This window comes from Brassica napus, chromosome C9 (assembly GCF_020379485.1).
Source record: "Brassica napus cultivar Da-Ae chromosome C9, Da-Ae, whole genome shotgun sequence".
Classification (NCBI taxonomy): Eukaryota; Viridiplantae; Streptophyta; class Magnoliopsida; order Brassicales; family Brassicaceae; genus Brassica; species Brassica napus.
This window is the reverse complement of record NC_063452.1, coordinates 53,127,638-53,269,413: the sequence shown is the minus strand read 5'-3', so window position 1 is coordinate 53,269,413 and position 141,776 is coordinate 53,127,638. Positions and strand designations below refer to the sequence as shown.

The window sequence follows — 141,776 nt, the reverse complement described above, 5'->3', positions numbered from 1 at the left end:
CCCGTCTTTTTTCATTTACGACGAAGTTACCAGACCCGTCTTTTTTCATTTACGAAAAAAATTACGAGGAATCGATTTAACCATTTACGACAAAGTTACTAGGACCGTCTTTTTTCATTTACGACGAAATTACGAGGAATCGATTTAACCATTTACGACAAAGTTACCAGGCCCGTCTTTTTTCATTTACGACGAAGTTACCAGGCCCGTGTTATTTTTACAAGGACTTTACTACGCTTAACCCTAAACCCCGAGAATGAAATCCCTAAACCCCAAAGTCACATATCATCTAACATCATCATCTTCTTCTTTACTTCTTCTTACTCTTTCGCCTACTTAAACCCTAAAACTCCAAATAATTTTTTAAAATCTAAAGAAATACATATTATATAAAACAACATTTGTTAGACATACATTAAGATGATATAAAAACAATATTTCCTTAAACAAACATTACAATAGAGAAATACAACATTTGTTACATATATTACATCACTCTAAATCGTTTTCGTTCTCATCAATATTACATCACTCTAAATCGTTTTCGTTCTCATGAATATCAGTACAATCATCATCGTCGCTTCCCTCGAACTCGTCTTCACGTGCTTCATCTGTCGCATCTTCGGGAAGATCTTCATATTGAAAGTTTTCCGGGTCGATCAAAAGGATTTCATCAGTTTGTTGTTCAGGTACCTCAACTTCAGTGATAGCGTCTTATTCTTGTAAAGGCGATTCTTCTCCAGCGACAATGCATCCACGAGGTGTAATTTTGATAGCAGCTAACAAGTTTATCCCGGAAGTTCGAATGCGAGGATAAGGAAGGAAGATAACTTGGTCGGCTTGTGAAGCTAAAATGAAAGGCTCAAATTTGTTGTATCTTCTCCCAAAATTGACATCCACAACACCAAATTTGTTATACCGAATCCCTCGTTTCACAACAGGATCGAACCATTCACATTTGAAGAGGACGCATTTTAGCTTCAATCACCCCAGAAATTTCACTTCAATAATCTCCTGCAAGATCCCGTAAAAGTCTGTTTCACCTTTCACATATATTCCGTAGTTACTCGTTGCCCGATGTCTCCCATACTCGTATATGTGAAAGGTAAATCCTCGTGTGAAATACATAGGTGATGTGGTGACCTTTGCTACTGGACCTTGAACCAAATCGTGAAACCATACGGGATAATATGAATCGTCATAATCAACCTGCAAAAAACAGATATTCTTAATTAATATTGAAGTATCAAAAAACTTGCTTAATTAATATATGAATGAGATATATTACGTACCTGTGATTTTAACCACTTGACAAAGTGCTTATCTTTCCGTGTGTCCACATCAGTTGCAGATATTTCTGGTATTGCTTCTTCAACTTGAGATACAAACATGCTGCAAATTAAACAAATGATCAAGTCATATATAATTAACTTCAATTCATATAATTAACATTCACAAAAATATTTACCTTTCAAAGTAACGGGTCACTGCATCCTCGCAGTTAAGCAGAATATAAGTGTGGGCACTATGTTTATCCTCTTCACATGACCACCATACTTCTTTCGTTTTACCACCAAACCGTCCAATTTGGCAGAAAATGTCAGGAACACCATCAATTGCATATGATGTCGGTATTCCACCATCATCATATCTTATAAGAACTCTTTTTTTTCTCGTACGAACAGTTGGAGAAAAGTAGTATGATGTGAAGTTAGATGTTTTGGCTATCAAACTCCCCGCAACTATTGAACCTTCCACCTTTGCAAGATTTCTTGCTTTCCCTTTCAAATGTTTCATATGTCGCTCATACGGATACATCCATCCGTTGTGAACAGGTCCACGAAGCAATGCTTCATACGGTAGGTGGACAACTAGATGCTCCATGACGTCAAAAAATGAAGGAGGAAATATCTTCTCCAGGTTGCACAATATGATCGGAATGTTCTCATGAAGTTGTTCCTTGAACGTACGTGTGCTAAGATCTCTGAAGAATACTCAGATGGCTGTATATTGCAAAAGTAATCAAATTAATAACATTTCATAACATATGTATATATATTATAATTTTTTAATTACCTGCAAGTGCTTCATGGACATTTGCTGGAAGGAGCTCGGCAAAAGCAAATGGTCGTTGCATAAACACATGACAATCATGACTCTTCATTCCGAAGAACTTTTGACCTCGTTCAACACATCTTGACAGATTTGAAACATAACCATCAGGAAACTTAACTTCTGATGCAACCCAGTCAAACAAAGTTGTTTTGACTTCTAATGACAACCGGAAGATGGGAATATGAACGTTTTCATTGCTCTTGATATGCAACTCACTTCTTGAGCAAATATCATGTAAGTCCATCATTGACTTTTTATTATCTTTTGTCTTCCCAGGGATGTTCAGTATTGTATTCATGATGTTCTAAAAAAAGATGACATCCAGATTGTGGCGTAAGAGAAGATCCTTCCAATAGGGTAGCTCCCAAAATATACTCTTCTTACGCCAATTGTGAGAAACATCATACCCATCAGGCATATTTCCAGGAACATGCCAGTTTCCTCCAACCTTAACTGTTTCCTGAGCTCCGTAATAATCAATGTCCGCTTCGATCTGCTGGCCAGTGAGATATGGAGGAGGACAGTCTCTGACAACTTTTTTGTGCCGAAACAATGTCTTATTTCTTCTGTACGGATGGGAAAGTGGAAGAAAGCGACAATTACAATCAAACCAACAACTCTTCCTACCATTCTTCAGTTGAAAAGCATCCGTCGATCCAAGAAAATATTGACAAGATAATCTTCCATGTGTTGTCCAGCCAGACAACATCCCATAAGCAGGGAAATCACTTATCGTCCACAGAAGAACTGCTCGCATCGTAAAATTATTTTTCAAGGAACAATCGTACGTCCTCACCCCTTCCGACCACAATTGCTTTAGCTCTTCTATCAACGGTTGAAGACAAACATCAAGAGACCGTTTTGGATGCTTCGGCCCAGAGATTAATATGGTCAAAAATAGAAATTCTTGTTCCATGCACATATCCGGCGGTAAATTGTACGGCGTAAGAATGACTGGCCACAAAGAATATTGTCTCCCAGACATTCCAAATAGACTAAATCCATCGGTGCATAACCCAAGATAGACATTCCGAATATTTGTAGCAAAATCTGGGTGTACCTTGTTGAAATGTTTCCACGCTCTTGCGTCTGAAAGATGTGCAACCTCGCCTTCTCTCTGGACATGTCCAGCATGCAACCTCATCGACGCAGCAGTCCTCTCAGATTGATATAATCTTTTCAATCTGTCTGTAATTGGTAGGTACCACATCCTTTGGTACGGTACCCTATTCCTCCCACGGCCTTGCGGTTTGAATCATGGTTTTTTGCAGAATCGACACTCTTCTAACTTGTCATCTTCCTTCCAGTAGATCATGCAGTTGTCGATGCAAACATCAATCTTCTCCGAAGGCAACCCAAGACTATAAACCAATTTCTGAATCTCATAATAAGATTCAGCAGACACGTTGTCTTCTGGCAAATACTCTTTAAACAACTCTGTCCATGCATCCATGCAATTTTCAGGTAAATTATGATCCGTTTTAATATTCATCATCCTAGCTGCTAGAGACAATTTAGAGAGACATTCTCTACAACCAGTGTAGATTGGTTTATTTGCAGCATCTAGCATTTTATAAAACATTTTTTGCATCTAAATTAAGTTCTTATACATTTCCATTTCCATCAACTATTGTTGTAGTTGTTTCTAAAAATGCATCACTGATCATATCTTGAACCTTATCATGATGTACCATCTGCTCCTCCTGATGATAATTATATTCATTATGCAAATGATTCGGTTCTTCATTATGATGAGCATCCTCAAAATTATTATTACTACTACTAGCTTCATTTTCTCCATAACCCTCTCCGTGTTGATACCAAATATAGTACTGTGGTGTAAATCCTTTGTTTACTAAATACTTTCATACAGTTTCACTACGTGCAAATTTTGAATTCTTGCATTTCCGACAGGGGCAGAACATCTTACTGCTTTCCTGCGTGATCAGTGTACAGCCCGCCTGGTGCATGAATGTCTCTAGCCCGCTCAGAAATGCGTTTGTCACCCTCCCGTCGGAATCTTTGTGAAAATACATCCAACTTCGTAACTCGTAAGTACTACTGCCACCAGCCATTTTTTTCTTAGATTTTGTTTTGAAATTTTTTTTTTCTGATTTTTTTTTGTTTTCGTTTCTGTGTTGTGAGGAAGAGAGTTGTGGGAAAAATTATTGGCTTCTTTCACGATATATAAATTTTCGAGTTTGGTAGGTGAAATATAACAACGAATATATAACAACGAATTTAGGTAAGTTAAAACACATTGAATACACGTTTTCACCTAAATATAACGGTAACATTTTTTGTTGTAATGTCGATGTAACAGTTACGACAAATTTCTTTTTCCACGTACTTTCATCGTAAACTTATATTGATTTTTCGACGAAACTGTTTCCTCGTAAAGTTACATGGAGTTCACGACGAATTTTGGACTCGTCGTAATTTCGTTGTAAACATGTTGTAAATTTACGAGGAAATATTTTTCTAGTAAATCTTCATTGTTATAGAAACGTTTTCTCGCAGTGACATAGCATTTGGATCGACTGTACTTTTAATTATGTGGCGCATCTATTAGACAAAAACTATCACATTGTAGCTTATTCCATTTTAATATGTTTTTCCTTGGACGGATCCAACTCTTTCCCCACCACCGGTTCTTATTACTTTTAAACCTTGAAATCCGAGCGCTTATTTTGACCAAAAAGACATCTCCAAATCTACTTTTGGTCTTATTATGAAAAAATATAGTTGTAATCTCACTCGTTCCCAAGTATACAGAAGCTGATAATTCACGCAAAAAAAGGCAAGACTTATTTTTCTTAGTAAAGTCCCACTAATAGAATGAAAATTCAATATCGTGAAAGAAGCCAATAATTTTTTTTTTGTTCAAAAGAAGCCAATAATATTTATATTATATTTTTCTTTTTTTGCTAAATATATTATATTTTTTTTCGTGAGGTAGTGAAGCCTTTTCTTGATTTTATAGAGAGCCACAATCTCTGTTCAACAAAGAAAGTGCCCTTTTTAAAAGAAAAAATGTGAAAGCTTGTCGCCTACCAATAGATAAACCTTCGCACAAAATAAAGTAAAGAGAAAAAGATGTTCAAAATTTTGGGTTCCGTACCAAAATCTACTCGATTTCTCCCCTAACATTATATACTACATTGCAACTTTTCCTTTCTCGTTGCTTTTCCGTTTGTCTTTCTTTCACGAAAAGATGAGAACTTAGTTTATAACGTTCGCAGCTTTAGTTATTTCAATTATAAGATGATGATTTCGTTGTAAGAGGCAAAAACGATGGGCTAAAAATCTCCCATGCAAGATCATTCGTCGTACGTTATCCGGTAAACGTGCTATGCATGCACGGACGTGTTCTTCAACTTTTAAATACTTTTTGCTGTTTATTGGGCATTACAAGCCAAAGACGTTCTTACTATTTTATTGCTAAGTTTTGACTAGATCGAGGAAAGTTATTCTGCAATACGTACTTAGATGACTGATTACATAATATAATACTGTATTTACTTTTAACATGAAATTAGTTTAGTAGGTATTATGATTAGTTTAGAATTCTGCAGAATATTTTTAATTCAAATCAGTTGGCATAAATTAACATCATCTATACTATTAAAACATAAGTCATAACTTTTTCATGTGTGATATTTTAAAATGAATCATCCTTTAGAGTGTTTATCAAATTTTACATAATTTAATCATCATATCTTTCAATATCTTTATCTTTTATTTAAAATAAAATAAATATTGTTAAATCAAAATCTAAGAAAATCTTTTAAGAATCATTTTAAATTTTATTTCAGAAAGTTAATTAATTTAAATTTTAACTATAATAAAATATAATTAGAACTTCAAATTAAATTTATTTTTGTTTTATGAACAAAAATTAAAATCATATAAATTATTTTTAATTATATTCTAATGATAATAAAAATTTAAACTAATTAATTTCCGGAAATACATTTTATAAAGATATTTAAAAGATTTTGTTAGAAATATATATCCATTTCTATTTCAAATAAAATAAAATAAAAATCTTATCCAACTTTCTGTATGTCAAGAAATTTTTCAAATAAGATTTTTACTACAAAATTATTTTGCATGTACAATATATTATAATTTATTTTTAAAAAATATTTTTGTTGTTTTTAACAATATCTCAAAATATTTCTTCTCTATTATGTAGGTCCAAATTAATTTGATTTCCATATACATTTCAAACTTAGAAATAAAATTAAAAATTACGTTAAATAGTATTGTTACATAATAATGTTCTCAAAATAAATTTTGTTACAAAACTTTATAGTTATAAAAATATAAGACACTTAAATATAGGCATTATATAGTTATATAATACATATAAATAGATGACAAAAATAATACATGTAAATTACATTAATTTAGTGATAAATTTTATTATATAAACTAAAATATTGTATTAATTTAGTGATAAATTTTATTATATAAACTAAAATATTGTAGTATAAGAAGAAAAAACTCTGCACGGATGTTCGGGTCAAGATCTAGTTTTTCTGTTAAAAGTAGAATTTAGTATTTTACTGCGATTTCTTTTTATCATTTGTAAACATCTTCAATGAATAAAAATGAAAAATAGAATTTCTAGAGTTTGAAGACAATATGAGGTTGTCCAATTAAAAACAAAAAGTTAGAGAATAAATTTAGATCATTACAAAAATAATATTAGTGGGATTTGTAAATTGTAACAACCACTATAATTTCAACGGGTACAACCTAACTATTATCTATTTTTGTATTTGAAATGTATGTATGGTGCACGTTTGTTTTCTAAGTTTCTTAATATGAATAATGAATGCCTTACAAAAATGTATGTATGATAATTCTGCAAATTGGATTATGTTAGGTGGTAATATAAAATTATAATATACAACGGGGTAACGGCTCGGAGACTAGAATTCAAACATAAATTCATATAACGGTTTACTGAAAAAAAAATTCGATGAAATTAATGAAACTGAAGCAATAAAATTTCAGCCCGAGTAAAACTTTGTGAGCTGGGTTTATGGTATACGTTTAGTTTGACACGTAAATAGAGATGATGTCAAAAAAAAAAAAAATAGAGATGCTTTGCATGTGAATTTTGATTTGCTTTGTAACGAATAAATTAAATAACCAAAAGAATATCTCTGGTTCGCGATAAATGAAAGAAAGATGCAACTTTTTGGTTATCAAAATGATAAGTTTTAGTGTCCAAGAATGAAAATTACAAAAAGAAAAAGTGGAATGCAAATTTTATAGTAAAAAGAATAGAGCAGAGTTCTCTTTGCCCCCACTAGGTTTGGGTTCAAAACCTACCTTCCACATTTATATGTGCATTTACCTCCTTTTTTTTTTATTACAAAAAAAAAAAAAGAATAGAGCAGAGTCGAACAACGATGAGAAGACAATTATCATAAAGATACTTTCGTTATTTTGTCCTAGGACTTGCCGTTACCAATGTGTATATGTAGGAAAACCAAATTAATTTGTATATTCATGTGATCATGGTTTTTTTAAGATGACCCGTATTTTTTTTTGCTAAAGAACTCGTCTTGAAGTAATTAAACTAATATGACGGTAAATATTCTTACGCATGTCGGTATGGAGTTAAATGATTGTTCGCTCTAGTAATAAACTTGCTCATGTCGATATATATATATATATTTTTCGTGTGTATATCGTTATTTTTTGGTTATTTTTAGATCCATACTATTAAAACAGGATTCTATTGTCTTTTTTACCTTAGTCTGTTTTTTCTTTACTAACATTGCATGTTTCATTAAAAGCAATCAAATAACATTAATAACATATCTATATTGGGCCATTTTTTTCGGATCCAGCCCACTGTCCACATTAGATCTCTCTTGGGCCATTTGGACCGATTAAAAAATCAGATCAAATTCTCACATTTTTTTTTCTTTGGGCCATTGAGTCCAAGTTCAAATAATTTTTTTTCAACCATTCTTATTTTTTTTTTCTTTTCTTAATATAATTTAAGCATTCATAAAAAAAAATTGTTTTTTTCATCGAAAAGTATAAATCTTTATTAAAAGTATATAATTATTTTTATTAAAAATATTAACCACATAATAAAATTAATTTATCAGAGTTATACCAACTTAATTCATTAAAAAAATAAAGTTTAATTTTTTAAACATAAATAGTCATTTAAAATGAAACACGATAAAGAAAGATAAAAATTTTAAGTCTTTTATAAAATAAAACACAAATATATGAAATGTGACATTTACTAAATATTTTGACCATTGAAAAAAAAAAAATCCGCGTTTTGAAAGCGCGGATCAAAATCTAGTTTACTGTTATTAAAGAATAATTTTGAATTAGTATGGACTCATGTGATAAAAAATAATCAAATACATCTATTTTGTACTTCAAATGTATGAATGAACTCACAAAATTCAATCTACATCTTTACTACCAAAAACATACAAAACGAAATATTATTTGTGTATTTAAAATATGTAATGGTCCACTTGAAAGCGATGTCATATAGTGTTCAATTACAGCTATTTTTATGGAGGACCAAAGGACCATTCCACATTCAATTTCGATTCACATTTTCAGTTTTCATATCTCTATCTCTCTACAGCGACATCACAATGATGTGATGTGATATGCTCGACGTGGTATATACATGGAGAAAAACAAACAGACGCATATCAAGTTTTATTGCAGAGTTCTAAATTTTACCCATATCGTAATCCAACAATATTAACACAGACCACTATATATGTCTTGGTTTGATAATAGTATCTGATCAAAAGCGGATATTTGTTATGTTACAAAGGTGAAATTTACAAATTTACTGAAAGTAAATGAGAATCGTGCATGGGAAAATATATTTTTTCAAAACAGTCCAAACTTGGATTCGAATGCCATCTACTTGCACTACTGTTGCCACAATGGACTGGATTTAAGGGATTTAACAAACATCCAAAGTCCTATGACTCGGTCCCTACCTCTCAAATTCAATTCTTATTTATAAACGATACAAATGAAAAATTTATACGAAGAAATTAGAAAAAGAATATATTTGAGGTGTGGATATATCCATCCTTGACATTGTATATACAGAGAGACAAGTGAACAAATTAGATGACGTTTTGTTAATTCTGTATGCAATCCATATTACATCTGAAACCAAAGTGAAAGTAGGTAGATCTACACAGCCGGCCATAAACATTTTAAAACTATTAAAAAGTCAGATTAATTATAATAGCATTTTCTGTAATTGTAAGTTATAAAACTTATGTATACTATCTCTATAAATTTAAAAGTTAAATAAATGTATTATTAGACCTTGTCCAGGATTAACCCTTAACTTGAGATATACCACCACACTGTCTTACCAAGTTGATCTCATAGACAAGGAAAATAAATGATCAATCTACAATGAAATCTTTCAATTTTGTTTTTGCATATAGGAAATCTACTGATGAGGAAAATGCCATGTGACTGATCATATGTTTTAATCTTTATCAATTAAGTTGACACAAATACTGGACCCGTATGCTATGAGGTTTTTAATATACAAAAGAACTATGTATAGCAGAAATTCTCCAAAGTGAAGAAAAATACTAATTGAATCTAGTTTTTTTTTTCCCCGAAATTAGATAATTAGTACTATTTTCAATTCAAAAACTCGATTTTTCTCCCAGAAGATCAAATATACCTTTTAGTAGTATGTTTGCAGGTAGTAGCAGTAAAAGCAATCAACCTTTTGCTAGTAACTTTGTTTGAAACGCAAGTTTGTGGGTATATAACTAATGGTTTTTAGGCAAAAAAAGAAACCGAACCAACTCAACCGAACCCAAACCGATCTAAACCAATCCAAAATATATGTCCAAACCAAACACTAACAAAACTAAACTAAACCGAACCAAACCGAATTCAACCAGAACCAAACCAAGCACAAACCTAACCAAACTAAACTAATTTTGGTTTATATTGGTTAGTATTTTCTTGAACACAAACAAACCAAGCCGAATCCGGATTTAAACCGAAATGCCCAGTCATTTTCTAACGGAAAAATAAAAATTGGAATATAAATTTGTCAACGTGGGCCTTTGATACTGATGAGCCTACTTTAGCTGGAGAAGGCCTTTAGTTTATGAGTGTGTGTTTAAAGTACCAAACGTCTGCTGGTTTCTCCCAAGTGTTTAAAAGGAGTTGTTGTGTTTCTAACAGGTCGGTCAAGATACTACTATTTTGCTTGCCAAGAATTGTAAGAGGTTACATTATTTGGACTTCTCGTCGTGTCTAAAACTCACAGAAGAGGATCTAAGACGGATCTTGATTTTCTGCTCGTTACTTAGATCGCTTAAGCTATTTAGATGGACACAGGTATGCCATAGTAAAGAAGCCTATAATAAAACTTACACTTATGCTTTGGTCAAAAAAAAAAACTTATACTTGCGCTTTTTTTTATGTTGAAGTCAACCTTCAGATGATCAATTGATGAGTAGATAAGTTTTGGCCATGTATATCACTGAAGTTATGAACCATGTTTTTTTGTTAGACCAAATCATCTCCAGAATTCGTAATAGATTAACAGTTACTACTTTATTACAAAAAGATAGTACTAAAAGGAAGAGAAAAGGAGAAAAATGGCATATGATTCTATGGAATATTTTTTATCAATGTGTGGCCATTAGAAACAAAAGATTCCTCTGAACCAGTGGAAATCTCTCCTCTCCTTCTGTGTAAATTGTTAACCGCTTTTGGACACTATCATGCAACTTGTGTAGAGATTCTCCCCCAAGAAACAAACCCTTTCCCTTTCAAAAAGCTAAACACCAAGAAGTTACTAGTTTGTATCTTGATTGTTCTACTAGTTTTTCTTTTCTGCATGGAAACAGGATCATCCAGGTTTACTTCGTCCAGAAAGTTTCTGGCTATAAGCTTGTCAGTACTGGCCGTGCTCTCGCCTCTCTACATCGACAGCTTATCAGAGGAAGATGAAGAACCGGAAGAAGAACTCTTTGGTTTCATGTTTTCGCTACCTGTGCTCCTCCTCTTCTTGGTTTTGGCCATTGCCCTGTCCCTGTATTGTGATCAGAGCTTGACCAGGTTTGATCCTAACTGGATTCACAGGCTCTGTGGTTCGTTTGGTGGGTTGCTTGTCATTCTCATCCTTCTTGTTTTCGTCTTGAAATGCAAATCCTCTGCTTAGACCCTTTAGTGGAAGTTGTTAATGAAGAAAACAAAGCTTATCATTTTCCCTGAAATTTTGCAAAGTCTTACAAAGAACAGAACTCTTTTTTCTTTTCTGTTTTTGGTAACAACTCTTTTTATTCATTTTTTAAAGAAAATTTACACAAAATAAAACTCAGAATCCAGAGATGCAGATGAATGAAATTACTCGAAAAGTATATGTCACATGATGAAGCGTAGAAAAGAGGAGGGTTTTTTTTTTTTAATAAGGTTTAAGCAGAGCTCGGTGTTTGGTTCTGGTTGCTACTCAACCTTCTCCTTCTCATCCACTTTGTCTCACAAGATGATGGAGAAGCCGCTCCTTCAGCTGGTGGGAGCTCGCAAGGAAGCGCCATAGCACTGCTGGTGAAGGCGTTGAGAACAAGGAACGCCAAAATGGGAGATAAATCTAATCCTCCAAGAGGCGGTATGACTCCCCGGAATATGTTCAAGTATGGATCACATAGAGTGCTGATACAATGGTAAACACATTCACATAATCAGAAACCAACAAAAATAAACATAAAGTTCTTGAGCAGATCGATCCATCAAGGTTATAACTTATAACCAATCTTTAAACCATTCAAGAAAGGAGAGATTCAAGTTGATCCCAAAGAAACTTCCTCTAAGCTACCCCAGCATTACAAATACGAGACGTATGATCTTAGATGTAAATATTGAAACTTTAAGACCTATCATAGTGGTGTTTCTCAATACGTGCAGGAAAACACTAGGGGGAGTTTCTTACCTGAGGGGGTTAACAATGGCAGGAGGAGCAGTGGGGAACCAGGTGAGTACTAGACGGACAACAAGTACGGTGTTGTAGATGTTGAGGAAGTTTATCAACCCGTTAGCAACCACCGTTCCTGCAACTGAATCTCCAGGCAGAACAGCTGCAAACCCGTGATCCGACATGGCAAACCTAACCCTTGTAGTGTTCCTCAAACGAATCTGATAAAATCAAACAAAAAAACTCATCCTTTGTAATAAACCAAGGCTCACAAAAACACCCCTCCACGTTGAGGAACGAGAGCTTACATCGTCGCAAACACCGCGAAACCCGGAGGACAAGCGAACCGCTTCCTGAAACAGAGGGTTCTTAGCGGCGAGCGAATGGAAGAAACCTGCGAATTTCTCGGTCGCGGAGAGTAGAGAACGATGGAAGTCTTGAATCAACTTGACGGAGTCTGAAGCTGGTGCTAGAAGTTGCGAACTGGGCTTGTTCGTACGCGCGGAAGGTGTTTGCGTAAATGCCGAGGAGAGCGACACGAAGAAGTTCGGTATCGTTACTCTCGGAGAGGATTTGGAGCTTTTCGTAGCTGGTTCATTCGCAGTCGCCTCCATTGCAGCTGAGCTCTGAGATTTTTCGCACAAGGTGAGGAAGATAAAGTACATAAAATAGATATTTCAGACAGGGGACACGGTGGCGCTGTTATCATCACTTTGTCCCTAACCTTCTACTTCGTTCAGAGTCTTAACTTTTCTAGAAGTCTAGATACTACTATTGAGTCAACCTTTCACAACGCTGCGTTTTATCTTTCTGATTTTGGTGACAGCCTGGCACTACTTGTTTTGGGCCTTTAGAAAATTCCACAAACGCGGCTTAAAACTCTTTGTGGACGAGAAGAGAAAAAAGAAAACGGTAAAACACTTGTGGTTTGTTGGATATATTCCAAATCCGACGTGTCAGTCCCTGACTATTCCGTTTCGGATACCGTTTAAAACGAACCCATACCACCACTGGATTTTTTCCACTATCGTGACGATCGTTCAACTCTCGCCGGCGAAATATGGCGACCAATCTCCTGCGCCTCACTCTTCCTCCACCGTCGAGTCTGCATTTCCGTTCCGGTAAGTTCCTCGACGCTAAATTCTCGAAGCGAATCTTTCCCAGACATCGCCGCTCTCGTATCCAACGGCACTGTTCGAAACGTAGTCTCCTGGTATCAAACTCGATCGAGATCACTACTCAATCGCTTGAATCTACCATCGAATCTGTGAAATCCGTTGCGAGTGATGATAAGCCTGTTCTCCTCGATGTGAGCGGGATGATGTGTGGAGGCTGCGTCGCCCGGGTTAAATCGGTTCTGATGTCCGATGACCGAGTCGCGTCTGCTGTGGTTAATATGTTGACCGAAACGGCCGCTGTGAGGCTTAAACCTGAGGTTGAGGAGGCGATGGCCGATGCGGCGGAGAGCTTAGCTAAGAGATTGACGGAGAGTGGGTTTGAGGCTAAGAGGAGAGTTTCGGGGATGGGAGTGGCGGAGAACGTGAAGAAGTGGAAGGAGATGGTGAGTAAGAAGGAGGAATTGCTTGTTAAGAGCAGGAATCGTGTTGCGTTTGCGTGGACGTTGGTGGCTCTGTGTTGCGGATCTCACACTTCGCATATTCTTCATTCCGTGGGAATACACATTGCTCATGGTACATTTTTTTGCATATTATTGTTTGCTTGTTAGAGAGTTGAATATCAATGCATAGTCGTGCTGTTAGATGCTATTTTCTGAATGCAAATGGAGTTTCTGACTTTCTCTTGTACCTGGTGTGACTAGGAGGATTCTGGGACTTGCTACACAACTCTTACGTGAAAGGTGGTTTGGCTGTTGGAGCTTTGTTGGGACCAGGACGAGGTTTGCTTTTGCTTAAATATCTTATTCTTATTCTTTTTAGTCTAGATTGCTTACCAGGCACCAGCTAATGCATATACGTTGAGTAAGTAGTAATATTAGAGAGATACTACTATACTCTGATTGCATATTTGAGCTCTGTTGGATCAATGATTTGAATGGTAGAAGTAGTCATTACAGGCTATTCAGAAATCCAACTTATTGAAACGGATAAACTCTTTCGTGTTAGAATGTTCACCTTGTCAAAAGAGAGGAACGATGAATTTATAGATTTTTTATGTGAAAGTTATGGTTCCTACTATTCTTTGAGTTGTGTAAATTCTTCAGAATGGTAGCAGTGATACTTGGTTTTTGGAGGCTGTTCAGAAAGCCAGATGACTGAACAGATTGATGTGAATTGTAGAGTTGCTGTTTGATGGTATAAAGGCTTTCGGGAAAAGATCACCTAATATGAACTCGTTAGTTGGATTGGGATCTATGGCTGCATTTGCCATCAGTTTGGTGAGTTTTTTAATCCTGTGATCTATTTCTGACTAGTGAGTATCCTAGTCTACTTAACTGCAGTTCTCTGCATTGTGAATTTTGCAGATCTCACTTGTTAATCCAGATCTAGAGTGGGATGCTTCATTCTTTGAGGAACCGGTGAGTCTCTCTATTACATCCACAAGGGACTATGATGAAAACTCCGTATTTTTTATTTCTACTGCATGGAAATACATTTTTCATTGGTAGATTTCTGATTGATAGCTCTTGTCATTTAGCATGCAGGTCATGCTGCTTGGTTTTGTGCTCCTTGGTCGTTCTTTGGAAGAAAGAGCAAAGCTTAAAGCATCTAGTGATATGAATGAACTATTGGTAAGCTGGACATTTCTCGGTTCTGCTCCAAAAATCAACTTGAAGGCTCTTTCCTGCTCTTTTAAAAATTTGAAATGTGCCTTTGCAGTCACTCATCTCCACTCAATCAAGACTTGTTATTACTTCATCAGACAATAACACAGCAGCTGATTCTGTACTTTCCTCTGATTCAATTTGCATCAATGTACCAGTTGATGAGATTCGAGTTGGAGACTCGCTTTTGGTTTTGCCTGGCGAAACGTTTCCCGTCGATGTAAGTGATAGTTATCCATGCTGCACTGTCTGATCTTACCTTAAAATCATAGTGTGTGTATCTGAAAGCAAAAAAGAAAATTTAGTGGGTGGTACTCTCATTTTGTAACTTAAGGAAATTATATTTGGATATATCAGTGTTTGGAAAAGAGAAAAAGTTTGAGATCTATCAGCTCGTTGAGATTCAGTTAAATATCACATTCTCTTCTGCACCGTGATAATGGATATGAGTTATTATAATTCTTATTTTCTCAAAACAGCATGGTTATTATTCCTTGTGAATGGTTAGCTCTTAAAGTTCCTGTTGTCGTTTTGATCAAGTTGAATTGATTTTTTGGGCATAGGGGAATGTGCTAGCTGGAAGAAGTGTTGTGGATGAATCTATGCTGACAGGAGAGTCACTTCCCGTGTATAAAGAAGAAGGATGCTCAGTTTCAGCGGGAACAATAAACTGGGTATGTGTAGGCTACTTTAACAACTGAGGGGGAAATATTGCTGCTTATCAGCAGGATTTTTGAAAACCAGAAATTTTGCTTTACGTATTTCAGGATGGCCCTCTACGGATTGAAGCTTCTTCTACTGGCTCCAACTCAACAATTTCTAAAATCGTCAAAATGGTTAGTGTCACTGAATCTAGAGCCAGGAATATTCATGAAAGTTACATAGTGTGAGGGTTATTTACAGTGCAAAACGTTGGATCTGTTCAAAACATCACGTGAAAAAAAATGCAGCCATCAATCTCTATAGTTTGTAGCTGACTTTCCTCCTCCGAAACAAAAGGAGGAAAGACAGCTACAAATAGAAATATCAGTCGCAACGTGCATATAGAAACCTGATTTCAGACAAGAAAGTATGTAGGAAGTCAAACCCCTCGGTTCCTCTGTAAGTCTTAACTTCATCCACATCCTCTCCTGTCTGGAATCAGGTTAACCTACAACATATGAATGAGCTCTATTTGTAGGATTGTTTGGATTACGAGGATGCTTTGTGAGAATTTAAAATATGAATACCTTAACTTTTAGGTTGAGGAAGCTCAAGGTAATGCAGCTCCTGTACAGAGGCTGGCAGATGCAATAGCTGGACCATTTGTCTACACTATAATGTCTTTATCTGCAGTGACGTTTGCCTTCTGGTATGGTTTTCTTTTCAAAATATCTACCGGAAATAACTTCTGAAATTCGATAAGATGGTTCCACTTGTTTTAGCAGGAATCTGTTTATTTAGTTGTAGTGTAAACGAAGCATCATGTGTCAATTTCCTGTTCAGGATCACTAAGTGAAAGACTCAGTTATTTTAATGTTTCAGGTATTACATTGGTTCACACATCTTCCCAGATGTTTTGCTCAATGATATTGCCGGACCTGATGGAGATCCTTTGGCATTAAGCCTAAAACTGGCCGTGGATGTCTTGGTGAGTGAGCCATGAAAAGTAAAGTGTATTTTTCATGTGAAGTATCAAAATATGAGTTTGTTACTGGGACTAGACGAACTTAATGAGGGATGTAAACCGATAATTGTGGAGATAATGTGAATTAGCGAGAAGGGAATGTGGGATAAATGAAGGATAGAGAGAAACTTTGGAGAAAAAACATCATATTAACTCGTTTTTTGTTATTTACCAGGTAGTTTCCTGCCCCTGTGCACTGGGCCTTGCAACACCAACCGCCATATTAATTGGCACATCTCTTGGTACGTTATCAAGCATATTGTTTTGCTTGCACTTAAAAGTCCGCAAACCTAGCCGAGAAGAGTAACCTAATTGTGTGCAAAGTTTTTGAGTTATTAGGAAGATCCGAGATGATACTGAATCTACCAATTGTTCTCTGATCTTTTTTTTACTACCCTAATAGATAAAAGATCATCAATTGGTTGTAAAAGTTCTGTTGTTGATGGTTTCTTCAGATATTATGAAAATTACTAAAAATGGCCATAGATATCTTAAAGAGCCAGTTTTCTAGTTTGAGCCGTATCCACTTAAGACTGCAGTCATTGTGGTTACCATTCGTGATTATAGGGGTATATGAACGTTATATTACTAGAAAATTTTGTAATTAAACAGTGAGAAGCTAACCTGGTGAAATCTGTCCAGGAGCAAAGCGGGGATATCTTATCAGAGGAGGAGATGTCTTAGAACGCCTGGCTTCCATAGATTGTGTTGCCTTAGATAAGGTATTGCTAAATATTTGGTGTCTCATTTGATTTTCTTCACCAATCTTTCTCTCGCGCCTATCTCTTTATTATATCAAAATGGAAAATGCTAGAAAATAAGATATTTGCACTTGATCATAATTTGCATTATGTTTCCAGACAGGGACTCTTACTGAAGGAAGACCTATCGTCTCTGGTGTTGGGTCTTTAATTTACGAAGAACAAGAAGTTCTTAAACTAGCTGCTGCGGTGGAGAAGACTGCAACACACCCAATAGCAAAGGCTATAGTAAACGAGGCAGAAGCGTTGAATCTGGAAACTCCAGAAACAAGAGGCCAATTGACAGAACCAGGTTTTGGAACTCTGGCAGAAATAGATGGACGTTTGGTTGCTGTGGGTGCACTTGAATGGGTTGCCAATCGTTTCCACAAAAAGAATGACTCCTCGGACGTAGTTAAGCTGGAAAATTATTTGGATCGTAAACTATCCAGCACATCATTGACGTCTCGGTATTCAAAGACCGTTGTCTACGTGGGACGCGAAGGAGAAGGGATTATTGGTGCTATTGCAATATCTGATTGCTTGCGCAAAGATGCTGAGTTTACTGTAGCCAGGTAGTTTTCACCCTCCCTTTTAAAAAAATAAACAACTGGTTTAAACTTTTGAGAGAGTGCATGTTTTCATGAAACTAAGTACTACTCCTAGTAGTTCTCTTTCAGTTCTATGAAAAAATCGGCTTAATTGAAACAGTAATCATCGAGGGTGCCTAAAGTTTTATGTTGGTCTTCTTATTAAAGGCTTCAGGAGAAAGGCATCAAAACAATTCTCTTATCAGGGGATAGGGAAGGGGCAGTGGCAACAGTGGCAAAGAATGTGGGGATTGAGACTGAATCAACCAACTATTCTTTGTCTCCTGACAAGAAGTTCGAGTTTATATCTAATCTCCAATCCTCCGGACATCGTGTCGCTATGGTAAGATCTTCAATTGAATTGCAAGGAATCATTATCTTCAACTTGTTTCCCGTGTAAGATGGCAAAGTTAAAGAAAATGGAATCGGTTAGGCTGACGATATTTTGGTGTGTGTTTCCTAAGGTGGGGGATGGCATAAACGATGCCCCTTCGTTGGCTCAAGCTGATGTTGGAATAGCACTAAAGATCGAGGCACAAGAAAACGCAGCATCGAATGCAGCATCAGTCATACTTGTCCGCAACAAACTCTCACATGTAGAGATCTCCATATTCCTTGCTATATAATCAAATTCTTAACGAGATAAACTTGCATATTCATCCACGAGACAAAGAACCAAAACCATATAAGTTTATTGTTCAAGACTCTGTGCTATATAAGGTCATCGCTAATGTGTTTTTTTCTGTAGGTTGTGGATGCACTGAGTCTTGCACAAGCGACAATGTCGAAAGTTTATCAGAATCTGGCATGGGCAATTGCATATAATGTCATCTCGATCCCTATAGCTGCAGGTGTGTTGCTTCCTCGATATGATTTCGCCATGACACCTTCCTTATCCGGTAAGTGTGCTTGATTCCAGTTAAATAAGTTACAAAAAGAAAAAGAGTTTCCTCTCACTTCCAGCTCAGTGGATTGACACAGTCCAATCATATATAAGGTTATACTATTAATTTGCTTTCAGGTGGACTAATGGCACTGAGCTCGATCTTTGTCGTCTCAAATTCATTACTTCTCCAGCTCCATAAATCTGAAACAAGTGCAAACAGCTAGAAGGCTGGTTCCATCTGTTTTGAAGGCGAATAAGAAACAATGAAGGGTTTTGTATAATAGAGATGATGATAAAAAAAAAAAAGTATAATAAAGATGTTAAATCTTGTAATTATTTATGATCATATATACATATAATATATATATATATAGATAGAATCTTGAAATTAATATTTGATAAGATCTTATGAAACGGCTTGTATAGTTAGACCTAGGGCTGAACATTTTATCCGTTAAATTTGATTCGATTCGTTATTCGTTTCGATTCGATTAGAAAATTCCAGATATCCGTAAACCTTCGAAGCAAAGCAAATACTAAAAATCAATATCCGTTAAAATCAAAGCAAATCACAAATATTAGAATTTTAGGAAGCAGATATCCGATCCGAACTGGTAATATATAAATACATGTATATCTTGATTATATTTAAAGTTTTAAATGTATAAAATTATATAATTGTTGTTATAACATATGATATGACAAATTCTATTCACATTATTACTTATATAAAAATATTACATAAAAAGAAATGAATAAATTTATGACAATTATAATTTTTTCTTAAGTTTTGTCTTATTATAATTTTAACTAAGTTTAATTTTTTTATAAAATATGTAGATTCACAATTTCTTTTAATTTTTATCTTATATATCATGCAAAAAAGTATTTTACAAAACAAATTTCTATCAAAATTTTAAGATTATTTGCACTAATCAAAACATATGAGATATCCGTAAGTATTCGTAAATATCCGCAAATATCTATTTATTTTTCGGATATCCGTTTTTCCGTATATCCGTATTTTTCCGAAGCAAAACAAATCGAAAAATTAGATATCCGTGGCATACGAAGCAAATCACAAATACTTTCAAAAATCCGGATATCCGATCCGTGCAAGGGCCCAGTTAGAACAGCCGACCAATGACCAATTTAACTACTATTTGTACAGTTTCTTATGTGACCTATATATGTTACACAAATTCCAGCATGATAGTCAACATCGCCCTTCTCACCAGCAGAATCCACGTTGAACAACTTCCAAATTTGGCCAAATAAGAGTGGACGCAAATGCGTCTGCGTGGAAAATGTACTCAGGAGAAGGTTGGTGTGTCAGACTCGAACCACCCCATCCTCTCCTTCTCACCAAACATAACATTATCACTTGGAATATCCTTTCCTTCTCTTTTTTTTTTTTTTGGTCGACCGGATATCATTTCCTTCTCACCAAACCAAACGTATCCTTATCACTTTCTTATTTTTATTTTATTGATTCCTACTTGTCCCTTTAAAGATAAAGATAAATATAAATATTTCATATGGTTTGTTTGCCATTTAAAACTTGGATTTGGATAAGAACAAATGAGAATTTTGGATTTCCAACTATCAGATTTGAGTGCGCCAAGATTTGGGCGATAACGAATAGATGACCTTTATTTTTATTTTTTAAAACACAAAATGAAAAATATGTGTGGATCCATTTCAAATATTTAAAACTCGTATATACATTCACCGGACGTTACTCCAAAAACTAAAAAAGGTTAACTTCAAAAACATATTAAGATAATAAGAAAACAACTGTTAACATTCCTACGAGTCGCTGGACCCAATACCACTAGCCGTCGCCGGAAAACACCTCGGAATATCCGCCACTGAATACGATCTCCACGCACAAAAACCAGACGACGACGACGACTTAGTCGACTTCAAATCACCAAAAGACTCTTTACTCCTACTAGGATACAGCGGAGGAAGCATCATCATCTGGCTACCATGCCTCTGCCTAGGAGGAGATCCCGATGTCGTCGGACTCGATGATCCCGATGAAGAAGATCCTTCTCTCGCCATCACACCAGCAGCAACCGCCATGGCGAGCGTCAACGCGCTCCTGCTCGAGCTCATGACGTGTTTCTTCGAGATCCCGCCACGTGGAGTCGTTTTGCTGTTCTCCCAGATCTGATGGCAGAGGAGATTCCTCCTCCGACGGCTGTAAGGATTCTCCGGCTTCGCCAAGTCTTTCATCGACGAAGAGGAAGTCAACGCCGACGCAGCAGCCGCTAAGTTCGTGAAAGACTTTGACTTCCCGCTGTAATAGTTCGATATCCCTTTCCTACACAAAACCCACATTCGCAAAATCAGAAAGTTTCCAAATTTGTACAAGATTCAGACAGGAGTTTCCAAATTCAGAAGTCTTGTAAGAGATTTTTACCTGACGGGCAAGACTTCTTCGAGAGATTCCATCAGATCAAGAGGTCCTTTGTACGAAGACTCAGCTTCGTCCTCCGATGACTTTCCCTCGCCGTGAAGCTCTTCTTCGTCGTCGCTGTTCCTCCCAATGGAAGAGGAAGCCGAGGAAGAAGAGAAAGACTCAGAAGAGGACTGATCACCGGTGAAATTAAACATATAAGATTCAACTCTATCCATTGCAATGATTTAGCAGAAAACCTTGAAACTTAACATAACAATACAAGATAGATAGGAAATGAAAGAGGAGAGAAGATGAGATCTTTATATATACTATAGGTGCTCTGGTGGTTTTCTTATAAACTTTAAATAATAAAAACAAAAAGCAATAATTATTATTTATCACGTTGTCATTAATTGTTTAAAATTTTTAAAGTGAGGAAGGAAAAGAAGAGGATAAGTTAAGTATTTGAGGGAAAGGACAGAGAGGGGACAGAAGTAACTGTTGGCTTAACGTTATCCTCTCATCCACGCATACTGCATGCACTTCTCACCTTCTTTTCTTTATTTCCAATTTAGTTCTCCAACTTCTCTTATTCACACATTGCCACCCCAAGTTCTTTGATAAAAAAAAGGTTATTCAATAACAATTTGGTAGAGTAGATTGATTTATGTTGTAAAATTATATTTAATTAAAAATATTTTTTTATATTTTTTTTTCAAATAATTTTGCGTTTTTTTCTTTAGAAAATAAATTTACTTTTAAAAGAAAAAACTTGTTTATTTATTTGTGAATTTTGTACGTAAAATTTGAATTTGTCTCTATACTTTTTTAATTCGTTTAATCAAAATATCTTTAATTTTGTTCTAAATTGTTAAATATTTACAGCAATAATATACAATTTGTTATAAAAGAAAACTATTTGTAGATATTATCCAAACCAAAAAAAAATACTATTTGTAGATATTCCAGAAGTTGAAGGACTATTAGCAAAATTAGCCTAATATTCCAGAAGTTGAAGGACTATTAGCAAAATTAGCCTCGTAAAATCAACATTGTTATCTTATACGATATTCCATTAGTATTTTTTTAATTCGTGGAAGATAGAGCCATGAAACTTCAACACGTGGCGTTTTGTTGACCGTTCCGGCTGGATAGGCACTGGGATGAATGTGACGTGTCGATGACGAGATGGGTCATCTTTTGTTGTCTGAAAAACGGTGAGGCTTATCCACATATGAAGGAAGAACCACAAAAACGATTTAAGCCGACAGTCTTTTCCTCTTCTGCTTGATTTTATTCATTTTTATTAATATTAATTTATTTTTAAAGAGTTGTTAATATTTTTCTTGGAAAAAATGGAATTGCCGAATAGTATGCTTTCAAAGTTACCACTTTTTGAAGATTTTATGTTTATCTGCTTCTAGATTCCTTCATTATTACATGTCTAAATTTTCAAGATTTTGTCATTAGTACTTTTTTTTTGGTCGAACGCCATTTCTCATAAGTACTATACTTATCGTGATAATTAAAAATAAAAATAAAGATTGTCAACAACATTTTTGAATTATACAAAATAAATACTAACAGTAGTACAAATCGCATACTGTACGAGAAAGCTCAACAAAACTCAATCCGAATGTATGAAGCATGATCAGTTATAGATTTAGTAAAGATTTCAATAAGTAATTTTTTTTTACAAATTTAAAAATTTATATCTATGTACTCTTTAAAAAATCTGGAGGAGATAGACAAATATTTCATTTGTTTTGGTATGAGGTTAATTATTGATTTAATGTTATCATCTTGGTTTTAATTTGCTTCTTGTCTCCTCCTAGCTTTTTCTCTTTTACCTCTTCTGGCATTGATGATTGTTTAATTTTTCTGTTTTAAGGCACAGAAAATACGACACTATTTAAAATGAAATTTTACAAAACAACTAGCTAGTCTTAGAATATAAATAATTATTAAGATAAGATACGTGTTTTGCGCATGATAAAATATTTATTAAAAATTTTATGTTTTAATATTGTAAAATCTGACGATTTCTGAATACATATGTTCTTGTGGTCAAAATATATTTGGTATTTATATTTTTTTCAATATAAAATAATTAACTAACTATAAATATTTGATACACATAGAAAAAATATAGAAGTCTAAATCAAAGTATTAAAATGTGATATCATTAATACTCATATAATCATAAACTAAGAGTTGTGAAAAAAATTGATGCTATTTATAAAGGAAAACTCAACCGTAAATATATAGCATGCATAGGTAGGTTTTTGGATTGTTTGAAAAGTTCAAAATAATTAGCATTAATTATCTAAAACTCATATTTTAGTGTGATACATTTAACCAATGTTTATGTAAATTTTCAAAAACTACCACAAACATATTTGACAAGTTGTTTTCAATGGTCGAAATTATAAACTTGGTGACAAAATATATTATTATCTTTAATTAAACTTACCATATAGAACTGTTTCAAAATTTTGTACCAAGCTTGAAAATTCGCCGTAAGCATTAACTTGATGGTAAAGTTTCTTATTTATTTAAAAAGTAGTATAAAAACAATTAATTTAAACTTAACAAAAAAGCTTGATTCTAAAATTGTGTATCACAATTAGGAATTCTTTTCTTCTAACGATAATAATACCGACATTTTACGATTGATCCTCCTTCGGGTCAATTGAAATTAAAAATAACATTTAAGCGACCTCAATTATAGATTATCTGAAATAAGTAATTGTTTTCTAATTAAATATATTGTACTGACAAATTTAAGATTTAATGTATGATCAAATTTTTTTTATATGTATACAATTTTTTATTGTTTATATAATCATATATATGTTGGGCCAATACATTTGAATATTTTCTTTTACCAACTTATCAGTAAATAAAATTTATATATTTTCGATTTTGAAGTTACACTAATTTTCAGAATATCAGATTTCTACTCTTTTTTGACAACATAAGATGGAAAATTAAAATATTAAAAAAAATTTACAAATTGGATTAAGCTTATAATTTGAAGTATAGTTTGTTTATGGACCACATTAAGACAACATAAAATTTTTCAGCCCGAGTATTATTATACTTAAAGTCCAAATATAGAAAGATGATAATATTAATTGTTTGTATATGATGAAAGTTAGGTTAACATGATATATATCATTAACTACTACGAAAAATCATTATTAATGTTTTTCTACACTACAAAAACACAATTAGGCATGTGCTAAATTTTTTCTTAATCATCAATATAAATTTCCTAATTTAAGTTCTAAAGAATTATGTTACAAGAACAAATATTTGATATATAAGTTCGTTTGGTAACAAAATAACTTAATTTCTGTATTACTCTTTATGTAAATTTTTATAGGCGAAGAAGGCATGAGAACCGAACAATATTCTTCTTTTTTTTTCTTTTATTAACAAAACAATTTTGAATAGCTCTGTTTCTTTACTATTTTTTTTATCATAGCGTCTCTTTGCTATTAATAAAAAAAAACAACACTTACAAAAAATCATTAGTTTCCGATTTATAGCAAAAACATGCAATACTTAGGCCATAATATATATAACAAACTTTGATTTAAATTGTTATCCAAGTACTACAAACTAAGAGAATATCTTACACCTTTTTTAAAAAAAAGCTATTACATTGAATCACAGTATAAATCAACATTGAGTCATTTAAAGAAAGTTCCATTTAATAAGTTCGTCGAGTATTAAGTTTATCATATCATATACATTTATGTTTGAATTAATATAAGTTTTCCTAACAATTGGATTTTGGACTTACTAATTTTTATATTAATTCTTATGTTTCCATGTAAGCCAAATTGACATCCTAATTAAGTGACACATAAGCAAGACTCTTTTTAATTAATACTCCCTCCGTTTCCGAAAGTAAGATTTTTTAGATTTTTTTTCTTATTTCACAAAGATAGACTTTCTATATTGTTAAGGTATTTTTTATACTTTTGAGTAACATTAATTGAGAATATTTGAATTGATTAAATTTCATTGATGGAAAATTATTGGAAGTGTATAATAAAGTAAAAAATAAATTAAATTATAAACATTTATTCAATTCTTAATAAGCGTGCATACTCTAGAAAATCTTATTTTCGAAAACAGAGTGAGTATAAACTTAAGGTTACAACTTTCTAAATATTTTTCTATTAATATATAGGGGATTACCTTCCTGGTGGGTATAATTCTGTTTGATATGGAATAATTAAACGTCTAAACAGTAGCACAATATATATGTTTCACATGTATAAATCTCACATATATTAATTGAAGATCATTTAAAAAGTTGCAACCTAACTTTGTACTAATTATAAAAAACCTTGATTAGGTGTCACTTAATTAGGATTTCAATTTAGCTTAGGTGGCAACTCAAGAATCAATTGAAAAAAATATTGGTCCAAAATCTAATTACTAGGGAACATGATAATGACCCAAAATATAAAAAATGTGTATTCTATCCTTAGATAAAAGCTATGGAACTACTTAATATGTCTAACATATATATGAAAATTAATGATTATGAATAATAAAGATTTAATAACAATTTTTGCATCATTTCTTATTTTTGTTTAATTTTATATTATTTAAAGAAATTAAACAATCACATTAACCATATAATAAAAAATAGATTTTTTTTCTTATATGATACATTTTGAATTTTTTAAATGACTTTAAATTACAAAAAAAAGTTAAAAATCCTTTTGAAAATTTGTGATCAATGAATTAATTTTTTTTGTTATAACAAGATACAAATGATTATACAATCATATTAATATGAATTTTTATTTAATAGATATTTATATTAAATAATATATGTATATATATATATATATATATATATATATATATATATATGTTTATATATATATATATGTTTATATTAATATTAATATTGTTTAAATTAAACTATGTACCATTTAAAAATACATAAATATGTTAATTTTTAAACTTGCATTGAAAGAGTATTGAGACCTTAATATTTTAATTTTGAAATTTTCCTAGAACCGATATGAACCATCATCATTTTCTTAAATTAGCCTAGAACAGTTTTTAATGATTGACTAAATGGATCACGTACATAGTAATATGTGTTTTGGTTTAAAAATTGTTGCATACCCAAAATCAATATGAATTATCATCATTTTCGTTTAAAATTTTGTCACAATAAAAATATAGGGTTGGACAAAATATCTGAATCCATAAAAACCGAACCAAAGCTGATCCAAAGAATAGTACTGAACTTTAACCAAAATTGGTTAGATATCCGAATGGGTTCAAAATTTTGGTATCTAGAGAACCAGAACCGAACCCGATCCAAACCGTAATATTTTAGGTATCTGAATATATTCGAACAAGATTTATATACTTAAATATATTAATTATTTTTTAATTTAATATCTAAAAGAATATAAAAAATATATAAGACGTTTTAATGTTGTCCAAAATACTTGGAATATATACAAATAGTTATAAGTACATGTTTAAAATAGCTAAAAATACTTAAAATACCTAAAATACTTAAAATATCTATTGATTTCATATCCAAATATTTAAGCTAAACCAATTTTTATGTTAAGTTTAAGTATTTTGGTATACATTATTCAAACTTATATGTTATATATTATTTTTATTTTTAGATTTTGAAAAATTCAAACTATATATGAACTTTAATTTTTGAAAAAAAATTAAATTGTTTATCTGAACCCAAACTTGAACCAAACCCGCAAAGATGCAAACCGAACCAAATCTTTAAGGATTCGAATCGAACCAAATGGTATCCGAATGTCCACCTCTAATGAAATGTAAAAAATGTTATTGATAACAAAATATATATTATTTATCATATTTAAGTATATTATATATATTTTTTTTAAATCACCCCGTGCAGGACTCATGTTATTATCTATTACAGGTAATTTGGCAATCACAAAAGAAAGAAGACTAGTAAGGGTGGGTTGCGTTTGTGCCAAAAAAAAAAAAAGTAAGGGTGGGTTGCGTAAAGCATTCGAATTCAATCAAAACCGCGTATCAACATAGGATCTCATCAGGATCATTGTCATGGGTCCTGCTTTAGCCATCTTCTATAGACCCACTCTCATTACACTTTTCTCTTTTCAATAATATTTCAATTTGAATCTAACGTGTCCGAACCACTTAACCCCACTCGATGTTGTTGCCCCCCACCGAGTGATCCGTCCGATCATGTGGCGTTGAATCCCTTCATCCCATCTGCTCCACGTCGCCATTTATGTTATCCATAATCCACTTCGTAGCTATTTTCATCTAAATACTTAAATTAGTTGAGGCAAGTTTGATCCTTTGGTTGCTTATGTCTTTACACAACCAACTTTTTTTTAAATCAAAAACAACAGATTGAGAAGGAAGCTCTTCTATTGGTCATCAAGTTTGTTTTAACTCTGGTTTTTCATCCTAATTCGTTCCTTATTTCTTACGTCTTAACACCATTTTCGTTTACCAATACTGCCGTAGCCCATATCTAATTAAGAAATATATATATATTTTTTTTTGGGGGGGAGTGTATTTGTGAAAGGAGAAAAAATTAGTGTCCTCGTGACTTCTCATAAATCAATTTCTACCATCTGTTGCTAGATAGAAGCCTTCTAACATTTTATGTTCCGTCCTAACCACGGCCGGTTTAATGTGATTAGAACTTTAGAGAAGCCATTACGAAAAGGGAAAATTCTATATCCCTTTATAAAATACTACTTTCATATTTTTGGATTCTTATATTTAAATAACCTATTAATAGCTCTTTCATATCAATTATTGAAAATTGATACTTGTGGCCTATCCGCTTGGATCAGCTCGATCTTCTCTAGCTGCCTAATTGATTCAAACTACTCAGGTTTGGGCGGCTCTGGTCGTATGAGTTACTCAATATTAGGTTCTAGAAATACTCTGTACCAGATAACGTATGCTCACCACATAATTAGTTAGGCACTTTGATAATCACATGGTACTAACTGAAAAGACTTTTACCGCCGCCATTTTTCAATATCTCATGAAGAGTTTGTTGATATCTTTGAAGTAAAGTTCTCGCCAGACAAAAGGGAGGAACTACAGACGGTTAAGAAGACCCAAACTAGCTAAAGTAAGCTCGTTAATAGTGATCTGAAAGTTACACAAAAGGTTACTTTGCGTTGGTTTTTAACATGTTTAGGTATTTTTTGTTAGAGGTATACTTTTTACTTCATTTTGTATTTCTTCTTTCCTAAATGCCCTTCTCTAACACACTTGCAATCTGGTCAGAAATGAATAGCAACTAGTTACTCTTTTCTCAGTTGCAATTAATTGGTAAGTTTCTTGAACAGTGTGATTTGTTTGGCATCGTTAGATTAAAAGTTGAAAAAATTAATCTGATGGCTGGTTGCATAAAGAGAGGGAAAGTGGGCGTGAAAGGGGGAGATTTGGTCAAGCGAGGCGTGGTTAAGTGAGGAGTGCTCACGGGAATTGGGAGAGGGTTGACTGAGTGAAACGTGGTTTGGTGAGGAGTGGTCACGGGAATTGGGAGAGGGTTGAGGAATTTTCGTCGAAGAAAATGTGATTGAAAGTGCCATGCGTTGTATTGACTGTTTATCGGAGAGTTGGGGTCAGTTTCAATCGGTGTGGCACAGTTGTGGCCGGGCTGATGTGGTGGAGGAGTAGAAGACGGTTGAAAAACATACAGCAACCACACTTCCCCAACCACACTTCTCCCAACCAAAAGACGTGGATTGTATCTTCGTCGGATCGGAGGAGAAAGATGGCGGCCGTCGCTATTCATCTGAAAAGGAATTAAATGGATCTAAGTAAATCTATAACATATGGTTCGAAATAAGATTAAAAAGGGTAAAATAATTGAAGAAATGTGGAAACTTGGAGTCACCGTAGAGTTTGGGCTGCAACAGTGAGAATTGACAATTTGCCGGTGAGACTGAACAAATCGCCGGTCAGAATGAAAAAATCGCCGGTGAGAACGAACAAATCGTGGTTGAAAATTGAAGAAAGATTATAATTTAGAGTCACCTATGCTTTGGGTTGCGGCGGTGGGAAGATTTACGGTGTCTAGGTTTAAACAAATATTGTGGTAATGAAGAATTAAATATGGAAAAAGTAAAAAGGATCATAATTTTAGTTTGAAGGGTAATTTAGACATTGCTATATGAGAAAATACTTGACATGGAGAAAGTATGCTAGAGTGATATGAGGTAAGAATAAAATATGTCTAAGTGTATTTTTTTCCGTATTCTTTTTGATCACATGGGTTTCATAGCTACAAAAACTATACAAGAATTAAAGAGATGGATGCTAGTGGACTATTTTCAATCGGTAGTACGTACTTTTATCTTTTGTAACCATTATGGAAGAGTAAATTGAGAATGTACAGAAGAAACTTAGACTATATTTTAAGATTGCGACGTAGTCGTTGTAGTAAATTGTTGATGTTTTTCTGGTCGTCAAAACTTTACAATAGGTTTCCAAAAATACCCGTGTCGGTGTTGTGTAGAACTATAAAGTGTTAAAAAGCTAAGGTTTGGGAGAGTTGATGAGTTCTTCTTTTTATAATTTTGAGAACTGAAAATAAAATTTACATTATCTAACGGAAGTGTAGTTTAGAAGACATGCGTTTGATTTACACTCTTACGAAGATGTTGTATTTGCTTTAAAATTCTAATGAATTCACGATCTTCTGGGCCATGCATGGTCGCATGGAATAATTTAGTAGAGCCGAACATCAATAAATAATCATCTCTTATATATCTCGATATATTGTTCACAGGCTATATAGTTATCTAGTCTTATTGAATATTTCACATGGAATATAGTAAAAGATTTCTCAAAAGTATTTGACTGTCACGGATACTTTCTAATAAATGTTGACAAAATGAGGAATCTATATTATAATAGATCATTTTTTGCTCATTCCTCAGCGCGCCACGTCATCGTTTTGTAGGCCCCACTTTTAAAAAGTGTAAAAAAATGTCAAGCTCATGGCTCGAACCCGGGTTATTGAGATATAAACACCAACATTTATACCACTAAGCTAACTGATACCTTTGTACATTGATGGCCGAACCTAATATATATTTATGAAGGCCGGAAGCCATTGCTTCTTCGGCTTCCTCTGAGGGTCGGACCTACAAGTGTGTTATGGGTTTCATTTTTAAATGGGATTCATCACGTTATATAAAAAAAGCTTAAGTTTGCAACAATTATGGTTTTCCTATATTGTAAACTGTTGTAGTTTAATATGGGTTCTTTTCATTATTGTCTCAAACAAGTCTGAGTTACAGAGTTGCGCCGTGTGTATGTTCGTAATCTATTTTTTCACCGGTGAACTCTTCATGTCCCCATCTTAAATCGCTTGATCATAAATGTTCCTGATTTGTAGCCCCTCTGTAAACCATATATATATGATTCTCATCTTTGATGAACCCAATCTGCATCTCCACAAAACTCATTGATTCCTCTTAGCTTTAACCATCTTCTAGAAAATGTTTCTCTCTGCCTCTCCAGTTCGTCAAACCGGCGTCCCGGCATCCGTCACTCAACCTTCGAGTCTCCCCGTCTTGGTCTTAGTAGTCAGAGCATAGCCTCTGGCTTCCTCCGCTTCTAGGATTCCCTGAACTTCAAGAAAGACAGAGAGTTTGTGGGAATCACAGTTCTTTCTGCAGCCTAGTTTCTAGGGAATCACGGTTTGTTAATCTCCGGAGATCCGCCGCCGAGGAAGGAAGCATCACCTCCACGATGCCATGACACTTGGCCCTCGCGATAAACGCCTCGTTGTCACTTCTCCGCAAATTAACGCCGGAGCTAGCAAGAACCACTTTCTCCACTTTCCCCGGCATCATTTTCGCCCATGTTATACGCCAGAAATCCACTGTAGCTCGTCCCGACAACACTATATCTCTTGACACCGAGCTTCTCCATCAGCTTCCCCATGCACGAAGCCTGAAACATCTCCGACCGGTTTTCGTCGGAGCAAAAGTAGGTAGTGGTGGAGCCGCCGAAGAAGACGAGGTCTGGAATGTAGAGACGGAAGTAGATAGAGAGTTTCTTTACCTGTCTGTTCCAATGCCATACAGCGGAGGGGCCAAAGCCGTGGAGGGGGAGGAGGGACGGCTTCTGTATGTTTTCAAACGGTGGTGGACCCCAGTATTGTATGGTGGTTTCGGAGTCGATGGAAAGGGTTTGTAGAAGAGACCAGCGGAGGAGAATCTCCGGTGAAGTATTGCCTCAACGAACTTTGCGATGCCCAGAAATGACGGAGCCATTTGTTTTTGTACAATAAGAGCATGTACATCAATGAAGCCCTTATTGGGTTCATATGTATTGTTTATTAATTTTATGGTGGGGCTATGAATAGTGATGAATCCGGATCAATTGTGCTCCTCTATCAATGAACCTGAAGTCGGGGTTCATAGGAATAAAATAATATTTTTTTTTGAAAAAGAAAGTAATTTTTAATTTTTTTGAAAAGTTATTATTCAATATAATGAGAATTTTCGAATAAAAATTTTGTTTTAAATATTTTTTTGAATATTATTCAATAAATTGAGAATTCATGAAAATAGAAAATATTTTGTAATATGTTTTAAAAAAAGTTTTTATTCAATACATTGAGAATTCATAAACTTACAACAACTTTTAAAATATTTTTTAAAAGTTTTTATTCAATACATTGAGAATTCATGAACATACAAAGATTATTCATCATGATTACCATATTTTTCCCATACATTTTCAACTAAATCAGCTTTCAAACACTCATGTATATGTGGATCCCGAATTTGATTGCGAATGTTAAGCATAGGGACATTCACACTTTTTCTCCTTTTCATCTTGGAACTTCGGCTGGACTCTCCTGCTTCGAAGTCAGATGTATCATACTGAGTGTATCCGTCGAGTTCGTTCTCTACTATCATATTGTGGAGTATGACACAAGTTTTCACAATCCTTCCTATCTTTTCCTTATCCCATAATAGAGCTGGGTTTTTAACTATTGCAAACCTCGATTGCAATACTCCAAAAGCACGTTCGACATCTTTTCTAATTGATTCTTGATGTCGAGCAAATAGCTCTGCTTTAGGACCTTGAGGAAGTGGGATGGATTGGATAAATGTTGACCAATTCAGATAAATTCCGTCGGTAAGGTAGTACGCCATACGATATTTGTGGTTGTTGACCTTGAAATTAATTCTAGAAGCTCGACCTTGTAAGATGTCATCAAAAACTGGTGACCGGTGAAGAACATTAATATCGTTGAGGGTACCTGGTAATCCGAAAAATGAGTGCCATATCCAAAGATCATGTGATGCCACAGCCTCTAAGACAATTGTCGGCTTTTCTGAACCACGTGTGTACTGCCCTCTCCAAGCGATTGGGCAGTTTTTCCACTCCCAATGCATACATTCGATGCTGCCTATCATCCCCAGAAACCCGCGTGCCTCTCCAGTGTCAAGTAATCGTCGAAGATCATCCGGTGTAGGTCTTCTTAGATACTCATCTCCAAACAATTGTATTATCGCTTCCGTGAAATTATCCAAACATAAAAGTGCAGTACTTGCCGCAAGTCGGAGATATTCGTCATACGAATCTCCCGCTTGACCATATGCCAACATTTGTATAGCTGAAGTACATTTTTGAAGTGCAGATAGCCCGTACCTTCCGTGACCATTTCTTCGTTGCTGAAAGTATGGAACTTCATTACTTAGGCGATCGACAATGCGAAGGAATAAAGGCTTGTTCATTCGAAAACGCCGCCTAAACATTTCGGGTGGGTATGTAGGATTTTCACTGAAATAGTCGTGCCATAGTTGACTATGTCCTTGTTCCCGATCTCTTTCGATATAGACTCGTCTCTTCGGCTCGTTGGCTTGAACATCAACAACAGAGTCGATGAAATCATCAATTTGTTGGTCGACCATTTCTTCAAAAACTTCATATACTTCATCATTTGAGGAGCTTGACATTCTTCACTTTTTTTTTTGTTAAACCTTGGCAATGGCTCACGTGATTCTTCAAGACCTTTGCGATTCTTCACTTTTTTTTCTAAATTTGATCAAGTGTTTAACAAAACTTGGCTTGTTGGCTTGTAGTAGTGTTCGGCTTGTTGGGTTGTAGTAGTGTTTAAAGAGAAATATGATGAGATATGATGAGATTCATACATAAAGAGAAATATAAAGACAGAGATACAAAGAGAAGAAGTTGAGTTTTTATTTAGAAACATACATGAAGAGAGCATATTTATATATGCTTGTTACATAACCAGTGATACAAAGTTCAGTACTACCCGTGAAACAAAGTACATAGTAGCAACCCGTGAAGAAACAGACACATAGCAACCCGTGATCCAGCCTTCATGACATACACGTGACCTGCAAAACAAAAACCAAACAAGAAAGTAAATAACTAAACAGATTCAGGCAACTAAATAATTAAAAGAACAGAGATTCAGCCAAGCAAGTTAACCAATTCAATCAAGCATTTCACAAATGAGTTTGTTTTTCAGAGTGATTTCGTTAGGAGATAGATCATTGTCGTTTTTTGCAAGGAGACTATCAAGGAGTTTCTGTTGGGATATTTTCTGTTTCGCAGCGAGAATGCTCTCTATTTGATCGAAAGCTGCTTCATTCCCGTGCCTCATGCGTTTGGTTGCTTTGCAAGCCTTAACACCATGCGGCCTAACCTCCTCCTCAGGCATCACCTTTTCACCTTCCTTCCTTTTCTCCTTCGCACCATCTCTGGACTTCGAAAATGACTTCCATTTCTGATCATATCTCAGTTCCCTCCAACAGTGTTCCATGGTGAACTTGACCTGGTAATCATTGAAGAAGATGTCATGGGCAGCCTTCATGACATCATTCTCATTTTGGCCACTAGCTTGCTCCTTCAAAACCGTCTCATAGCATCCCACAAACTTGCACACCTGCTCGTTTACCCTTCCCCACCTCTGCTTACACTAACTCCACTCTCTAGGAACGCAGCCAGTGAGCTGAGGGCTTGAATTGAAGTACTCCTCTATTCTCTTCCAAAAGCATCCTCCCTTCTGCTCGTTACTGACAATAGGATCCTTGCTGGTGTTCAACCAACCACTGATGAGCACAAGGTCTTCTTTTGTTGACCACTTTCTCTTTTGCAACAGTTTAACTAACCCGAGAGAGTTACCTACTGCCTCAGCATAGTTCAGGTCTATTGCTGGACTGCTCTGCGAAGCTAATAGGTCAATAAACCCGGGAGAGTGTATGGAAAAGGGATCCATTTTCGTTTTGGTTTAGGTTGATGTTTTAAGTTAATGGGGTTTTAAACTAGTTTTAGCTTTGATAGGAGAGAACAATTAAACTCTACCTACCAAACATTCATTATATAAGCCATTACAGAACAACTACTTGACAGAGAGCAGTCATTACATATCAAATCAACTACTTAATACAATCAGAGCAACCAACCAACCAACACAGAATTAATTCCAGTGTACTTTTCGTTCTAGGTCTAGTTTAGCTAATTAATACAATCAGAGCAACCAACCAACCAACCAACCAACTAAACTACTACTAGTTCAATTTAGTTTAGTTTAAAAAACCGATTAATTTTTATATAAAAATGGAACTAGTTCTAGTTTTGAACTACATCATAGATACAATTTAGTTTAGACTTACCTCTGATTTTCAGTCGTAGCAGACCTTCTCCAGGTCAGCGACCTCGACAGTGAGGTAATCTACCTGCCCAGAGAGGTTTCTAATCTGTTCCTGGACATGGAAACAACAATAATACAGTGTTAGTGACTTAATAAGTACATAAGTATAATGTAACAGCAATGAAAGAGCAAGGAAATACACTAACCTCCAGTTTCACAATCCGTTTATTGAGATTCCACACCCCCTTTGATCACCTGCTCAGCCTCCTCCACAATCTTACTTAGCCTTTCGATCTCCTCCTGGACACCAACCACCCAAAGATGACGATAATGCAACCCATCATCCTTGTTGACAACAGAAACATTAATTATAAGACTTCGAGTAACATTAATTATAAGAACATAATTACGGATTGAGACTTACCTCATAGTTTATGCAGGTGAAGAAGCACTTTCCAGGAAGAGTGTCGTAGTCTTCCTACCCCCGAACCTCGTCAATGATTCTCCCACCGCAAGCACACCTTCTCGGAATCCCGTATTGTGAATCGGCGACGAACCCTAACATGTTGCAGTAATCCTTTTGCTTCTTTGAATGTCTTCTCTCTTCTGCGGGATCCATCTGCACCAGAAAAGGAAATGATTAGAGCATAATAACTAAACAATATGATTAAACGAACCACTAAGAGAAACAGCTAACTAAGAGAAACATGTGACTCTAATTCAATTCACATACAAACGAACCCTAAATCAAACCATATTGACGATTTAGTACCTTGTATCGAAACACCCAAAACAATTAACTCGATGTCAAATCACATATAAACGAACCCTAAATCAAACCCCCATGACGATAACCAACCATAAATCGAAACCCCCATATCGATTTAGACCCCTAACAAAGAAACCCCCAAATCGATTTCAGATCCCAGACTCGAAACCCTAAATCCCTAAAAACAACTCTATTGAACCGTGACTCTACTCGGAAACGGACCTGAGCTAGATGAGAAGCCACTCCGTCGGCGATTTGATGGAGAAAATAGCCCTGGATCGGTGTCGCACGAAAAATTGCCTCTCGACGGGGAACCCTAGCTTTTTTGAGAGAAAAGGAAATTAGGAAAATAACGCGAAAGCCCTACTTTCGTCGTCGTCAACGCGAGTCAAAGAAGCCACTCCCTGCTCGCCACGTGGCTTGAACCCGTTTCATACGGGATCACTCCAGCGGCCCGGTTCAACGTTAATTACCCATTTTTCTTTTTCTTTTCGAAATCCAGCCCTATGAAACTGAGCCCATGACCCGCTTATAAACCCTCGATGTACATGCTCTAAGAAAGCTTTTTAAAGAGCCAAAAGTTATTAACTAATTAGTGTAGGCCTGCCCTACAGGCGGGATTTGATATATTGATTTTTATTGAGTATATAATTTTGTGTAAATTTGTTTTAATGTTAAATTAGATGTGAGTATGATTATGTTGTATACACCAAATTTTATCTATATAACTAATTTTTTGTGTAAATTTACTTTTTTAAATTATTTTATGTAAATTTACCATAACTTATTTGATTTTTCATAAAGAAGTAATATAAACACTAAAATAAATTTACGTGATCGAGACACAGTATTTTAGTCAAAATTATTTTCATTCTCAAGCACAAAAAATATCTAATGTTCATTCGAATCTAGTCAATTATGCATCAGTGATGGTGTATATAGTTGCATTGCAAGAATTTATAACTTCATCTCTTACACTCTTAGTTAATATATAATTTTAATGTGTCTCTATTCTAAGGTTATTTTTGTTTTAGAATAAGCTTTTGTTTGTTCAAATATAACATAGAAGGCCTTTTAATTTCCATCTGATAAGCAATACACTGACCAAATATTGTTACTTCTACTTCAAGCTTGTGCTCCGTTATTGTGGCATATATTTTTCTAAGTAGTGTCACGAAATTTATTTTAAAACGAAGATGACGGGTTAAAATCTGAAGATGGAATCATTTAGCCCACGAAAATGTTTAAATATTATATTTAATAATAAAACTTCATTTATGGTCATATTTATTCTGTTGCACAGATTTTTTAGTGTAAATTTATTATTATTAGCATAAATAGACAAAACCAAACCGGTTAAAATACAATAAGCATAAATAGAAAATTAGATATAATTACATCATACAGTTAAATAATCTCAATTTTCTCTGTATTTAGTTATAGATAGCAATTTACAACTTAACCCGCATAATAAATCATAATCTTGAATGCACAGATTTCTCACAACCGGAACGGTTTATTCACATCATTAATATCACTTGTGTATAAATTTGTTTTAGTGTACATACGTATTATAAAAATTTAATCTTTTTAAACCTATTAAGAAAAAATGTTGAATATTCAATATTAATTTGTAATAAACTATAAGGGCAAAAATATATCCCAAAATTTTTAACAAATATAAATTTGAAAAACCAATATTTTTAAAGTTTACAATTTATCAGTAAACAATATACTGAAAGTGTATAAAATGTCTTTTTGAAATAAATATTTTTTAGTAAAAACGGAGATTTTTTGAAACGGGAAAGTATATATCTGAAACATTAAACAAAAGACCAGCACTACAAGAAAACATATTTATTACAAGGGTCATATTCCTTGTTAATTCGTTGTAATAGAAGGGTTACAACGAATTAACAAGGAATAGCGTTTCGTTGTAAAACGCCCGTCGTAATGTAAGATTCGTCGTAACTTCCATGTAACATTTACGACGAAATAAATTCGTTGTAAAAGCGAAAGAGAGTATTTCATCGTAGTTTCGTAGTTACACTTCATCGTAAAAGACTCGTATAGTTTCCTTGTAAAGTCGTCTTTAAGTACTTGTACAATTTACGACGAATTTACAAGTCTTTTAATGTAAAGTCCTTGTAATATTTACGAGGAATTTACAAGTATTTCCTAGTAAATTTCCCGTAAAGATTACGAGGATTTTACAAGGAAGTACTTGTAAAATCCTCGTAATCTTTACGAGAAATTTACATCTCATTGTCATATTATTATATTATTATGAAATATTCAAAATCAAAATATATAATTTATAAAATAAAATATTGAAAATTAAAATATATTTTTAAAAATATATATAAATTTCATAAAATAATATTCAAATTAATAATAGAAAACAAAAAAATTGAAAAATAAAAAGCTAAGGGAGAACGCCGTCGAAGTATTTGTTGGAGGTGTTTCTTCCTGGAGAGTCTCGTACTTCATCTATGGATTCTGCCTCGAAGAGTAGGATGAAGTCGTCCTTGTGGCTTCATTGATGAAGCTTATTCATATCGTCCGTTCCATCTTTTTAGGAGCCACCTTGAAAAAAGAAACATATTAATATAATTAATTACATAAAATTATAAGAAAATAAAATATATTTAATTTTTTAAAAAAAATATCTAATCAGTCGTTTAAATGCCTCAACCTAATATTTGAATATAGTTTTGTTACCTAAAATTATCACCTAAACTAACCACCTAATCTAATTAACTAAACTAATCACGTAAACTAATTACCTAAACTAACCACCTAAACTAACCACCTAAACCTAAATTAATATTAAAAACAACATACCTTTGAGAGAAGGAGAGGAGTGGTTTGAGATGAATGAAGGAGGCATTCCTCATTCATGTTTCGAGTTTATATAAGAAAACAACATTCCTCGTAAAGTCGTCGTAATTTTACGAGGAATATACCAGGCCCGCGTTTTTAGTGTTACGAGGAATCTACCAGATCCGCGTTTTTAGAATTACAACGAATTTACAAGGAATATTTACGACGAATTTACAAGGAAAATTTTACGACGACTTTACAAGGAAAGCTTTACAATGAAATTACAAGGAAAGTATTACAACGAATTTACAAGGACACATGTATTACGAGGAATTTACCAGGCCCGTGTGTTTTCTATTACGACGAATTTACTAGGACTATATCTGAAACCCCGAAAATCAAATCCCTAAACCCCAAAATCACTTATCTATTTACACCATACCCTTTTACCACATCATCCCCTTTATCATATTTTTTCTTAAACCATAAACTCCAATTGAATCCTTAAAACGCAAGTTATAAGTACTATAATCAAACAACCACTTGATAGCAAATAATCAAATTATTCTGTAATCTCTAAACCGAGGGTATGAAATGAAGTTAACTTGCTTGGCTTGAGAATGCTTACAACAAAATCAGTTTGGTAAAACAGCTTAAACACGTTTTCACCAAAAATAATGGTAACATGTTTCGTGAAAAAAATCCTTGTAAAGTTACAACGAATTCACAACGAAAGCATTACAACGAATTTACAAAGAAAGAATTACAACGAATTTACAAGGACACATGTTTACGACAAATCTACCAGACCCGCGTTTTTAGAGTTACAACGAATTTGCAAGGGAGCATTACAACGAATTTACAAGGAAATCTTTACAACGAATTTACAAGGAAATGATTACAACGAATTTACAAGGACACGTGTATTACAAGGAATATACCAGGCCCGTGTTTTCCATTACGACAAATTTACTACGACTATATCTGAATCCCTGAAAATCAAATCCCTAACCCCCAAATTCTCTTACCTATAACCTCATATCCCTTTTACCCCATTCCCCCATTCTCCCATTTATCCTATTTTCTCTTAAACCCTAAACTCCAATTAAATCCTTAAAAGCCAACAAATAATTATTATAACCAAACAATATACACTTGCATTAAGTCTTAAACTGATTTATATATTTTTAAAAAATATTTAAAACATATATTACATCATTCTGAATCATTCGAGTTTTCAACAATATCAGTACAATGATTATCATCGCTTGCATCGAACTCTTCTTCACTTTCTTCATCCGTCATATCGTCGAAAAGATCTTCATATTGGCGGTTATCCACATCAATTAGAAGGATGTCATCAGTTTGTTGTTCAGATACTTCCACTTCAGTGATACACACTTCTTCTTGTAAAAGTGATTCTTCTCTAGCAACTATTCGTTCACGAGGTGTAACTTTGATAGCAGCTAATCAAGTTATTCCAAAATCTCTTAACCGAGGGTATCAGTTTGGTAAAGCATGCTTAAAACACGTTTTCACAAAAATTAATGGTAACATGTTTCGTCGTAAAAGCCTTGTAAAGTTACAAGGACTTTACAACGAATTTTCTCTTTCCTCGTAAAATCGACGTAAATTTACATGTAAATTACCACGAAACATTTTCCTTGTAACTTTACTACGACTTTACGACGATATTCAGTTTTATCGTAAAATCGTAGTAATTTTCTCGTAAATTTACGAGGAATATATTTCCTCGTAATTTTTCCTCGTTATAGGCATGTTTTTTTGTAGTGCAAATATAAAAATGTGTAAAGATTGACACAACTAAGAGTCAAACGAAACAGCCAAAACATCGATGGTTCAAACAATATGAAGTCGATGCTTTTTTAAAAAAAAATTCCATATTAGTCGCTTCAGGTGAAGGCTATTTAATTGAGACATGGCTTCTGTGAGATAAGATTGCATAAAGAGAGAAGCCTTCACTCCATCCCAATGAACTGTCAAATGCTTCATGAACTTTGGGCAGATGACTTCCTCGATGTCACTCATGAGCTAAACATAGATACACATGAGAGACTTATTAGATAATTAAGCTACGATTAAAGCTTTTATAGCTATATAGTGAACTTAATATAATACTTTTAAGAGAATGCATCTGCTAAGGGTGTGAATCTTTTGATTATTGAACTCTTTCATCTTTATGATACAGTAGGGACAAACAAAATAATCAACTTTGATGAAGAATATAGACACTATACTTGGTCACAACTCACAAAATCAATTTGAATTAAACAACAAACTTAAAAGCAAAAACTAAAGATACGTTCAAGATGTTTTACCTGGATCCATGCTCCATAATAACTTCGGTCATCTAAAAATAATTAAAAAGTAGCTCAAAACCATTAGGTCATGAAACATTTCGTCAGAGCAACAATATGAAACTCATTTACATACAAACCATTAGAATCAAACAAATTCCATTTGCTAACTCAGTAGCAAAAAAGACCTCAGAGCCAGACAAAAGGTCAAATTAAGTTTCATAGATTATTTCATGGTTAAGTACCTAACAGCAGCATCTTATATAGTTAACCCCCGAGGATCCACAGTTCCAAACAAATTTACTCTATATAAGCTATAAAAAAATATGCTAAAAGGAATGGGTAAAACTGAAACAAAAGCCAATAACTTTACCTTTAACGTCTCCTGCCTTTTCCTGTAATATGTGAAGCTCAAATTTAGTTGTTGTCGAGGAAAAAAAAAGTTGTTGTCAAGGCAGCCCATAGGAGTTGAACCTATCAATACCACCCTTGTGAGAACCAAAATTCACACCGTCGAGTTTTGTTAATCGGAGGAAAGCCAAGTTAACCTAGCCTTCCCTGAAGGTCTCAGTTATCTGCTGGGCCACGCACAACACAATCAATATGGAAGATTCGAAAGTAATAAATCGTAAAAGAGCGAAAAAATAACAAAGAGGTCTTATTTCCGAATTCGCGTTTGAGCGTGAACAACAGGTAAGATCCTAGGCCACGAGAGCTGTCGGTATGTTCGCTAGTCTAGCCACCTGAGTTCTAACCTAGTTGAGTCGCAGCTCGGTAGTAAAAACGGAAAAATGCCTAAATTGCTCTAAGTATTAAGTTTGCTCTTAGAATGCTCTCTGAATCCCCTCTTCTCTTCGTCCTAGGTCCTCCTTATATACTCCTTCTTAGGTCGGTTTACCTCTTCTCGGGCCGGATTTGTCGCAAAGTGGGCTTTTCCATATTTCCTTCTTCTTCGTGATTATCTTCGAAAATTTGATATTTATCTCTTCCCGCGGATGCGATAAACCGTCATACCAGTTTTTGGGTTCAAGTCTTTTGGGACCAAAGATGGGCCGTTGTCTGCAATTCGGATCCTCTTTTGGTCGTATCGAGATTTAAGCGTTTTTACGATTTTACTCGCGAAGTAGTCATTGGTATAGGCATGGTTCTTCCAACGGAACCCTGTTTCTTCGCATAGCCGAGGCAGTTGGTGTTAAGTTAACTGTAACCTGCTCTACTACGAAGAATAGGAAACTGTTCGAGAGACATAACTTTCCCAACTTCCCGAATACTTTCGACGATGTTTTCTAGACGGAACATTGGTGTCGTATCCACGGACCCGAAGACTGAGTTACGGAAACTTTGGACGGAGATGCATGGTTATGGGATGGGACCGGGTTCGGAATGGTCCATGGAGAATTGGCCGCGGTCGCCGGGCGAGCTGGCCCGTGTCACGGCCGAGCTCGCCGGCGAGTCGACCGGCAACACGGCCGTGCTCGCCGGGCGAGCTGGCCCGTGTCACGGCCGTGCTCGCCGGGCGAGCTGGACCGTGTCACGGCCGAGCTTACCGGCGACTCGACCGGCAACACGACCGTACTCGCCGGGCGAGATGGCTCGTGTCGCGGCTGAGCTCGCCGGGCGACCCGTTTCGGCTGTTCGTTTTCTCGGCTTTTGAAGTTTTAACCGAGATTCGGTTTTTCTAAAGACTTTCGGACATCGATTCCGTCGTGACCGATTTTTACCCCAATATTATTCTATGATTAATGGAGTTAGCGATAACTAATTTTAAGAAATAATAGATGAGCAGACATCTTCTTCCAACTTGCTTATCCTTTTTGGACCAAATGTAAGCGGCTTTGTGATCAAATGTGTCAGCAATGCCATTACCACGATAAAAGTATTTGCACAGTGTCTATATCTGCTAAGAAAATGATTCCAAATAGAAAGAAAGTAGCAACTTAACAAAACCCTGAATATGCTTCTATGGGTTCATAAACTGATGACTATACACTTCACTACGTTCTCTGTAAATCTAATGAGTGTCCTATATCATATTTCACATACCAGTAGAAGAACTCTCTAGCGCCTTTTCTAGCTAAACATATTTAAACTTGAGAACCAAGCCAACCTAGAAGCTGTCGAAGCATACCGTAAACATAGATCAAAGCTTCTCACAATCTTGCAAGTAAAGGGTGGTAGCATCCATTGTCTGTGTGGTCGTTTCAACAAAAGCTTCTACGTGATCAGACCCAGTCAATACACTTCCTCTTGTATGCATTCAGAACATCGCTGGCTTTGATTTCAGGGATGTGAGACACATATCTTTCACCACTGACACATCACCGCCTGAAACACATATACAAAGGAATCATAATCAACAAACACCTTCTACATGAATCATAATAAACATAAAAACCTATCAGCTTGATAATTTTGAGATTACAGGCCGGAATAATTTAACGTTATTATGTACCGGATATTAGAGAAATCGATCAATCAACAAAAGAATCTGAAACTTCTCACCTTCCAGATTTTGTAACCGTTCATCGGTGAGGAAGCGGCAGCGACCGAGATTTCCTTAAAGTTCCTCTTTGTCGTCACTGGAAGAAGGCAGTGAGAATCACTTTACTGCTCACGCACAGACCTAGTGATAGAAAGCGGAAGCTGTGTAGTTCAAAGATCAAAGGTTGATCTCGAAACTGGTTTCTTGTAGTCGAAGGTAATTCAAAAACAAGATGGATAGGGCGCGAATACTCTTCGCAGTGCCTTTTGCAAAGCTCTTTTAAAACCTAAAACTTATAACTTCTTATTAATCAATCATGTTCTACAAAGCTTGATCACGATCTCTATTTATAATAACTATTAAAGCCAAAACCTAAAGGAATCGGGAAACCCGTAATTATTAGGAAAACATACCAAAAGGAAATAAAACCGTCAATAGATAATAAGGAAAGAACCCTAATTAGTTGTGGAGGTGGAATCGTCGAGAATCCTAGGTGCTGCTGCATCAGGTCTCCCCGGGTGAGAAGGATTTGACCACGAATCCTGATCGTCGTTGTCTCCATGATAAGGGAAGAGATGCTTGACATTAAACACATCGGAAGTCCGAACAGTAGGAGGAAGCCAAACTCGACAAGCAGTTGGGTTGATCATCTCAAGAACCTCCACCGGGCCTATCTTGCAGGACTTAAGTTTATTGAATTCACCAGCCGGAAGACGATCTTTAGTCAAGACGACCCAAACAGAATCTCCTGGCGCAAAGATCAACTCTCGTCGTTTCCTGTCAGCAGCCGCTTTGTATTTAGAAGCAGAGGTTGTCAAGTTATTAGTTGCCATTTGATGAATGTCCTGAATACCGGAAACGAAATCTAAGGCTTCGCCATGAACACGCGATTTATCAGGCAATGTGGTGAGGTCGAGAGGTCCGCGAGGAAGGATGCCATACACCACCTGAAAAGGACAAAAACCCCAAACTCCGGTTCAAAGCCCTGTTATGCGCAAACTCGGCTTGTCCGAGCTTAGTATCCCACAATTTGATATTGTCGCCCACGAGACAGCGAAGAAGATTTCCCAGTGATCGATTAGTAACTTCAATTTGTACATCCGTCTGAGGATGATACGCAGTACTCATATCCAAGCTAGTCCCCAAGAGTTTCCACAAAGAACGCCAGAAGTGACTCAGAAACCTTGTATCACGATACGAAACTATGGAAGTCGGTAGCCCATGTAAACGGTAGATCTCTCGAAAGAAAAGCACAGCGACATTAACCTCATCTGTGGTCTTCTTACAAGGAATAAAATGAGCCATCTTGGAGAATCGATCCACGACGACGAAGATGGAGTCGTGGCCCCTTTGAGTTCGTGGCAAACCCAGAACAAAATCCATACTGACATCTGTCCAAGGTTGTGTGGGAATCGGTAACGGAAGATATAAGCCCGCATTGGACGCTTTACCTTTGGCAAGTTGACAAATCGCGCATCGCTCCACAAATCTCTCAATATCACGTCGCATAGATGGCCAGAAATAAGATGTAGTTGCAAGCTGGAGCGTCCTGTCATGACCTATGTGACCCTCATTATGTAGCTCTTGCACGATCTTCAGATGCAAGCTGCTCGCTGGGACGCAAAGGCGCAGACCTTTGAAGAGGAACCCATCTTGGAGCGTGTAGTCCGTAGAGATACCGGCCGTAGCGTCGTCAAACAAACGTTTAAAGAAGCTATCTTGTGTATATAAATCAGCCAAAGAAGTAAAACCCGGAACCGTAGCGTGGATTGATGTGAGAAGGCTGTGTCTACGGCTCAAAGCATCAGCCACACGGCTCGCCTTGCCCGACTGATGGCGAATGGAGAACGTGAATTGTTGCAAATAGGCAATCCAAGATGCATGGTGTGATGATACCTTTGCCTGGCTATCAAGATGACGCAAGGCATCATGATCCGTAAAAAGAATAAAGTCACGGTGTACAAGGTAGTGACGCCAATGTTTGATCGCTTGAACAATTGCATAAAATTCCACGTCGTATGTACTATAACAAGAACGTGCACCTGCCAGTTTCTCGCTATAGAAAGCAATCGGACGCCCTTGTTGGCTAAGGACGGCCCCAATACCTAGCTTCGACGCATCACTATGAAGCTCAAAGGTTGCTGAGAAGTCCGGTAGTATGAGAATTGGTGCGGTCGTAAGTTTGGTTTTGATGAGTTCGAACGCCGCTGTTGCCTCGAGGGTCCAGTGAAACTTACCCTCCTTCATACAACTCGTTATTGGTGCCATGATGGAGCTAAAGTGATTCACAAAACGACAATAAAAAGAGGCAAGCCCATGAAAACTCCGGACTGCAGAAACCGTCGTGGGGATAGTCCAGGAACGGACGGCTTCGACTTTAGTCTGATCCATTGATAAGCCCGCGGCGGAAACTACGTACCCCAAGAAAAGGACCTCTGGAACACCGAATTCACACTTTTGTTGGGCGCCAAATAACTTCTCCATGCACAGAACTTGCAACACTTCGCGAATATGGCTACATGCTCGGTGATGCAGGAACTAAAGATCAATATGTCATCGAAATAGACGACAACAAATTTACCAATGAAAGGCTGCAGCGCTTGGTTCATAATGCGCATGAAAGTGCTAGGAGCATTTGACAATCCGAACGGCATTACAAGCCACTCGAACAAACCTTCACGCGTTTTGAAAGCTGTCTTCCATTCATCCCCGGGTCTAATCCGTATTTGATGGTAACCGCTCTTGAGATCAATCTTAGAGAATATTGAGGCACACACAATTTGATCTAATAAGTCATCAAGACGGGGAATTGGAAAACGATATCCACCGTGATTTTATTGATGGCTCGGCTGTCCACACACATACGCCAGGTACCATCTTTTTTTGGGATGAGAAGTGCCGGCACAGCGCATGGCGACATGCTCTCGCGGATATGGCCTTTTCGCAGGAGATCTTCGACCTGGCGCCGGAGCTCCTCATGCTCGTCGGGGCTCATACGGTAATGTGGCCGGTTAGGTAAGGTAGCTCCTGGAGCGAGGTCGATATGGTGTTGTATATCTCGTAGCGGAGGTAAGCCCGTCGGAAGATCCTTTGGAAAGACATCCCGAAACTCTTACAGAACCGTGATGATATCTTTATGAACCTTTGGAGAGGGAAGGTGAGTCATGGGTGACTGTATTAACGAAAACATTCGACCCTATGTTTTCCATTCAGATCGTAATGTCTCATAAGAACAGATCAATGATACCCGCTCTGACGGAGGCGTAGGAACGACTAGTGTAGTAGGGATTGGGAGCATTGGTTCTTTCGATGGAAGAAGTAGTATCTTATGCATGTCCCATGTGAACTGATAGGTATTATAGGTACCATAATGAATGATATTCCGATCGTATTCCCATGGACGTCCCAACAAGAGGTGGCTTATGTCCATTGCTGCAATACCACAATAGATCCGATTTTTGTAATAAGGACAGATCGAAAAAGAGACTAGGGCACGCTGGGTGATCCGCACAGTGGTATTTTCATGAAGCCATCCTAGAGAATAGGGTGCCGGGTGTGTTTCTCGTGCGAGACCTAGTTTGTCGACCGCGTATTCGGAAATAACGTTTTTGCTACTTCCAAAATCAATCACAAAGCTGCAAACACGATCCTTTATGGTGCAAGTTGAGCGAAAGATGTTCGTACGAAGCCACTTTTCATCATGTTTACGTGGTGTGAGGCATGTCTGACGGAGCACAAGTACGTGTCCAGTATCACCGGTGGTGGGATGGATGATATCCTCGTCTTGGTCGCCTTCTTCTTGGGAGTCATAAACTTCTGGTTCGTCGAGTGTCTCGTCAAGCAGGAGTCCACGACGGTTAGCATGCGGGCAAGCTGTCTGTCGGTGGCCTTGTTCACAGCAGGAATAGCAACGAAGGGCGTTGGGTCGCGTAGACCGACGTACTGTCTGCTCGTCCTGGACGACTGGTTTGGTTGCAGAAGATGCGGCTTCAACGTTTTCTTTTGACGATGATGTATTGCTCCCTGGTTGCTCTTGTGTCCGTGATCGGGTTGCTGATTGAGACCAAGAAGACGAACGTGTTTGTTGTTCAAACGACGCTGCACGCTTATGAGCTTCCCCAATTGTCGAAGGATCAAATTGTGCCATGGCTGTCTGTTGTTGCGACCGGAAACCACCAATAAAGCGAGACACCAGTTGAACTTGACTATCATTAATTTCGTTACGCGTTAGTAACAAAGAGAATTCTTCAGCGTACTCAAAGACACTGCGATTGCCCTGTCGTAGGTTTTGTAAACGCGTATACATGGTTCTCTCGTAGTTGTGTGGTAGGAAGGTCTGTCGTAGATGTTTCGTAAGCTTCTCCCACGACTGGATAGGTGCTTTCCCGGTGCGAGAGCGCGTTAATTTCAGTTGCTTCCACCACGTAGCGGCATTACTGCGGAACCGCGTTGCGGCGAGTGGTACACGCCGAGCTGGAGGTACTTGTTTAAATTCAAGTATTTCTTCGACTGATATCAACCAGTCAATGAGATCATCACCCCATAGGCCGCCGTGAAACTCCGGTATATCCACGCGGAAACTTTTTTCCCAGTGGTTGCCATAGTTATCCCGTTGTCGCAGATCCTCAAGGAAGACTTGTCGATGTTGATCATCTTCATCGTCCTCGATGGGGTATTGATGCTGGTTTCTCTGGCGCTGGTCTTGTAGTGGTGGAGGGAGAAATCGCTGGTGCGGGTGGAGTTGGTGTTGAGGTGGAGCTCGTTGATGGTGTTCTGGTCGTGGTGGTGGAAGCTGTTGTTGTTGCTGGGGGTGTTGAGGCGGAGGAAGGTGTTGCTGAACCGGCGGTAATGGAGCTTGAACCCCGTGCTGGCCTTGTTGTTCCATGCGCAGTGTCAGAGCTACCGTTAAAACGTCCAGACGAGCTGCTAACATCTCGCCTAGTTGCTAGATGGAAGTTTGAGTTGCTGTCTACGCCTCCATGAATAGCGTACGTAACTCAGTAAGTTCCGATGTGGATCCCTCCGGGAGCTGTTCCCAATTGTCCCCACCTGCGCCTCCTGTTTTCTTTGTCATCGAAAACCTGAAGTTCTTCCTGAAACGTTCTGATTCTGATACCAACTGATAGAGAGCGGAAGCTGTGTAGTTCAAAGATCAAAGGTTTGATCTCGAAACTGGTTTCTTGTAGTCGAAGGTAATTTGAAAACAAGATGGATAGGGCGCGAATACTCTTCGTAGTGCCTTTTGCAAAGCTCTTTTAAAACCTAAAACTTATAACTTCTTATTAATCAATCGTGTTTTACAAAGCTTGATCACGATCTCTATTTATAATAACTATTAAAGCCAAAACCTAAAGGAATCGGGAAACCCGTAATTATTAGGAAAACATACGAAAAGGAAATAAAACCGTCAATAGATAATAAGGAAAGAATCCTAATTAGTTGTGGAGGTGGAATCGTCGAGAATCCTAGGTGCTGCTGCATCACCTAGCCACTCTTATCGTTCTGCTATTTACAGCAGATTCCTGAACCTCTTCAGCAACGTGAAAGAAAAGATCCTTCTCCCACTGATCCAAGCTCGGCGTCATGTTTTGAGAGAAAAAAAGGTGATAATCTTCGAAGATGGGAAACACGTAGAGAGAGATTTTTTTGTGTGCAACCGAGGAAGACGAAGAGCGATAGGTCGCTTTGGGGCTCAATTTTCTGAGTAAACAGAAAACCCAAATATGAAGCCCAAAAATATTAAGGAGCTGTTATTGGTTTACATATTTTGATTGATTTAGAAATCCATATAGTATTTATAAATCCAAGTAAAATATGCAAATCCGTAGGTTTTCCCTCGGATTTGAGTCTTTGTATTTTTAACTAAAAAATCCTAACAAATCCAATCAAATTCATTATTAAATCAAATATATTAGTAAATTTGTACGATTGAATAACACTTGATTTTATATAGAATTTATGAATCATTAAACCAATAACACACATGATTTTAATACAGATTTGAAAATCATAGAACCAATAACACTAGATTTAGTTCGGATTTTCAAATCCATTAAAATACAACAACCAATAACCCCTACTAAGAGAATCTTAAATGAAACGGTGAGTTTTCAGCAAAAGGACAGGTATCACGCCCAGCTTCACTGATTTTATGACGTGGCACTCTCCTGTGAGAGAGTTGTCTACTTTATATTACTAGGGATCGTTACACGCGCCAAGGCGCGGAGTTTTTGCATTTTAATCTATTTTTGTCTCTTGCTTACTAATTTAGCATTCAATTTTTCATTGCATTTTATCTTCACCATCTCTTCTTGTCTTGTTTACATTTGTTTTCACGTTCTGTCGTTTGATTTGTCTTAGTTTTGGCTTGTGTAATAACTTAATCCTGCTCATTCTTCTTTCATTCTTTATTGATTGATATTTTTTATCTCGCTTAGCTCTGTGTTGCCACTAATTTGCTCGAATCATTTTTCATCATCGGCTTCGTATTATTTTCATATTCATTAACTATTGTCTCCAATCTCTTTAAATCCTAAAAATCTTGCATGTTCTTTTGTTTATTAAATCACATATTAAATATTATTAAAATTGTTTATTTATTCTAATAAATCCTTACGATTATAACTAAGATGATATAGATAAAAGACTGATTATAATTTAGATGAAATTAAAGTCTAAAGTAGAAGTTATTAAACTTGCAATCCTTCTTTTTGTCATCCAAGATAGCTTTAATCAAATCAATTATATTGATTTAGAAAATACATAAGCTATTTCAATCCCAAAAAACAAAAAAAATAGGCGCATTTGTTATTGACGCTGCGGCGGGTTTCCTTTACTATAAACATAATTGCTTGTCACAGCTGTTAATAAACTCAAATGTGTTTACAAAAGCTATCCATATAAGAGTTTCATACTCATTTCTCTTTCTCTAGTCATCTCCTATGTTATTAGCTATCATAATACAATCATCAAAAAAATGACATATCTCTTAGTTCCATATAGAATATGCAAAAGGACTGTTTTCTGTAGATTCCATGATCACTGGGTATTATAAATATCAAACTCTGTCTATGGTCTATTTATATATTGAGAAAATGCCTCGAAATGTAGCTTCCAAATAATGATTTACAGGTCAACACATTGCATGTTAACCTCCACAATGGGATCAGCGGATCTGCAGATACCGCTACATGTTGAGTCGAACGCAGCTACACATATGTTCCCTGCTTGTGCCTTTCATTCACAATCTGCAATTCTCCCAAGAAGCAGAATCAATGTTAAATGAGGTAAAAGTTTTAGAGTCACAACATACTTTGTTTAGCCAAGCCCAATAAACCAAACACCCAACGTAACATCCCCACTTGCCTATTTGTGCAGAAAATGACTTGATCATTATATAGTAGCACCGAGAAGTTAGATGGAGAATGAGGTATGAATGCAAAATAGACAAAACAGTTAAAATCTTACTGATTATGGGAAGTATAAGAAATCAATTCTCTTGAAATGGCGTATAACTGTCCAATAGCGTGACAGAAGTACTTGTTCATGTTCTCATCAAACTTCCAATTCTAAATGTATATATAAATCTATTAGAGTTATTGCCAGCGCTCTGTTGCGATATTTGTTAGCTAAAATAATCCATCCAACATAATAGGAAAAAGAAACCAACGAAATTGTAAAGCTAACCATCAGCTGAGATGCTTTTGCTGTCCTGACACATTGCAAGCTTAGTGATTTCACTGTCAAAAGCAACAAACTAAGCAGTCATATACATCCGAGACATTTATTTACAAACGGTTCCTAGCACAGAAAAAGCATATTATTATGTTACGGATGATAAGTTTGATGCATAAATACAGTTTAGAATTTTTTTCAACTGAACATTTGTGCCTACTGAATTACCTTACAACACCCACTGCATTGTGATTTTGGCATGTTAAAGCTGAGAATCAACATTGGAGCTTGCGTTAGCATTTGGAACATGAAATATAGCACCATCAATTTTCAGTGTTAATTTCATTGACAATAGCTGTGCAAAAGAACTCTGCTAGTAAGGTAATCGTGATTAATAATTCTTTACATCTTAGTGTCGTACAACTTCAAAAAGATAGAGACTTACAATCGACGGCTCTCAAAGATGGACCGCAAACCATCTAATGATATGCTTACCTCGTCGTATAAGTAATCCATGTCACTTCCCTCCCACGGGTAACGTTGCTGGTGCAGATCAATTCCCTCCACCTCTTCCTCATCATTAGGATGCTCTGCAATATACCCTCTGTAAGATTCAAATTTATGTCATTAGAATTATCAGAGAAAGAAATATAAAGTACCCTCCAAATCTTCAGGAGCATCGATATTTTCTTTATTCAATGATCTTCATTCAACCTAACAACCATCAAAATAAAAATAATGTGAGGCACATAATCTTCAAAGTTTAATGAATTGAAAAAAAAACTCAGGAAGACAGAAAATGTCAAACACTCACTGGCTTCTTCTTCCTTTACTTTTTGGCTCACGTGAATGAACTGTCAAAGCCATCATTATTTGCTGGAAAAGGATTAAACAAAGTAACTGATGAAAATAAACAAATATGTTTCACAGCACATAAACTCTTCTTGAACAATCAGGCAACGGATAGTATGTCTCCCGTGTGACTCAGCTGAGTCCTCGATGGCATCCTGAACGACAAATGTCTTCTTCTTCTTCTTGGTTAGATCAAAGGGTGCAAGCTAAGGATGACCAAAGAAAATTAAAACCACAAATCATGATTTATCAGGCAAAATAAAAGAACCGATGATGAATTTATTAAAGATGGGGAGATGTAGAGACTAAAGAAGAAAAATTGATTCATGAAACTCAAAGAGACAATCTGTGTTTCTTAGATGAGTCATGAACCGATGATTAAAAATTGAAAGCCCTAAACTTCCATTGAAGAGAACGCTTACAGACCAAAGAGGTTTATTGGGCTTTTTTTAACGAATTTCATTTCAAAACGTGAGTTATAAAGTATTTATTAAATCATTAGATAAAATAAATAAGTGTGGATCCCACAGAGAAAACCGAAGAAGCAAAGGTTTCCGACTTTCATAAATATATATTTGTTTCAGCCATCAATGTACAAAGAATCCTTTAGCTCAGTGGTATAAATGTTGTTGTTTAGATCTCAATAACCCGGGTTCGAGTTACAGACTTGACACTTTTACACTTTTTAAAAGTGAAACCCACATATCGCTGACGTGTCGCATCAGGAGTGATGCAACTGCCCTATTATAATGTAGATTAGACTAGGGTCGGCCCGGGCTACGCCCGGGTTTTTTATTTAAATATTAATTATAATCATATATTTATGTTATTTTGATATATAAATATTATATAAATATAAGTAGCTAGATAATTATAAAATTATTTTAATTATTTATTGTTTTCTGTCTTATGAATTTCAATTAACCCAATTTCTTACAATAAAATTTCCGTTGATTTATTTATTGAATGAAACTTGTGTAGCTTAAAATCATGCATGCATTTAAGCTGAATCGAATCTAAACTAAACCGAAGTAAATCCGGTTATGTTCTGTCATTTTTCTTTGAAACAAAAGGCTCAAAAGAAAAGACCCAATGAAAATTGAACGCATTGCTTCCTGTCTATTTTCCTTTTAAGTTTGAAATCTGTATCTCATATCTCACCAACACTCATGTCTATGCGCGTGTATGGCACTTTCATTCATGTTAATTCTTAATAACTAATGAAAAAATGAAATAAAAACTTTTGATTGCTTCCCTTATTTTCTTATGATTCGTTCGGAGCAATCTTTGCTTTGATAATATCTATATTTCTTTAGACAAAAAAAAAACTATATTTCTCTCTTGATCGAGTCATAGCGGAATTGAGAAACCGATCTGATTTACCGCCACCGCTTAAACTGTGGAATGTTTTTATTAATTGGCTTGATTTTCTTTTTAACCTCTTCAGTGTTGTTGCTCATCATCCTCGTCCTTCTGCCTCTTCATACTCTGCAAAACTCATCGCCAATAATTTTAAACTCTTGAATGTTATTGAGTTACCGGAGGTGGCGGCGAAATGAACCGTCACCGTTGATATCGCCTCCAACCAAGGCGAAGTCAGTAGCATCCAGAAACTCACGGTACGCTCCTTCATTTCTTTCTTGTTTCCAAAGTTTCAGTCTTTACATATGTTTTAATTATAGTGGTTATCTCTCTAAACTGTAAACAATTATGAAACGCATCAGCCCACATCAAAAATTAATGAAACGATGAGTTTAAGACAAAGAAGACATGTGTCGCACTCTCAATACTTTATGACGTGGCATCATGTGAGAGAAGCAAACACTAGTGAGTTTAACAGTGAGAAAAATAGAAAACCAGTGAGTTTCATCCTGGAATCATTACCGTTGTCTTTGGTTTTGGGTAATTTAACAGGTCTGCCCTCTCCGCCGACGGTAGATTCGGGATCAGCCATCCTTACTCGCTTCCTATCGCCAGAGACGCAATCTCCTGCTAGAATGGGCAGAGTAATATCCTTTTCCATGACGACGACTCTACTTGAAGGGTTCGACGACTAACCCATCTTTGAGGTGGGCAAAAGTATATTATATACATATCAAAAAGACATTTATTGTCATGTCTTTTATATGCTATTATTATTAAAAGGATATAAAGAAAGTGGAAGACGTTGGACTGCCACATCTATCAAAATAAGTTTATTTATGGAACAAGAAAATGACTTAAAATTTAGTAAAAAAAAGACTTAAATTAAGTTAATAAAAGACTAATATATAAAACGTAATGTAGACAACTTGGTCGACCAAAGTGTTTGTAAGTAGCTGACTATTTTAATATCTTGGGATATCAGTTCCTATAACTCTTTTGTTGTAGTTTACTATAACTCTTTTGTTGTAATTTTTTTATAACCCAGTAATTTATAATTTTCTTATTGAACTGAAGAAACATTCGAGAGGAGAATTTAAACTGATCCGTACGTAAGAATTTTTAAAGACATATACAAGTATCCAGGGGCGAATGTAGAAAGTTTTTTTAGTGGGTGCATAATTAATGTAAAATGAAATATATGATATAGAAGATCGAACTTGAGTCATCAAGGGGGTGCACAAGAGGACATTAACCATCTTTTCTAGCTGAATCTTTGTGTTTTCACATACAAAATTTTTTTATTGTCATAAAACTATGGGTGCACGTGCCCCCATTGTCATTGCCCTGGCTTCGCCACTGCAAGTATCGTTCTCTATATAAAAGGATTCTAAAATTTTGAGTATACTGATATTTTGGTTAAACTTTTAGGTATTGCATTGAATGACTTCTGGAACATTTTTATCTTGTAAATGATGTTTATCATTTTGCAAAAAAAAAAAACATGTATTTTCTTAAAAAAAGGTAGGACAATACCTTTATTCTAAATATGTTATATACTAAAAAAACATAGGTGGTAATTAGTACTCTACAATATTTTTATTTGTCGATTTTTTCTTTAACTTTGTAGAAGAGTTCAAATGCGTCAAACATTTTTTTAAAAATGTTAATTTAATTTTGATCTACATTTTTCAAAAAATAATTATTTTTAGATTATAATTTATATTTAGATTTGTGTATATGCTTTATTTAAATTATTTTTATTTGTTTATTTACCTTATCTCACATTTGTTTAGTTTTAGACTATTTATTTGCTTCTAATAAAACCTTAATAATAATTAATATATACTTATCGGTCATTTATATTTAAAATAAAAAATATTATTGATAATAATCTTGAAAATGTATGAGTATTTTGTAGGTATTTAATTTTAAAAAGTTCAAATATTTTCTGTTTTGTGACTATATTAACATGAAAATATTATTGTTAATGAAATTTTAAAGATATTATAAAACTTTAATGAAGAAACCCGTAATATATCATGTGATATCACAGCTAATTCCATATAATACTTTAATTTTAATACATTAGGTAGATTTTTTTTTTGACAAATGATTTTTTTCGTAACTGATAAAGAAAAGATCCAAATGTTGTAAGGAAAAAAAAACAAAACAAGAACATTTCTTTCTTTTGTCAAAAAAAAAAAACATTTCTTTCTAAGAAAAAAGAACATCATTTTTCTTGCAAAGGGAGGTCCGTCCACTAACGGACACATATTATGAGTTAACGACACACGTCTGTTTCATAACTTGCATGCATTTTTGTTCGTCAACTTGCATGCATATGTTTCAAATATCTCAAATTAACTGAAAGTGAAAAGAAATAGGGACAACAATCCTTAGTTTAAGGATAAATACATGATTTTCTACATGAAAAAGCAGGGGTACTGAATGATCCACCGAAAAAATCCAGAGTTGGTTTCTTCTGTGTTCGTTGGTTAACTTTTTGTGCTATATTCACACACATATATATTTAAACTTATGTGCTATAATCACACCGAACGAGATTCACAATTGCATTACTAAATTGATCGGCCAGTCCAGTTTATTGTAAAAACCAAAGTTTTGATGATGTGTGTTGTAACGGTTACATATGTAAGTTGACAAAGTGAAACCGTTGTTTATAATTGCTGAGTGACCTCGGTGATGACAGGTCACCTTTTCCTCTCGAGAGAGGTTTCCTTCTCGTAAAGTCTATTGTCTATTATTGAACCAACAAAAAGTCTTTCTTTGTCAGTGGTATATATACTGTGAATTTTCTATTCATTTGGTTTTCATGCCAATTCTCTCATCATCTAACAAAATGTTTTAAATTTTTTCCTCGAAAGAAACTCACTGATACACTATAGTACATCGATCGAATGCTACGTGGCAAAAAATGCTCCATGCATATTGATGATGTGGCTCAAGGAGAAGGGAGAAAAATCTCCTTTATTATTAAAGACTAGAGTCAGCCCGAGCTACGCCCGAGTTTTTTTATTTAAATATTAATTATAATCATATACTTATGTTATTTTGATATATAAATATAAATAGGATTTTTTGCAAAAATTGACTCAAAACTCAAAGTCAAACCTAAAACTAACTCATGTTTTTTTGGATTTTTCTTTTGTCATATTCAGCCCACAAGTTCATATAACTCACGAAAATCCCATCAAAAATTTTTTTTCCGAAAATGACATTTTTACTCTCTCATCCTCATCATCTTCAAGTAATTACAAGATTGTCATTATCATCAATACCCCAACCACCATGAACAACCAATTTGAAGCTCTTAATGCACCTAAAATCGATTTACACTCTCTCTTTCTCACTTGTTATGAACTAAAAACAACATCTCTTTCATTTTGCCTCCATATTCATCCAAAAAACTCAAGCTTTTGATTCAAAATTTTTTTATGGTTGATAGAGCCATTCAAGCATACTATTCTTGATGGGTTATTTTCGTTTGAGATTCTGGGTGGTTGGAGAAGACTTTGTGTGCTAAGGAAGTCATCTCACTAGTTTAAGGTATGAAATTGGAATTTTTTTCGGAACTGTTCGTGTAGAAGACTTACCCGTAAGTAGTTTGGCTGTAGAAGACTTACGGGTAAGTATTATGGTCAAACAGACGACTTACTTGTAAGTCGTCATCTTTGTTTGTTAAAAAAAATCCAGAGAATACCCTAGAAAAAAATCTGGAGATTCTGATAAGTCGTCTAGGATAAACAGGTTAGTTTTGCATTTGACCGAATTGTGTCAGATATTTGACTTTTCCTAGACGACTTACCAGTAAGTCGTCTCAACGAAAAAACAAAAATTTCGACTTATCTGTAAGTCGTCTCAGGTTACTTTTGCAATTGGAAAATAAAACTTAAATATTTAACTTTTTCCAGACGACTTACGCGGAAGTCGTCAAGTAAGACGACTTACTTGAAAGTCGTCCAGATTTATTTCCTAGATTCTGGTCAAACCTTGCTTATCTCAGACGACTTTCTCGTACGTCGTCTACATGGACGACTTTCAAGTAAGTCGTCTGAGTAAAGTTAAATATTTAAGTTTCTTTTTCGAATTGCAAACTAACCTGAGAAGACTTACAGATAAGTCGTCTAGCTTTAATAAAATATTGAAATTTTTGTTTTCCCGAAGACGACTTACTGGTAAGTCGTCCAGGAAAAGCCAAATATCTGACACAATTCGGTCAAATGCAAAACTAACTCGTTTATCCTAGACGACTTACCCGTTTATACCAGTAAGTCGTCTAGGTTTTTTTTAACAAACAAAGCTGGACGACTTACTTGTAAGTCGTCCTATTTAAAATTCAATTGCAAAAATGACATGTTTGGACGACTTACTGGTAAGTCTTCCAGACGACTTACTGGTATGTCGTCTGCGTCAATGTTTAGTAAACTTTCATTTTCTCTATGTTTACTAATGTGTTTTATTTTGAATTTTTGTAGATGATGCGTCAGTTACATGCAGTGTATGGAGAATGGTTGTTGAAAGATTGCCGTTGGAATTTTGTGGTTGATAATGTCAAAGGAGCGAGAATCATTTTTTGGGGGGAAGGTTCGACACATGCTGAACTTCTTGCAATGGCTCAAGAAGATTATAACCTGGACATGAGCACAGAATCTGTGAAGATAACCTACTCATTACCAGCAGAAATGATGCAGGCTCCAGACACCCCTCCTATTCATGTTACAAGTGATAGACAAGTTTGAAACTTGCTCGAGATAACCAAAACGCATGGAGTACGGCTTTGTGTATCAAGCCGTAGCAAGGTGGAAACGCTTTCAGAGTTCAGGAAAGAAGATGATGAAGCTGATGAAGCTGATGAATGTTTTGAAGATGATGATGATGATTTGGTTGAAGATGAAAATCATGATGGGGAGGAGGATGATGGGGAGGAGGACGATGGGGAGGAGGATGCTGGTATCTCTATTGTTGCTCAAGCGTACGAGAATGGTGAGGATTACAGTGTTTATGGAAAGGTTGAAGATGAGGATGAGGAAGATGATGATATGTGTTTTGAAGATATCAAAAAGATTGAAGGAGGAAGATCGAATGGTAACAGTATCTATGTCAACCAGAGTTTTGTTAGCAAGGATGCACTGCTTTCAGAGATGCGGTTGACAGCAGTGAGGTTTAAGTTCTCCTTCAGAATATACAAGTCAACGAAAACTCTCCTTGTGACAAGATGTCCGGTTAGTGGTTGTCAATGGAAGGTCAGAGCGAGTGTGAAACATGGGACAAACACGTTTTGGGTAACAAAGTTTGTGGAAAAACATACATGCTCAGTGGGAGACCGACTCGCTCAGCGGAGACATTGAACTCCGAAGTATGTTGGTAGGCTTTTCATTGATCGTGTTGGAATCATTGATGGGTTGAATCCACAGCATATCACTGATGCAATGAAGAACATGTTTGGCATGACGCTTGATTACACCACTTCATACATAGCACTTTTATATGCACAAACATTGGTGAGAGGATCAGCAGAAGATGGGTATTCGCGTCTGCCATCATATCTCGAGCAAATCTCCTTAGCAAATCCCGATTCTATCACGGCTACAGAACTTGATTCTATCAATAGATTTAAGTATCTATTTTTCTCTTTTGGAGCTTCTATCAAAGGTTTTAAGTATCAGAGAAGGGTCATTGTGGTGGATGGGACTCACCTAAGTGGGAAGTATGAAAGTGTTATGTTAGTTGCAGCCGCACAAGATGGGAATTTTCAGATATTTCCATTGGTTTTTGGGATCGTAGATGCTGAAGATGAACCTTCTTGGAAATGGTTTTTTACAAAATTGGCTAGTTGTGTATCTGATGAGCAGTCTCTGGTGATAGTCTCCGACCGGCACGCGGCCATTAAAAGTGCGTGTGATAAGGTGTTACCTTGGGCAACCCGAGGAATATGTTATTATCACCTTCAAGATAACATTGTCAAAAGTATAAAGGGAAACATCTCTTGTACTTGGTGAAAGATGTTGCTTATGCTCATACGGTTTCAGATTTTGACCGGTACATGGCTGACATACGGAGTGCAAACCCGGACCTTGCAACGTATTTGGAGAATGCCGACGTCAGCCTATGGTCAAGGGTTTATTGTCAGGGGGACATGTACAACATAAAGACAAGCAACATCGCTGAATCTATTAATTCCGCTCTGAAGCGAGCTAGAAGATTTCCGGTTCAGTTCCTGTTGGAGTTCATAAGGGAGAAGCTAGGAAAGTGGTTTTGGAAAAGGATAGAAGATGCTTTGAGTCTCCCAACTCAACATAGTCGAGGTGTTGAATACTTGCTTACAGTTCGATCGGAGATAGCGGATACGATGACGGTACAACCAATTGATGGATGGCGATTCTTTGTGAAAAGTGGCAAAATAGTCTGTGTGGTTGATTTGGAACATGGAAAGTGTGATTGTGGTGTCTATGCAGTGGAGAAAATATCTTGCTCTCATGCTATAGCTGCTGGAACATCTGCTGGTTTGCATATCTCCACACTTGTATGTCCAGTGTACTCAAAGGATTTTCTGTTTGCAGGATACTCAGAGAATATATATCCTTGTGTTGGACAACAAGTTGAGGAACGCACATGCTTTCCTCCGGATGTAAAGCGTGGTCCGGGAAGACAGAAGAAATCAAGATGACAATCTTGGTTGGAGCTATCCAGGATGAGAGGACGCAAACCCCAGAAGCAACACAGGGTTTATAGATGCTCAAAATTAGGCATGGGCGTTTGGGTACCCATTGGTGTTTGGATCGGATTTTTGGATTTCGGTTTTCTTTTATAACACCTCTTAGGTCTCATTCTAGTAAATTTGCAAGTACAGGTCGGGTTCGGATATAACACATCGGGTTCGGGTCGGTTTTGTATCACATCATAGAACCCATAAAGTAATCATATATCATTCGGATTCGGGTTATATCGGATCGGTTCGGATATACCCAAAATAAAATCTAAAATTAAAAAGTAAAACATAAGAAATATATATTTATTTATATATAATTAAGTATTTAAGGTAGTTATTTAAATTTTAAATACTTATTATTAGATAACATATCAAAATAAATATGAAATTGAATATTTGAAGTACATATTCATGTTTCATATAATTATATTGTATATTATTTTGGACATTCGGATCGGTTTCTTCGGATATTTTTTCGGATTTTTTGGTTTTTTGGTTTTTCGGGTTACCCGTTCGGGTTCGGTTAATAACACTTCGGGTTCGGATATGTTTTGTATCACCTTACAAGATTCATTCGGATATTTTTTACATTTCGGACCGGATACGGATCGGGTTTTTTGGTTCGGGTTCGGTTCAGATTTCGGGTTACGGATATTATGCCCATGCCTACTCAAAATGCACGGAAACTGGTCATACGAAACCACAATGTAAGAAATGACGTGGACGAACTTCAAGTAAGTCGTCCAGAAGGTCGTCCAGTTAGTCGTCCAGAGTTTTTTCTTCCAGAAGACCTTCAAGTTAGTCGTCCAGTGTTTAGTCTTCCAGAAGACCTTCAAGTTAGTCGTCCAGAAGACCTTAAGGTTAGTCGTCCAGAGTTTTTTCTTCCAGAAGACCTTCAAGTTAGTCGTCCAGTGTTTAGTCTTCTAGAAGACCTTCAATTAAGTCGTCCAGAAGGTCGTCCAGTTAGTCGTCCAGGGTTTTTTCTTCCAGAAGACCTTCAAGTTAGTCGTCCAGTGTTTAGTCTTCCAGAAGACCTTCAATTAAGTCGTCCATAAGGTCATCCAATTAGTCGTCCAGTGTTTAGTCTATGTATTAAAAATTTGTGTTATGAACTTATCTGTGTCAACTTCTTTGTCAAATTGCACTACCAAACAAATTTGAGATGGTCTTGCCCTTTATATTATCTAAAATATAGTTACAAAAGGTCACTGGTCAGAAGACTTTCCAGACTACTTATAGTTAAGTCGTCCAACATTTCAGACGACTTAACTGTAAGTCTTCTGCGCATAATATAGTTACAAAATAGGGATCAAGTTCAAATACACACATCAGCCTAATCAATCGTACAAAATAATCTAATGAAGCCTATTTATCACCCCTCATACGCACCCAGGTTGGCATCATTGTCTTTGTTTTCGAACTCATGCGCGTCAGGAAGCTCTTGAAATATATCCACCGCCATCTTATCCCTCATAGTCTTCCCGTTGGGCTTAGCAAAGTTTTTTTTACTAAACTCTATCCCAAGAGCAAGACATTCAATGTACTTTAGGGTGTACACGCCACAATCACCAGTTCGGGCCGAAGGTATATTGGTCGGTCTCTCATATGTGAATGGCTCAAGGGTGTATTGGGCACGTTGTTCGTCTGAGGAAGCGCACTCAACAAGCAGATAAGGGACCATATAGAGAAAAGGCTTCATTACCACATCGAGTTCTTCTGGGGAGATACTGGAACAAATCCTGTCCCAGACGACTATGTGCCTCTTAGGGATCGATATCCACATAGCAATCCAATGAGTGTCGTTCTAGTTCACTGGCGCATAGACATCATCAATATATGTCCCCCAAACCTTGTTTGATTGACAAAATTAAGGTATAGTACCTGCATAATAATTCCACGCCCCACCAGAAGTCTTCTTCCTAAACCGTTCTGATCGGGCTCCGAGTCCTTAAAATCCTTGTAGTTGAATCTTCATTGATGAGCAAAGAGATGATCAAGGAAGCACATTCTCTCGCTCCTGAAATGTTGTGGGTTAGCGTCGTACCTCTTCCTCAGCACATTAATCCAATCATCAATATGCTGCATATAAAATAGGGTACAAGTCAGAAGATATCAGACGACTTACTGGTAAGTCGTCTACGTAGAAGACTTACCAGACGACTTAGACGACTTACCAGACGACTTATTGGTAAGTCGTCTACAAAGAAAACTTATCAGTAAGTCATCTAAGTCATAGCAGAAGACTTACACAGTCTTCCAGCCACTCTAAGAAGGTCCGGAGGATTTGATACCACCAAGTTCTACTTGTACGTGGTTTTTTATCGAGAGGTGTTCTATAATGACTGCAAACACAAAATGTTGAAAAGCAATCAGTTTTTGTAGACTAAAGCAAGCTATTATGGAAAAAGCAAACACTTACGGACAAGTTTTCAACCAATCAGCGAGCTCCTTCAACTTCTTCTTGTCAATTGGTGCAAAAGGATTATAGCCTGGATAAAGCTTTTTGTTTGGAATGATCGCTTTGGCCATGTTGTTTGCTGTATAAGGAGATTGACGTGAGGCAGCAAGTTTCCTTGTTCGATCACTCTTTGCACGGCAAAGTGCCAAAGCAGCATCCCTCTTTTCCAGATATCTAGCATCCTCCTTCCGTAAATCTGAAACAGTAGATTGATTTTTGTCCAATAGAACAAGGCTCGGTTCTGGAGCTTTATCTTTCGAGGAACTAGCATCTGCGGGCACATCTGGACCTTTATCCTCCGGCAACCTTTTCCTCCCCGCGTTCGTCCCATTCATAATTTCACTCTAGAATATACAAGATGGGTTTATACAATAATAACCAAAGATCTATTTCAAACAATAATAACCAATGACGTTATCCAAAGATTCATTTCATGCACTATAAACAAAGCACACGTGTTCTGACATACAAGAAACAAAGCAAATGCAACTTTTCAGTTCTTATTTTTAAGACTTTGTCTAGTCAATCTCTTGTTGGGAGAGGATTCGGTACTAACCCCGGGTTCGAGCGTCGATTTAGGTGGAGGGGTAGTGTTTTGAGCTGATGTCCCTTTCCGTTTTGTGGTGATACCAACCTTCTTCTCCACAACTTCCAACCTTTCCCACAGATACTTGATCACCTTAAGGCACGTCCCAAACCCTTCCCTCATGGCATCAACTATGCCCTTGAACATGGTTTTAATCTCCTCTTTGGTCAACCCACCAACAGTCGTATGAACCTCTTCACTAGCCTCTGCAGCTGCCTCTTCACTAGCCTCTGCAGCTGCCTCTTCACTAGCCACTGCAGCTGCCTCTTCACTAGTCTCTTCACTAGCCTCTTTACGAGCTTTCTTCCGAGGTCTTGGACTGTCTTCCTTCACTACCTTTTTCTTCGCTGGACTCACAACCGCCGGCTTTGTATTGACCCAAGTACCGGTGACTTCCCAGCAATCCATGGTCCACTTCCACGGTTTCTTCACAAACATGAGTTTAATTATGTTCTCCGCGGGCGTGTCCTCAACATCAAACTCCCATTTTGGACACATTTCACCAATGTCCTTCTGAACAAAGTTGATCACCCTAGTCTGCAGTAAATAGAAGATATGAACTTAGATATTTGACGGATTAAGAAAGATTAAAAGAAAAGACTTCGCAGACGACTTATAATTAAGTCGTCTGGAAAGTCTTCCAGCAGGACGACTTAGTAGACGACCTATAATTAAGTCGTCTGGAAAGTCTTCCAGCTGGAAGACTTAGTAGAAGACTTATAATTAAGTAGTATGGATAGTCTTCCTAGACAACTTAATTATACGTCTTTTACTAAGTCATCCAGCTGGAAGACTTTGCAGACGATTTAATTATAAGTCTTCTACTAAGTCATCCAGTTGGAAGACTTATCAGACGACTTAATTATAAGTTTTCTACGAAGTCGTCCAGATTGCAGTAAATACCTGACTGAGGATAGCCTCTTTAAACTGTATGCGTCCTTTGCGACCCTTTTAAGCCAGTATCGGTGGAGACGGATTGTTTGGAAGAGGATTACCATAATTAGCACCCAATTCCGACAGAGTTGTGTACACCCAGACCTGGAGAGCTTGCGCAAACCCATTAATTGTGTAACAACCCGAAATATCTCTGCCCTTCACAGAGTCCATCAGCACCTTAAACGCGACTCTCCCCATGGATAATTCTCAAACCGTTCTAGCTCCATCACTAGCCTTTCCAGACTAACCCGTGTAGGGGTTGAATATTTTCTCCCTTCAATGTATCCAGTGAAGATGGCAAGGTACGCGAGCCGCTTGCGATCATCCCGAGACCACCCTTCGCATCTCTCAAATGCTACTATTATCTCCTGAGTAGATGGGCCAGCTTCGACATGAACTCCCAACATCTCCCAGAAAGAAGTCAACTCCTTTGTAACAACACAGTGAGGTCTCTCAAGGTCCTCGATGTACTCGCAGTTTAGACCAATGATGTTTTCAAACTCTAACAGTGAAAACCTCACAGGTTCTGGACCAACGAGACTCCACAGCTCATACTTCTTCTTTATGTCCAACTGGAAACCGAGCATGTAGTGAACCAGCCTTGAAGCCCAATCAAATCCCAGCTCATGGAACTTGATGAAAACTCCCAACTTCGACTCCTTCAGCTCTTTATATTCGTCATCATGAAGAGCTTTCTTTAAAGCAGTATGCAACGTCCAACAAGTATGATACGAAATGCTATGCACTGCGGGGGGCTCTTCCCCTAATGTATGTATCTTACAGGGGAGTTCTGGTATATCCATTTTTTTTCCTGCAAAACAATCAAAGACAACCATCTCAAAACAATCAAAGACTTATAATTAATTCAACCATCTCAAAACAATCAAAGACTTATAATTAAGTCGTCTGGCAAGTTTTCCAGCTGAAAGACTTATAATTAAGTCGTCTGGAAAGTCTTCCAGCTGGAAGACTTTGTAGACGACTTAATTATAGGTATTCCAAGACTTCCAGTAGAACATTTTAAAGCCGACCTGAAAATTCGGAGAAGATATAGTCGCCTTCGACATAGCGGTTATATATCTGCCAAAATAGACGTGAAAAAAAGAACGAGTGTATAAATTGATAGAGACAACGTTTTATGTTCATCTTTTCCTCAATCAATCACTCGACAGTAAGAGATATAACTTACCTGCGGCGGAGTTCAACGAGACGCCTCTGAGAGAATGTGCGCTAGGGTTTCCTCTCAGATCTTATATAGAGAAAGCGGCTGCGAGAACTGTGGTGAGAACGACGGTGATAACGACGGAGAGATAACCGGCGGTGAGAACGATGGATTAGAGAGAATCGACGGAAATCGCCTTCGAAATCGCCTTTGAGAGAAACGGCGTTAGGGTTTTCTGAATTTCGCGAAACAGTGAATAAAAAAAACATCTTATATATGTCCGGTAAATAATCCGGTTAGGTTTAAAAGTACATTGAAAAATTAAAGGTCCGGTCCGGTTTGGACGACTTACTAGTAAGTCGTCCCAGACCCTAAATTTAACCCCTAAACTAAATTGACTAAATTAATTAACTAACCACGTTATAAAGCCATAGTTATACTTAAATAGTGTTTACTATACACAAAAATAAACACACTTAGGTAAATTTTAAAGTTTTCAAAAACATATTTATGCATTCCAAAATCTAACCCTAAGAACACATACAATAGTACAACATATGTTGGCAAAACCTAAACCAAAGAATATCATGACTCACTACTTTCACTCATCTATTTTGAAAACAATTAACTTTTGTTATATCTTAATTTATATCTCTTAAAACATATGTTAATTACATGATTTCAATTTTTCACTTATCAAAATATTTTTTACAAAATTTTTAAATTATTTCTAAGTAGAACTAGTCCAGACGACTTACGGGGATTGGAAACGTAAAAAAAATTCGGCTTTTTTTGTTTGTTCACAAGGGGCTGGTTGTAATTTCAATAGTCTTTTAGGTTACTTTTGCATTTGATTCATCCCATATAAGTAGCTAGATAATTATAAAATTATAAAATTATTTTTAATTATTTATTGTTTTCTGTCTTATGAATTTCAATTAACCCAATTTCTTACAATAAAATTTTCCGTTGATTTATTTATTGAATGAAACTTGTGTAGCTTAAAATCATGCATGCATTTAATCTGAATCAAATCTAAACTAAACCGAAGTAAATCCGGTTATGTTCTGTCGTTTTTCTTTGAAACAAAAGGCTCAAAAGAAAAGACCCAATGAAAATTGAACGCATTGCTTCCTGTCTATTTTCCTTTTAAGTTTAAAATCTGTATCTCATATCTCACCAACACTCATGTCTCTGCGCGTGTATGGCACTTCCATTCATGTTAATTCTCAATAACTAATTAAAAAATGAAATAAAAACATTTGATTGCTTCCCTTATCTTCTTATGATTTATTCGGAGCAATCTTTGCTTTGATAATATCTATATTTCTTTAGACAAAAAAAAACTATATTTCTCTCTTGATCGAGTCATAGCGAGAAACCGATCTGATTTACTCGCCACCGCTTAAATTGTGGAATGTTTTTATTAATTGGCTTGATTTTCTTTTTTAACCTCTTCAGTGTTGTTGCTCATCATCCTCGTCCCTCTGCCTCTTCATACTCTGCAAAACTCATCGCCAATAATTTTAAACTCTTGAATGTTATTTAGTTACCAGAGGTGGCGGCGAAATGAACTGTCACCGTTGATATCGCCTCCAACCAAGGCGAAGTCAGTAGCATCCAGAAACTCACGGTACACTCCTTCTTTTCCTTCTCGTTTCCAAAGTTTCAGTCTTTACATATGTTTTCTTTATAGTGGCTATCTCTCTAAACTGTAAACAATTATGAAACGCAGCAGCCCACATCAAAAGTTAATGAAACAATGAGTTTAAGGCAAAGAGGACCGGTGTCGCACTCACAATCAACGACTTTATGACGTGGCGTCATGTGAGAGAAGCAAACATTATTATATATATATATATATATATATATATATATATATATATTATAAATAGGAGATGATGATTAATAGTATGAAACTATTGTTTACATGATTGCATGTAGTAATTGCAGGCTGACTTTTTGTTAATTCTAGTTTCCTTGTTAGGTTATTGTTATGTTCTATTAACTTCTAATTATTTTTGTATATAGTTTATTTTAAAATTCTTTAGAGCTAAAAAATATTGTAGATCCTAAAATCTACATTAAGTATTTGATACTGATCGGAAGTTTAATCTAGGGAAGATAAATGATGTAGGAAACAATATCTTTAGAAGACAACGATGTAATCAGTTTTCAGTAGATATAAATGGATTTTTATTGATGAATAAGATAGAATACAATGAGTTAAACAAGATCGAATATTACAAACGAGATCGTTAAGAGAAAGGATCTAAAGATGGATGAAAACAAGGTCGAAATATGGGTGTAGCTCTCTCTAGGGTTTTCAATGTGTATCTCCTCTTATAACAGGCTGCTCCCGTGATCTTCGCAACTGTTCCGCGATCTCCGGTTCTTCGAAGTCTCTGTCTGGAGCTCGCGTGCTCGCTATGTGCTTAGACTCTTCGCAGCCCATATCATTGATCGTGACCCATTAATGTATTGACTGAAACTGGGTCCAACAAATATGTGTTATTTACCTGCCAGTCTTGCATTTAATAGTCCATTTGTTTTCAAGGTTTTGTATAATTTATTTGTGCTTTGTTCTGATTTGTCTTTTTTTTACGAGTTTGCCTGTAGTTTTTGTGGATCTGATTCAGCCAAACTCCGAAATGGTTTTTTTCTCTTCTGGCTAATCGTCATGTGTGTCTCAGTTTTGGCTCATCCGAAACCTGCAAAAAGAAAAAGCCCAAATCTCAGCCCATATGCTATCATGTATAAGTGAGACGATTCGTTTCACATCTGATTGTGGATAAAGTTGTTACAATGGCCAGATTCAAATTGAGAGAGATGATCAAGATCAGAGAACAAGAGAGAAGAAGACTTAGCATGAGATCATGAGGGTGAATCACAATAGAGTTGCAGAGGCGGTATACGGTCAGATCGAACCATTTCGGCAGTGAGTTTTCGACTTCACAGAGGAAACGATAAGCTCGTTAAGTTCTTGTGTAATCTCTATGTTTTAGAAGAATCACCATTGTTGATCTTGTAACCTTGGTTGGATTTTTGATAGTGAAGCTATTGAGGGATACAGACTCCCTTCCTGGTGAGTAGATCAGTGAACACCAGGTGAACAAATTGTCTTGTGTTGCTCTCGTGTTTCCATTTACTCACTCGATCGAACCTGAAACCACGAACAATCGAGATCAATCACTTAATCTAAGCAAGATAAAACCTAATATGGACCAATCTAAAACTCTACAGTTTTGTTCTGCTTACTAATAAGCAACTAATAATAACTAAGTAACTAACATTGTTTTGTGAAAATTTGGTTCATATGGACGAGAAACCGATGGTTTTCACGTGATAAGTATAAAACATCACATTAACTATCACCTACGTGCTTGTTTCCATTTAATGGAAAACAATAATTTACGGACGAACCACTTTTATAGTTAGAAATGCCAACTAGTAGAATTTAATTAGCGAAGAGGGCCCTTAAGCTCTTGGACTGACTGTTAATTAAGTAGGCCCGCCGAAACTATTGGAACTCAATCTTGAGTCCAGCAGTGTTAGAGTCAATAATTTGATTCATGATGGTCCATACAATATTTTGATCGAGTGAAGACTATATATATAGTCGATCTTGAATGTCATCACATGCACAGTCTTGGAGTGTGGATCCTACATAGTTTGTTACGCGCTAAGAGTCAGCGTCAATAGAATCCGAATAAAAGTGATATGCATGGTTGATGGTCGCCTGGTTGGTACACGGTGGAGGTAGAGACTAAGGTGAATATAATCAAACAATATCACTCAACTGTGAATGAATACGAATGCACAGACAATGGAAAGGAGCAAAGGAGCGTAGGTTCACTACAAGAAATATCGACATTAATTAGTAGCACATCGAAAATGGTACCACAAGGTTTTCGTAGAATTTTCACAAATGCTAGATCTACCGCAGCTACGGTTGACCCACCTCTTATCGTAGCGTTTTTTCATGAGCTATAATAAATAGAGATATTATAGCGTTTTATTTTCGCTACATTAATACATTTTAGTAGCATCTCATTTTTGCTATTATATATTTTTCTATGGTTTTTCCTTAGTGCTATAAAATATTTTATTATGACAAAGATATAATGCTATAGTTAAAAATAAAATAATTAAATTATTAATTGAATTAATTAATTAAATGAAGAAATTAATAAAATTAATTTGTTAAAATTAAATAGCTGAAAATTAAATCGAATATTTATTTATAATTAAAATGAAAATTTTTTTATTAATAAAATCAGTTTTACAATACTAAACCAACATTAAAAAATTAAGTAAACCAGACCCGGTTTACTAATCTAAACATAAAACAGCCTAACCTTAAAAAAAATTAGCCCTACATCTAAACTCTTCGCCGTCAACGGATTTCTTCTTCTTCTACCACATCGTCTTTGAACAGCCACCATCAAACCTCACCATTGTCTCTGCTATTCCACCACCATCAAGCTTATCATCTGTCATGACTGCTCACGACTACCTTTCTCTTTTTGTTCTTGCTAGGCTCCAAATCTACCACCACCCTAGCTTCCTCTGCCATCTCCACACCACATCTGCATAACCTGCAAAAACCCAAACGTGTTAACAAGTATGAAGGAATATAAGAAAGGAACCATCATTTAGCATTAGTAGTAAATACCTAGTGATATTTGGTTATCCCTTCTCGCTTAAAAAACCCACCACTGTACCATAAGAAGAAGCTTTAACACATACACCAACCGCATCGAGCTTTGCTTCTCAATTATAGAGATAAGGGTTAATGAATAAACCTGTGGGATTCCGAGTCATTTAGAGCCCAACCAAGTCAATTGGTAGTATGTTCTCCATCACTTTAACTCCAGCAGATTTACCAGCCCTGCCATTTCAAACTAACCATTACTCAGAGAGAAACCAAATCCTCATCTACGAAACAATAAGCTAAAACTTGGTAACCTGAATCAATGCTTTTAGATTTGGTAAAAGCACTGCCACTGGTGACCGCCTCGTGCTTCTTTCTCAAATTAGAGAAAACGAAATCAGAGAGCTGAGTGGTGATTATGACGAGACGGTGGTGGTGGCGTCGGATCTGAGAACTGATGATGGTGGTGAGATAGCGGATGGGAGGGTGGTGGTGGTGAAAGAAAGAGAAGAAGATAGGTGAGAGATAAAGCGTGGAGAGGAGGTTGAATGTGTGTCCAATCAGAAACAATTCCAAAATAATATGGACCATTGATTAAGTTGTGATCAATGGTCTATAATTGTTATCCTCACCGTTATTTTTTCAGCCAATAGGAAACAAGTACCATGATAGAAGAAGATCGAATATAAGCCTTTGATCCAAATAAATCAATGGCTACAAAAAACCAATATAATTTGCCTTTTTATTTATTTATTGACATTATTAAATTATCTAAACTTTAAATAATTTGTTATTATAAAAATTATATAAACTTTAAATAATTTTACGAAGAAAAACATCCAAATAAGAGTAATTATATTTTATTTTAAATTCAAGATTTATGATATAGGACTTAAAGTGTTGTATGTGGTTTGGAAAGATCATTTTAAGTCCTAGACTAACATTTTTGAAATGCGTAAGTCATATACTATCATTTTTGAAATGTGAAATTTGGAAATTTAATTTCAGATTCAATGTAGTTTATATGTTTGTAATATTCGGGGTATATGAATTGGAATTATGAATTATGAAATAGAGTTTAGGGTATAAAATTATGGTTTTGGAAAAATGAATTAAGTATATAATTCTAGACTAGACAATGATTATAAATATTTAAAAACTTTTTATTTTTATTTTTATAATTTATGTAAAAAATGGTTTTAAGTGTTTAACAGAGCTTGGAGTTAAGATAAATGATTTTACATTTTATCACATAAAGTTTAGGCTTATCACATTTAAGATTTGGAGTTTAACTTAAAAATATTTGATTTGGTGTTTAGATTTATGATTTAGGGAATATATTTAAGTTTAGAGTTTATGGTATATGAAATGGAATTATGGTTTATGAAATAAAGTTTATGGTATATAATCATGGTTTTGGAATTTGAAATCAAATATGTAGTTTGAGATTAAATTTCCAAAATTACAAAACTTAGAGTTTTATATTTAAGATTTGGAATTCAAGCTTTAAATATTATTGTTGAAATTTGTATTTAACATATAAGGTTTGAGACATGTAATTAGGGTTTAGGGCATGTTTAGGGTTTAGAACTCGAAGTAAAAAAAATTATTTTTGTTTTTTTTCTTCTAATTTCTTATTAGTGTTTTGATTTTTTTTAAATCATATTACTTTTTGTGTTATCTTTAGATTTTATGATGAAATATTTAAATTTTAGGGTATACTCAAATTTTATTTATTAATTATTGCTTTTAAAATCATTAATAAATATAATTTACTCTAATAAAATACAAGTAAATCATAAAATAGCATGTAATTTTCCATTAAAATTTAAAACATACAAAGTCAATACAAGAAAATATCAACTCAAAACAAAAGACAGTTGACTAAGATGGAGGTGCTGTCTACTAATAGAAACAAAGCTCCTCCGATGCAAGTAACTAACTCACCAAACTGCAGTCAAAGAATAAAGTAACCAATAACAGCTATGATCTTAGTGCTCCCTGACTTAACCTTACGGTCTTTTCAGCGACCTTCCAGTAGCCAGCAACAGTGGCTCGATTCATCCTATTTCCACTCGGATACTTCCGGTCCAATGGACAGAAGAAGATCCACTCTGAGTCTGTTGTCCCCACCACAGAAAGATCTGCATCGAATCATCATCATTATACTCTTTACGTTATCAACATCAACACTTCATCATCACCATAGTTTGATGAACTAATACAAAGTAGGATCTTAAACAAAGTGATTGGAGGCAAGACGATGTACATCTATCTTCCTCTGGTCTTTGCTAACTCTACACAGCTCTGTGAAAAAAGCAAAAACCAGCAAAGCAACTTTATCCATCATAGGCTTTTAAGCAGAAAAATTAGTGACTAAGCTATAGATATATCATCAAACAATTCATTTCATCCCTCTTAGTTACGATCCAAAAGACATTATATTGATAAGTTACAAATCATTCCAGCAATAAACCTATTCTTAACTACAGATGAGAACACATATGTAAAGCAAAATACCAAACGAACTCCAGCAAATGACCAAACAATCCTCTTTATGATTACCAATATTCTGTACAATGTCTAAGGACAGGTAGAGAATTACCATAGTTAAACTTTCAATGTATCTCAGACATGAAAGAAGACTGCAACTTCACAGGCAATGTATCTATCACTCAAGCAACAAGATGACCGAAAGGACCAACCACAAAAGGTCACTCTCTAGAGCCTGAGAAATAAGTGTTGTTAGTAGCTATAGTACATTTGACAGTCACCAAAGTTTTAAATAAAAAACCTGAAAAGCTCTTGTCAAATGAGCATCAAATGGACAGTTTCAATCCCGAAGAGACAGGGAGTGATCCTTGATTCCCAAAACAAAAGCACAAGAGCAAACGAGATTCATACGCGATGGTGAGAACAAATAGTATTTAGTCACCTGCGAGCCAGCATCAACGCCATTGGTGGTGGAGAGAGTGATTCTTCGTTGGTTAACTACTGGCAAGATTCGCGACGAACTGAGCAAGCACATGAAAATTTGACGAGAGATGGTGGTGGTGGTAACGAGCTACAATGTCAAAAGGAGTGTGGTGGTGAAACTTCAATCGAGATTAAAATGAGAATCTGAGGAAGTCAATCGAATCTGGACAGATCTTTATCTGACTCTTCTCCGAATTCGATGTTCTCGTTAACACTTAATGAAATTCTATCTTAGCGCGAATTTAATGCTACCTTAGAGTTGTGATCCGTTTTTGGTATTTTTGGTAGCATTTGGTGGTTTCATGCTACTGCCAACTGATACCACTACTCGTATTTATTGCAGTGGTTCGTGAATAAAAAAGAAAAGTAGCTAGCATGCCGGTTTACGTGGAAATGAGATGCTCAGATGGATGAGCTTTACAGCTTTGTTACTAAGGCCATGTTCGTTTGCTCACCCAGATGATCCATCTGGGTGAAGATGCAAATCAATGTTTGTTTTGTTTATTATAATGCTACATCCAGATGGATCATCCAATTGAATTTTTAAAAACTCATCTCAAATTCTCACCCAAATGAAGGTGAGTCTTGATTAGGGATGTTAACATAGGGTAAAATAACCCAGCCAAGCCCAATCCACAAATAACCCAACCCAGTTTATACCCAACCTGCAAAACCCAGAAACATCAAGATTGAAATCCAAACCAAAAAAATAACCCAATACGGTATGGTTTTACCCGTTGGTACCCAAAGTATTATCTTATTTACTCTGAAGATCATGTAAAATATTAATATCATTAATGTGAGCTTTAATATAAAAACAAGATTTTGCAATTTTATAGAAAAATTGTTTTTGTGGTTTTAGCGGAATTTTTTTTTTTTTGCGGTTTTTGGTCGGAAAAACTCGATTTTGATTTTGACGGGAAAACTCGGCTTTGCGGTTTTGGCGGGAAAACTAGATTTTTCGGTTTTGGCGGGAAAACCCGGTTTTGTGGTTTTGGCGGGAAAACTCGATTTTTCGGTTTTGGCGGGAAAACTCGTTTTTGCGGTTTTGGCGGGAAAACTCATTTTTGCGGTTTTGGCGGGAAACTCGGGTTTTCGGCAGGAAAACTCGGTTTTTCGGTTTCGGCGGGAAAACTCGTTTTTATTTTGACGGGAAAACTCGATTTTTCGGTTTTGACAAGAAAACTCGATTTTTCGGTTTCGGCGAGAAAACTCGATTTTGATTTTGACGGGAAAACTCGGTTTTGCGGTTTTGGCGGGAAAACTCTGTTTTTTCGGTTTCGGCGGAAAAAATCGTTTTGGCGGGAAAATTGTGTTTTACGGTATTTGCGGGAAAACACCTTTTGCGGTTTTGGCGGGAAAACTCGATTTTGCGATTTGCAGTCGGAAAAACTCGATTATACGGTTTTGGCGGGAAAATTCAGTTTTGCGGTTTTGGCGGAAAAACTCGGTTTTGCGGTTTTGGCGGAAAACTTAGTAGGGGTTATTGGTTGTTGTATTTTAATGGATTTGAAAATCCGAACTAAATCTAGTGTTATTGGTTCTATGATTTTCAAATCTGTCTTAAAATCATGTGTTATTGGTTTAATTATTCATAAATTCTGTATCAAATCAAGTGTTATTCAATCGTACGGAATTACTAATATATTTGATTTTATAATGGATTTGAATGAATTTGTTTGGATTTTTTAGTTAAAAATATAAAGACTCAAATCCGAGGGAAAACCTCCGGATTTGCGTATTTTACTTGGATTTATAAATACTATATGGATTTCTAAATCAATCAAAATATATAAACCAATAGTTTTATGGTTTTGGCAGAAAAACTTAATTTTTCGGTTTCAGCGGGAAAACTCGTTTTTGGTTTATGTGAGAAAATTTATTTTACAGTTTTGGCTGAAAAAATCATTTTTTTGGTTCTGACGAAAAAAACGTTTTTGCAAATTTTATATAATTTAATTAAAATGGTAAAAATCTATATATATAATTGAAAACCCATGGGTACACCATTACCCTTTTGTAATTACCCAACATAAATATGAGTTTTAAAATTAATATCCATGGTTGACTCAATTAATCTTAGATGGGTAAAAACCCAATCCATTATTAGTGGGTTTGGGTAAACCCATGGGTAATTACCCATGTTAACATCCCTAGTCTTGATGGTGCATCTGGATTCAGATGCATCTAGTTCAGTCCATAACGATAAATGACAAAAATGACCTTTTAAAGTCAAAATATTATTTTCAAACCGTAAATTCTATTTTTTTTGCAAATCAATTTTTCCGCCAGAACCGAAAAATACATTTTCCCGCAAAAACTGAAACAAAATTTCCCGCCAAAACCACAAAATGCGTTTTTCCTCAAAAACGTAAAACGCATATTTCCATAAAAACACACTTTTCGGTCAAACCGGTAAAACTACACTTTTCGGCCAAAACCGGAAAAAACGCATTTTCCCGCCAGAACAACAAAAAAACGCATTTTCCCGCCAAAACCCAAAAAACACATTTTCCCGCCAAACTCCAAAAAGCATTTTCCGGCCAAAACCGCAAAAAGCATTTCCTCGCCAAAACCGGAAAACACTATTTTCTCGCCAAAACCGGAAAAAGGAATTTTCCCGCCAAAACCGGAAAAAAGCATTTTACCGCCAAAACTGGAAAACAAATTTTTCCCGCAAAAACCGGAAAAAAGAATTTTTCCGCCAAAACCGGAAAAATGCATTTTCCCGCCAAAACTGGAAAACACATTTTTCCCGCCAAAACCGGAAAACATAATTTTTCCGCTAAAACCGGAAAACGCATTTTCCGCCAAAACTGGAAAACACAATTTTCCCGCCAAAACCGGAAAGCACAATTTTCCCGCCAAAACTGAAAAACAGAATTTCCCGCCAAAACCGGAAAACATAATTTTCCCGCCAAAACCGGAAAATAGAATTTTCCCGCCAAAACCGGAAAACGGATTTTTCCGCCAAAACCGGAAAACACATTTTCCCGCCAAAACCGGAAAACATATTTTCCCGCCAAAACTGGAAAACGGAATTTTTCCGCCAAAACTGGAAAAACGCATTTTCCCGCCAAAACCGAAAAACAGAATTTTCCTGCCAAAACCGGAAAACACATTTTCCCGCCAAAACTGGAAAACACATTTTCTCGCCAAAACTGGAAAAACGCATTTTTCCGCCAAAATCTGAAAAATGTATTTTCCCACCCAAAACCGGAAAAAATTATTTTTCCGTCGAAACCGCAAAAATGCTTTTCCCGCCAAAATCGCGAAAAAAAATTTACCGCCAAAATCGCGAAAAAATCTTTTCCCACCAAAATCGTGGAAAAAAACATTTCCCGTCAAAAATACTTTTCCCGCCAAAACCGCAAAACACACTTTTCCCGTCCAAACCGTAAAAACGTATTTTTCCGCGAAACCCATAAAAACGTATTTTTCCGCCAAAACCACAAAAATGCACATTTTCGCCAAAAACACAGTTTTCCTCAAAAACCGTAAAAATGCTATTTTTCCGCCGAAACGTAAAAAAAATATATTTTAATCATTTTATTAACAAGTCCACCTGGATGTAGATGAAACTTAAAAAATGAAAAGCAAACGAACATAGTTACATTCAGATGATTCATCTGGATGCATGGACGAAATGAAGAAACGAACAACACCCAAATGAAGCATCTGGATAAGACATCTAGATAGACCATCTGGATGTCTTCCAGATGTACAAACTAACGGGCCTAAGTTTTAAACATATTTTAGCAGATTTTGGAAGAATAAACATGCATGCCACTACTAATATGATCACGAAATATAGCCTACTACTGATTTATAATAACGCCATTGTTGTATACCAGCTGAGTTCAAACTCGCATGTTTCATGTGGTCTAAAAAACATTTCACTAGCAATGTAAAAGTAAAGTAAAGCAAACTATATATGATTTTTGTGAGCTATTTGTCATTCAAATTAGAGCTCAACAAAAAATCCGTAAATTTCGTTCTAAAAAAAAATCAGTAAATTTTTATCAATTCCTTGTCCTCACTGATTTGAACCGAAAAATCAGGATATTCGTTACTGTACAAAACAAAACAAATATTAATATACAATATCCGTAAAAAATGAATCAAATCAAAATACTAATATTTTCTAGAGCGGATATCTGATATGATATGTTATATCATATATGCATCTATATATATACATATATTAAAAGAAATTATTTATTTAAATTATATAATGATTATATTTTATGTAAGTTAAACAATAATTTATTTATTAAATTGACTGGTTTAGTTATTAGAGTTTTTAAAAGTAAGTAACTTTTTATTTTTTTGTAAATATTAATATTTTATATTATCTTTGGATTTTTATTTATTTATTTTAATTTTATTATTTATATGGATCGTATCGAATATTAAGTAGAAAATATAAAAAAAATTAGAAATCTGGACACCAAATATTTTATTAGCTATGGATCAGATCTATGGGATAGAGATGACTTTTTGAAATAACCGAATCACATATATTTCCGACTCGGGTATTCGATTTGTGCCCACCACTAATTAGAATATGTTTTGATCCGAACTCAGCGCAGTGTAGCCAATCTCTTTGTACTAGAGGCTCACGGTCTCCTATCTAAGGATTTTTGTTGGTAAACAAACGTAAAACTCACATTTTAAATTTACATAACTCTACGGTTGCTATTTTTCGTCCTTTCAATGTCACTTGTCATAATAATATCAACTGCTCAATAACAATAACATGAACAACAAAGACATGGAAACATTCGATCTTAGCACGGGTATTGATATCTGGTTTATGATCTCTCTAAATCCGAAGTCGATCATATTTGTGAAGGCTCGCCAAAGTGTAAGTAATATGTTTTCTAACAGCACTCAATTTATATATTAGTTTTGAAACTAGTTGACAGCTATTGGTTTATTATTACATACAAATTTATAACAAAAGATATTATATAACACTAGTTCCCAACAAAACATGAGCACTTATAGAAAAAAATACACATATGGAACCGTATGTATAAACTTTGTAAACCATATATGACCAAACAATAGGGGTCAAGGTTGGCTTGTTACAAATAAATCAAACCAATCCTGGAAAGAAAACTCAAGTGGAAGTAATGTGCAATGTAATACAGAGCACATAGACACAAACCAAAAAACATGTGAAATAAATTGATTTAGAAAATAATAAATAAAATGAAAAGATGAGCCACAAGAGGCTAGTACCTTGATGATTCACCTTGAGTAATGATGGAATATATTGTCCAAGATCACTGATAAAAAGAAGGATCTCAGAAATTCCAAAGGTTAAAATTGTAATGAGAGTAATCATCTTCAACAACAGATGCTCCATCGTAGTAAAAATCAGATGAGAGCTCATGTTGTGTCGACGGGAAATACAAATTGGTCGAATTAACGTCCATGAAATAAGTACCTAACTCTTCCGAAGTTGTAGGAACCATTAGATTATCTTCCCACATAAACGGCCAATACGGTGTCGTATCGTTACTATTGGTATTGCTATTGCAATTACCCACGTGGTTGTTACTATCTCCCCCAACTTGTCCTAACGTCGGCCCACCACTACCACCACTACTTTCCCCACGTGCCGAATTTCCAACTCCTTCCTCCGTCCTATCGCCATGTGGCGAGGGTGGCTGTTCTTGTTGTTGTTGTTGTTGCTGAGGTGGTGGTAACGGTTCCTCGCAGGCGAAGCGGTTAGCTACCACCTGAATCTGCTGCGGCGTCAGAGAACGTCCGCCGGGTATCTCCGGAGGATTATCCGGGAAGTTAAAACGTGCACCGGGGCCGCGGAGGCAGTAAAGAGCCGCGTCGAAAGCACGCGCCGCCTTCTCAGCGGAGTCGAAGGATCCGAGCCAGATTCTCTCGCGGCTGTTGGGGAGACGAATCTCGGCCACCCATTTGCCCCACTTCCTCTTCCTTACACCTGTGTACTTGGGCAATGGTGCTTCCATATCTTACCAAATGCACAAGTGTACTGTGTGTAATACAGTTTTAGTTAATTAGGGTTTTGGTTCATGTACTTTTTGGAGTTGACAATATAGTGAGAGTGGCGGCATGTTAGTGTATTTATATGTGTGTGTGATTAGTAGAGTATGAGAATTATAGCAGAGAAGCTCTCGTGTTGTATGCGCGTTGACGAAGATGATTATGTGGAAACACGGATTAAGAAGCGGTCATGTTTATTATTTGCCACACGTTCCGTAACTCTTCGTTTTTACAAGCATGTGCTTGCTTTTTTTCTTCTTCTAGATTATTAGTTTTCACTAACCAACAAAATTACGCTTTAATTCTATATAGTATAATTTTTGCAGGAGATGAGAGCATGTTAAGATTAGACTATGAATATATGTAGTTTGAAAATTAATTTATAGTGTTTGGTTTTTACATTTTTTTTTTTTTTTTGCTTTTAGGATTTGAGTTTTTCAATTTTTTTCCCTAAATATTGTACAGACAAAAGAAAAATGAAAAAAAAAATCTAAAAACGTTGACAAAAAAACAAAATCAAAATTAAAAAAAACATAGATGGAAAAGAACTTTCTGGTCAATGAGGACCCAATTTTATGAGAAATTAAAAACCAAAAAGTCTAACTAAATCCATTCAATACCTTAATTAGCTCTTTTGCTGCTGTATTATTCGAACTCATTGTCATGAAAACTTATAGTTGATTTCCTTTTCAGTATACAAGGAAGTTGTTGACTGTAAGTAATCTTTTTTTTTTAACTTCTAAGTAATCTATGTTACAAATGTATATTTGTTTTCTACTTAATTAACTTTCTTTCGTCACTTTAGTTTTGAACTGTTTTCAGCTGGTTCTGTCTCTGGATATCCCTTTATATACATTTTTTGCGTTAAAACTACAATACCATGCTGAGATATCTGAAGCATATGATTTCCAGGGAGGCAACCACCGTATTAGCTTTGATTTCTGGTTTTGGTGGGTTTAAAATTTATATCGACAAGTCATGTGGTTAAAACACCCAAATATAATATACACTAGACATGTACTAATTTACTAATTATATATCAACTACTTTTTAAAATGAACTTTACGAGCATTGGCGATATTTAAAACCGACATAGCTTCTGTGCTACCACTGGTGGTACCGTGCTAGCTAGTATAATCTGTAACCCTCTTTTTAATATTTCCCTTGCGTACCGCAAAGCAAAAAAGAAGCGAAGGACATGAAAATTTTAAAAGGATATGGGTACATTTAGAATCATTTTTGCCATACATAAAGTACTGTAATTCACCATATTTAATAGATAGACATGTGTTTGGTCAACATCCTATCATATTATTTTGTCACGTTTCCTGAAAGCTACACTTGTGAAGGAATTTGAGTTCTTCCCCTTTTCTGCGCTGTCTATATATGAAAAATACAAATACTTAGTTTATGCTAGTTGGCTATGCTTGTTCGTTTGATAGGAGGAACCAAAATAGGGGTTCTTGATTTCCTTTCTTTACAAAAGTAATAAATTGTTTTAATGCTTATTGCTTTAATTATTAGCTAGTTTCTATTTTATCTATTAAATATACTTGGGACAATATTTCGATTTTTGAAATAGCGCTATTCTCGTGGGAATACTTTTTTTTTTGTTGTAAAATCGTGGGAATACTTTCAATATACAGACTGAAAATTAATAGATTTACATTCCAAAAATAGACAGTGTTTCTCTCTTCAGAAAAAATCAGTTTTACCGCAAATTTAATATCACTTTTCAAATTAATTTTTAAATGATAATCATTTTTATGAATATCTTAAGTTGTGATGAAAAAACTAAACTAACTTTCTTAAACTATTTATAATTGCTTAATAATAATTTTAAAACACTATATAAGTTTATAAACTCAACTTCACCCAATAAATACTAAATTTTAAACAATAATCACTAAATCCTAAATCATAGTCGGTCCTAGACAAAGCCAAATGAAACATTCGGCTCAAGCTTCCTAATTTTTTGTTAAAAATTACATAGACCAATATTCTCAAATTTGTAAAAAAAAATTATTGAAATCTTTACTAAATCGCCTACAGCTCCTTCAAATTTTAAGACCGGCCCTATCTAGTCTTAAATCTAAATGTTAGAACATTTTTGAAAAGTGATAACCAACATAATGTATTTCAAGCAATTTCTCTTTTTTTCTTCTCTTTTGCTTTTTTTCAAAGTATTAGCATATGTTAAAATATATACACAGAACAAGATTAATTGAGATAAAAGGGCCAACACAGGATTCAAATTATAGTATACTCGTTATCAAAACAAATTAAGGTCCGATTATTAAATCTTCTTTCCTAGTCCAAAGAAATTACAAGCTTATCTATAATTTCTTACAATAAAAAAAAGAAACTTAATGTACTGTAGGGTTTCTAAAGTCTATAATAAAGACTCACTTTTGCATATTATTTTATTTTATTTTAAATGAGACATTTTGAAACTGTAAACTACATTCTCGAAATATTAAGATTGTCTTTTCTGAAATATCGTTTTTGATCATAAACTAGAAAAGACCAATAAAGTAATTATCGAAGTGAAAAAATACAAAGAATAATTCGTTTTCACGGTTGATCGTGTCAACCAACGGTGAATGACATTGACGAGCAACACCAAACGGGTGATACAGAATGATGGCCGTTTTGTTGGTTCTTACAAAAATATCTCTCGGACATGACATTGCTCAAGACAAACAATTCGAAACCACGAGTCTCTAAAAACATGATTAATGTTGTAAAACTCAGGGGAAAGTTCTGTGTTATTCTTGTTATTCTTAACCATAATGAGCCTTTTTATATATATAAGGAATTACACCGTCATAAAATAATGGAAATAATAGAAAATGAAATACAGATATGGAAAGATTACAAATCATAAACCAAGAAGAAAAAAAAACCAAAGGTGGTCGACTCTCTCTCTAGCCGTCTCTCTCTCTCTCTAACGATATGGGCCGGTTATGGACCGGGCCGCTTATGGATATCCACAATATGATTTATAACACTCCCCCTTAGATGCCATAACCATACAGAGATTGTAATACGCTTTAGATATTGTCTCATTAAAACCTTACCAGAAAAACTCAGTGGGACAAAACCATGGTGAAGGAAAAAGAGTACACCACGTATTACTCCCCATGTTCTGAACAACTCGCGGCTGGCCTCATGAACAACCAAGATCTTCGAATGGTTTGAAGATGTGGCCGCGATCGTCTGCTTCATGGAATGCCATGATATGGCCATTCCACCATGTGTGAAAACATAGCCTGTCTGTGATCGAGCATTGTGGATCCGAAAATAACCTGCATCAGCAAAATCAACTAAACCTTCTTTGTTTTGGTTAATATAAAATAAACCCAAGTCTTTCGTTCCTTGCAGGTAACGAAGAATATGTTTAATCCCGTTCCAGTGCCTTTGGGTTGGACAAGAGCTAAACGTAGACAATAGATTCACGGCAAAACATATATTTGGTCGTGTGTGACTAGCCAGATACATCAAAGCTCCTATGGCACTGAGATATGGCACTTCGGGACCAAGGACATCTTCATCGTCCATCTTAGGACGGAATGGATCAGTGTCCAGGCCGAGAGACCTCACGACCATGGGGCTAGATAAGGGGTGAGACTCGGCCATGTTGAATCTCTTGAGTACTTTTTCTGTATATGCCATTTGATGCACAAGGATTCCATCTCTTATGTACTCAAGCTGTAATCTCAAACAAAACTTTGTTTTTCCAAGATCTTTCATCTCGAATTCTTTCTTAAGATATTCAACTGTTTGGAAGATTTCTCCAGAGGTTCCTATGATATTTAAATCATCAACATACACTGCTATGATCACAAAGCCTTGGCCGAATTTCTTTATAAAGATACAAGGGCTGATCAGATCATTCTTGTATCCCTCTTTCACTAAGTACTCACTTAGTCTATTGTACCACATTCGGCCTGATTGTTTCAATCCATAAAGTGACTTATTCAACTTTATACAGTGTTGTTCTCGAGTACTCGATTTGTTTTTCAACTCTATACCATCTGGTACTTTCATATAAATCTCATTATCCAGTGGCTCATATAAGTATGCAGTTACAACATCCATTAACCGCAAGTCTAATTTTTTCTCTTATAGTCAGACTTATCAGGAATCTAAAAGTAGTAGCATCCACCACATGGGAGTATGTCTCCTCATAATCTATTCCTGGTCTCTGTGAGAATCCTTGTGCAACAAGCCGTGATTTATATCTAACGACATTACCATGTTCGTTTCTCTTTCTCACAAAAACCCACTTACGGCCGACTGGTTTAACATCATAAGGTGTCCGGACTATTGGTCCAAAGACATCTCTCTTCTTTAAAGAGTTTAACTCCACGTTTATAGCTTCTTTCCATTTGATCCAATCTGATCGTTGAGTGCACTCATAAATAGACGTGGGTTCATGATCCTCATTCAAATCCATAAGTTCAAGTGCTACCTTGTATGCAAATATATCATCAATGTTGATATTATTTCTGTTCCATTGTATCCCAGACAAGACATAATTTATTGAGATCTCACTATTATCAGGGCCTTCAGTACCTTGAAGCTTGGCGTCCCAAGAATCAGTATTAGGTATATCAGGGCCGGCCACATCTAAGATCTTATGATCGGCCGCGATTGCTATTAGGGTTTTGGGATCGGCCGCGGCTAAGTCCCGGGATTTAGGAACGGCCGCGGTCATGTCTAGGGTTTTAACAACCTCAGTTTCAATCTCTGCACCTTTCTTAGTTTTCCGAGGGTTTTATCTTTGGAACCTATTGGTCTACCACGTTTCAAACGTTGTCTAGACTCTGTAGCAACTTGATTGTGTCCCTCTTGAACATCAATTCTTATTGGTGCATTAGCTGCTGGTATATATGACTTAGTCACTCTTTTCGGGTCAGCAAAGGAATCTGGCAATTTGATTAGCTAGCTTTTGTAAATGTATAATCTTTTGGACTTCTTAATCACAATCTTGAGTCCGAGGATCTTGCCAAGATAAAGATGTTTGATTCCATGTAATTTCTTTTACCAGTTTACTGCTATCTCCCCCTAATGTTGGATGTTCGAATTCATCAAAGTGACAATCCGCATACCTGGCCTTAAATAAATTATCCGTATAGTTGGCTCAAGGTATTTTATAATCGTGGGAGAATCATATCCAACATACATCCCCATCCTCCTTTGAGGTCCCATCTTTGTTCTCTGTGGTGGTGCAATTGGCACATAGACGACACAACCAAATGTCTTAAGATGAAATATGTCTGGCTCATGACTCGTAAGCAATTGTAATGGGGAATATCTATGTTTACTAGACGGTCTGATACGAATCAGTTCGGCCGCATGCAAGACCGCGTGTCCCCAAGCTGTGGCCGGAAGCTTAGACCTCATAAGCAATGGTCTAGCTATTAGCTGAATTCGTTTTTTTGGCCAAGCCGTTCTGTGTATGTACATGTGCCACGGAGTGTTCCACACTTACCCCCATGGACATACAATAATCATTAAACGCTTGGGACGTGAACTCACCAGCATTGGTCTCTATCATTTCGACCTTAGCATAGCAAAATGCCAGTAGAGAGCGCATGTATAGACTCTAGGACTTTCTTATAGCCTTGGCCGATCTCTATGATCTGAAGGAACTCTTTGTTTCCTTCGCCCTTAGTCTCAATATGAAAATCATTCATTTGAATGTCTTTAAAGCTCAATAGGATTCTCTTAGAGCTAGGTGAATACAATGCATCAGATATCTCTAGATGCGTACCCTTAGGCAATATGATATTATCCTGGCCGTAGCCCTCTATGAGACTTTAGAGATTTTTATATCAAAAACTTTCCTTCATTAATAAAATAAGTTCAAAGCAATCAAAACATAGAAAACACAAAGCAAAGAACACAAAAACATAGATGTCGAATTCAACTTCATTCTTTTAAACAATCAGACGTTTCATGCTCCATGAGATCGTCTTGTTCATGATTGAGATCATATTCACCATCTTGATAAGTCATATGAGCTTCAGGATTCTTCCCTTTCAAACTCTCTTGGTAGAAGTCAACGAGATGTTTGGGAGTCCTACATGTCCTTAGCCCAATGATTATCCATACCACATCTATGACACAAGGATTTGGTCGAGTTTTGTGGCTTGAATGATGTACCACGGCCTCGGCCATGTCCACGGCCTCCATATGAGCCACGGCCATATGAGTTGCCTCGGCCTCGACCAAACGAGTTTCGGCCTCGACCACCACGTCCATGCCATTTTTCACGACCACGGCCGTGTTGGCTATCACTCTGGACATGGTTTGACTCTTTCTTAGCCTCTACGGTCGCATGTAACTCAGGTAATGAGTTTGTTCCAGGAGGTCTCAATTCACTGTTGCTTATCAACAGTTCATTGTTTTGCTCAGCAAGCAAAAGACAAGAGATCAGATTAGCATAAGTAGAGAAGCCCTTCTCACAGAACTGTTGTTGTAACAACACATTGCTTGTGTGGAAGGTGGAAAAGGTTTTCTCAAGCATATCCTTATCCGTTATATCCTCACCACACAGTTTCAATTTAGAAACTATCTTAAACAGGGCCGAGTTATACTCGTCCACGGACTTGAAGTCCTGGATTCTGAGATTCCTCCAATCATACGTAGCCTTTGGTAATAACACCGTTCTCTGGTGATCATATCTCGTTTTCAACTCTGTCCAAAGGTCTAGAGGATTCTCAATAGTCAAATACCGATCTTTAAGACTCTCAATAAGATGATGGCGTATAATTAATATAGCTCCATATCTATCTTTCTCACTTGCATTATAGCCCTCGGTGATACATTCACCGAGTCCCTTGGATTTTAGTATGATCTTAGCATCAAGTGCCCATTGCAAGTAATTATCTCCAGAGAGATTTAGGGCAGCAAAATCCAAGTTGTTGATTTTTGACATCTGAAATCATATGTTTCATAATTTAGATTTAAAAGTGTTCAAGCGAATGCAATCAATATGCTCAAGCAATCCGGATTCTAGGTATGATGCAAGTAGGTCATTCGTATATGAAGCATACATGTTCAATCTTATCATTCGGATTCTATATGCAATCAGTTCGTACTATTATGCATGCATGATGCAAACAAGCCTCACGGCTACAATCTTAGCAAACAGTTTCAATGCAATCAATACAATGGTCATTCGTTTTCAATCTTAGCAAACGGTTTTCTAAGAGTTCAATGTGTAATTGCAATCAAACAGTCGAGCAATGCATCAATTAGGGTTCATTCGAGAATGTATGAAAACTATCAATACTAGCCGGATCATTATCAAGACGAGAATGCATAAATCATTTAACCTAGCTAGCGATTTCTATTTCAATTCAAGCATTCGGTTTTAATCAATCAAACAAGATAGTATTCGATTTTAATTTCAAGACATTAGGGTTTCGATCAAATAATCAATACGATTTCAATTTGAAAACCATTCAATCGGTTTTATCAATTCAAACAACCAAATTCAAGAATGAGATTATCAATCCTAGGAATCGATTTCTATGTGATCAAATTCAATATGGTTTTAATTAATCGAGGCTAGCATACTATATCCAAACATACAATCATTCAAACAATCAATTTCGATCTCAAAGATTAATTAGGGTTTGGATAAAATCGATTATGCATTAGCTTTAGGGTTTTAATCGATTTCATGCATAGAATGCATTATCCATGTATGCGGCTAAAGGTATTAGGAAAACGATTTTGATCATTAGATTAATTGGGGTTTAGGGAATCAAACTTATGATTATGAGCTTCGATTTACTCATTGGGGTTTTGATCTATTACCCTAGGGTTTCGATTAGGGTTTAAGGATTACCTTAACCTCAAGTAGGGTTGAATGGACCACCAATGAGATGAGGATCGCGAGCTGAACGTTGAGATTGATAGGCGAATGAGCTGAGGTCTTCTAGAGCTGGAACGTATCGCGAGCTATCCTTGCTGGTATCGGGAACGCAAGCTGAAGCTGAGATCGTCTGATCACGAACGGAAACAAGCTGTTATCGCGAGCGGTATTGAGTCATCTATCGCGAGCTGGCTGAGATCGTGTCTCGGGATCGAGCTGAGGCGGTTTGAGGTCGTGAGCTGGGATCGTGTCATGAACGGGAACATGATGAGTATTAGGTTTAGGGATCGTGATCGGGAGTTCTCAACGGTTAGGGTTTATCGACGAGGGGATTATGGATTCGCCGGCTAGGGTTTGTTTAGCTTAGGGTTTAGAGTAATTGTGCTGATAACGTGTTGTAAAACTTAGGAGAAAGTTCTATGTTATTCTTATTATTCTTAAACATAAGGAACTCTTTATATATATAGGGAATTACACCGTCGTAGAATCATGAAAAGACTAAAAAAAGAAATACAGATATGGAAAGATTACATATCATAAACCAAGAAGGAAAAAGAAAACCAACGGTGGTCGACTCTCTCTCTAGCCGTCTCTCTCTCTAACGGTATGGACCGGTTATGGACCGGGTCGGTTATAAACTTTCACGATTTATAACAATTAAAGCGTATTAAAAACAATGATTTAAAACATCAAGACAAACAGCTCATGAGCCACGTGTCCAACTCAGGCTGGTAATCTGATAATTTGTAGACACAAAAGAAAACCCACGAGAGAAATAAATGGGCTTTATTAAGCCCATTTACGAAACAACAAGAAGACGACACCCCTTTTGTTCTCGTCGCCGCCGGACCTCCGTCGCATGGCTTTCTCCTCGCCGCCTTACCTTCAAACTCTATTATTTCGCCGCCGTACAATATAAGGTATTGTTTATATCTCAGTTTACACATTTTCTCTATCACATGGAATCTGAAAGTAATCGTAATCATCGATCCATTTATAGAAAAAACTGAGCTTTCGTTGCAATTCAAACTTCTTCAATGGCTGTTCAGGTGTTCAAGGCTGAGGTTTCGATGGGAAGCTTGCCACGTAGGATGCTTCGATTCTACGGGAATGCCCACAAGGTGTTTGCGATAATGCCTGAGAGAAACTTTTTATCTGGAGAGTTCCCTTTCGGGCGGGTATGGGTGAGGTTAATGACGAGCAGCAAGCGTGTTCAAGATAGGAGCAGGGAGAAGCGTGTCCGCGAGCTCGAAGTAGCGACTGAGAAATGGAAGATAGCTAACAAAGTGATGTTCTTGATGGAGCTGTTGAAGAGTGAGCCAGAGATGATCATGAAGGTCAGGTTGTTGGAGCAGTACAGGCGTCAGATCAATTTGCCTAAGCCACATAAGATCAGCGATTTCATCAGAAAGTCTCCAAAGTTGTTTGAACTGTACAAGGATGAGAGGGGAGTGTTGTGGTGTGGAATGACGAAGGAAGGGGAAGACTTGTTGGACGAGCATGATGGGTTAGTTGAGGAGAATGGGGACAAGGCTGCGGAGCATGTGACTAGGTGTTTGATGATGTCTGTTGATAAGAAGCTTCGGTTGGATAAGATTGCTCATTTCCGGAGAGATTTTGGATTGCCTCTTGACTTCAGGGTGAACTGGGTAAACAAGTTTCCTGAGTTATTTAAAGTTGTGAAGGTTGAGGATGGAGAGGAGTATCTTGAGCTTGTTTCATGGAATCCAGCTTGGGCCATCACAGAGTTGGAGAAGAAGACTCTAGGCTTAACAGAGGAGAGCGATCACAAGCCAGGCTTGCTTTCACTGCCTTTCCCAATGAACTTTCCTCCTTCATACAAGAAAATGTACCGGTACAGAGGGAAGATAGAACATTTTCAGAAACGAGCTTACTTGTCTCCTTACGCCGATGCACGTGGACTCGAAGCTGGTTCAAAGGAATTCGACAAGCGTGCAATCGCAGTCATGCACGAGCTGCTTAGTTTTACGCTCGAGAAGAGATTGGTGACGGATCATCTGACGCATTTCAGGAGAGAGTTTGTGATGCCGCAGAAGCTGATGAGGATATTCTTGAAGCATTGTGGTATCTTCTATGTCTCTGAGAGAGGGAAGAGGTTCAGTGTGTTCTTGACAGAAGCTTACGAAGGGACGGAGCTGATTGAGAAGTGCCCTTTGATACTTTGGAAAGAGAAGTTGCTGAGGTTTACAGGTTACAGAGGGAGGAAGAGAGATATTCAAACTTTTAGTGATACTTTGGAAATGGAAGAGAGAGAATTGCTCTATCGTAGTAGTAGTTCAGGAGATGACGATGATGATATGATATCGGATGATGATGATGATGATGATGATGAGATGGACATTGATGAAGTGAATGATGCATATGAAGAGAATTAGCAAAGTCTATAAAACATTTGTTGAGCGAGAAAAGTTTAATTTCATTCATCAGACTTTTGCCAAACCGAACATTTCTCTCCGTAGGCATTTTGTTATTCTTAAATTCTTTAGTCTCCAAACAAAAACAAAAAGGAAAAATTAGAAAGAACACAGATAAATAAGAAAAGAACCAAAGAGTTGATTCAACATGTCTGAAAAAACACACAGTAATCAATCTTTGGGGCTCAGCCAGGCAAGCCAATCGTCTCCATCCATGCCTTCAATTTCTTTATTCTCCATACTGTAAAATAAATACCATACATTCAAATCTTAGGTTAGATAGATAGATAACCGGTTACCACAAAATTCTTAAATTAAATATATGAAGAACACTGAAGGAAATAAATTACCTAACAAGCAACCTATATAATAATTGCATGCAATGATATAACACAACAATATATAATCTTCGGACACTCATATAATCATTGGACCAAAAAGAAACAAAAGGGACAGCTTGAGATCATGCAATAAACTGATGTGGATCCTTTTCATTCCACAAGTTTCACTCCTATTCTTCATATTTTTCTAATCAATTAGTCCCATTTAATTATCACAAAAAGATTTTATAGAAATATTTTTTTGTCTGCTTTCTGTGTTCTGCCGCAACTCGACACTGAAGTTTATACAGAACCGCCGCAAACTTTTTGTCCGCCGGTGATTCCGGTGGAACAACACCGATCAAAATGTTTTAAGTTTAAAAGAAAATAATTTACCAGGACAATGGAGGATTGTGAGGGGAGGAGTAATGAGTAGACAGATTATAAGGATGAAACAATTCTTCATCTGTTGGATTTAACCACGAAGGAAACTCCATGACGTCACTGAACTTTGGGAAGACGTCATCTTCGACTGTCTGCGACTTAATCATCTCCGTCTCCACCGTCTTCATCATGAGTTCTGACCACCAAGCTGACGTCTCCACGTTGTTCTCCTGTTCCATCAGCTGCTTCGGCGGTTGTTGAGGAGCTGTGGCGGAGAAGGTAGAAAGGGGAGGTGAAGGGGTGGAGTAGATATGCGGATTCGTTATTGCTGAGGATGATGATGATGAGCTTGAAGAAGACGACGATGATGATGATGATGAAGACGATGACGTGGTTTGGATGAAGTCATTGAAGTCGTGGAAGTTGAGGTTTAACCCTAGAGGTTGGTTAGGGAGGAGTAAATTGAGTTGTGGATTCAACCAAGAAAATGGATCTGGAGGAGGTGGAGGTGGCGGTGGCGAAAACAGTTTCTGCGGCGGATGAGACGGTGGAGGCGGTGGAATCTTGGCGGCGTGGCTCATGGAAGCGCGATGATGTTTTAAGGCGGTGACGATTTCACGGCGAGCTTCGGCCATATTGAGGAGACGTTCTTGGTAAGGACGGCTTGTGTGGAGTCGTCTTCTCACTTGTTTCTTATGCGTCTGAGTTTTGCCGCCCTTGTTGCCATCTGTGGTTGTGGTGGTTGTGGTCATGGTGGTGGAAGGAGGAAGTTGTGGCTTCACGAGAGATTGGATGCTTCGTGCTTGTGTGATCTGACCATCAAAAATAGTTATGATTTTTCACTACTACTAAATACTAATATTATTAGGTCATGCTTCTTCTCTTGGATTATATTTTTCTCTTTCTTTCTCAAAGGTTTGTTTGAGTAGTTGTGGTTGTTGATGATGAGATCAGACAAATGACTCCGGAAAGAAAACAGATACAGGAGAGGTGGTGAAGGAAAAGCAAAGGCTCGTGGGTGGTGATATAAATACTCTGCTCTAGCCCAATATTGTAGACAACTCTTATCTTTTTTTTTTTGTTATTTCTTTTATTCTTTTAGTTTTTGCATGTGTGTTTTTCTTTCCTATTTTGGCAAAAATAAAATTTCATTAAACTTTGCCGTAAATGGTTCTGTTTGGATGGTTGGCACTTGGCAGTAATTGACCAATGTGTCCACCAACTCAACAAAACTGATATTGAAAAATTGGGGGTTCTTTTTGTTGTGTAAACAACTTTCAAGTACATGTTTTGGTTTAGGTAAACAATTCTAAGATTGTTGAAATACCATTTTTGATATATAATTTTAATAATAGTAACAAGATGACTTCGAACAAAGCAAAAAGAGGTTTATAGTGACAAAATTTTTTGTTTTTGCTGTTCTAAATGGACAAGGAAATTAGGGTTATGTAGCAATTTGGAGGTTTGAGAATCTCTTAATTGAGAGAATATATCAAAGAATATTAAGAGAAAGAAGGAGGGTATTTTGGGAACTCAACGGAAGAAAATCCATATGACACTAGTCCTCTGTTAAAAGCTTTTGTCTGAAGTACAGTGGGGCCCATCTACATGAAGATCAACAAATGCTCGTTCAAATACTGCTGCTCTTTAATCTACTCATATGCTGCGAATGATCTCTTTTTTGACATACTCTTTTTTTTTTGGTCAAATTGACATACTCTTTTTACTAACAAGAAGTAATCAGGTAAGTTTTTCAGTTACTCGAATACTTTCAAACTAGCTCGAGGACGGTAGTAAAAGATAAAGGTAGCCAATTGTCTGAACCCTTTTATTATTGTATGTAGAATTCGAGTTGTAGTAATAGGTATTATTTCACAAAAAGTTGTACGTTATAGATTGAGATTATGACATCACCAGACTATGAGAGAAGGGGAGGTATGGTGAAAATGTGTCTGCATGCAACAGTGGGGATGCATACGCAGACAGTCCAAATTCGAGGCTTCTTTCAAATTCAATTATATATCTCTCTTCCCTTTCATTGTCAAGAAACTCAACACTTTGATAAAATACGGCCAATTTCCAATTCTAGTTTCACACAGTTAACTATTCAAGTGGTAAAAATCTAGTTTTCAGCTATATATACATATTGGTCAAAAAATGCCAATCTCTTGTTGATGAATATTAAAATTCGTTTTTTATTTCTCAATTCTAGAGAGTCTATCTTACTCTAAACTAGGTTTACTAGCTCGTTACAAAGTTTATGTGTACCCTGAGTAAATCATAACCGTGTAGTGAATTAATTCATCTTTGCATTTCAACATTCATACATATGGCTGAAAAGTATATTATATATATATATATATATATATATATATATATTATATTGTTACATATGGGCCACCGATGAAGTAAAATGAAAAGAATTGCGGCTCAAAGAAATAAGTGTGGATCTTCTTCTACAATATTTGCTTATATTGTTAAAAGGACCGAGTGACAGAGGTGTGGCAAGTGTTAAAATATTCGAACTTGATTCGGTTACTTAAAAACTAAATACTTAAAATTAGGCATGGGCATTCGGGGTCCCAATCGGATTTCGGTTTTATCCATTCGGGTTTTGGATTTTCGGGTTTATCAAAATCAACCCCATTCGGGTTATATAAAAGTTCGGTTCGGGACCGGTTCGAGTTCTATCGGGTTCGGGTCGGGGTTAGTAAATCTTCAAAGAACCGGTATAACCCATTGTACTTTCGGGTTCGGGTCCCAATCGGTTCTTCGGTTTAAAAATACATGATTTGTACCTATTTTGTAACTAAAACATAAATGAAATCGGTTTTTTGGATTTAAAATACATGATTTGTACATATTTTAATAGCCAAAACATAAGTAAAATCGATTCAAACATAAGAAAAAACATCAAACGTGATCATTCAAAATCAAGCGAAAGATAAACATAGATAGTGATAAAAAGAAAACCAGATAAATGAAATCATAAAACAAAAACTAAGTTCTCATAAAACGAGAAACATTATTCAATGAAAACAAAACCAAAATAAAAAAACTTTAGGCTTCAACCGCTACATTCCACCATCAACCTTCATGTAATAGATGATTATTTTAGAAGTTCAATAATATCTTAAAGTATTTTGCATACATATTAAGAATTAAGATCATATTTAGTAGAAATTGTTTTTGTCATTTTAAATGTTTCGGGTTTTATCGGATATCCATTTAGGTTCGGGTTTGGTTCAGATAATACCCATAACTCAAAATACCAAAAAATAGGATCCATTCGGTATTTATGTCGGGTTCGGATCGGTTCGGATTCATTTTTATCGGATCGGGTTTGGTTCAGATTTTCGGGTTCGGTTTATTTGCCCATCCCTACTTAAAATACTAAAATTTTAGATCATTTCTCCCGGTAAGCAGATCAGGTATGTATGAGACAATACTCAAAATCTAAATACTTAAAATACTAAAATTTTAGATCATTCCCCCGGTAAGCAGAGCAGGTATGTATGAGACAAAGAAAGAGTCAATGGTATTGGACTATTGGTAATATTGGAACAAAGAAAGAATCAACGGTAGACCAAAGAGAAAAAGAGTGTATAGTAGTAGTTGGTAAACACGTAAACTTAAGATAAGAGTCAATAGTTACTGCTTCCGTGCTTCGGATGTGGGTGTTGGATATAATTACTTTATTCATTTAATTAGTTTAATATTGCCCCCACGATTATAGACGATTGATCTTGCGGTAACTAGTTAATTACTTAATTAGATCGTAGAACTGTAGTTTTTAGTAAAAAACGATTTTTTTTTTAATTATACATGGATATCCTGGCCCCACAAAAATGGTCCACACTAGTCATGTGTTACCACGTGTCAGTCCTCTGTTCCTTGCGATGCTGAAATGTTAATTTCCTAGTAGTCGGGACTCGAACCCTGGTAGCTTCACCGTATTAGATTTTTTACCTTCAAGTTAATCACCACCAGACCAGAAGCCCTGGTTAAAAAAAGCAGCTAATTTTAAGTTGTAATTTGAAATATATATAGCTATTGAATTAAATTTGATCTTAAGAAATATATTGCTTTTAGAAGAAAACAAATGGATCTAAACATCATTTATAATATTTCACTTCTAGTATTCTATACATTTAAAAACATATACCGGTGTAAGAATATTAAGAGTTCAACGTGCATGAACTATATATAGCACGTGGATATCTACAACGCGCAACTACAATATCTTCTTCACATTCAACTACATTGTCTTGCGCCAGTACATGACTTTTGAGTTTTGGTGAAATCTGAAACTTATTTATTTTCCACATGTGGTAATATTATATTGCGATACTTTTTTTTCTAACAATTATATTGGTGGTACATTTTATTATATATATATATATATATATATATATATATATATATGTGTGTGAAATTTAGCATATATTATGTAAAGAATATCTCGAGTCAATCATGGAAGAAGAATATTGTCATCTGACACTCGTAACGGATTGAGAGTTACTTTGAAGATCAACTCAATAGCAACCGAAAGTAGTAGGTGAGATCTTGAGCTTTCTTCATCCATATTTCTTTCGTAATCATCTTCAGTAATACTCTCTTAGGCTCTTGTAGTCCTCCCCACCAACCAAAGGCCACATTATCAATATAATCTACCCCGCCCCCTAAAAGATTGATCTTCTAGCTAATAAGAATTTATCCTTATATAATTGTGGTGGTTCTCTGAACAATATGCATGCATATGCGCTTCAACGTTTATCATTTAGTTGCCAACTTTGGACCACCCAACGTCATTCGTATTTATGCCCTTTTTCAAAAAAAAAAAAAAAACGTCATTCGTATTTATTAACTTTTGGTTTATAGATCATTGTAAATAAATTTTTTTTACACTTATAGAAATGTTATTTTACGTCCATAAGAGAACTACATTTGTTTATAGAGAAATTCCATATAATTTTCCTTTTTAGTTTATTTTCACAAAAAAGATTCCAATAAAAAAATGACCAATAAAATTTTTATTAAAGGATAAATATATCCTTATACTCCTAGGTAACTAATCCTAGACTTTGAAATTTTTTAAAATAGAAAATACATATTAAAGTTTTAAAATAAAATTTAAAAATAATTTCAAAAAGCATTTTGAATTTCAAAAAAAATGAATTTTTTTTATAAAAAGTTTAACTTTAAAAGCATATAATTCGGAATTATATTTTTTTATTATTATTTATATATCTACAAAGCAAGAAGTAGAAATTTTGTTTTGTCTTTTTAATGAAACATTTTTGGTCATTTTTTTCTATGAATGCTCTTTTTATAACAAAAACTAAAAAAAAAGTAATTTAGGAAAATTTCCCTTGTTTATATCATTTTTAATTGGGAGTACTTCATGTACATGACTGTTTTTTTTTTTTTTTGGTAAAATCATGTACATGACTGTTTTATCTTTATACGCATGTGACCGTATATATGTGCAAAACTTTATGCTATTTATAGTAAACGAAGTAATAGAAGTCCACAACTGTAAGTTGGTAAATCGATTACTTAAGAAAAATGACAATTCCATGAGCATTTTAAAGAAAATAATTAGTGAGCCAAACGGGTGTATGGCCTTGCCATTGGACCTCGACCTCTGTTAGGACCGCTTCCAGTGTGACTAGAAATGTTCAGTGACTATTGTTGTTTCCAAGTTGTAATGAAATTATATAGTTCGTCTTACTAATATACTTCAGCAAGAAATTTTATCATTTGGATTACACCAAAGAAGGTTTTATGGTTGGTGTTTCACCTTTTCTCAATGTGGTTTATAACTATATTTCATAATTGGTTCCGAAAAGATGTATGACGATTTTCATAACACAAAGTCTGAAATACATTATGGGTTTTTCTGTGTTTTCTTTGGTCCCCAATTACTAATACACTATGTTATTCAAAATATCTTGCCGTGGGATTTCATACCAAAAAAAAAAAAAAAAAAAAATCTTGCCGTGGGATACTTTAAAAGGACGAAGGATACCCCGCTAAAAGAAACACGAAAAAAGAAGAAGATAAAATGCAGATAAAGACGAGAGATGTGAATAAGTGGATAAAGATGCAAATGATTTTGGTTTTAATTTTGTTGAGAGGCCACCAATTCATCCAATCAGAGCCTCTTCTACTGGATTCCGTTCACACCAAAGCCCAAGCAAATATAATTATTTTGGTTCACAATCTGGATTTGCGTTTAAACATCTAAAGAAACTTCAAATTTGCTAAACACATCAGCATGCATTTGTATAGTTGCCAACTTAACTTGCTATGTAAGTACAAAAACAAAATCTTTAGAAGTTTTTTTTTTCCGCTAAATTCCCTTTATTAAACGAGAACATAGAATACAAGAAAGGAAGGACAAACATGAAAAAACTAAGGACCAAACACGAATGCCCAACTAGTCAAAGAGCCCAAAAAACCCAACTTTACAATACAACTTGCAGCGTAAAGCCTAGCAAGAGGAACCGTAGGGGAAGGGATGAAGAGTCACCCACCACATGTTCAATCGACACACGATTTGGAAACACGCGTCAAGGAAACAGCCATCGTCTTCCTCCGGTGCCAGAGAAAGGTACGCGACGACGGAACTCCACAACCAGTACAGACGAACCGGAGAAAAAGCCACTCAACCAGAGCAACCCTCACCATGAACGGCGTCGTTAAACTTAGACTGACGGATCAAACGTTTCTAAGAAGAGATTCAACCGTCTTCAATCAAGATCATCAACTTCGATTATCTCAAGAGTCGGTTTCAACAGAGAACCACAAAAAACGCCGATCAAACTTAAAACCGGAGAGAAAATTCCGGGACGAAGCCGGCGAAGATGATGCTACGGAAGCCATCACTTCCCGGAAGCAAAAGCCAGCGAAGACGGTGCTAGAAAGCCACCGCTTCCTAGAGTCGGGGCCCGAAGAACGTGAGTCCATGCCGGAAGAAACCATCGGCAATAAAACCACAGTCGCTCTCTCTCTCCCTTGTGAAAGATTTTAGAGAGGGAACATAGATGAGAGAGAGAGCTCTCAAATTAAATCAGAATGATATTAATATTGTAAATCCTTAGAAGTTAGACACCACGTTCTACTAATCTATTTAATATGAAAGTATGATGTCATATCGACCGTTCCCTCTTCCCTGATTCAAGCTTATTAAGAATTCATAATTTAATTCGAGAAAGACATTTGATAAACGTCAAATTGAATTGATATTGTATATAGGACCATTCGTTTTAATGTCACAACAGTTTCCGTCAGAATCTATAAAAAGTCCGTTCATTGTATTTGTTGGTGTCTATGAGAGCGTCACATATATATGGAACACAATAATCTACATGCTCCTTTGGTTTCTTAGTTCTATGGTGAAACTTTGTTCGCAAGATATTTCTTTACCAGAAAAAACGAAGATATTCCCCATAATATTTTTCTTGTTACCTGGATTTTTGCTGTAGAGAAGAATTTAACTTGCGACTGGATGCTTAATTGAAGAACTTGTATTCACAAGACGGCCACACACACACTCATCTCAGCTCTGTATCTACCCTGAATAGAATCAAATTCTCCAACTACTCATAAATATCTTCATGCTGAGGTTCAGTTATTTGATTCTTGTTTTATAAGACTCTTTTGGTTGTTAAATGTTGTAACCATCATCTTATTTAATCTCGACATAAAAGAACATACGTACAACTTAAACGAACAGAGAGATAGTACACTACACATGTATAAATCGTATTAAACAAATTAAAGCTACACGCGACTGATTACGACCGGAATCTTCATATTTCAATATTAAAGGTTGTACGTGTTGTTGGTTCTTTTTTTTTTAAATATAATTTATATATTAAAAACCACCCGATAAATCGTGGATCAGATCCGGTTACGAGCTCGTTTCGAACAAAAATATCAAAGTCTAAATATTATAATCCTAGCTTCGCACACCCACTAAACCCGGCACATTCCGCTAGTTTGCTTTTCTAAATTCTCTGATATCGGTAGCCGTTCTCAACCATTGACTTGATTCTCAAGAAAGTGAGGTTCTCCTCATAACTTCGGATGCGGAGAGTTCCTGAGTAGTCTCCGAAGTAGCTAGTTCCCGATGATCTCCACAAAGCTTATACCTTCTTTGTCCATGACGAACAAGACGACCATAGGAGATATTTTCAGACACATACCTCTTGATGTGGTCATCAGATCAGCAACTGAACCAGAGGTCAACCCAAAACCCTACTCAACCAGCCAAGGCGCCAGCCAGGACATACGTGCACTAAAAATAACATATATTACAAACCAGGAGGGTTTAAATGACGAGGCTAATTTTTATGGATTCTACACTCAAGAAGGAGTTCAGGACAATTGGAATTGGGCCAAAATATTCACGGAGACAGAAGTTATGAATTTTACAAGTCAGAGGTTTCTCATCCCATCCATCTTCGAGTACCCGACTTTAGAAGGAGATTCAAGCTCAAATAAGGAGCGTCCTGAAGCAAAGACCATCATAGGAGTTAAGAGGAATTTATCAGCTTTCCAGAAAGCCCAAGATCAGGAGGAATGGCCACGGAATTATGGAGCTATGATCCAATCTCCGAAACCGGTCAAACCAGTTCTACACTTGCCTCAATTGGAAGCTAACCGGTTCAATCAGCTTCAAACCAGACATTGGCGACCAGGAGATCATTTAAAACAATCACGAGATATTCTAGGAATCCAGGAGGAGTTCTACAAGTTCATACCATGCACCAGCAACCATTGGATCAGGAGGATCCTCATTTACTCAAACCTGCCTTATTTGGAGCAAACCGACATTAATGTCCAACAGCTTTTTTCTCTTCAGAGCAGGCACGAGATCAGAACCTTTCAAGCCATCCAGAAGATCCCAAGGAAGCTCTCTTATCCCCTTAAACCTTCCAGGTTCAAGAAGAATCAAGTTTCTCACTTGGAGCCAAAATCCCATAAAAGGCTCCAACGGCTAGTTTCTGATTTTGTTAGTTTGCTTGATTTGTTTCCTTTCTTTTATTCTTATGAACGTTAGACTTAGTTTCCAGAGAATTATATAAGCTCTTAGATAGTCATTGTAAAGATCACCCTTAAGCACCAAGTTAATAGAAAGTTTATTTAGTTTTATCAAAGTTGTTCTTTGTATAAAATAACGGTCTTTAGGATTCAAAGAGAGATTCTTTGCTGTCTTATTGATTTCGTGAGTCTAGTTTGTTTGTGCAAATCAAACAAGCTCAGTACACAGATTGAGAGAGTCAATCACTTCGATCCATCATTCCATCAGATTGAGAGATTCAATCAAACCTTCCTCCGCAAATCCACTTCAGTTCATCATCTAATCAAGCTGAGAGTGATACACATCCAGCAGCTTGATTCCATCCTATCCTTTGTTTATTTATCTTGTTTTATTATCATTATCATCATTATTTCATTCGTTTTCATATTTGTTTCTGTTTGCATCATAAAAAAACTCTAAACTCATAAAAATCGGTTCTCTTTGTTTTCAAGTTTAAACTTTGGTTCCACCATTTTTATCAATTCGTGGGTTACCCCCCTCCCCCCCCCCTTACACAAGCCACCAAAGTCGAGGAGTATAAAACGCCACCGTCGAGTTGAAACGCATCTCAAATCGAGCAAGTGCCCGCTACTGCCGCCTACGAAACCTGCACGGGGAGAGGTGGTCCTCCGGCGCCGGTACGCGCGCTCACGCGCCGCCGGACGCCGGAGACAAACTTCAATACAGCTTCGAACTCGAGAGAGAGTGGAGAGAGGGGAGAGAGAGTGCTTGACGATAATAATAATTTTGATCAAAATATGTTTCAATGGAGGCCAGGAGGTTCGAACTCGACCGTGTTGTTGGTTCTTAGCACGAGAGTTCAGGAGATGATCCTATGGGAACGTTTGGTCTATTATTTTATCTCAACCCTTTATCAGGTCAATCAAGTATACAAAAACTACATGTTGCTAAAAAACCTAAAGAATGAATATACATGATTTCAATATAATGAAATTTGATATGATCTCAATAAAAACGAAAGAGTGCGTTTTCCCTTAATGGAAAGGTGGTGATGAGAACTGACGGCGACGCATCCTAATCAGAACGGCAATTGTACAAGTTGTGATGGTGTAATAAAGAGAGAGAGTAAGGTTTTGATGACAAGTGGCATGCCACGTGGGCCGACTATTAAGGAACCAATCACAGTGAAACTGCCACGAGAGATCCTCCACGTCCCGACAACTAGGGCTAGACATTTTATCCGTTAAATTTGATTCGATTCGTTATTCGTCTCGATTCGATCAGAAATTTCTGGATATCCGTAAACTTTCAAAGCAAAGCAAATACTAAAAAATCAATATCCGTTAAAATCAAAGCAAATCACAAATATCAAAATTTTGGAAAACGAATATCTGCTCCGATCCGGAAATATATAAATATATATACATCTTGATTATACTTAATGTTTTAAATGTATAAGTTTATATAATTATTATTATAACATATGATTTGACAAATTCTATTCACATTATTACTTATATAAAAGTATTACATAAAAAAGAAGAAAAAAAATTTATAAAACAATTATAACTTTTTTTCTTAAGTTTTGTGTTATTATAATTGTTAACTAAGTTTAAAATTTACAAAATATGTAGTTTCACTATTTTTTTTAGTTTTTATTTTGTACATCATGCAAAAAAAAATATTAGAAAATAAATTTGTATTAATTTTTTAAGATTATTTGTATTAATCAAAGCGGATGAGATATCCGTAAGTATTCGTAAATATCCGCAAATATCTATTTATTTTTTGGATATTCGTTTTTCTGGATATCCGTATTTTTCCGAAGCAAAACAAATCGAAAAATTAGACATCCGTAACCTATGAAGCAAATCACAAATACCTTCAAAAACCTGGATATCCGATCCGTGTCCAGTCCTACCGACAACAATCAAAGCTTTCGGTTTCCTTCCACCATCCCCTTTTTTTTTCCTCTCCCTCTTTTATTTTGCTATAAAATCATCACTGTTTACTGACTGTAAAGATTGAAAAATTAGTAGTATAATTTGTAAAGTATGGCTTATTAGCTCGATCATCTTTATCCTTGACTTTGACTCGATCACTCGGGTTTCCACGAACTGGGCCTACTTGGACTTTAACTCAACGGTCTCTTGTAACACCAGGCTTTCTTGGACTGAATTATGCTAATACAGTTTGTATTTGTCTATTTGGGCTGGGTTTATAGTAGAACTCAGCAGAAACACCAACAAAAAAGCGTGTTTTTTTTTTTTGTGTGTGGGCGGCAGCAAAATAGTCATGTTCGAAAACGCGGCCGTCTATGCGTTCTTCAGAGTTTGACCGCAGCGAATATGACTAAATCTGTGAAATAAAGCGTTGACTCGCATTGATCCGTGTAATTTCTGCATTGACCGCGTAAAGTTTTTTTTTGTTGGTAAAGTTGACATGCGATTAATTATTTTTTACTCATTATTGACAGGTTTTGTTTAATTATTCATTATCAAATAATTACAATTAGCTATGAAGTCCAAACCATTGTTCAAGCCCAAAACAAATACATATTTTCGTATTAACCAAACCATAATCTAAATGTTCGACAAATCAAGCTGAGATTATTTAAAATTATCTAAAAAAAGTTATATAATTATGTCTAAGAATTTGTGTATTATAAATATATTAAATTGTATTTAAAATTAGGCCCCGTGAATTTCTTGAATATTTTCTGATTTTTTTGGTAATTCGGTAGAAACGGTTTTACCGACCGATTAGCGCCTAGCGCAATTGAGAAGAGGGACAAAAAGCAACTAAGAAAAGAAAAAGAGCTTGACAAGTTTTATTTTTATGAAAACAAAAAGACGAGAGATTGGGTTTCTTGCTTCACATTGTTTATTTGTTCCAACATGGACAAGGACATTATAGCCACATAGATTCCATACTTACTGGACCCTAATTAATATTCCAATTAACTAATTAATTAAAATACCACGACACGTCGTTACCTCGTTAAAGGGGAAGGGCAAATATGTAATTAAACAGCTCCAGGCATATTCCGGTCGGTCAATTGAAGAGGTGGTTGTGGTGGATTTGCAATTGTATTACTATTATAGAGGAGCCATATAGAGTACCCAATTCTCTCTCAATTGCAAAGTTTAACCGATCTGATCCCCAGAGAACCGCATCGAAGAAGAAGATGTTTAACGGGATGATGGATCCAGAGATGATTCGTCTCGCTCAAGATCAGATGAGCCGTATGACCGCCGCTGATTTCGCCAGAATCCAACAACAGGTCTTCTTTATTTTCAGTTCCAACTTGTTTAATCGTGATGTGATTGTGATGCTTAATTCAAAGCTTACTTGTCGAATGCAATGTCCTAATCTGTGCAATATATATTATTAGGACATAAAGTTAGTTTGTACTTTTTTGTTAGGACAGGCATAAGTGTACTTTGTATGTGTTCAGAAACAAAGTAGGACAGAACTAGAAAGGCCTGTATACGCCCTGGAAACAAAAAAAATAAATATATAGTTTAATTTTTTATAACGATGTTAGTATGTAATTTTTACTCTGTTTTTTTTTTGTTGTTGTATGATGAGTAGTTTTTTGGTCAATTGTAAAATACAGATGATGTCGAATCCGGATTTGATGAAGATGGCAACGGAGAGTATGCAGAACATGAGGCCTGAAGATTTGAAACAAGCTGCTGAACAGCTCAAGAATACTCGGCCTGAGGATATGGCTCAGATTGGAGAGAAGATGGCCAATGCTTCCCCTGAGGAGATTGCTGCTATGCGTGCCCAAGCTGATGCTCACTTCACTTATCAAATCAACGCAGCTCAGATGCTGAAAAAACAGGTACTACTTTGAGTTTCTATTATTTGATCCTGAAACGGTTGCTAATTTGTATATATTCGGCAGGGGAATGAGCTTCATAGCAGAGGAAATTTCAGTGGTGCTGCAGAGAAATATTTGCGTGTAAGACTACTTCATATGTATCTTTTGTCATGCTACTTGACTTTCTTTGTTTATCAAGCAAGAGTCTTTATTATCTGTACACCATATAACAGGCGAAGAATAATCTGAAGGACATTCCGTCTTCTAAAGGTGGAGCGCTTTTGTTGGCGTGTTCCCTCAATCTCATGTCATGTTATTTGAGGACCAATCAGCATCAAGAGTGCATCAGGGAAGGCTCCGAGGTATGCTGCACCTTTGTTTATGTTCTTGATTTTCTAACAATCTATTAGCTTCTTTTTTGGTAGATGTAACACATAATGTCATCCTCTCTCGGTGTTCTTCTGATGAATTTACATTATTAACTATTAATTCAGGTTTTGGCATATGATGCAACAAATGTCAAGGCCCTATACAGAAGGGGTCAAGCTTACAGAGATCTGGGCCTGTTTCAAGTGAGTTCTTCTGTTTCTTGCTTATGGTAGTTTCTGTGAGATTCCTTGTCAATATTATATGCCTCGTAAATATGTCATGAACATATATGTTTGCTCATTGACTTTTATAAAACTATAAGGATGCCGTATCCGATCTAAGCAAGGCCCATGAAGTTTCCCCTGAAGATGAGACCGTTGCCGATGTGCTAAGGTATGGACTCTTTTTATAGTTATCTCTGGTAATTTGATGCTTATTTCTAAAGTTTATATATCGACATTTTGAAAATAAGCATGAATTATCTTCATTTTTATGCACAAAATAAATAACGAAAAAAATAAAATAAGACATGATCTTTTTCTTTATGCAGAGATGTTAAGGAAAAATTGGCGGTTGAGGGACCTGGCAAGGCATCAGCAAGAGGTATAATCTTTATCTCTTATTAAATTTTCAAAATAATTTAGTGTATTTTTCTCAGAGCAAAACGGTTCTTAGCTGCATCGATGTTCTGCCTCATCTAATAAAACAACTGAATATTGTTACTTTGTTTGGTTGCTAGGTGTGGTGCTGGAAGAGATAACTGAAGAAAACACTGTTACTTCTGGAGAAAGTAGAAAACCTATTAAAGAGACACAACGAGAAAGCAACGGTGGTGGTCTAAAGACGGATCTTGATGGCTTGCAGGCTCTCAAAGACGACCCCGAAGCAATCAGGTTCAACGCCGTTTCTAAACTACTGTATAGATATGTCTTTGTTCATCTGTTTTGTCTCCTAATCATTCACTTCCTTTTGGCCTCAGAACGTTCCAGAACTTCATATCAAAGACTGATCCCGACACACTCGCTGCTTTGAGCGGAGGCAAAGCTGGAGACATGTCACCAGACATGTTCAAAACCGCCTCGAGCATGATAGGCAAAATGTCACCCGAAGAGATTCAGAAAATGGTCCAGACAGCCTCGTCGTCGTTCAAAGGAGACAGCCCTGGAGAAAACGGGTTTGCACCAACACCAGACATGCTTAAAATGGCGTCTGATATGATGATTAAGATGTCACCAGAAGAGCGTGAGAGGATGTTCAACATGGCGTCGTCTACGAAAGCAAACGCTCCCGTTTCAACATCGTACAGAGATGGGGAAGGATCTGAACCACCACGGGTTAGTAGTGTTGTAGGCGAGTCTAGTTCCTTCGTGGCTCCAAGAAGCATGCCTTCTGCTCCGCCTGCTGACTTGCAGGAACAGATGAGAAACCAAATGAAAGATCCAGCCATGCGACAGGTTTTTATATATATATATATATTAACTATTTAGGAAACATAAATGTGATTGTAGAAGATGTTCATATATTGCAATGTATTTTATGGTAGATGTTCACGTCTATGATAAAGAATATGAACCCGGAGATGATGGCTAGCATGAGCGAACAGTTCGGGATGAAGCTTTCTCAAGAAGATGCTGCAAAAGCTCAGGAAGCCATGGCTTCTCTTTCTCCTGAAGCTTTGGAGAAAATGGTACGAAAAAAGAGGATATGAAAGCAGAATAATCTTATAATATAAAGTTCCATGTCTCATTCACTCGTATGTTGTTTTGTGCAGATGAGATGGGCGGATAGGGCACAAACGGGGATAGAGAGAGCGAAGAAAGCAAAGAAGTGGTTGCTAGGGAAAGGAGGGTTGGTCTTTGCAATATGCATGCTCGTTTTAGCTATAATCCTTCATCGTCTGGGCTATATTGGAAGGTAAAATGAAACAACAAAGAGGTTCTCTTCAAGACTCCAACCCTCACAGTAAGATCAGTCTTTTGGTTTGGGTTCGTAGTTTGTAAAAACTGTAACATGGACTCTTCTCTCTCGGATCCTTTCCTCTAGATTTATTTGCATCATCTATTATAGTGTTTTTTTTTTTTTTAACTTTATAAAAGAAAACGTTATTTTCTTCATTTAGATATATATTCGTTTATTTTATAAACCATAACAATTGGAATTACTCAACATTATTGCTAAGTATCGTCGTGGAAAGACAACAATCAGAGAAGAATTACATGTAGGATATGTGGTGATCACGAACGTGGTACTGGAGAAAGTGCTCAGCTTTATGAATACAACTCTGAGTAAAGAGTGGGGGGTTTTAGATGCAGCAACTTTGAGGCCTCATCCAAAGAAACTAATAAAATGTGTTTATCGTTACTAAAGAGAGCTGCATGATGCAACTTGGTGTTGAAGCAAAAGCTGGTCCACCACAGTAGTGTGAAAACACACGGAAAAGTACACGGAGAAAACTCAGAATCAACACGTGTTTTAATCTAATAAGACCCAGTCATTGTTTTATTTAATTTAAATTAAAAAAATAAATAAAAAATAGAAGAGAGAAAAAGGAACCCTAGATTTCTTCGATCGTGTGAGAGACGACGCGGACGCGAACGCGAAGAGGAGAGGAAAAGGAAGAGTCTTTATCTTATCATCAAGAATCCAGGGTTTCGTTTTCTCTCCCAACCCTAGATTTGATTTCTTCGATCGTCTTGATTGATCATCATCTCTATTTCAATGGAGGTTAGGGTTTTGAATTTCAATTGTGCCCGAGGATGAAATCAAATCGAATCCCTTTTTTTTAATCGTATTCCATTTTCAGGGAGTTGGAGATACGACGACGTCTTCGTCGTCTGAAGGGAATCTGATATCGGCAGCAGCGTTCGTGGAAGGGGGAATACAAGAGGCTTGTGATGATGCTTGTAGCATCTGTCTCGAACCCTTCTGCGATAGCGATCCTTCTACTGTATGTAAAGATTTAGACCTTTTTTTTTGTTTTGTTGTTGCATTTTTCTTTATTCCATCTATCTTCTCTCTTGCAGTTGACTAGTTGCAAGCATGAGTATCATCTTCAATGCATCCTTGAGTGGTAAGAATCTCTCTTCAATGTTTTTTTTTTTTTTATTTTTTTTTTGGACAAAAGGTATACACAAATGGGATGTGCGAGCGCTTATCAGATCCCTGTGGCATTTGTATATTTCAGGTGTCAAAGGAGTTCACAGTGCCCAATGTGTTGGCAATCTATTAGTCTCAAAGACCCCATTGGGTTTGTTTTCTCTCCTTTTACTACTTTTTTTTATTTGATGGAGGTTTCATTTATCTTTCTCTGTTTCATCAGTCAGGAATTGCTTGAGGGTGTTGTACAGGAGAGGAATCTCCGCTTCAATCCATCTAGAAACGCCACCATTTTCCGTCATCCTACTCTCGGCGATTTTGAATTACAACATGTATGCGTCACTCTCCTTTATTATCATTTTTGAGTTTGATTAACATCTCTTTGCATAGTGAATTAACTTAATGGAGCTCTGTTTAAATGCAGCTCCCAGCGGGGGTGGATAATGCAGAGCTTGAAGAACGCATCATTCAACACTTGGCTGCTGCTGCTGCTATGGGCCGTGCAAGACATGGGACAAGAAGAGAAGGCCACAGAAGCAGCAGGTCATCAACTCAAGGTGGTCATCCACAGTTCATGGTGTTCTCTCCGCATCCCAACGCTCCTCCTCCTCCTCCCATGCTTTCCTCTCCATCTCACAGAGATGAGACTGACACAGCTACAAACCTTCCTCACAATGCTACTATAGGGGAGGGTTCTCTTCACTCAAACATGCAGCCACCACCAGCTTCTTCTCATCCTCACCAGGCTTCTCCTTCGGCATCTGATTCAAACAGCAGGTCCGTACCTGAAATTTTTACTTTTTATTATCTCTTATTACTGTTTAATTACATGCAGCTGATAGTTTTAGCATACACAGGTCTCCTAATCAATCTTCCCCAAGTGATCAAGATAGAGCTGGACCATCCGAACTCCAATCATTTTCAGAATCTTTAAAGTCTCGTCTGACCTCTGTCTCGACAAGGTATCAATTCTCTATCTGGCTAGCTTTGGTTTGTACTCTCAATTCTTAAGTGATTCCTGATGCAAAATGTAGATACAAAGAATCGATAACAAAGAACACGAGGAACTGGAAAGATCGATTTTTCTCTCGCAACACGTCCATGGCAGAACTTGGCTCTGAGGTTAAAAGAGAGGTCACTGCTGGAATCGCCACTGTGTCCCGCATGATGGAGCGTCTAGAAACGAGAGAAAACAGTGGTAGTAGAGCTGGCACTGCATCTGTATCATCATCATCATCTAATGGCTCAGAAAATCATCACACTCCTGCTGAATCAAACTATGAGCGTAATAGATCAGAAGCGGGTGATGAACATTCTTCGAATGAAAGAGGTGTGAAAGGAACATGTGCGGCTGGTTCCAGTTCTAGTTCTAGTTCTAGTTCTAGCTAATAAAACAAGTGCCAGCGTCTTGTTGGCAAAGGTATGTTTTGATCTCCCCTATTTGATTAACTGATTCAGCTTGGTTTATCAAGTGGTTGTTCCTCAACATCTAAGATCTTGTTTCGTTGTTTGTTTCTTTTCTTTTCAGAGATTGGAAGATGTCTTGTATTGTGAAATTCTGCTATATATATAATATAATACCGAGTCGGAAGTTCAAAAGTGTGGGAGCACCATAGGAAGAGTTTCTGATTCTCAAAAAATATAATAAGAAAGGTTAATATGACCAAAAGGAGGCTTTGCTTCAGAGATGATAACGCCTTCTTATGTGTTGTGCTATTATGTCAAAACTAAAACTATAAAGAAAGAGTAAAGACAATTGTTCGTTGGTCAGTCTGTTGTAAATTGACAGTGTCGTTCACATTACTGTTCTCGATCTCTTCTGCTTAATTGTTTTTGTTATGATTGTTACTTTATGTATTATCTTCAAGAACTTGGCCAAGTAAACCGAATATATTTGATCTAAATTGTTTTGGTGTTAGAATGAAAAGCAAACTGTGGAATTGGTAATGGAGGTTATTAGCCCTGCGACTTTGCCCCGAACCGACATTTTCGGTTTTCGGTTCGGTTATGTTTTCGAGTTCGGTTTGGTTCGGTACGATTTTAAAAAATAATTTGGTTTTCGGTTCGGTTCGGTTCAGTTTTTGGTTTTTTTTTTTTTTTTTTTTTTTTTTGGAAAAGCCGAAAATAACCGAAATTAACCGTAAATAACCGAAAATCCGAACCGAAAATAACCGAATTTAACCGAAAAATCCGAACTTTTTTAAAAACCTATACCGAAATTAACCGAAAATAAAAAAAATCGGTTATTTTCGGAAATTTAGGTGAAAACCGAAAATAACCGAAAACCGAACCGAACCGAACCGAACCAAAATTTAATACGGTTACTTTCGGAAATGATTTTTAAAATTTCGGTTAACCGAAAACCGACGGTTCGGTTCAGTTCGGTTTCGGAAAACCGAAGTCGCAGGACTAGAGGTTATGATGAAAGGTGGCATTACACACTATAACTACAGTGTTTGATGAAGTACCTATTATTTCTATGTTTTGTTCATTAACAGTTTGTTTTGATTTAGCACAATAGGTTTGATTTTTTCAGGTAACGTTGCGACTTAAGATATGTGTCTACTTGCCTTTATACTTCTTCAGACGTACAAGCCTAACTCTTGTTCTGTGGATGTGCTAAACTTAGAAACCCCAGTGAAACTGTTCTAAGGGAATCAAAGATCATAGACGGCAACAAAATTCATCAACACACTCCCCAACCAAAGCTTCCCATCTTTTTCTTCAACTTCACTCACTGATCTCACAACTTTCCCTTCGCTATCTTCTAATACCTTCACAAGCTTCCCTTCAGGGCTATACTTCACCACCAACCCGTGCGGCTTCATCCCGATCTGGAACATGTAGTGTATTCTTGCAGTGATTGGGAGTCTCAGTATGAACATCCTTAGCTTTGGGTTTCTTGCCATTATGTAAGAGTAGTAGTTGCGCCTGCAGTGAAGCGCCACCCAAAATTCACCGTCTTTGTTTGTCCTTACGTTATCAGGATGCCCTGGTAACATTGCAAACACATCTGACGTTCCAGCTTTCTCGCCTTTCAACCAGTATCTCCGCAGGCTGCATCCAAACAACAACAACAAAAAAAAAAAGAAAAAAATATTCAAAATGTCTATTTACACTGCAAGATAGGGCTATGGCCAGACACTGTTACAACATCAAGAATTTTGAAGCAGATTCACTACTACTACTACTACTCACCTTCCAATATCACCCTCGCAGAAAACAAAGAAAGAACCGTCCTTGCTGATAGACACGCCATTCGGAAACTGAACATCTGAGACTAGAACAACAGCTTTCTTAGCTATTGGATCATACTTAAGAACTCTCCCAGTATTGTCTCCAGAGAAGACGAGCTGCAAAAAGTTCCTGTAAGATATCACAGTTACAAAAAACAATCAGAACCAGACTTGCTATACATCCAAGAATGCTGAGCTTCATTAGTATAAACAACCACACATTTACTTAAAAAAAAAACCACTTCCCATGAACCATTCTAATCTAGTTAAAATTCTTCAAAACTCAAAAGATAAAATCATTATACAACAGAGACTAGTTCAGGCTAAGCAACGACACTGAAACTTGCTCACATTCAAATGAAGCACTCTCAGCTACCATATATCTAAATCGAAACAAGAACTTTAAAAAGAATCAAGAGAAGCAGACCTTCTTTGATAATTAATGCTGCTATCAGTAAAGTAAACAGTGCCATCATCATCAATGTCAAGGTCGTTAGTAAACCCCAACGGCACACCTTCAGCCTCAGTTACAAGCGGCGTTGCTAAGCCACCTTCAGGACCTACTTTCAACAGTCCCATATACGCGTCGGCGATGTACAAATCCCCGGTTCTCTTATCGAAACGGAGTCCCAGAGGACGACCACATATATGCTCATTCCTCTGGTAACTCAGAGCAGAAGGCTTCGGATCACAAATCTCCGTTCTACAAGTTGTTACCAACCAAAAAAAAAACAAGTGAACTAAATGGTTGAAACATACTAAGGTGGTACGGCATATTATTTTTAAGTCGAAATATCTAAAAATTTGATTATAGGAGAGATTATGAACCTAAAGGTCCGGAACTTTCTACATAGAGAGTCCACTCACCGATTGCTTGACGTGTAAGCGAAGTCAGTCCAGTTCTCGCCATTCCAGAACAAAACCCTACCGTCAGCAACGCCGGTGTAGGGACCACGTCCTAGAGGATCAAAGGCGACGCTCTCGGGACCCTGGACTTGGTTCTGGAACAGAATCTTGGACCCCTGGAGAGAGTTCTGTGAGTCTCTCTCCCACGGAACTTGATCGGGACGTGGAGAGACAACCTCGTGAGCTACGAAGTTTGGGAAGTCGGAGATGGCGCAGTGTTTGAAGGGGTCGATGCTGCAGTAGAGGGCGAGGGAGAGGGTGAGGAAGAGAAGAGCTGAGGATGGAGGAGAGATGAACAAGGCCATGATGGAGCCCGTGGGTGATGGATGTAGAGAGACGATCTTTAGGGTTTAAAAGGGGGAGAAGAAGAAGAAGAGTGGTAGGTGTGGATCCATCGAGTGGTTGAGCAACGCCAAGAGAGCTCTTCCTCTCTCTCAACTCCGCTCGTTACAGATAGCTACACATCTTTAAAGTTTGTTAGGTATAAAATAGATTTGTCGTTATTATTCGAAAAAAAAGCATCAGTTATTCAAAAGTCGACATGCTTTTAATAACTTTCTTGGTCTCAAGAACCAACCAACCAACCGACACAAACTAAACACAGCGATCAGAACATATATCCCACAAGGGTTTTTGCTCAAAGGCATTTCTCTATGCCTTCTACTCTACTAATTGAATATGGTTTTTAAATGAAATAATCAGACACCAAACAACTTTCGTAAAAATAAAATGAATCCCCCCCCCGCAACATGTCCTCTCCGGCTTTTGCTCTTCTTCTTCCCTACTCTCCTCTCTCTCTCTCTCTCTCTCTCTCTAACAAGCATCAAACACAGCTGCTTTGATCTTGTTCTTCTTGTACTGATGAGAATCAACCCAATCATGTTTGTAAAATAACCTTCCCTAACAATGTCAAAACTGCACGTTACCTCTTTCTCAGCTTCTCCTTCATTTGTCTTCAACTAAACGTTTATAGAACAGAACGTAAGCAGCCGAGGTCTTGATCTTTTCTTGGCTTATCTTGTTCACCTGGCTATCATCAAAGTCGTACCATCTATCACCTCCATGCTGCAAACAAAGAAGAAGAAGAAGAAAAATGAGTTAGAGATTTATAAGTCCTATGGACTTAACCCACTACACGGATATGTCCAGTAAGATAACCCATCCAGTCTAATTTAACTTTCAGTTTACTGATATCCTACTCTACTAGCGTTTCATTATTTTGCAACACACATGCTTAAAATAGATGAAACGTTTGAAACGTACAAGAGAAATATAGATAGGTCTCTTATTACTTACGTGGACATATGCAGTGTAATGACCACCTCCCATGCTCCCATAGTGATTGCTGATGGCATAGAGCATGTAGCGATAAGTCGTCTGACCATTTGTGTACGAGATGTAGCTTGATAGATCAAGACCATCTATCGGGAAGTCCACATAGGCCTCCAGCTTGTTCTTCATAAACCGGCTATAAGAAAATCTCTTCAGATGAATGACCAGTATCTCCGGCAACCTCCAGAGATCCAACTTCTTTATGGCTTGCCGGTGTTCCTTGCATCCAGGACAATACCTAAGAACGATTTTTCACTCACGTCAGCTACCAAAGATCTAAGTAACCTAGAGAACTAGTAAAAGAGCAAGCCAGGCTCACAAAGGGATTAGCAAAAGTCAAGGTAACTCCTACATGCTACCGAAAATTTAATGCTAAACGCCTAAAAATTGCAAAGACAACAAAACAAATCACATATTTTATTACCTGGGAATCTAAAAGGAAGGTAAAAAACAAAATCAACTGAACTAGGTACACTATTGTCATAAGATTTAACGCATCAAAAGTCTGAAAACAGATACGAGAACTAATTTTGATCCTCAACTCACCACATGTCATCAGGACCAAGAGGCTCTTCCTTCAAGAATGCTTCAAGGCACTTGTAAAGCGAAACGGTTTCCTGGGGTCTCTTAGTTCCAAATTTGGAAACCTCAGGTAAGGAGCTCAGAAGACAAGTATCATAAACGTCCAGCTCTTTTACTGGCCAGCGTGCAAGCACATTCAACCGCTTGGATTTAATATTTACAGGCTTCTCTTTCAATATCTCAGATTCTATTGAGCTTCCAATGTCGCCGGTTAGGTAAAGCCTCAACACAGGGTCTGGATCTGGAAGAGACTCAGTGGATTCCTTCACACTAGTAGAATTTGATTCCTCAACTGAAGTAGTACCATCGGTAACTTCTTTATCTATGGCTTCTTCTTCAATAGGATTTTCAAGTTTCCCTGTGAAGAGTTCAGTAGGCATCTTAAAAGAACTAAGCAACTTCAGGTACATGTTCTCAACATCAAATCCATTCTCAATATCAGAAAGTCTCGAGACCAAGGGGATTCCAAATGCCTTCCAAGTTGGGCTTGATTTCCCAAGGATAACCTGCCTGAAAAACATTGAAACGGTTACTTAGTTGGTACCCCAAGACATAAATATGAAACTACAGTCCCAGTTATCAATTGGACAATAGCATGTTAGAGATGCATTATACAAAGGCTAGAGCTATTTACATTGATTAACGTGCATGTATTGAAGTTTAAATCATGTTGTTGCCAACATAAACAAACAGATAATGTCTAGAACCACGTTGTTGATAAGAACCTTACGTAGAACTTGAATACTAGGCAAACTTACTCTTCCAGCTTCTGATGCATAAATACAATCAAAGGAGAATTGTCTGCATCTTTCTTTAACCGATACACCACAAGTTTGTCACCATCTCTGATCAAGGTTAATGAATCAGTAGGCTCATCCAGGAAGCGAAGAATCCGATTGTTGTATACCTAAGACAAGTAAATACCAAATGAAGAGAATTCATATTGTACGTACTAACAAATGCTCTGCCTAAGCACCAAAATGAGAATCAAAGCATCAAATATAACATATGATATAGAAATATACCTCAGTAACCAGTAAAGTCTCATCATCTGGTAAAGAGCAAGCAATAACAAGAGCCTTCTGAAGATCTTCAAATTTTCCGAACTTAGGAACGTTCACAGTCAATGAGACGGGCAGACTACCCCCATCGGCACTCATGACTGTTAAATCCATTGTTCGCATTGACGTGCATGGCAAAGGCAGCGATAGGTACATGAACGGATCAAACATAACAGAAATCTTTTTGCAAATAGGACAAACTAATGTTGACTTGTACTGGCCCTACAACCAGAAAATGCATATAAATGTCTTAGTGTTCCGACCAATGTCAGGATATTTTCTTAACGAATGCACTGAATCAAAGATGAGGATATCCAGGATGGTTAAAGTTCATGACATAGTAACAGATAGTTTAGTGCAATGAGCATTATATCAAACACAAAGCAATTCTTAAAACAATTGCGTACGGAGTACACTCTAATAACTTGACAAACTTATCAAAAGGGTAAATATTTTTCCAATCAAGAAGATTAAATTGCACTGACCAATCTGATGGAAGAAGTTTCAAACATATGCAGCTTAGATTAAATGATACCTAAAACCTAAAAATACTATCCAGCTTAAGCCATCCAACATTTTTCAAGCTGAATTCAAACTAACTAGAGTTTTCTAATGTGCAGTCAAACCCAATCCTTAGCGTGACTGTCAGCAGATGTATATACACAATTTAGGAACCTGAGATATTTACTTGGCACACATCAACAATTATTGAATCATTGCGAGCCACATGATTTCGCCAATATTCATCCGCCACTTCTTCGTCTGGACGGCCATCTCCATCTTTTGCTTCTACATAAGGCTTGTTCTTTACTCGATTTAAATCTTCGTGGAGTCCATCCAGCAAGAAAGCTAAAAGTTCCTGCAACCAAACAAAATAAAACTGAAACACATGAATGGGACATTCCAATATGCAGTCTTTTATGCTAAGAGACACGAAGAAACATCAGGAAGGCGCACTTAATTCAGATTCTATAAACGGAAGTGTTTTTCCTGACCTGCGAATCATGCTGATTAAAGCCAGTAAATTGAGGAGCAAATCGAGCAAGTTTTGCTTTAAATGTCCTTGGGGCCACTGTTGATGCACCTGGAGCCCACAAACTCCTTAACAAATCACCAAAAGCTAATGCGATCTCACCCTGCCAGAAGAAACTTTGATCGGTAAGGCTATATTTATAAGTCACGGCAGATATTTATACAGAAAACCATAGATTAGCATACTTTCATTCCCAATGGGTTCTCGAGATTTATTTCTCTACTATACTCTCCAAGAAAGAAGTCAACCAGCTTTGGTGTGTGAGCCAAGCACTGAAGGGAGCTGTTCATGAAACAAGTATTTCCTAGATTCTGTAAGCCTGTCAACCCCAGAGTTCCGGCTTCTCCAGCTTTTCCCAGAAAGCTCAAAGAATTACTCCGTCCAAATCTAAAAATTGTGCCACCATTAATGCCATTGGTGATCCCGTTGGTTTGCTGAGTGGAACCATCTTCTTTTTTTGATTCCTTCAATTTAATGGAGTCTGATAACCCATAAATCTGCAACTCTAGGACCATCTGTTGGGCCAAAAGTAATGATGGATATGAAATGCCACATCAAGGAAATAGGAGAAAAAGGAAAAGGGAAGGCGTCACACTTACTTCTTGATCTGTTTGTTGTTGACAATCCTTGGAACTGTTCACATCATTTTCGAAAAACAAGGTTGTTTGCCCAGAAATATCCCAAATGCGCAGCTACAGAAACAAAAATACCGGTAACTTTGTAATTGCACGAATACAAATGAATATCACATGTCTAAATTATGCATAAACTGACACGTATATCGTGTACATAGTAGGTAACAGATCATGCATGGAACACATTACCTGCTCAGAATCCAAACTGAATATCTTGCATGCTCTTCTGAAGCACTCAACTGAATTGTCCTGTATGAGGTAAAACATAAAATTTGGAACCAGAAACAAAAACTGAGAAGCTTAGCAAAAATTCAGTAGATAGGAAGATAAGAAACTAAGTCGATTCTAGTATGGTTCAAGCATAATTCTAAACTGGAAGATAAGTTCCAAGTTTGGAACTAGATTCTGTAGATGACAAAAATTCAGCAGCTATGAAATAGATTCTATAGACCTGTAGGTATGCAATGTCTCGTCTGGTAGGAAAATTCAGTTATGAAACTTCAGTTCTAGAGTAACCAGGAAAACAATCCAATTTGGGTAAAGTCGATCACTGCACTGATATAGCAGCAAGAAAATGTGGCACCACCAAGGCACTAGATTAGGCAAAGAAAAAAAGCTGTGAATTTGAAGATACCTTTTTGCAAATTTTAACCGCCAATGAATTGGTTTCCTGCAAGACGGAGAGCCTGAGCTGTACCGGATAAACATCACCTCGGTCAACTCCTCCAGCCGAGAAACTTTTTACGCCTTTCTCGTTATTTTTATTATCATGGTGCCTGAGAGCAAAGAAGTAATAGATGACAAGTTAAGAACATCACCTTTTTTTTTTAAAGATACAGTGTGCATGAAACCCAAGCATGTATACAATAGTAACTAATTCATAACAATAATCTGTAATTCTCTCACACATCCCAACACAACTTATACTAAAGGATCTCAACTGGCAACACTAAATTGACATGGATAGTGACAGACTGACTCATGTCATTCTAAAAGGAAACCACAGAAGACACAACTGCTTACCATTTGAGTGCCTGCAGCCACATATCACTTGAGACCAAAGCAAAGTCCCTGCCTGAGACGCTTGCTTCTCCCGCTTCACCATTAAGTAACCCATCTCCCTCTCGCCTCAGATCGAACAAAATATCAGAGTTAAAGATGTTATTTATCAACTTCATCGGGCCTCCATAAGACGACCCAGTTGTTGCTGTATACAAGACCTCTCTTTTGTCAACCGATTCAGAAGTCGTTGACTCTTGAGCATCTTTCCACCACCTGAGAAATTCAAACGTTTAAACATCACCAGGTCAATTGAACGTTTCCCTAACACTAGCACTGGAGAGTACTTATATGAATCTAGAATGACTGCGAATCATATTTCACAGATCTGTCAGCTCAATCATCAATCAGGAATAAGAGAATGGCTCATAGCTAAGCAAACGAGGACAATCAATATCTATTTTTAATCAACATTAAAGCTTACATTTGAATCACACAATGAAGCTCAAAAACAAGAACCCCAGGTTTACGATATACATCCCCTATTCAACCCCAAAAGGATCCCAAAATCTATAGATCAAATCAAAATTTGAAACCCCCTGAGAGATTCAAATCCAACCAAATCGAATCAAACTCCCCCAGTAACTGGGATGCGATTCAGATTCGCGGAATATTCGATTTACAACGAACATGGACTACAACGAAAGATTAGAGAGGCGGGAGAGGAGATACCTCAAGGGGACGAAGTAGACGCTCTGCTCGCCGTTGAACGAATCGATCCGCTGAGATGAATCGGGAGATTCCTCGGGGGATGCCACGCTCATTGTTGCTCGACACAGGCTTGGCCAAGGCAAGGCAAAGATTCGTAGAGAGATGTATGCAGAGGAAGGAGGACCGATGTTTTCTTCACACAGTCAGCATCTCAAAACGCATGAAACATGTAGAGAGATTTGGCCCTCAGATTTTCTTTTTCTTTTTTCTTTTTTTCTTTTGTCAAGTATCGTCGCTCGCGAAGGTGATATAGGGAAAGGAGGGAAAGTTATATAGTATAGATTTTTATTTTCCAATAAAAATAAATTGCAGATTATCGAATTATTTATTTATACCATTTCTGTAATTTGTAAGAAAACGTTATTTCATCAAAGTTTAGTTTTGCATAATCTAGAGCGTAATTTACATTTAAAAAAAAAAGAATTATCGTTTTAAAAGTAGGGGTGGGCATTCGGATGCCCGTTCGGATTCAGATCGGGTATTTCAGATTTTCGGATTTTCGGTATAAGGGTATAGATTTCACTTAACTGTTTTTTTTTTATTTTTTTAATAAACTGAATGATTGATAAATTTGGAGATAACATTTCAAAATAAATAAACATTAATTTGCCTATTGTTTTGAAATTTTGAATGTAACCTTTGTTAATACACAAAACAAAAAATTTGACATGCATTTTAATTGAGTGACGAATCATTTTCTCCGTAATTATATGTATATTATATGATCTTAAAATATGTGTAACATCAATATAAATATTTTAAATAAAATAAAAGATATAAACAAAAAATATAAGGGAAAATATACATATGTTCGGTTATCTTCGGATATTTATTCGAGTTTGGATATTCAATCTCTCCTAAATCAATACCCATTCGGGTATTTTGTTATTTCGGTTCGGGTTTCTCGGGTTGGGTTCAGATACGGGTTTGGGTATCAGATAAAATACCCACTCCTATTTTAAAGTTAAACGGTTCACGTGTGACAATTCAATAACAAAAGGGAAATAAATAAAAGAAATTACGGCTTTGCATCATAGAGTTGATTGAATTGCATGTTGAATCATACAGAACCCATATGGATAATAATATAACATCAGTAAAGTAACTTTATACGCATAAGCATATAGCCATATTATCTTTGGATCTGTCTACATGCAAACTTTTTAGGTGGGATCTCTCTATCATACGATTTGTCATTTGCGAAGGTTGCATTCTTCTTAACGATAAAAAGTTGAAACACAACTTAGGACGCCTATTTATAAAATGCTCTCCTCGGTATAGAAAACAAAATGAAAGAATCTTTGGGGTTAATTAAAACGTTTAATTGATATATAAAGCCAAAAACAAAAAGAGTGGGAGTGAATCCCCCATAAAACAAAATGTCAGAATCCTTTGTGGCATCTCTTGTCTCTTTCTTGGTGGATCCGCTGTCTGAACTGGAAGACTCGCATCTAAATAGCTATAGCAGCATTAGTAAGTTGCTTCATAGACACTAGTACGAGTACTGTTCTTGTTTAATTAACATACTAAAGGGAGTCAGAACATGATTATGATCGGCTCTTTAACAGCAGGAATACTTGCTAATTCTCTAGCAATAATTATGCACATATATATGAGGTATCATTGAACTCTTGTAACATCATGTGCCGATGAGGAATGTGGAAACGTGATATTCCAAACCAGGAGTGTTGATGCTGGAACCGATCACAGGACAGTCATCAAATAGACAAGGCGAATACTTGATCGAATCGAATGGGTACAGCTTTCTTGCATTGCAAACTCCATTGATAAGAGATTGATCCAGAGATCTAGAGAACTCCAAAACATTCTAGCCGTGGCTCGACTCTGTAAAATCGAGGTACAAGCCACCTTCTCAATAACACATGTATATCAGTATCTACAGAAGAAGATCCGTGTCAGTATGTCACAACATATATACTAGTTGTCTTGTGAATCGAACTGGAGGAGATGACATGCTGTCCATTTCAGACGATTCTAGTGTAATAACAGCTACTAGAGAGTTGTACTAATCTTGTCTAGTGTCTTGATTTAACGCATCTTTAGCTTCGTCATGCAACATGTGACATAAACACATTCTCCTGAGTAAGTCCATGTCCAAGCTATAGCTAAATTTCGTACCACTGAACTGTTGGTGGAGAGAACTAGAAAAGTTTATTTCTCAAAACCAACATTGCGACAAGAAATTGAATTAGGACAAGTTTCTTCCAACATAATCGGGCAAAAAGTCTTTATAGCAAAGACCCAAAAATAATACATAATATTTAAAAAAAAAACGCAAATGATGAATATCACTACAAGTGCGCATGATTGATATCACTGCTGGGCACATTGCACACGCTGAGGACCGCCTGGGCCTTCTTCATCATCATCGTCATCATCATAAGCCTCTCTTTGAGCTTGAGCCTTCCTTCTCATCTCATCCTCAATGTTCACTTCGTGCAGGGTCGTCTCCTCGCACTCGTCTGTTTCCATGTCGCTCAGATCCGCCTTTGGCTTCGGCAAAACCGCTTCAATGGCCTTTGTCTGGTCAGGGCTCAGCGAGTCAGGGAAGTCGACCGTGAAGTGGATGTAAAGCTTGCCCTTCATGAACGGTCTCTGGTGCACAGGCATTCCCTCATCGGTTATCGCCCTGTATGAATCTATCAAAAACCAAACACACAACACGGTAAGAAGGAGAGAAGCAAAAAAACGATGAGAGGGATGATCATGATTGAAGTACGTTACCTGGCTTCACAACCTCCCCGGGACTGGATTTGATGAGAAGCTGCCTTTTGTCCAAATGGGTCAAGACAAACTGGAACCCACAGAGGGCTTCTGTAAGAGAGAGGGTATGCTCCACAAAGAGATCATCTCCCTTTCTCTTGAACTTTGGGTGCTCCTTCTGCTGAATGACGAACACGATATCACCAGTGACTGTATCAGGCTGTTTTCAAATCAACATAGAAAGTCAGCAGAGAATAATGTAATAATCAGAAGTAAGGACAAAGTGAGTAATCACTAACCGCTTCATCTGCTTGTCCACTGAATGTGATCTTCTGGCTATGCTGCATTCCCTTTTCCACAGCTACTTCAAGCACCTTCTTCTCAGATACAACCTTATCCCCTTTGCACTGTGGACACCTGTCACGGTCATTGATGGTCTCTCCTGTACCTTTGCAATCATGACAAGGATGCTGCATCTGCTGAATCATTCCAGGTCCAAGCTGTCTGATCGAAACCTTCATTCCAGATCCTTGACATCCACTACATGTTGATGAAGCTCCAGACTTTGAACCCTTTCTGCCATCATAAAGCAACTAATGTCAGTGAAGAACTCTTTTAAAGCACTTAAACAGAAGCATATCTTAAAAAAGTAGAACTAACTAACTAACTAACTAACCCGTTACACTTGGAGCACAAAGTATTCCTAGAAAGTGAGAGCTTCTTCGTTGTTCCGAGATAAAGGTCTTCTAGTGAAACCTTCAGAGGGTGAACCACATCTTCACCACGCCTCTGCCTCCTTCCACGGCTGCTGCCACCTAATCAAAAACGACAAAATTAAACCTTTATCATATCTATTCAAAGGCAAAATAGATTGTGAAATGAGAGAATCTAAGGGACTAACCTCCAAATGGGCTACCACCACCACCAAAGAAGGACGAGAAGATATCAAACGGATCATGCCCACCGCCTCCACCGCCCATTCCCTCCTTGAGTGCATCCTCTCCATACTGATCGTAGATCTCACGCTTCTCCGGATCACTTAAGACTTCATAAGCCTGAGCTATCTCTTTGAACTGCATACACATGTAACAAGTCAACCAATTGACCTAAAGATCGCAACTTTCAGATCGAATCGGACATCTTACGAAGAATCCAAGCTCTTACACGACATCTACCGGTCGGAGAATCCAAACCAAACTATAAAAGAACTAACTTTATTGAATTACACAGAAGGGGATCGAAGGATTCAGACCTTTTCGGGATCTCCACCTTTGTCGGGATGGTTTTTTATGGCGGCTTTCTTGTAAGCCTTTTTGAGATCTTCGGGTGATGCGGTCTTGGGGACGCCGAGGATCTCGTAGAACTTGGTGTTGTCGCTCTTACTCGAAGGTCCTCTTCTGAACATCTTTTCTCTGTTCTTTAAGAAAACCCTAATTGGGAGAGGAGGAAGGAAAGTGGTGGGAGGAGGCTTTTAATGGAGTTGTTTGTGTGGCTGAGTTGTTCGAAGAAAGAGTGTGTGTTCAGGTCTTTGTAGGGACTAGAGACGAACACTCTAGAACCTTTTATTTAAAGACTTTGTTTTGTTTTTTTATTCATTCTTCTCTAGTAGGAAAAGGAGAAATTTATTTTTAAAAAATTAGCTAAATAATCAAAGGAAAAATATAGAAAATATATTAATTTGAAAATTGCATCAACAAGTTAATGTACTCTATTAATAAATTCGATATGAAAATGTTAAGCTATGTTTTATTTTGGGGTACATTTTCCTTTTCTAAAATGTAAAAGAGTATTTGATTTTATTTTTATTTTACTTTTTAATTTTAAATAAAAAGGAGCCTTTTAAAAAACCCTAACAAAAGAAAATTTTAAAAATTATTTACTTAAATTTTTTTTTATGACAAATACGATGTTAAAACTATTTAATTAACAAAAATCAGAAATTAATGTTATCATGATTAGTATTTATATGTGTTTGGCCATACGAAAATCAAATATATATATTTTCATTTTTGGTGATACGAAATAGATTATTATTATTGTCACAGTAAATGATCTTTATATGTGTTTTGTCAAAAAAAAAGCAAACCAACCTTCATTGTCATCTTATTACATTTTTGTTTGTTTTTACTATGTAATATTTTTTCTATTTCAGTTTTTAATTAAAATGTTATAATGAAAATATATCATTAAGCAATAATGAATTAAGAAAATTATTAAACATCGGATAAGTTTAATAAAATGTCAAATTAGTGCAAAAAAGTTTATAATGTTGTCATTGACTCGATTGACCTTATTTAACCTTCCATTTTTTCATTTCGATTCTTACTTCAGGTTGGGTTTTGTTTAAATTTATAGGTATGCGTGTTTCTTCTAGCCCTAAATACAAAGTTGATAAAAGTTCATCTATGCACCATAATTATAAAATACAAATATTAATTGTAAATTATGTGTAAGAACAAAATTTTAATTATAAAATAAATCTCACACAACATATGCAAAAACAACCCTAAAAGTACAATAAAATAGTTTATTACTTTATTTTCTTTATTAAATTAAAACATTAAACAAAACCCGTTGCAACGCACGAACTTATATCTAGTTGTAAATAAGTATTGATTTTGATTTATGTGCTTACTCTAATGTATATATTTTTATGTATCCAAATTATTTTCAAATAGGTGATTTCTAATATGTCATTTGATCCTGACAATCCTAGAAATACACTTCTTCAAATCAAAGTGATTTTTAATATTGGAAGCAATATATATATATATATTACTTCTTTTAGATTAAATATTTTAGTCTTGATTTTTATTCATAAAAAACTTTAACAAAATATCATGACAAGATTTCAATCACCTCCTTTTAAGTTTGTTCGAAGAATGAAAGCTTTGATCATTCGTCTAATATTTGTTTCTCCCTAATACCTTACCTAGATATTATAATTGTAAGAATGAGAGTTTTGAACTATTTATTATAAGTATTTTGGTTTGTCATTTAATAAATCAAATGGTTCTTAGTTTATACATAGTTTACATATACTAGAATGGTAAAGTATTATATATATATATTTTATCGATTTACTATTAAGTAACTAAACTTCAAAAGCGTAGGTTAATAAAATAAATAATTTTTTTTGTTGTTATAGAATTATATGATTTTTAGATCGAACCGGTGAATATATATTAGACAAACATTTATATTTCGAGTTTGCACTTATATTATGTAACAGCTTGCTACTAGGATAAGACCCGCGCCTTGCGCGGGGTGAGTTTAAAAATCTAAAATATATAACATTCGGTTTTAAGAAAAATCAAAGTGATATGTTGGTCGGTTTGTTATATAAATATATAGTATTTTTATATGGTTTTTATAATCATTTATAAATATTTAGGGAAATGTATTGTCATTTTTTTGTCATCGACTTATACAGACTCATATTGACTATGTGGCCCACACCGGGAGATCTTGGTCCATGTGAACGACGAAAGACGGTTGCTTCCTGACACTACGTGATAGGTTATCCGCCATTGAATTTTGTGTTCCTGGTATATGGATAATCTATGATCGTATGAAGCTTCCTTTCAGGATTCTAATATCTTCCAAATAACTTGCAAATGCTGGTCATTCTTTTAGTTCCGAAACCATCTTCACCAATTGAGAATAATCTGTTGCAAACGTAACCTGAAATTGACGTAAGTTCTTCATACATTCCATTGCCCAGATTAGTGCTTTTATCTCCACATGCAGAAGAATTAAACAAGCCCGGACATTCCTCGCCCCCAACAAACCATTAAATCCTTCTAAAGTACTGAGACAACCTTGTCCGGAAAAAATATCATTCTCCTTCTAGGAACCATCTGTGAAACACCATCTTCATGGGATTGATGGGATAGACGTAACCTCAACCGATGATACTATCTTGTTTTCGTTCAATACTTGTGCCTCAGCCCAGAGTGTTGACTCTGTTTCTGCCAATTTGAGTGTGTCCCTAGGATCTATGTCCAGATTACTGAAAACTTTATTATTCATTCCTTTCCAAATATACCATAGAATCCACGCAAACTGATAATCATCCATCAGTGGTGAAACTCTCCAGAAAAGATGATCCATATTTGTAAAGAGGGAGCTTGTTGGGAAAATAGATGGGTTTGATGGTATCTTGGAAAGAGCCCAAACCTGAAGTGCTGGAGGACATTCAAAAACACATGGTTAATCGATTCCTCCTCCGTTCCATATCGTGCACAACATATATCCCCTTGTATTTCTCGCGCTTTCAGGTTCTTCTTGACTGCTATACACCATGCCACCAATTGCCATAGAAAATGTTTTATCTTAGGAGGCACCGTATTTTCCAACAGAACGGCTTCAATACATCAACTGTAGATCCAAACATTAAAGGTGGTCTTTCCTTGTCTGGGTAAACCCGTTCTATCTGATATCCTGATTTAACCGTATACTTCCCATTTTCTGTAAAATGCCATCCATCCATATCCATCATCTGAGTTCTACTCAGTGGTATACTTTCTATGATTTTCACATCCTGGGGATCCATCAAAGCCCAGAGTACTTGAGATTTCCAAGTTCGCGAAGTAGAATCAATAAGAGAATCCACTGTTAGATTTGGGTTGAAATTGTGTTGATTTTTTTGCTGGTCTCGGGCTAGTGGTTAGGAGCGATGGATCGTTCCATACAGAGATAGATGATCCTGATCCCACCCTTTTAATTAGTCATTTGCTTACCAGAGATCTAGCATAAACTATACTCCGCCAACCATATGACGGAGAATATGAACGAATCGGTTCCAGGGGTGAGGCGTTCCTGCAATACCGACCTTTGAAAACTCGAGAAAATAAAGTATTTGGCTTCTCAATCAGACGCCATAACTGTTTACCAAGCATCGCTGTATTGAAGTCAGTGGTATCCTTAAATCCTAAACCTCCATCCTCCTTATTAACACATACTTTATCCCATGATTTCCAGTGTATACCTCTCGTGCTTGTGCGACCACAGATGTCAGTTTTTTGGTTGTTGCCTTAGGTAATCGATAGCAAGACATCACATGATTTGACAATGCCGTAACCACCAATTTTATAATCACTTCCTTTCCTCATTTTGTGAAGAACTTAAAAGTCCATCCATTAACCCTATTATTTAACCGGTCCTGCACAAAACTAAAAACTTGTATCTTGGAACCCCCTATATTTTCTGGAAGGCCTAGATAAGATACCATACCTCCAAGATTCTGGATGCCCAACATATCTCGTAACTCATGTCTAGCCGATTTCTCAATTATGTGCCTAAATTGAATCGAGGACTTATCAAAATTTATAAGTTGGTCTGATACTGCCTCATACTCCCTTAAGATCCTGAGAATGGTAAGGCACTCTTCTTTTTGAGCTTTGCAAATGAAAAGGCTATCGTCTGCAAAAAGAAAATGAGATATCGATGGACATGCTCTAGCTACCTTCATTCCCGTTAAATATCACCCTCGTTCCTCCTTCTTAATATTTGCAATTAAAGCCTCAGTACACAGGATAAATAAATAAGGAGATAAATGATCCCCTTGTCTTAATCCTCTCTGGGGAACAATAAGACCCCGTGGTTGACCATTTAGTAGAACCCGATATTGAACTGATGATATACATTCCATCATTAATGTAATCCAATGAAAATCGAAGACCATCTTCTGTAGTAAAGCCTTGATAAAATCTCATTCAACTCTATCATACGCTTTACTTATATTTGTTTTAATCGCCATATATTTTCCTTGACATGTCTTATTAGTCCGTAATCCATGAAACATTTCCTGAGCTATAAGAATATTATCAGAGATCAACCTTCCGGGCACAAAAGCCGATTGGGTTTCGGAAACGAATGAGGGTAGACATATTTTCAATCGCTGACACAGAACCTTCGAGATAATTTTATACCCAACATTACATAGGCTAATTGGCCTCAACTCTGTCATCGTTGTAGGTCTCTCCGTCTTTGAGATCATGCAGATGTTGGTAATATTTAACCTTGGATCCAGTATTCCAGAAACCAAAAAATTATTCACCATGTCCACCAAATCCTTATTTATAATATGCCAGGAGTGTTGGAAAAAAAGAGTTGTCATACCGTCTGGTCCTGATGCCTTCTCTGGGTGCATCATAAACAAGGATTCTCTGACCTCATTCGCCATTGCTATTCCCAGCAATCGTTGATTCATCTGAGGAGTGATACTCGGTGTTACCTCTATGAGGAAATCATCAAACTCTGTTGGTGAAGTAGTAGTAAAAAGCTCTTCAAAATAGTCTATTGCCACCTTTTCCACACCAGTATCTTCCGTAATCCAGTTACCCGCAACATCATGTAAGCCTACAATCCTATTACGAACCCGTCGTTGCTTAGTTAAAGCATGATAAAATTTTGTATTAAGATCCCCAGAAGAATACCACGTATTCCTACTTTTATGGTGCCAGTACTCCTGTTCGTCCTTATATGCCTCTTGTAACTTCCTGGAAACCTCTAAAATATCCTCTTGAGATCTAGAGTTATCTTTCTATACCTCCTCTAGAGCTTTCTGTAAATCATTTATTTTTTCTTTTCCATAAGGTGGATTATTTTTCCGCCATTTAACAATCTTGCGTCGACAATTGCTAATCTTTTCCACAATCCCAACCTCAATTCCTTCTCTAGGCTCTGGCCATCCCATTGTAATTGATTCCAGAAGGCCTTCTTATCCAATCCATCTTTTATCGAAGCAAAACTGCCCTTTTCTTCTGGAAACTTTATCTTCTAGGTAAGCCACTACAGGCTGATGATCAGATGCCACCATCCCTAGATATTCTGTATAAGAACATTGAAACAAAGTATGCCACTCCTCATTTGCTAAAGCTCGATCTAAACGACACCTTACCGTCACTGCCCATTTTCCTTTTCCTCTTCTCCCTCGCCACGACATTTTATTTCCCCGAGCCGGAAATTCCAATAAATCACTATTTCGTATCATATTGTTGAAAGAATAAATGTATCCGCACTTCGCAAAGATCCTCCATCCTTTTCATGATTTCCTGTGATCTCATTTAAATCACCAATGATAAATCAAGGTTCAGATTGTGAAAGCCCATATCTAGTCAATTGTTAACGTCCAAATCCCCGAAGAAGAAAACATAGAAACCTTCTTCGACAAATACTTTTTCGAAATAGATTCTTCTTTACGAAAAGCTTTGCGGAGGAAACACGAGTCATCGGACAAGAGCTCGAAAAGGGTCGCTACGCAGCAACCAAACACATGTTCCGCTTGGTCGCTGCATAGCAACCGAGCTCGAGCCAAAGCTCGGTCGCTACGTAGCGACCGAGCTCGAGCCAAAGCTCGGTCGCTACGTAGCGATCGAGCTCGACCCAAAGCTCAGTCGTTACGTAGCGACCGAGCTCTTCCGAAACGTCGATACGACATTAGTCCATGCATTCTCGTCTTCCCTTCGATGCTATCTACAGAAGACCGTAGCGAACCCATTTCACGTTCTCAGCCATTCTAAGTTTTCGATCAAACTTTACCTTAAAAACCGCGGAAAGTTCGTTCTTTATCGAAAGAAACCGTAATAAACGCTTCGAGTCGGAAGACGGCCCAAAGGGACCTAAGACATGACTCGAGGCCCAACTTACGACTTCTTAACCAATAGCCCGTAAGCCGCATGACGGTTTGCGCTTGGTTCGCGAGGAAAGATAAATGTCAAGTTTCCGCGGATAAATACGAAATTTTGAAGATAATTACGAAGATCGGAAAAAATAGAATATCTCCATTTTTATGCTAGGGCGGCTTAAGGGCAGAAGAGAAAAGCGTAAACCGACCCTGGAGCCAGTATATAAGGAGTCCTAGGCGAGAGGCATGAGGAGGGACTTTTTCACAGCAAACTTAGCACCTAGAGCGATTTTAGGCAATTTTCCGTTTTTATTATTCGAGCTGCGACTGCCGTCTTAGGGTTTTAGAACTAGGAATCTCTCCGACAGCTCTCGTAGCCCAGACACTTACCTTGTTGTAAACGCTCAAACGCAGATTCTGAATAAGAACTATCTTGCTCTCTTTTTCGATTTCTTATTTTATTATTGTTCTCGTTTTGTGTTTTGATTGCTTGGTGTGGTATTAGCAGATATCTGGGACCTCTGAGAAATTAGGGTTCTCCTACTTTCCTAATTTAAACGAGAATCGATAGTGCGAATTTCGGTTCCCACAGTTTGGCGCTAGAAGGAGGGGGGGGGCACGGATCAATCTAACCCGCAAAAGCCACTCAACGATCAGGAACGATAAGCAAGACTCAACGTGCGCAAACGTCATATCGTTCAAGGGGGGAGCAACGGTCGATCGAGCCAAACCTCGAAACGATCTCCTTGTTATCGAACTGACGATCCGAGATATCGATGTCGCTAGGGTGGTAATATGGGGAATCCCAAGAGTATCACAGGTGTGTTACGCCGCAGAACAAAAACAAAAAAGACCAGACCTCGAAACCACTCCTAGAAAAGAGAGAAAAATGGCTCCGACCAGGGTTCGCGAAGTCAAGATTCGGCTGAACTCTTCTGGCAGTCTCGTAACATCGCGGCCCTAGAGGAAAAACGCGAACCAACTTGCGAACCTGTGGTCACAGTCTGTCTCGACGAAGCATCTCCGGAACAATGCGTCGAGATCGGAGCCAATCTCCGCGAGCCTTTGAGGACAGAGCTCATAACCTGTCTAAAAAAGAACCTCAATACTTTCGCATGGGCCGCGAAAGATATGCCAGGGATTGATATTAACATAACGTGTCACGAATTAAATATCGATCCGACTTTCAAACCCGTCAAACAAAAAAGGCGGAAGCTAGGACCTGAACGGGCTTCTGTGGTCAACGACGAGGTCGAAAAATTGCTTAAAGTCGGGTTAATAACGGAAGCGAGGTATCCAGACTGGCTCGCCAACCCTGTAGTAGTCAAAAAGAAAAACGGAAAATGGCGAGTTTGCATGGATTTTACAGACCTAAACAAGGTCTGTCCAAAAGATAGTTTCCCCCTGCCACACATCGATCGATTAGTAGAAGCAACGGCAGGAAACAAACTTCTGTCTTTCATGGACGCCTTCTCAGGTTACAACCAAATTATGATGAACCCTTACGATCGCGAGAAGACTGCGTTCATTACCGATCGCAGAATCTATTGCTACAGGATAATGCCCTTCGGCCTTAAAAACGCTGGCGCAATTTACCAACGACTCGTGAACCGTATGTTCTCTAAACAACTCGGTAAAACGATGGAGGTTTATATCGACGACATGGTCGTCAAATCCCTCCAAGCAAAGGATCACGTATCACATCTCGAGGAATGTTTCGTGCTGTTAAATTCCCATAACATGAAGCTCAACCCGATAAAATGCAGGTTTGCCGTGGCATCAGGGGAATTCCTCGGCTACCTAGTCACATTCCGCGGCATCCAAGCTAATCCAAAACAGATCAACGCACTGATCGAGATGGCTTCGTCGAAGAATAAGCGGGAAGTCCAAAGGCTGACCGGTAGAGTTGCGGCACTTAACCGGTTTATTTGACGATCAACAGACAAGTGCCTGCCTTTCTATGATGTCTTACGGGGAAATAAAAAATTCGAAATGGGTAGAGGCAGATTCATACGCAAGTATAAAAGATGTCCAAGTCGAAAGTTTCATATGGAGAAACATCATCTGTAGGCATGGAGTTCCTTAAGAAATCGTAACCGATAACGGATCTCAGTTTATCTCGACCCGGTTCGAGGCTTTCTGCGAAAAATGGAAGATACGGCTTAACAAATCAACGCCCAGGTACCTGCAGTGTAATGGACAAGCTGAAACGATTAATAAAACCATTCTCGACGGACTGAAGAAACGCTTAGAGGCCAAACAAGGCAGGTGGGCTGACGAACTCGAGGGAGTCCTCTGGTCCCACCGTACCACCCCGAGGCGAGCAACAGGAGAAACCCCTTTCGCTCTGGTGTACGGAACGGAATGCATGATTCCCGCAGAAGTAGAGTTTCCCGGTGTTCGAAGAAGATTACTTCCCGAATGAGAGGAGCTCAACAACGCAATGCTCCTCGACGATCTCGATCTCATTAACGAGCGCCGAGATCGAGCGCTCATCCGAATCCAAAATTACCAACACGCAGCCGCAAAGTACTACAATTCCAACGTACGGAATCGCAGATTTAATCAGGGAGATCTAGTCCTTCACAAAGTCTTCCAAAACACCGCTGAACGAAACGTGGGAAAACTCGGAGCAAACTGGGAAGGACCCTATAAAATCAAAAAAGTCGTCCGACCGGGCTCCTACGAAATAGCCAACATGCAAGGCATAAAAATTCCAAGGACCTGGAATGCGATGCATCTCAAAAAATACTATCACTAAACAAACAACCTCACAATGACCGAACTACGAGACAGCTTGATCTCCATAAGGAGTACGTAGGCAGTTTGTCGAAAGTCAAATTCGGCTGTCCCCCCTCATTAAAAAGGGGGGGGGGGGTGGATACGTATACTCGTATACTCTCAAACTCGAAAACATCCGACCGTGACTTCGATGTTTCCGACATATCTTAACCAAGCAAAGTATCTTTTATTCGCAAAACATTTTCAATATTCGAAAATAAATCAGCCGTTAGGGATAAGCAGCCTTTGGCATCGCGAGACGTCGCGAGAGATGCCTCGAGGGTTACTTCTTCCGAACGACAAAAACGGACACTCCGTCAAAAAATGATGAACATTTTAACACATATCTTGCGCAAAAACTCTAAACGACGGAATCTGCCGCCAAGTTCGGTGCTGATCACATCGAACTCTTGAACGTCCTAAACAGACATAGCCATCTCACGAAGATGACTCTCGTACATCCGACACAAGGATAATAGCGCTATAAAAGAAACCCGAAATTTTGGTCCAGCACTCCCGGTTGGCTTAAAAATTGTCTCCGGAGAGATGCTCGATTCATATCTAACAAGTCATATAAGCAGAGAACCTATCGCAGACTTTAAATCGGTACGAATCAGGTTAAAATCGCGACAGATAAATCGATAGCCGGCTAGTCACCGCATAAAATCTTAAAACCAAAAGTAAACCTAGGTCTTGCCCTAAACCCAGCGCACTGGTCTCTAACATCTCAAGGCATGATATCCAAAAGATACGAGATCCCAAAACCATGCCACTATGTTTATATTCGACATCTTCAAATATCCCGCGAAGTCGATATCTCGCGGAAAAACTCTCAAAACAGATCTCGAACAAAACATTTCACATCGAAGAAGGATATGAGACGACAACTCATCACCCTTCTTCCACGCCATACGAAAGCTTAGGAAAAATGCAACTCGATCATCTTGTCATAAAAAAGCCGCAGAGCGGCAGGGATTCAAAGCCACATACGGCCAGTCCCGAAACACGAAATAAAGTAATTTAAGGCCGAAACATCAAACATAAAAAAAATCTCCCGCAAGAGATCTAACCAAAGTCATCCTCAGAGCTCACGGTTCCTCTTCACCCATCACTTTGTTCTAGTCTGGAGCCGCATCACCTCCGCCTTCTCCGAGCACCGGATCTTTTCCCTCCGGGCCTACTAAACACGTCGGAAGAAAGCACATGGATTTCAGGTCAGCTAGGATGAGATCAAAATCTCCATCCACGACTGCCAAATCTCCCTTGCAGCCGGACAGTCGGGCCTCTTCGGCCTCTAAGGTCGGAGGAGTCTCGCTTTGGAACGACTGAACCACGGCTATCCCGCCCTCAATTGTCGCCAAGGCTAAATCCCTGTTCCAGATGCATTTGAGAGAGCCCAGAATGGTGGAAATCTTTGACAAGCGAGCTTGAAACTCAGAACGAAGAGCGTCCTTGGCCTCTCGAATCCCGCGGCTCGCTAATCCTGCATCGCCCCCGATCTGACGCTGAAGACGACGCACCTCCGAAGATTTGGCCTTCCTGGCTTTCTTCTCCTTAAGCAATGAACTCGCCGTCTTCTCGAGGTCCCTCTCGAGCTCCCCAATCGCGACCTCAAGTTTCGACACTTTCACGGAGTGAGAATCCTTGACAGCCGTCAGCATGGCCTCGGTTTCAGACCATCTACCCTGCAGCTCCAACAACTCCCCGGCAAGACGACTGGTCTCAGAACCGCACTCGCTGATCATCCCGTCGATCAACGACATGAACTGCGAAACGAGAAGAAAGTTAGGGATTCTTTGTCTTTTAGAGAAATATGTAGCAATCAATAAAGTAAGTGAGCGACAAACCTTTCCGTGAAGCCCCGACACTATGCTCGAGTCTCCTTGCTGCGAAGATTCCCCGTCACAGCCCTTGGTAAACTTCCTCTTCCGGCCCTTAGGCTGAGCAACCGGAACAACACTAGGAGCACGCAGCGCTAGAACGATCTCCTTCCTGGCCGGCGGAGGAGGCATAGAGTCAGCAGCCCTCTCCTTATCTTTGACGAGAATCGGAGTCGTGGACGATACAGCAGGTAAAGCCGAAGCATCCGGAATGACCGAGCCTGCGAGAGTTCCCGTATCTCGCGGAGTTACGCCCTCGGTCCCATGACCCGGAGCAACGGCCAGTGCAGAAGAGGACGGTAACTCGGCGCCGGCTCGAACCTTTTCTTTCTCGGCTTGGCGACGAACTAATTTCTCTCGAAAGGAGAGATGGTCGGCAACGCAAGCCGGCGCTTTGACCAGAGAAGTCGGAATCGGTGCCGGAGAGGTGGCCTCTCCCATCTCCACATCGGAACTTCGCTTGTCACCATGGGAAGAAGACATGTTAAAAAGAGAAGATTTGGAGCTAGAGAGGTTTTGGAGGTTTGAAAAAAGGAAGGTGTGGAGCAAATGAATGCAAGAGCTCACTACTTATAGAAGTATGGGCTCAGAATTTTATATTTTTTAATAAACACTTTCTCGAGAATTCTCTTCCGCGGAGTTTGACGTAAACTTCGTTCAATACGCCTAGTTTTGCCAAAATCGTCAAACCGCCCGCTAGAGTCTCGACTCTAACGAGCTGGGGGGCTAACTGTTGGGGTCGAAAATGGTTACGACGAAGTTAACGTCCAAATCCCCGAAGAAGAAAACGTAGAAACCTTCTTTGACAAATACTTTTTCGAAATAGATTCTTCTTTACGAAAAACTTTGCAGAAGAAACGCGAGTCATCGGACAAGAGCTCGAAAAGGATCGTTACGCAGCAACCGAACGCGTGTTTCGCTTGGTCGCTGCATAGCAATTGAGCTCGAGCCAAATCTCGGTCGCTACGTAGCGACCGAGCGTCCGTTCTGCTCGGTCGCTACGTAGCGACCGAGCTCTTCCGAAAAGTCGATACGACATTAGTCCATGCATTCTCGTCTACCCTTCGATGCTATCTCCCGAAGACCATAGCGAACCCATTTCACGTTCCCCGCCATTCTAAGTTGTCGATCAAACTTTACCGTAAAAACCGCGGAAAGTTCGTTCTTTATCGAAAGAAGCCGTAATAAACCCTTCGACTCGGAAGACGGCCCAAAGGGACCTAAGACATGACTCGAGGCCCAACTTACGACTTCTTAACCAACAGCCCGTAAGCCGCATGATGGTTTACGCTTGGTTCGCGAGGAAAGATAAATGTCAAGTTTCCGCGGATAAATACGAAATTTTGAAGATAATTACGAAGATCGGAAAAAATGGAATATCTCCATTTTTATGCTATGGCGGCTTAAGAGCAGAAGGGGAAAAGCGTAAACTGACCCTGGAGCCAGTATATAAGGAGTCCTAGGCGAGAGGCATGAGGAGAGATTTTTTCACAGCAAACTTAGCGCTTAGAGCGATTTTAGGCAATTTTCCATTTTTGTTATTCGAGCTGCGACTCAATTAGGTTTTTGCCGTCTTAGGGTTTTAGAACTAGGAATCTCGCCGACAGCTCTCATAGCCCAGGCACTTACCTTGTTGTAAACGCCTAAACGCAGATTCGGAATAAGAACTCTCTTGCTCTCTTTTTCGATTTCTTATTTTATTACTGTTCTCGTTTCGTGTTTTGATTGCTTGGCGTGTGGTATTAGCAGATATCCGGGACCTCTGGGAAATTAGGGTTCTCCTATTTTCCTAATTTAAACGGAAATCGACAGTGCGAATTTTGATTCTCACATCAATCGTTCCCATACTTGTTCCCTTAGCTTTGGAACTGGATCACCATATACAAACGTAAGATAAACCGTTTTCCCAAGAGCCACTGCTTCCACATCGATCATTCTATTACTAGAATATAAGACCTAGACCTGATGATCATTATTGTAATAAAGCGCTAAACCACCACTCCTCCCCACTGGATCTACTGTAACCAAATTATCAAATCCAAAGTGTGCTTGAAAGTCTTGAACAAATTCTGAATCTTGCTTTGTTTCTGATAAAAATAAAAAAATTGGTTTATGTTTATGCCATATCTCTCACAGATAGCTTATGGTCCACTTGCTTCCCATACCTCCTCGACGATTCCAACTAAGTATTCTCATTAAAAAAAATATAAAGGAGCTCCGAAAGCTAGCTAATTTGGGTTTAATGATACCCTGAAATCCAAGACACCAAATAACAAAGAAACTCCAAAATTTCGATACTGCCATCATAGTAGACGTCTTCGAAAATAAAATAATAAGACGTTGCACTACTCCCAGTAAAGCCCTTAATGCCATCTCTATCTCACCATGCTGCATCTTAGCAATACGAGCCAGTGTATAAACGACACAAAACTCTCTCCAGCAAGAAGTCTTATTAAACAATTTAACATGTGCTCGTTGCCATATCTTCTCCTTCGTTTCGAGTGTTGATATTACGTGTATACGCACACCAATTAACCTAATGTGTATACTACCACAATCGAATGGTATGTCGATGTAGCACTTTAGGATCGAATCCACAGAGACCAATGATTACACTTTATTTCTATAGGATCAATATCAACGTAAAACAATATGGGGATTCTAAAGTTGATTTCGTAACAAGCAAGTAAGAGATTGATTTAAGGTTTTTCAGATGATTAAGAATGCTAGCCTAGGGTGGTTTGATCGGATGTTAAACAAGTGTGAGCCAAACAATTATTCAAGTTCAATTAAGAGTAAGTCCAGAACTCGGATCACCAAGGTTGAATCAACCCACTCTCGTGGTATTGATTCCCTTGCAAGTCGGTCTTGATGCCTAAACTCTCGTTTGGATCAAGACGCGCTAGCAAGCTTTAGAGATCAAGTCTGATATGTTCACAATACACCCTAATATCTACTCTCACTGACTAGGGATGCAATGCTCATTCATAACAGATCTAGCAACATATTACACGGTTAATGAACATGTTAAACCTAGGATCTAACATTAAGCGGCCAGTGTAATGCAAGCATTAAGAATAATTATGAATGAAGATAATCAAGGGATTCAATTATCTATGTTTAACTCACGGATCTAACACCCTAACACTAAGCAAGTGGATTACTCAGCCATGGACAGAGAAATCACAGAGATAACAGATGAAGAAAACATGTTTGAATTAATAATAAAAAACAAAGAGGGTTTAGAAATCTTCTCCAAATGATGTAGAGATTCTTCTCCCTTAACAAGAGTACAATTTTTCTCTCTCAAAAATCTCTCTAAAAAGTAACGTAGAATGTCTAGAATAATAAGAAAATATATATTGCAGGTCTCTGGCGGCTGCATGAGAAAAATGGGGAAGCCCTAGGTAAAATCCCGAAATATTTGGAAACTTCCTTAAAAATCTCAGCCGCTGGAACATGCACGTCAGACTGCTCCGCACGACTTTTCTGCGTGAAAAACTCTAAATTGTACTCTTTTTCTCCTCTTTTCTTCCAACTTGTCTATCTCTCATCCAATGCAACTCCAGACCTGTAATGACTCAAAAAGGACTAGGAAGACTCGATAAAGACTTGAAAACCAATTTAAAAGCATATATACAAGATGCCAAAAACACCATATATCAATTCCCCCAGACTTAGATCCTTGTTTGTCCTCAGACAATGTCAAGTATTAAGAACAAGGAGAAAGGTTTGAAAGTGTGGGAACTCTCCTATTCCCAGCAACCATAATTTAACCACGAATCTCTGAACCATATAAGCAGTAAAACTAGGATAACACACCCTTGCCGGAACCCCACTGACTGCTGTTCAAAAATCGGCTCTATACTCTATATCTCAAACCTGAAAAAGCAACACTATCGAGACAAAACTCCCTACATTCATTTAAGAGTAGCGTGAGCTTCCCATCACAGGTACTATTTAGAGTAGACGGGCTAGGTGTTAAACAGGATATTTAATGGTGGAGTTAAGAGTGTTTAGTGGCTATCATTTCATTGTAGAGGATGCAGGATATCACACAAAATGGCAAGATAGGATAAATCCATTGATGTCCACAGCCTCTACTCGTTTTTGCTTTATCTGGTGCGACTGCTCCGTTTTGGATCAGCCATCTGGATGATCAGATCATCTGTCTGCTCTCCAATTTTTTAACTTGGTACCTACTCTTTTGCTCGACCTTCTTGGTGGCTCATGTTTCTTTTCTTTCTTCCCCTTCTCCATCACCTTTTTTTTTTTTTTTTTTGAAGAACTGATATGGTGATGTGACGAAGAAGGAGGTAATACATGATGGTTCTGAGTGCCACTGGTGGTTCTGATTTCGCTACCATTCTGGTTCTCCACCCCTGCTCTTGCGCAGTTCATTGGTTATGGAGCGGTTGCTCCCTTAATTTGCTTATTCTCCTTTCTGACTGAATTTCTACAGCAGTAACGAGTAAGAGACTGCGTTGATCATTTCCTCTCCGACCTTTTTGCACATATCTGCACATATGACACTGAAAAACAAATGCATGAATGTGGAATAAAGGCTAAGGTGCAGGGTGGGAACTAGCTAAAGATGAGCTAGCCACTCAGGATCAGCAAGATGGATAAAAAGGATAAGAAGTCCTGAGTGTGTTCTCGTTTCCCTGATCTAATGCCCATAACAAGAAGAATTTCAGTCAAGATTAGGTTCAAGTTAGGTGGAGTTAAGTCTACCCAGTGTAACCTGATCGGCTGAGAACTTCTGGAGAATCTAGTGAGATATGTCAGGGTGTTCCAGGTCCACATGTGTCTTTCGCCACCGCCAAGGTCATTGAATAAGATAACTAAAGCACGAGGTGGTTAGTGATCAAAATGGAATAAGGTCCTAATTTCCACAAAGTTTTGACTGACTCGACCATAAAAACTAACTCAAAACAAAAACAAAAGAAAAAAACGAGTTAGTAAACGACGAAAACCCTCCCCCAGACTTACTTCACAACGTCCCTAGTGTGAAAATAAATCAGAGTGAAGGTGAAAACAAGAATAAATATTTTTTTTTGGTGAGATACTTACTTGAGTGGAGCGGACGCTCCACAAAAATTTGGGGTGTTCCATCGCAAGATCTCCGCCTAGAGCAGTCGCTCCTTCAGCAACCCAAATTTTTTTAAGTATCTCGGATTTTTCTGCTTTTTGACCTGAGACTCAATAAACTAAAACGGAAAATAAGCAAACAAAAACAAAACCAACTTATATTTACACTTACCAGTGGGTTGCCTTCCACCAAGCGCTTGGTTTAAGTCATTAGTTTGACTTGGTGACCGTGATCAGTCGGGTTAATCATGAGGGCTTGTTCCAAAACAAGCTCCACAATCAGACATGTTCAACTTCAGAACTCTGCTCAGCAACCCCTTCACAATAACTTCTCCTTTCTCTTTCAGCTCGTGTGTGAGAATTACTCCAACTTTAGAGAAAGGTTTATAGGTACCCTTGCACTTTACCTCATACTCAACGGATTTCTCATCATACTTCCGCGGTATCAAAGTCATCATAGGGTCATCCCTGACCCTTTTCTTCTCGAATTTTTCTTTCACCTTTGCATTCCCACTGAGTTTATTTGTATCAGTGTGAGGATCTCCATCCAGGACTTCTTTGATCTCACTCTTTTTACCAAGTTCCTTCTTAGGAAAAATTTCCAGATGTTCTCCACTAACTACAGAGATGCAAGAGGCGTAGCGGATATGTGATATGGTTGGGATAGCCTTGTAGAAAACCTTCTTGTTGATGTTGGAGAAGGAGACTCTCTTATTAGGCATGTCCACGATTGCTCCTACTGTAGCCATAAATGACCTTCCAAAGATTAAAGGCATCTCATGTTCCTTGCTCATCTCAACAACCTGAAATTCTGTATGGAGAGTACAGTTCCCAACTTGGACAGGAAGGTCGCGAATTGTGCCATAAGGGACTGCCATGGAAGAGTTTGCAAAAGTCATAGACACCAGAGAAGGCTTAACATCAACAATGCCCAACTCGTCTACAATCGCTTTTGAGACAAGGTTCACACTAGACCCAGAATCACAAAGAGCTTCCTTGAATTTCACTCCCGCAATGGAACAAGGAAAAACAAACTTTCCAGGGTCATCAACCTTAGGCAGTACCTTCAGCGATGGTGTCAGTGCTTCAGTAAAGAGTGCCCTAATATCCTCCTGAGATTCTCTGCAATTTTTGAAGAATATATGCAATGGCCGAATCTCCCAAGCATGTTCAAATGAGATATTTTGAGGAAGCCTTCTTACCATCTTCCTAAACCCAGCCAGCTATTCTGCACTAATAGGATCCATCAGATGTTTAGGTGGATTTGGATATGGAACCTTAGGAACATAGACTCGCACTGGTGGAATCTCAATAGGTTCGTCGGGAGCAGTCACTTCAGAACTAGCAGGCTGCTATGTTCTCTCTTCTGCGCCTGAAGCAGTCTCAGCAGACAGTTGCTTTGGTTCTTTTCCCTCAGGTTTCTCACATCTCAGCTCTGTTTCATTACAGTGCTCAACCCTAGGATTCATCGCATTCTTTCCTGAAAGCATACCTTGCTGCCTCTTAACACTCTCAGCTGTTTGAGCAAATTGAACATCAATCCTCTTTATGTGGTTGCTCACAATATCATACTTTGTATTCAGCTCGGTGAACATGTTGTCCATCCTGGTGTTGATGTCTGTAAAAACCTGATTCAATGCCTTGCCCTGAATATGCATACCCTGCAACATCATCTGGTTGACTATTCCCGACAGCTGGAACAGCTTGCCGATTGCTCTGCGGTTGTCGCTGGTTGTGGTTCTGAATCTGCCTGGCCGTAGCTTGCTCCATGCTGAAGACGTGCCCTTGGTTATTTTCAGTAGCTGATCAACCTTGGCAGTCAGCTCATCTATCTTCTGGGTGTCGAAACTGTTCCCTTTTTTGGAGCGATCGCTCTCCTCGTTCTTATTGGCTGAGGTAGCAGCCATGTTCTCAATCAGCTCAAACGCTCCATCAGTGGTCTGAGTCATGAAGTCTCTGTTGCTGGCAGAGTTCATAGCACTCTGAAATTCCCAGTCAACTCCATCATAGAAAATTTCCAAGAGGTAGTCATCATCAAATCCATGGTGAGGACATTCTCTGCGATAGTCATCAAAGCGCTCCCATGCGTCGCAGAAAGGCTCATCAGTGAGCTGTCTGAAGGAGGTGATCTTGTTCCTCAATGCAGTTGTTTTCGTCTTAGAGTAGAAATGGTTGAGGAATGTTGATCGGACCTGTTCCCATGAAGTGAGAGAGCCGGTAGGGAGGGAGTTCAACCACCGTGTAGCTTTTCCATTAAGAGAGAATGGGAATAGCATGCATTTGATGTAGTCTGGTGGTACGCCATTCGCGCTAGTGAAACTGCAGACTTTTTCGAAGCTCTCAATATGCTCCATTGGAATTTCTGTAGAGAGACCAAAGAACACCTTTCTCTGTACTAGACCGATCAAAGCAGGCTTGATCTCGAAGTCCTGCCTAGTGCAAGGTGGAGGAACTATGGCAGAACGAGTAGTAGGGATGTTGCAAGGAAGGTTTCTCTGCCCGTTTGAAGCAGTATGCGCCTGTTGTTCCTGCTGCTGTGGAGCAGCTTGTTCCTGCGCTTGAATGGTTTGCTGCAACTGTTGCATCTGCTGCTGCATGAGTGACATTGCAGCAATAAGATCATCCTGATTGGCTTGATCACCCATAGTGGTGTCGGATTTTCTTGGTTGTTGACGATTTGTTCTTTCTAACCTTGCTAGCTCCTGGTTGGTAAATGTAACTAACTCTCCTTGTGCGTTTCTCCAAGTATGTCTACTGGTTATGCACCTGAAAAATTAGCTGCAACAAAAAGGATAAAGCAAGTTAGAGGTCTTAGACTAAATAAATAACCGAAATATAAAGGTAAAAAGATGGTCCCAGACAACATCGCTAAATTGATATTACGCACACCAATTAACCTAATGTGCACACTACCACAATCGAATGGTATGTCGATGTAGCACTTTAGGATCGAATCCACAGAGACCAATGATTACACTTTATTTATATAGGATCAATATCAACCTAAAACAATATGGGGGTTTTAAAGTTGATTTCGTAACAAGCAAGTAAGAGATTGATTTAAGGTTTTTCAGATGATTAAGAATGCAAGCCTAGGGTCGTTTGATTGGGTGTTAAACAAGTGTGAGCCAAACAATTATTCAAGTTCAATTAAGAGTAAGTCCAGAACTCGGATCACTCAGGTTGAATCAACCCACTCTCGTGGTATTGATTCCCTTGCAAGTCGGTCTTGATGCCTAAACTCTCGTTTGGATCAAGACGCGCTAGCAAGCTTTAGAGATCAAGTCAGATATGTTCACAATACACTCTAATATCTACTCTCGCTGACTAGGGATGCAATGCTCATTCATAACAGATATAGCAACCTATTACACGGTTAATGAACAAGTTAAACCTAGGATCTAACATTAAGAGGCCAGTTTAATGCAAACATTAAGAATAGTTATGAATGAAGACAATCAAGGGATTCACTTATCTATGTTTAACTCACGGATCTAACACCCTAACACCCTAGACTAAGCAAGTGGATTACTCAGCCATGGACAGAGAAATCACAGAGATAACAGATGAAGAAAACATGTCTGAATTAATAATAAAAAGCAAAGATGGTTTAGAAATCTTCTCCAAAGGATGTAGAGATTTTTCTCCCTTAACAAGAGTACAAGTTTTCTCTCTCCAAAATCTCTCTAAAAAGTAACGTAGAATGTCTAGAATAATAAGAAAATATATATTGCAGGTTTCTGGCGGCTGCATGAGAAAAAAGGGGAAGCCCTAGGAAAAATCCTGAAATATTTGGAAACTTCTTTAAAAATCTCTGCCGCTGGAACAGACACGTCAGACTGCTCCGCACGACTGTTCTGCGTGAAAAACTCCAAATTGCATTCTTTTTCTCCTCTTTTCCTCCAACTGGTCTACTCCAGACCTGCAATGACTCAAAAAAGACTAGGAAGACTCGATAAAGACTTGAAAACCAATTTAAAAACATATATACAAGATTGCAAAAACACCATATATCAAGTGTTAACACCCAGCTCCTCTCCAAACAGCTTGTCTGCGACTGGTTTAAAGAGACCAGCCCAAACACATGTGTAAAAGTAACAAGGCATGCTGCTCAGTCCTGAGCCACTTCCCGATACCAATCAACCACAAGTAAACCAGTTCATGTCCTTGTCTCCCATAAAAATCAAGCCTTATACATAAAGCTGCATCAACGACATTTGGACCACCTATCAACGGCCACATGAACCAAATCCAATAACCAAAACATCCATTTTTATTCCATAAATTCCAAGAAACAAACTTGCCACACCAAATTGGAAAAACTTCCAAAAACCAACTAGACCATAATATAAGACTTAAAATGCTCATAGAGCTTATTGAAGCAACAAAATAAAAAGAACTAAAAAACCCCTCCCATCCCCATAGCATAGCTATTAAGACACTCTAGTTTAGGTAACTGTTTAGGGTGTGAGGGACCCTTCTCTTCCACTGGCCTAGCGCCTCCTCCCTTGCGAACCTGTTTGGATGGCGCACGCTTGCGAGGTGACATGAGAACTTGAACAAACTTCGAGTTACTTCCACCTGCAACTGAGAACAATGGTTTACGCAGTCCAGTCTTCTTCTCCGCCGCAGCTGTCACTGTTCTCTCTGCATTGTCACTAATCATATCATCCTCAACAGCTTCTGTTGCCTCAACCTGCCCCATATATTTTCCTTCTCCGTCTGTGAGGTTTTGGAACTCCTCAGCAAGCTCCAAAACCGCATCTGTCTCCATCCCAGTGTGACCAGTCTCTCCCAATTCCCTTCCCTCCTCCTTAGACCATTCTAAATCCTCATTGATCTTATCCTTCTCTATAGCATTAGTTCCATCTTCCAGAAACTAACTAACTAGATCCAATCCATTTTCCATCACTCCAAGATTTGACGTTACCTGATCAGGATCAACGGGAAGTTGAGATGTTGAATGCGCAGGTCCTGTCTGGGTAATTGGTTTCAGACTCTTCTCCACCTCCTGTTGCAACCTCCCCCTATCACTCCCACCAAGTCTAATTTCTCCTTCTTCACGTGGTTCCTCTCTGCTCCTA

At 37.2% G+C, this 141,776-nt stretch overlaps 13 protein-coding genes, 3 long non-coding RNA genes, 1 other non-coding gene and 2 pseudogenes across 20 annotated transcripts; 6 read left to right on the top strand and 13 right to left on the bottom strand.

Moving 5' to 3' along the window:
• Positions 1-10,617: 10,617 nt before the first annotated feature.
• On the top strand, positions 10,618-11,386 carry BNAC09G36700D. Its single transcript, XM_013862177.3, has one exon. The coding sequence runs from the start codon at positions 11,015-11,017 to the stop codon at positions 11,336-11,338; it is 324 nt and encodes a 107-aa protein (XP_013717631.1). The 5' UTR covers positions 10,618-11,014; the 3' UTR covers positions 11,339-11,386.
• Positions 11,361-12,816, bottom strand: LOC106421335 (ylmG homolog protein 2, chloroplastic-like). The gene is made up of 3 exons (XM_013862175.3): positions 12,397-12,816; positions 12,107-12,309; positions 11,361-11,829 (listed from the first exon to the last, which is right to left on the bottom strand). Exons 1-3 carry the CDS (start codon positions 12,751-12,753, stop codon positions 11,592-11,594), a joined length of 798 nt encoding a protein of 265 aa, XP_013717629.2. The 5' UTR covers positions 12,754-12,816; the 3' UTR covers positions 11,361-11,591.
• Positions 12,817-12,997: 181 nt separating this feature from the next.
• LOC106421334 (copper-transporting ATPase PAA2, chloroplastic) lies at positions 12,998-19,228 on the top strand. Its single transcript, XM_013862173.3, has 17 exons — positions 12,998-13,779; positions 13,908-13,985; positions 14,386-14,483; positions 14,571-14,624; positions 14,751-14,837; positions 14,926-15,090; positions 15,434-15,544; positions 15,638-15,706; positions 16,112-16,221; positions 16,395-16,500; positions 16,712-16,778; positions 17,179-17,258; positions 17,397-17,851; positions 18,035-18,209; positions 18,331-18,462; positions 18,615-18,765; positions 18,888-19,228. The coding sequence occupies exons 1-17, from the start codon at positions 13,149-13,151 to the stop codon at positions 18,974-18,976; spliced, it is 2,658 nt and encodes an 885-aa protein (XP_013717627.1). The 5' UTR covers positions 12,998-13,148; the 3' UTR covers positions 18,977-19,228.
• A 1,202-nt stretch (positions 19,229-20,430) lies between these two features.
• Positions 20,431-21,590, bottom strand: BNAC09G36670D (protein OXIDATIVE STRESS 3 LIKE 2). Its single transcript, XM_013862176.3, has 2 exons — positions 21,181-21,590; positions 20,431-21,081 (listed from the first exon to the last, which is right to left on the bottom strand). Exons 1-2 carry the CDS (start codon positions 21,393-21,395, stop codon positions 20,562-20,564), a joined length of 735 nt encoding a protein of 244 aa, XP_013717630.1. The 5' UTR covers positions 21,396-21,590; the 3' UTR covers positions 20,431-20,561.
• A 9,179-nt stretch (positions 21,591-30,769) lies between these two features.
• LOC106421259 lies at positions 30,770-32,061 on the bottom strand (annotated as a pseudogene).
• Positions 32,062-33,679: 1,618 nt separating this feature from the next.
• On the bottom strand, positions 33,680-34,465 carry LOC106421258 (glutathione S-transferase T2-like). The gene is made up of 2 exons (XM_013862107.1): positions 34,187-34,465; positions 33,680-34,132 (listed from the first exon to the last, which is right to left on the bottom strand). Exons 1-2 carry the CDS (start codon positions 34,463-34,465, stop codon positions 33,680-33,682), a joined length of 732 nt encoding a protein of 243 aa, XP_013717561.1.
• A 15,475-nt stretch (positions 34,466-49,940) lies between these two features.
• On the bottom strand, positions 49,941-51,588 carry LOC125592365. Of its 2 annotated transcripts, XR_007328264.1 has the most exons (4): positions 51,566-51,588; positions 51,135-51,496; positions 50,919-51,032; positions 49,941-50,479 (listed from the first exon to the last, which is right to left on the bottom strand). It is a non-coding gene; the product is annotated as an uncharacterized LOC125592365 (long non-coding RNA). The 2 variants fall into 2 exon arrangements; XR_007328263.1 differs by lacking the exon at positions 49,941-50,479 and having other exon boundaries at positions 50,944-51,496.
• A 15,568-nt stretch (positions 51,589-67,156) lies between these two features.
• Positions 67,157-70,223, bottom strand: LOC106402484. 2 transcript variants are annotated; one of them, XR_007328262.1, is made up of 6 exons: positions 69,964-70,223; positions 69,801-69,886; positions 69,671-69,713; positions 68,287-69,593; positions 68,028-68,158; positions 67,157-67,945 (listed from the first exon to the last, which is right to left on the bottom strand). It is a non-coding gene; the product is annotated as an uncharacterized LOC106402484 (long non-coding RNA). The 2 variants fall into 2 exon arrangements; XR_007328261.1 differs by having other exon boundaries at positions 67,157-68,158.
• Positions 70,224-71,445: 1,222 nt separating this feature from the next.
• LOC106421308 lies at positions 71,446-73,263 on the bottom strand. 2 transcript variants are annotated; one of them, XR_001284159.3, is made up of 3 exons: positions 72,444-73,263; positions 72,255-72,377; positions 71,446-71,956 (listed from the first exon to the last, which is right to left on the bottom strand). It is a non-coding gene; the product is annotated as an uncharacterized LOC106421308 (long non-coding RNA). The 2 variants fall into 2 exon arrangements; XR_007328260.1 differs by having other exon boundaries at positions 71,446-72,377.
• A 4,366-nt stretch (positions 73,264-77,629) lies between these two features.
• Positions 77,630-78,857, bottom strand: LOC106421320 (ethylene-responsive transcription factor ERF016-like). Its single transcript, XM_013862159.3, has one exon. The coding sequence runs from the start codon at positions 78,619-78,621 to the stop codon at positions 77,938-77,940; it is 684 nt and encodes a 227-aa protein (XP_013717613.2). The 5' UTR covers positions 78,622-78,857; the 3' UTR covers positions 77,630-77,937.
• Positions 78,858-84,008: 5,151 nt separating this feature from the next.
• On the bottom strand, positions 84,009-86,800 carry LOC125592729 (annotated as a pseudogene).
• A 447-nt stretch (positions 86,801-87,247) lies between these two features.
• On the top strand, positions 87,248-89,045 carry LOC106421231 (protein WHAT'S THIS FACTOR 1 homolog, chloroplastic). The gene is made up of 2 exons (XM_013862081.3): positions 87,248-87,466; positions 87,596-89,045. The coding sequence occupies exons 1-2, from the start codon at positions 87,326-87,328 to the stop codon at positions 88,940-88,942; spliced, it is 1,488 nt and encodes a 495-aa protein (XP_013717535.2). The 5' UTR covers positions 87,248-87,325; the 3' UTR covers positions 88,943-89,045.
• On the bottom strand, positions 88,963-90,716 carry LOC106421232 (developmental and secondary metabolism regulator veA). The gene is made up of 2 exons (XM_013862082.3): positions 89,698-90,716; positions 88,963-89,222 (listed from the first exon to the last, which is right to left on the bottom strand). Exons 1-2 carry the CDS (start codon positions 90,435-90,437, stop codon positions 89,153-89,155), a joined length of 810 nt encoding a protein of 269 aa, XP_013717536.1. The 5' UTR covers positions 90,438-90,716; the 3' UTR covers positions 88,963-89,152.
• Positions 90,717-101,762: 11,046 nt separating this feature from the next.
• Positions 101,763-105,049, top strand: LOC106421382 (outer envelope protein 61). Its single transcript, XM_013862232.2, has 11 exons — positions 101,763-102,020; positions 102,357-102,587; positions 102,651-102,707; positions 102,800-102,928; positions 103,061-103,138; positions 103,258-103,328; positions 103,486-103,538; positions 103,675-103,828; positions 103,915-104,389; positions 104,479-104,622; positions 104,707-105,049. Exons 1-11 carry the CDS (start codon positions 101,925-101,927, stop codon positions 104,851-104,853), a joined length of 1,635 nt encoding a protein of 544 aa, XP_013717686.2. The 5' UTR covers positions 101,763-101,924; the 3' UTR covers positions 104,854-105,049.
• Positions 105,050-105,433: 384 nt separating this feature from the next.
• LOC106421372 (E3 ubiquitin-protein ligase RHF2A) lies at positions 105,434-107,935 on the top strand. The gene is made up of 9 exons (XM_013862218.3): positions 105,434-105,659; positions 105,739-105,882; positions 105,959-106,005; positions 106,120-106,182; positions 106,255-106,363; positions 106,456-106,808; positions 106,889-106,993; positions 107,066-107,451; positions 107,560-107,935. The coding sequence occupies exons 1-8, from the start codon at positions 105,654-105,656 to the stop codon at positions 107,418-107,420; spliced, it is 1,182 nt and encodes a 393-aa protein (XP_013717672.2). The 5' UTR covers positions 105,434-105,653; the 3' UTR covers positions 107,421-107,451; positions 107,560-107,935.
• A 640-nt stretch (positions 107,936-108,575) lies between these two features.
• On the bottom strand, positions 108,576-110,625 carry LOC106421348 (protein STRICTOSIDINE SYNTHASE-LIKE 3). The gene is made up of 4 exons (XM_013862188.3): positions 110,135-110,625; positions 109,695-109,970; positions 109,230-109,397; positions 108,576-109,088 (listed from the first exon to the last, which is right to left on the bottom strand). Exons 1-4 carry the CDS (start codon positions 110,476-110,478, stop codon positions 108,689-108,691), a joined length of 1,188 nt encoding a protein of 395 aa, XP_013717642.1. The 5' UTR covers positions 110,479-110,625; the 3' UTR covers positions 108,576-108,688.
• Positions 110,626-110,655: 30 nt separating this feature from the next.
• Positions 110,656-116,837, bottom strand: LOC106421347 (ubiquitin carboxyl-terminal hydrolase 8). The gene is made up of 13 exons (XM_013862187.3): positions 116,548-116,837; positions 115,840-116,091; positions 115,451-115,592; positions 115,006-115,065; positions 114,781-114,873; positions 114,367-114,696; positions 114,144-114,284; positions 113,837-114,007; positions 113,113-113,370; positions 112,846-112,994; positions 112,052-112,597; positions 111,470-111,743; positions 110,656-111,238 (listed from the first exon to the last, which is right to left on the bottom strand). Exons 1-13 carry the CDS (start codon positions 116,637-116,639, stop codon positions 111,119-111,121), a joined length of 2,628 nt encoding a protein of 875 aa, XP_013717641.2. The 5' UTR covers positions 116,640-116,837; the 3' UTR covers positions 110,656-111,118.
• A 1,902-nt stretch (positions 116,838-118,739) lies between these two features.
• On the bottom strand, positions 118,740-120,869 carry LOC106421362 (chaperone protein dnaJ 3). The gene is made up of 6 exons (XM_013862207.2): positions 120,563-120,869; positions 120,212-120,383; positions 119,987-120,125; positions 119,610-119,886; positions 119,332-119,530; positions 118,740-119,246 (listed from the first exon to the last, which is right to left on the bottom strand). Exons 1-6 carry the CDS (start codon positions 120,713-120,715, stop codon positions 118,921-118,923), a joined length of 1,266 nt encoding a protein of 421 aa, XP_013717661.1. The 5' UTR covers positions 120,716-120,869; the 3' UTR covers positions 118,740-118,920.
• Positions 120,870-138,729: 17,860 nt separating this feature from the next.
• On the top strand, positions 138,730-138,836 carry LOC125593675. Its single transcript, XR_007329575.1, has one exon. It is a non-coding gene; the product is annotated as a small nucleolar RNA R71 (small nucleolar RNA).
• The last annotated feature ends 2,940 nt before the right edge of the window (positions 138,837-141,776 follow it).

Excerpts from the sequence above, each read along its gene's own strand:
- LOC106421348 (XM_013862188.3), bottom strand. The coding sequence starts at position 110,478 with ATGGCCTTGTTCATCTCTCCTCCATCCTCAGCTCTTCTCTTCCTCACC. Across the intron at positions 109,971-110,134 it reads GCTTACACGTCAAGCAATCG|AACGGAGATTTGTGATCCGA; the intron begins GTGAGTGGACTC and ends AACAACTTGTAG. Across the intron at positions 109,089-109,229 it reads TGCGAGGGTGATATTGGAAG|CCTGCGGAGATACTGGTTGA; the intron begins GTGAGTAGTAGT and ends GTTTGGATGCAG.
- LOC106421347 (XM_013862187.3), bottom strand. The coding sequence starts at position 116,639 with ATGAGCGTGGCATCCCCCGAGGAATCTCCCGATTCATCTCAGCGGATC. Across the intron at positions 116,092-116,547 it reads GTCTACTTCGTCCCCTTGAG|GTGGTGGAAAGATGCTCAAG; the intron begins GTATCTCCTCTC and ends TGAATTTCTCAG. Across the intron at positions 114,874-115,005 it reads TCAGTTTGGATTCTGAGCAG|CTGCGCATTTGGGATATTTC; the intron begins GTAATGTGTTCC and ends TTGTTTCTGTAG.
- LOC106421334 (XM_013862173.3), top strand. The coding sequence starts at position 13,149 with ATGGCGACCAATCTCCTGCGCCTCACTCTTCCTCCACCGTCGAGTCTG. Across the intron at positions 14,625-14,750 it reads CTTCATTCTTTGAGGAACCG|GTCATGCTGCTTGGTTTTGT; the intron begins GTGAGTCTCTCT and ends TTTAGCATGCAG. Across the intron at positions 14,838-14,925 it reads GTGATATGAATGAACTATTG|TCACTCATCTCCACTCAATC; the intron begins GTAAGCTGGACA and ends GTGCCTTTGCAG.
- BNAC09G36670D (XM_013862176.3), bottom strand. The coding sequence starts at position 21,395 with ATGGATAGAGTTGAATCTTATATGTTTAATTTCACCGGTGATCAGTCC. Across the intron at positions 21,082-21,180 it reads GAAGAAGTCTTGCCCGTCAG|GAAAGGGATATCGAACTATT; the intron begins GTAAAAATCTCT and ends GGTTTTGTGTAG.
- LOC106421335 (XM_013862175.3), bottom strand. The coding sequence starts at position 12,753 with ATGTACTTTATCTTCCTCACCTTGTGCGAAAAATCTCAGAGCTCAGCT. Across the intron at positions 12,310-12,396 it reads TTCGCGGTGTTTGCGACGAT|ATTCGTTTGAGGAACACTAC; the intron begins GTAAGCTCTCGT and ends TGATTTTATCAG. Across the intron at positions 11,830-12,106 it reads GCCATTGTTAACCCCCTCAG|CACTCTATGTGATCCATACT; the intron begins GTAAGAAACTCC and ends CCATTGTATCAG.
- LOC106421258 (XM_013862107.1), bottom strand. The coding sequence starts at position 34,465 with ATGGATCCCTTTTCCATACACTCTCCCGGGTTTATTGACCTATTAGCT. Across the intron at positions 34,133-34,186 it reads GCCCTCAGCTCACTGGCTGC|GTGTGCAAGTTTGTGGGATG; the intron begins GTTCCTAGAGAG and ends GTAAACGAGCAG.
- LOC106421231 (XM_013862081.3), top strand. The coding sequence starts at position 87,326 with ATGGGCTTTATTAAGCCCATTTACGAAACAACAAGAAGACGACACCCC. Across the intron at positions 87,467-87,595 it reads TCGCCGCCGTACAATATAAG|GTGTTCAAGGCTGAGGTTTC; the intron begins GTATTGTTTATA and ends ATGGCTGTTCAG.
- LOC106421372 (XM_013862218.3), top strand. Across the intron at positions 105,883-105,958 it reads GCGATAGCGATCCTTCTACT|TTGACTAGTTGCAAGCATGA; the intron begins GTATGTAAAGAT and ends TCTCTCTTGCAG. Across the intron at positions 106,364-106,455 it reads GCGATTTTGAATTACAACAT|CTCCCAGCGGGGGTGGATAA; the intron begins GTATGCGTCACT and ends GTTTAAATGCAG.
- BNAC09G36700D (XM_013862177.3), top strand. The coding sequence starts at position 11,015 with ATGGAAACAGGATCATCCAGGTTTACTTCGTCCAGAAAGTTTCTGGCT.
- LOC106421320 (XM_013862159.3), bottom strand. The coding sequence starts at position 78,621 with ATGGAAGCACCATTGCCCAAGTACACAGGTGTAAGGAAGAGGAAGTGG.
- LOC106421232 (XM_013862082.3), bottom strand. The coding sequence starts at position 90,437 with ATGACCACAACCACCACAACCACAGATGGCAACAAGGGCGGCAAAACT. Across the intron at positions 89,223-89,697 it reads CACAATCCTCCATTGTCCTG|TATGGAGAATAAAGAAATTG; the intron begins GTAAATTATTTT and ends TTTATTTTACAG.
- LOC106421362 (XM_013862207.2), bottom strand. The coding sequence starts at position 120,715 with ATGTTCAGAAGAGGACCTTCGAGTAAGAGCGACAACACCAAGTTCTAC. Across the intron at positions 120,384-120,562 it reads AAGGTGGAGATCCCGAAAAG|TTCAAAGAGATAGCTCAGGC; the intron begins GTCTGAATCCTT and ends ATGTGTATGCAG. Across the intron at positions 119,247-119,331 it reads CGGGGAGGTTGTGAAGCCAG|ATTCATACAGGGCGATAACC; the intron begins GTAACGTACTTC and ends GGTTTTTGATAG.
- LOC106421382 (XM_013862232.2), top strand. The coding sequence starts at position 101,925 with ATGTTTAACGGGATGATGGATCCAGAGATGATTCGTCTCGCTCAAGAT. Across the intron at positions 102,708-102,799 it reads CTGCAGAGAAATATTTGCGT|GCGAAGAATAATCTGAAGGA; the intron begins GTAAGACTACTT and ends ACCATATAACAG. Across the intron at positions 103,329-103,485 it reads ACCGTTGCCGATGTGCTAAG|AGATGTTAAGGAAAAATTGG; the intron begins GTATGGACTCTT and ends TTCTTTATGCAG.